The sequence below is a fragment of the Arctopsyche grandis genome, chromosome 10, assembly GCF_051622035.1.
Source record: "Arctopsyche grandis isolate Sample6627 chromosome 10, ASM5162203v2, whole genome shotgun sequence".
NCBI classification, from domain to species: Eukaryota; Metazoa; Arthropoda; class Insecta; order Trichoptera; family Hydropsychidae; genus Arctopsyche; species Arctopsyche grandis.
In genome coordinates this window covers 19,335,580-19,479,758 of record NC_135364.1, presented here as the reverse complement: position 1 = coordinate 19,479,758, position 144,179 = coordinate 19,335,580, and the positions used below count along the sequence as shown (strand labels likewise).

The following is a 144,179-nucleotide window of genomic DNA, read 5'->3' as shown; positions in this document are numbered from 1 at the left end:
TCTATCGATAAAGCAAATTTTCTCAAAAATAGTCCCGACGATCGAACGATAGCTTTTTTTCCACCCGTCTCTGTCGCTTATCGCTTTTCCATTTCCCGATGGAAAAGCGACCTTACACGACCGCACGGCGCACAAAAAAAGTCGCCGAATATTTACGGTCGACGCAAACGGCGCTAATATGCAAATGCAAGGGGTGTTGCAGCTTGATAACCCCTGACCGCAGGCTGTTTAATGCAGCCGTAAAAGCCTCAGGCCGTAAACTGCACTCATTCATCGTCAGATTCATTCACCCGTTTGATTGTGTGATACGAGCGACCTCCGTGACAATTATGCTTTTTACGATTGGGACTGTTTTTGTTTAATATACTCTTCAATATGGACGATGTCTAAGGCTCGGCTGTAAAAGTTTGAATTTTTACTTGTTTCTTTTACTCCTGCCGCTCCTGTTTATGGGTGAGAGCGCGGAGACGTTCATTTAATATGTGCATATATGTACAGGTGCTTCTATCCCTATTTTATAATTCTATTGACGGGTTTTGGAAATGAGTACGTGTACATATGTACGTTGAAACTGTACTGGTGATTAATATATTTATTTATTTGGTACATTAATACATGGATATAATTTGCTATTTAATCTCACGAATCGTGAGATAAAATACGCCGTCGTGAGATGAAAATACGTATGTCTTTTTATATTTTTTTATTTATATTCCATAGTGCCATGAAATTTTACCCAAAATTGACACTATGGCTAGCTGTGTGTCATTTGTATGTAGTGTGTAATTATGTTTGCAAGTACATATTCAAACACACTATATAACTAGTGGTTTTACCCGGCTTCGCTCGGTATTTGTAATATTAACAGCTTAAACATGGCAAAACAATCCTAATAATAAACATTCATTTGTTTTTTTTATTAAATTTATTTGAATCGAAAAAAAATAATATCCAACGATATCGATATCGTTGGCACAGAAACTTTGATTTGTTTTCAATGCTCCCACCCAAACCTTTAAACCTTACATACAACGTCTCTTTCGAAATGATGTATAATAGGTATACAAATTTACCAGCAGTATAGCCCAATGGTTGCCTTATGCTAACCATCGAGAGGTTTGATCCCCGGGTTGACCTCGGTTGGAAAGAGTTTATTTAGAGTATTTCTGTAGTGCTGCTGGTTAGATTTGGTTATTTGTGACTCCAAGTCGATTGTTTTCTATCAGAGTTTGCTAATTTATTTAATTGGCAAAGACTATCCTACCTACTATGTCACCACTATTTAAAATGACTTCAAAATGTATCTATTATATATGCAAGTTTATTACCATACATATGTATATGTCGCTAGGGACAACCCAAAATGGGTTCATGACAAAATATAAAATTGGATCCATAGGCTATGTCACCTTTCCCAAGCATTAAATTTTAAAATAATTATAAAAAAATGTTTCAAACTGAAAGTATATGTACGCTTGCAACGATTGATAAAATAAAACAAAAAATACGTATGTAAGATTGACTATTTTTGTATCTGAATATATGTAATATGTATAATGTGGCCTGCTTATAATGTGTAAGCGCCAGAAAAATTGAGACAAGTTTCGATGGTTTTTATTTATTTTTAGCCTTAGTTAAATTACGATTTTGGATCTTATTTAAATATTTATTTTAATTGTGGTCTGTTTTTAGTTATTGTTCCTGTAAATTATTGTTTGTTTTGGGTTTTAAATGTTTCATATACCAATAAGAGTATTTTCTAGGAAAATAACCCTGTCTTATCGGTTTAAGTAATAACACAGATACATAGCTATGAATGTATTTTTACATAAAGTATATGTATATCTTGTATTTAGTATTTATGGGCTATTCTCTTTTTTTTTGCTTGAACCTCCAGGGATGGATTGGGTTGTGCGATTTCACACTTGGATAAATTTGCATATGTATTTTTAGGTTTCTAAAAGTCGTGTCTAGATTTTTCCTTTCTGTTTGGACAATAATATTTTCAGTTGAATACTAAAATATACATACATTTACATAGTTTTGATATAAATATATTACATATGTATATGAATATGTATGTACATATATGTATATAAATGTTTTTCAGCATTCAAATTCCATTTACTTAAAATTAAAATTAATCTTGTCACAGTGTAGTACGAGTATATTCATATTATACTTACTTAGGTACAAAAGGACTTAAAACGATCAAAAGTGCGGAACTTAATACTAGAAATTTTTATAGAAATAGTATGAATTGCTCCTCGAGCTTTTATACTTTCGTATGATGTATGTTCAAAGTTAATACGATTTTACGCACGAAAGACTTTGAATTAAAATACTTTATAGTACTTCTATATATGTATATATTACGTAGAAGCAATTTAAAGTAAGAAAAAAAAATTAAGTAGTTAATTTACAATATATAACATAATTAATGCATATATGTGTATTTTTTTTGTTCGCTGGTGAGATATCTCGTCACAATAAATACTATATGTGGGTACACAACAGTATACGGATTGGATTTAGTGAGAGGAAAGTACATATTTTATTTTTTTCGCAAATTAGTTTAGTTTAGGTTGAATATCGGACTCGTTAAACCGTGCTCTGTGGGCTTTGTCAATTTCCTGTCCGTCAGTTAGTCCGTTCTTCCTTTTTCGTGCAAATTTCCTGTGCGACACGATTTTCTCCCGTACTCCCCTATACAACTTTTTGTGCATAAATCATTGCCTCTTCGAATTAATTCCTTTACGAGGTACGGTCGCAAAGTTCGGAGACCACGCTGTTAAATTATTCAATTAGAATATACATACATACATACATATATCAAATTTATAGATCTAATATTGAAACAGAGCGGGTGTCAATTTAATTGTATACATACTTTAGTTTGATGTTTCAATTTTTCATACATTTTTTGTATACCAGTCAGCATAATATAATTCGATTAGAATTCTGTTGGATTATTTCATAAATTTTAAAGTATGCTAGAAACGATTGAAACGGAAACTTGCGAGCGATTAAATGAATTGATAGTAGTCGGCCATTGAGAATGCTCGAATGATACTAAAGAAGATTTTGAAAAAAATATATGTTGAAATTTGCTGAAGATAAACACAGGTAGGAATGGAATTACATAGATTGTAACGTACTAACAGCTCAGTGCTCAGCGACGATCGCTCTGGGAAATTTTCACTCACTTGAATATTCTATGTATATTTGAAAACTTGTAATATACGAGTGGGCTTTAAAGTTTACTATCGAAAGTTTGCCTGTAATTTTCGTATCCCACTACCTATAATACATTTGAAAGTGTGGGTGATATTAGCGTATTAACTTTGATTATCGACCCAAAATGTGATATGGGGTGGGGTTGGGTCGCTAACGACCCCTATGACTTGCATTTCAGTCTAAAAATACCTTCGATTATTCAGCTATCGACCCAAAAGGTCACCTCAGAGCCACTCGTCAGTGTCCGTCAAACGAATGTATTATGAGCATACTGTATGTATGTATGTCCATATACATATACATATGTTTTTTGATTATTTTTTTGACTTTCTATTATTTAAATACAGTAATGGCAGATATGTACGGTTGGATGCAGTTATCTGGATGGTTATTTGAATGAAATAGAGCGAAGGACCACATTGTTCATTTCACTGACGCTTTGTTTTCCGGTTTGTTGGCTATTTTAAATTGCATACTACGTACGTACGTACGTGCAGTTGACATTTTGAATGGCGTCGATGCAACTCGTTTAAAATGCTCTCGTTCATGTATACACATTTCTTTGTATTTGTCACAAAGTATATTTATGACATGTTCGTAGCTAAAGAGTTCACGATTTTTCATGTTGAAAGTTCTCAATTTGCTCTATAATTGATGTGGAAAAATGATGGTGATGTTTGTTTACGAGCAAACCATGAAAGTGAAATCGAAAATATTGTCGGCTTAACGACCCATAAAGAGGGTTGTATTTGTGTTCTGTTGCATATGATTTATAACTTTTTTGCGTGTCGGTTGATTGCAGATCGTATTTTTACCCTTTTCTTCTTTTTTTTGCAAATTTCGATCGCACAACCGTTGAAAACTGTTGCGTTAAATGGTGTACAATTGTATCAGAATAAACTCATATCATGTCAAAATGGAGCCCGGAAACGCCAGAGGTGATCATTTTTCTTATGTAGGAAGTGAGTCTAAAATAAAATAAACAAATAATAATATTATATTGTATAACCTTCTGTATGGGTTGACCCAATATCGAATCGCCGATAAATCAGATTGACCTAATTCAGCAAAAGGTTGATGATTACTGTGCCGTAGCGCATCGTTCAAAGGCCGTGATATATCGCAGTAGACCAAAGCTGGATTGACAAAATACTATTTATGCGCTGACCCATTATTCGGATCATAAATTGTTGAAAAATCTATATAGGTATATACATAAATATGTATGTATAATATATGGAGACTATTCGCCGAATATAAAATGTAGCGGATGATATTTTTCGAAATGCGGAAATTTTAATAATGGCAAATGTAATGAAACAATGAAAATATTAATACTTGTAGGTGTTTGTAATTTGTTAAAAATCAATACGGTATATTCGAGTCTTGGCAAAATTTAATTATATTGCCTGTATATTGGGGTATATCGAAAACAGCGAATTTTAGAATTTGGAAACAGCTCGAGTTGAAAAATATGTTCTGTATCATGGGGAAATCTGTAAAACAATAATAAAAATTCGATCAAAATATAAAATTATTTCGTATTTAGCAAATAGTAGACGTGAAAAATGATGTTTAAGGAACATCGGTAATGGATTAGACACGCTAATACTGGTGACAAAGTTTAAAATTTTTTTCGTACCTTAGCAATGTGAAGAAACATCCCATGTTAATATAAAATTATTCCATTTATATGACTAGGAGATTTAAAAAAATAAATTATTAAAACGGATCTTGAATTTAAATAAAGAACCTTCGAAAATCGATAATATTTACGATTTTCAAAAACTTGAATAGGCTGGCTGTAGGCAGTGCATTTAATTTTTATATTATTTAATTTGGATTTCCCATGATTCAGAACGGCTATTCCAACTCGGGCTGTTATCAAATTTAAAAATTGGCCGTTTTCAATGTACCTTATTGTTCATACTGAAATTATAATCTGTAATTAGCTTGTGGCGTCTAAATAAGGAAACAAGGCGCATATATACGAGAAGCAATAATATTTCTGTTGTTTTCAAACTGTTCGTTTACTTGCATACTGTCAGTTACATATGTACATGACATGTGAGTATACCTAACGCGATCAAAATTTACATTTATGGAAAACCGTGAAATTGTTATACACATACACATACATACATCTCGAGTGAAGGGGCTAAATCAAACTCTCGAGCGATTTGCATGAATACTTCGTTAGCGGGTGGATAGGCATGATGATGAGAGACGAAACTAACCACCCTAACCCACAACAGGCAGGCTCCGCCCGACACAATTTACACCGCCAAAGCTTAATAAAGTGGCGGGAGGCGAGGGGTTGGTAGACGGCCGTCGCAATAAGTTTGATCGAGTTTTGAAGACGCGTCATATCTCAGTACTGCCGCTAAGTCGTCTGCCATGTACTATCATTGAATTCGTATGCGGCTTCACTCCGATTATTATATGTATGTACAAGCGAATATTGGATTGCTGAGATCAGCGATCTTCAGACGTCAGGATCGCGTGCCAGATTTGATAACATCATTCGATTTTGGGCTTCGCTTCTTCATCACGACGAGCGCTTTATTCAGTGCTTTCTGTAAGGAATTAAGTAAGGAACAATGATTCGGTTTGATATTTGGTGATGCAAATTTTGTTTTCGAACATCTCTAACTAATTTGGACTAATTTTGCAAATTTTGATTGGAGACTAAATCTAGTTAGTAGATTTTTGCAAATTACAAAACGAAATTTCCACAAAGCGCCCGCGTAGATTGTATACGTAGTATAGGCATGTATCAAAATCGTAAGTCATGCATCATTTACCGCTAAACACAATTGTGACCTACATATATATGTATGTATGTTTCCTTTGTTTCCTTTTACATATGTATATTCTCTTGGGTACCCATCATTCCCAAAGGATTTTCCTTGTTCACCTTCCATACAGATGTCTAGCTAACGTTCTGCCTAATGAAATTTAGACGTCTTCTGTTCCGTTTTGTCTACTATTTTAATCACATTTCTCACTCTATGTATGTGTTTATTTTTGTCATATTTTTATATAAGGAATACTACGCTTCATACATATGTAGTTTTTTTGCTTGAATTGCATTCTCATATTACAAATATTATCTACATACATATGTACATATACATACATATGTACATATGTACGTACAGGGAATGTTAAATTACCGAAAACGCAAATATCGGAAGGCAAAGATCGAAAATCGAAAGATCTTAAGTTGAAAGATCAAAAAAGGGTGCATGGTAAACGGTACATACTCATGTACATAATCACTTAATTTGCGCGAGCAGGATACAACAGGAACAAGAGGAACAGACTTTTCCTCCCGTATTCTGCGCGCGCACATTAATACGGGAGGAAAAGCCTGTTCCTCTTGTTCCTGTTGTATCCTGCTCGCGCAAATTAAGTGAGTATGTACCGTTTACCATGCACCCTTTTTTTTTGGATCTTTCGACTTAAGATCTTTCGATTTTCGATATTTGCCTTCCGATATTTGCTTTTTCGGTAATTTAACATTCCGGCTCGTCACGGAGACCGGTGCAGGTTATATGACAATTTAAATATTTATTTATAAATTGACAATATGTACATAAATATACATACGTACCTATCTCCCTAGAGAATAGCTCTAATACCCCTTACATAATCAGTGTGACATCGAAGGAGGCTTTCGACAGTATCATTGACCCCTCATTCTGACCGGTTGGGGTTGGTGTAAGGCGGTGGTTTTTTCGCTCGAATCGGTCTATCTCTATGCAGTAGTTTCTCGGCGGCTACCCATAGGCGTCGTTTGTAATTAATTGTCCATATAAAACCTACTAGTTTTCATATCCTACTTTCATAACCCAATATAATAATAATAAATATTAATTATTTGTTTTCTTTTATATATGTACATATTTACTTGCTTTATATAGTTTTATTCATTTTGTAATTATCTTATTGTACATATGTATATTTGTATTATGACCACAGTGACGCTTTGGGGCTACCTGTCAAGTCACTGTGGTATTAATTTTTTAAAAATAAAATAAAAGTAATAAATAAAATAGATCTTAGGTATTGCAATTTAGCGTCAAATTGTACATATATACCGGTAAAAAGCATTCGACTAACGGTGTAATGCTATTTACCGGTAAATTAAAAAAAAATGAGTGGATTATCTAACTGTACGTGGTTTCTTTTACTAAAAACGTTAGGTTAGATTGAAACATTAATAATTAAAAATAAATCTCAGGTGAATAAAGTCATATAGTCCATTCCAAATAATTAATATTTTGATGTTTGAACCAATAATATTTATTTATTTGATGTTTGGATCATAATTGAAACAACCATGATCGCATTTATTACGATTTAGTTGGTCTATGTTGTTACTCTTTAGAAAGCATCAGGTAGCGGGACAAATGACTCTCGGAGAGGGACACTGGGACACAGAACTCAAAACTGGGACACGTCCCGATGTATGGCAGCCCTAGTGTAGCCACTCTTAATAATGCATCAGTGGTGCTACAACAGAACTGTCAAACTGATAGAAAGCTCGCTCCTCGCCACAACTAATTACAATGAGTTACTATCACGTTGAAATACATATGTATATCATATTCGTATAAAAGCGAGCTGTGGGAATTGGGAAAGTGGTGTTGCTAGACGTAAAAAATTATGTTTAAATTAAAAACTAAATTTTAGTCATTTTGGACATGTAAAACTGAAAATAAACAAATTTCAGACTACCTAATCCACAATACGCCATTTGATGCAATAATATATATGCCTGTATAGGTACTTAATTCGCGATAACATAGTTTCAGGCAATTACCGCTTAAATTTTCAATTTACTGGTAATTATCGACGTCAAAATTTTTTCAATTTACCGAGAAAAACGGGGTTTACGGTAATGCAATTGATACATATACGAGTTGGTAGAGTAAATTTTTTGGACACACCCAATTTTTTATGTAATGGGGATAGGAAGCAAAGCTGCGTTAGTTAACGAGACGTTATATAGGCGTTATATGTAGGTAAAAGGTTATTCCATTTAAAATAAACAGTCGTTAATTTGCCTTCGGTCCCAACCTTTAATTGGTCGACTTAACAATGTTGGACTCTTTTCCGTAGAAGGCTGAGGAAAAACCATTCGCTTTGCGTGGTTTGAGCTCGTAACTTTTTTTATGTACATACATACATACATACGTATTTATTTACATATGCATGTATATGTCCACCTTTATGTGTAATAGTGTTTTTTTTCGTCGTCTACATTTTAAATAATATATAAATCGAGTTCCACGACCGCATATTGTAATCGGAATGTCGCGTGCGAGACCTTATAAATGTTTTATTGTCGTTGTTGTTATAAATATTGTTATTGTTATGTGTGTACCGCTAATAACACACCCCGCCACTGACCTACTAATTTCAATACCGACCGTTGCGCGAAAATGAATAATTCCGCTTGGACTAGTTTACATTTTTGCTCGAGCTGAAATATAAATGTGGAATGGAGATGACATTTTGATGATACATACATACATATATGTACACGTATATTTGTATATAAAATTGAACAAAAGCAGTTCTTCATAAAGGCATAATATTTTAACGTATTTACATATACATATAAATACATATGTATACATATATGTATATACAATACTTTTGAATGACAATTTTTATGATTCACTAGAAAGCTGCTAGAGCGGTGAAAAGTCAGCAGTATAATATCGGAATATTGATATATGTATGTAAGCCAACGAGCTTTCGCCAACTTAATATAAATACGTTGCCAGACAGTAAAAAGGTTAAGCCAGCTCTGTACTTGTGTGGAAAATCTTTGCGATTAATTTCGGATGCAAATGTATACAACCCCTGTGTACATTCAAATACACACACCCATTATTCTACAGAGTTGCACTGCAGTGAATTGCGATTTTCAATTAAGTTGTTGTATCAACTCACGGGGATACATACTGTAGACACGGCGCGCTGGAAATATGCTGTTTTTCGAGCTTTGGGAAAAGAAGCAGGTGTTCGATTGTTTGATTAAGACGGTTAATGAGCAGTGCAGTGGGTGGGGGCGGCTTTTGAATATGTCGCAGAATAAACGTAGAATCGATCGCGTGTACATGCCTACGGCCCTGTTGATTTGTACCGGCGACTGGCACGGCCGCCCCCCGCAAGGCCAGGGTTCTCACTTTTACTTCACCTGCATGGGCACATTGATAAAAGTTTTTCATGCGATCCAACCATCGGATTTTTTTCATTGTACTATTTTCACTCGTATAGTATAGGTTTATTTATAATATACTAGCTGTATTACCCGGCTTCGCTCAGTGTTTATAATATAAACCGCTTAAACATGACTAAGCTAATTTAATTAAAAAAAAAAAAAAAATTAAAAAATTAAAAAAAAAAATTAAAAAAAAAATTAAAAAAAAATTAAAAAAAAAATTAAAAAAAAATTAAAAAAATCAAAAAAAAAAAATTTTTTTTTTTGCCTTCTAGGGCTTCGCCCTCGGCACCCCCCTGAGCCTTTGCCTTCTAGGGCTTCGCCCCTCCACGCCCCATGAGCAATTGCCGTTTAGGGCTTCGCCCCCATGATCAGTTGCCTTTTAGGGCTTCGCCCCTCCGCGCCCCCATGATTCAAAGCCGTCTAGGGCTTCGCCCCCCTTAGTTAATGCCTTTTAGGGCTTCGCCCCCCGCGCCCCCAAGATTAATTGCCGTTTAGGGCTTCGCCCCCCTTAGCTAATGCCTTTTAGGGCTTCGCCCCTCCGCGCCCCCATGATTAACTGCCGTTTAGGGCTTCGCCCCCCTTAACTAATGCCTTTTGGGGCTTCGCCCCTCCGCACCCTCATGATTAAATGCCGTCTAGGGCTTCGCCCCCATGATCAGTTGCCGATAAGGGCTTCGCCCCTCCACGTCCCCATGGTTAAATGCCGTCTAGGGCTTCGCCCCCATGATCAGTTGCCTTTTAGGGCTTCGCCCCTCCGCGCCCCCATTATTAAATACCGTTTAGGGCTTCGCCCCCCTTAGTTAATGCCTTTTAGGGCTTCGCCCCTCCGCGCCCCCATTATTAAATGCCGTTTAGGGCTTCGCCCCCCTTAACTAATGCCTTTTGGGGCTTCGCCCCTCCGCACCCTCATGATTAAATGCCGCCTAGGGCTTCGCCCCCCTTAGTTAATGCCTATTAGGGCTTCGCCCCTCCGCGCCCCCATGATTAAATGCCGTCAAGGGCTTCGCACCCATGATCAGTTGCCGTTTAGGGCTTCGCCTCATAAGGCTGCGCCCCATGGGGCTTTGCCCCATGGGGCTTTGCCCCATGAGGCTGCGCCCCATTCGGGGCCCCATGCGGCTAAGCTCCATAAGGCGGCGCCCCATAAGGCGGCGCCCCATAAGGCAGCGCCCCATAAGGCGGCGCCCCATATGGCGGCGCCCCATAAGGCTGCGCCCCATAAGACAGCGCCCCATAAGACAGCGCCCCATAAGGCTGCGCCCCATAAGGCGGCGCCCCATAAGGCAGCGCCCCATAAGGCGGCGCCCCATGAGGCTGCGCCCCCCTGCGCCCCCTTCGGGGCCCCATGGGGCTGCGCCCCATGAGGCTTCGCCCCCCTGCGCCCCCTTCGGGGCCCCATGTGGCTAAGCTCCATAAGGCGGCGCCCCATAAGGCTGCGCCCCTAAGGCTGCGCCCCATAAGGCGGCGCCCCATGAGGCTGCGCCCCCCTGCGCCCCCTTCGGGGCCCCATGGGGCTGCGCCCCATGGGGCTGCGCCCCATGAGGCTGCGCCCCCTTCGGGGCCCCATGTGGCTAAGCTCCATAAGGCGGCGCCCCATAAGGCAGCGCCCCATAAGGCGGCGCCCCATAAGGCTGCGCCCCTAAGGCTGCGCCCCATAAGACAGCGCCCCATAAGGTTGCGCCCCATAAGGCTGCGGCCGATAAGGCTGTGCCCCATAAAGCTGCGCCCCCTTTTGAGCCCCATGGGGCTGCGCCCCATGAGGCTGCGCCCCCCGGGGCTGCGCCCCATGAGGCTGCGCCCCCCGGGGCTGCGCCCCATGAGGCTGCGCCCCCCGGGGCTGCGCCCCATGAGGCTGCGCCCCCCGGGGCTGCGCCCCATGAGGCTGGGCCCCCCGGGCCCCCTTCGGGGCCCCACGGGGCTGCGCCCCTTGTGGCGCCCCTGGCGGGGCCCCATGAAACTACTCGCCTTGCGCCCCCGCGGGGGTGAATCCATTGAATCGAAAAAAAAAAATCGGCGCCCATGGATCGAAAAAAAAAAAAACGAATCACGTGTTCGATGACGTCACCGATCTACGGACGACGAAGAAGACGAAGAAGACGACGACGACGACGATGACCAAGGATACATACAAAGTCTCTTTCCAAATTATAGATTAGATTGAATACAACTGGAATACCGAGCGTCGTTCTGCTAGGAAGTTGGGGGCAATTGTTGGTTCAGTCTGGTTGTAATTAACCCCTTAAATGAGTTTTTTCCAAGTCAAAAGATAACTGAATTGCTTTTTTGAATTCGAAAAGGGCAGTTTCATCCCATTTCATTTAAGTCACGTCTTTTAAGATAAATTTGACGAAAATATAAGATTGTTCATAAATGTACATATGTTGGACATTGTGTCTAGTCAGCTTAGTGGTTCGCAAATGGTATGTCTGGTTCAATGGTTTTCTTAAGGCTGCGATTTATGTTTTAGGGTGTCGTGACAATTTTACGATTGTATATGATGTACATACATACTTATTTGATAAATGAAATTTCAATGAGTGTTGCCAAAAAGGGGTTGATAATAAATAGAAAAATCACCCATATAAAATTCAATTTTTAATATTTTACTATGCGAAACACATTTTCTTTCGTTTGTGTAAATTTTTATGATAAAAATCTCTAGCAAATATTTTTCAGAATTGTGGGATACTATTATTGTGTTTGAACGTCGATATGTCGTTGGTTATATGTCAACAAGCGTGTTTCTTTTCGTGATTCCGTAATATTAATTTTCATAAATTTAATTTATTCTTAGAAAATAGATTTATATCGGAATTTTTATATTTTTGTTAACGTATAGCGAAAATGTATAAGTATTCATTAAGGATAATAGGAAGTGGAAAAGAATATCCTCCCCTTTATGTCTTTTTTCTTCCGTTTGTTTATCGCTTCCTTCAGTATTTATCGAATTAAATTTAGATATGTACAAAATTTACAGATATAAGCTTGATATAAAAGTGTTCACTATTATTACTAATAAATATATTTAAGAAAAAAAGTAGTGAATCAAAAATAGTACTGTATTCAGTGCTACAAAAATATCTTAATTTGTGAAATAATTCGATAAAAATTAAAAAAAAAATCTTAAATGGATAATTCAGATTGAAACGAAAATAGTTTTTCCGTGCATGCAACATAATTGAAATACACGAGCTTTTATTGACCGTCAAAACTTAATTGCGAGAAGCTAGGTGTAGGTTTTATTTTTGAATAAATAAAATTAATATATTCGACCTCGGTTCACTGTCGGGTCAAGTGGTCTAATTTAATTAAAAATACGTCAAAACACAAAGTCCGCCGATATGATTGTTTTAATAGAGCCTTTTCGTATCGTACTACTAGTACTTTTACGAGTCCGGGCAGAATGCCAAAATTTACTTTGTATGTCCTCGGCAAAGGACCTTTTTTGAACGAGAATTTTCCTGGGAAAGCGTGAGAACAATAGAACATCCAGAATATAAAAACAAAACGCCAACTACATTCATTATAAGAGACTATAAAATTAATCTCTGTTTATGATGGTCGCCGTTAAAATTTCTTGAATATATGTTGTAAATATTTGTCATTTCATATTTTTCAATCTTCGCTATAGTTTCGGAAAATTTTTCCCACTGGCGATACAATAAAAATGTTTTTAATGGAATTCCCCAAAGTTTAACACTCTGAAACGACTCTTCAAGTATTTCCACTCTGCAGAATGGAATAGGTAGGCATATCGTAAAAGTTTCGTGGATGCTTTCGCTAGGGGAATGTCGTATTGTAAAATTTACCAGAAGTTTCTATTATATACAGATATATAAGATCTACGTACGAGGGTTTGTTCTAATTTTGGAAATAATATATATTTGAACGCTGAAACTTTTATTTTGTTTTAAGATTTATGTTGTCAAAAAAATGAAATAAAATGACTTAATTCTTTATCTGAAAGTTGAGATCGTACATGTGTGTGTATATATGTAGGTATGTTTTGAATTTTTCATGTAGTGATCGTGTTTTGTGAAGCAAAGTTTTGAGAAACAGTGTTTATCTGGCAGCGTGACAAATTGCTTGTTTATCGAACATCCATCAGGCGTGCATACACGATGAGCCTGCTACCGCTTACACACTTGCGAAACCTCGTTTATATGTACAGCATCCATATAAAATATTGCCTGTTATAGTAAAAATATAAACGTTGAAATACATTGAAAACATTCAATAAGTTAAAATAAATACTTTGGAAATGGCGATTTATAGATAGGTAAATAAAATTTCTAATTAAAATTAGAAATTTTATTTACCTATCCTCAAATCTAATTCAATATGAATTTAAATAAGTATATTTCATTGTTTCTGGGTTAGATCGCTATACATTTTATAATTTGGATCTAGTTTTCACGAATGTATGTATGTATGTGTGTACATGACAATGAAATATTGGTATATATAAATATGTAGCTTTAAAAAAACGGGTCATAAAAAGTCGTCAAATCATTTTTTACAACTGTATAATCAGTTTTGCCGATGATGAGTTGAGGCAGTTGAAACGTTTCAACTTTCTCTCGAAGGGCCGACTGGGAATCAGGAATCGTACGGGAAAAGGGATGGATGGGAAGCAACGGAAGGGAGAAATGTCTGAAAAATGTGCTCCAGCTGCGGGAGGCGTTCAACCCTCATCACTCATTAAAGATTAATCAAAACGGGGCGTAATGGCGCCCCGGAGACCGACAAGCGCGATCGTTCTGGCGCCTTTCATGAGACAGATTAAAAAAAAAAAAAACAACAACATAACGAAACGCCACTGGACTCCTTTAACAATTATGGCCATTTTGGGCGAAAAGCGCTGTTCGCATTTTACGCACTGTCACAAACAATATACACCCTCCACTTAAATTTCTTTTATCGAATTTGCCTTGCTGTGACTTTTTCACGTTTAATTTGTTTTTTATTCAATATATGTATATGTATTATATTGACCTTAAATCGTGGAAAACAAGTAAATACATACATACATATGTAGGTTAATATTTTTGATAATACTTAAATAAATGTATGGGTCTCTGAAACATACATACATATATGCATTATATATATGTATATTATATTAATAACATAATCTGAATTGTTGTTAAATTATTGCTAATTTTCAACAAAATTAATGTATGGGTTTTATTGTTTGAAATCAACATTTATTATGTTTAAGTTATTTTATTAAAAGTTATATATGATAATTTGAAGTATCTTATGTATATACTACATATGTATGTATCTTACATCTTATATAATATTATTTTATCACACTGAAGATAAACTTTCTGGATCATAAATTATCCCAAAATTGATTACGACTCTTAAAACTTTAGTTTTAGTATCATTTCACTTCAGAGTTGATTATAAATTTCCTATAAATACATATGAATATTCATATCGAACTCTTTCCATCAAATTAAAGTACATTCAATATATGTATGTATGTGTATAAACGTGGAAACTTGATTCAGTTCGAGTCTATTCGAGTGTGATATATGAACACAGTAAATTTAATATGCGCTCTCGAAGTCTAGAGAGCAAAAAAAAAAAAAGAAAATTTACACGTCTTTTCAAGTAAGAAGAATGTCTCCTATGGGAAGAAAACTCGTGCCGATATATAAAGAAAGAAAAAATTCTCGAGACACTTTCGAAAAAGTGTCTCGTAATGGAACACATACGGATTTTCACGTGAAGTTTTTCACAGTTTGAAAATAATTTCCGAATTAATAATCGAGGGAGTGTTTAGAACCGAGAGTCACATACCCTTCCTAAGCACCCTCTGGAGATCTGACGTCCCGGCAGCTCTCGAAGGGGTCGTGATGAGCATGCGGATGTGTCGGCAAAACTAAACTATGTTGATTTTCACATATGTACATACATACATATGTATATACGCGTATTCGATTTAAATCAATTAATTAAAAATGATTGTATGTAATTATACATATGGCACACTCGTTAGAAAATCGATTTATAATTGTATGCGATCCCGTAGGAATTTCATTGCATAATAATGCCAAGTGCTCGTGGAATTTAGGTCGTGGCTGTACGTGAAAATGAAAAATCAATCACAAGTCGTTTTCCAATACTGTGCTATGTATTCCGTCTGTCTGTAATGATCGTCACCCCCATAATGTTATTTCTAAAACTCTATAATATTCTCGAATTATGTACTGAGTATAAATGGTCAGTTTTAAAATTTTTCCTTAACCAATTAAATATTAAACGATTAGTATAAAATGAGCGAAGAATACATCAGTAATTATGATGTTTATCAGTTAGAGATAAGTACATATGTATGTACGTATGTACATATCTACAGCCAGCAGTATAAATCGAAAGGTTTCCGGGTTCAAACTCTGGGTTGACCTCGATTGAAGAGAATTTATTCGGAGTATTTCCATTGTGTTCCTGGTTAGACTTGAATATTTGTGACTTAAAGTCAATAGTTTCTTATCAGAGTTTACCAAATTTATCTGATTTCATTGTTGAAACGGTTCTTCATCAGATTGGCGAAAACCTTCTTAACCACTATGTCAACCACTATTTGAATATTATTTAAAAAAATTATAATATATAAATATGTATATGTATGTAAAAACTTAATACCACAAATTTTGCGCGTGGGCAACCCCTAATGGGAGAAATATAAATTTGATTTTTTTTGATTCTTAAATGCTTTTTATTATTACGAAATTATGTTCACAGTACATCTTATATCTATTTTAATAGCTACTGATCTACTGATCATTTTCTATTTTACAATTTTAATTTAATTTGGTTAGTAATCACAGTATTATATTATTCTAATGTTAATCTAAAGCATAATAGAAAAAAGAGCTCAAAAACCTATTTACAATCCTTATAAATGTTCATAATACATCTAATACATAATATTAGTTAAAGACTCTCTAAAGTCTTGTTTAGGTAATCTGTGTTTATACCTGAAGGGTATAGACATTTTGTTGTAATCACCGAGACTCTCCACAAGTGTGTTAGTATGGTTATTAGTGATTCTGTCATAGAATCTACTGGTTAGTTTGTTAGTAATGTCTGTAACAAACGGAATATTATATATGGCATGCAGTTTTTTCAGGTTAGTATATATGGGTGTATTATAAATTATTTTTAGGGATTTATTTTGTATTACTTGGAGCTTGGAAAGGTTAGTATTCGAGGCGTTATTCCATACAGGTGAAGCATAGGTTAATAATGGTAATATGAGCGCGCGATATAATTTTATTTTATTTAGCGTTGATAAATAACTATGGCGGTTAAATATTGGATATATTGAGGATATACCCCGCATCGCCTTGCATTTCGCTGCCTCAATGTGAGGTGCCCATCTCATTCTTTTATCAAACGTTACTCCTAAATATTTTATTACTGACTGCCATTTCAGACTTTCTCCAGAGGGGATTTTCAGATCTGAACTTGTCTTATGCTTTCTAACACTAAAGAATATGGCGTCTATTTTGGTTTGATTAATTTGAATTTTCCACTTAGTGAAGTGTTCAGTCATTGTTTTAATTGCAAATTCAAGATTTTTAAGAATAGTGTCTGGTTTTTTGCTACTTGTGAAGCAAGCTGTATCATCTGCATATAGGGCTATGTGACAGTTATTTGGAATAGGTTTGTCATTTATATATATGGAGAACAAGAGTGGGCCAAGCAAGCTCCCTTGTGGATCGCCAGCTGCGATTATTTTTGGAGACGATAATTCATTATTTACGCTAACCACTAGCTTTCTACGAGTTAAGTACGATTTGATGACGAGAATTAGGTAGTTAGGTATTTTGTTAATAAGGAGCTTATGAATGAGTCCATCGTGCCAAACCGTGTCGAAGGCCTTTTCTATGTCGAGACATACCATTCCGGTACTTCTCTTCATATTAAAGTTCTTCGTCACGTGTTCAGTTAGTCTTGTTAGTTGTTGGGTCGTGGAATGTCCAGTGCGAAATCCAAATTGTTCATTTATTAATTTCTTATTTACGACTTTAAGTAACGAGTGTAGATTATTTTTTCTAGAATTTTTGAAAGCGTGCAAAGTAAGCTAATGGGTCGATAATTGGCCGGGTTTTTTGAGCTTTTATCGGGCTTAAGTATGGGAATTACGTTGGCTGTTTTCCAATATTCTGGGAAATACCCGGTGAGTAAACATGCGTTGAATATTTTAGATAGTGAGACTAAAGCTTTAAACGTAAGTTGTTTGATTATGATGTTATCTATTGAATCTCGCCCAGGTGCCTTTTTATTTTTTAAATTACGTATTATATTTTGGATTTCACACGGATGCACCAATTTTATATTTTTAGTACTGTTAGTGGGAGTTTTTGTGATGATTTTAATGGACCGGTTGACTTTATTATGCGTTGGTATGTGATTGTAATGTTGTGTGAGTGTGTGATGTTTTTGGAAAGATTTTGATAATAGTTCTGCTTTGTCGCAATCACGCGTCACTGAGATTCCTGCATCATCTAATGGAGGAATCGAGTTTTTTTTCCTGCGAATCGCTTTAGCTAATTTCCATAGAGAGCCATCAACTGAGCTTAATTTTTCTAATTTTTTAGACCAAGCTTCATTTTTGATTTCTTTGATTCTAATTTTAATTTGATATGTGAGCTTATTTATTAATGTTTTCAATGCTGGATTTTTTGATGTTTGCCAAATTTTACGGAGTTTATTTTTACTTTTAATTAGATTTGCAACAAAGTCAGTTATCTCTAGTTTGTGTTCAATGTATTGTGTCTTAGGTATGTGAAGGTGTTTGGATCGAGTTATTGATTCCGTCAGGTGTATTATGGAGCTGTCGATTTCTGTTTTGTTTGTGAGTGTTGTAGAAGTTAGAATAGTTTGGTCATTTATGTACGACTTGAAGTCTCGCCAGTTAGCTCTCCCGTAATCCCAACTATGCTTGATGATTTCCTCGGGTTTCCCGTCGACTGAGAAGATTATTGGGAGATGATCAGACGACAGGGTTTGAAGGGCATTTGGTGTCGATATTTTTGGGCAGTTCTTGACGAGGACAAGATCTAGTGTGGATGGTTGTGAGTTATTTGTGGGATAGTGTGTGTATGTATCCGGATGAAGTAAGATTGTATCTGTTAGATTGTATCTGTAAAAGAGTTGTGCCTTGTTGGTCAGTGTTTACGCAACTCCATAACGGATGTTTGGCATTAAAGTCACCAGCTACCACTACCGAACTACCAATGTTAAATATTTTGTTAAGATCGGATGCCAATAATATATAATAATTTAAATTTAAAAATATTAGGCTGGAGCAAAAATACGAATTTCCGACAGTGAATCTAGTGAAAAAACTTCGAATAAAAAATTTCGTAGATTTTGAACAATTATCTGTGCGGCCAACTAATCGATTTATCTCGAAAAGATTTTGACAAAGTGAACTAAAATTAGAAAATAAAACACATTCAAGCAAAAAAATATCTTTTTTGGCTTAAAACTGAATTCAAATGTGTTCATCTGTATATGTATATATGTATGTATGTTTTGAAAGATGATTCAGCGTTTTATTTCTAACGAAAATGCTCAATTAACTGATATAAAACCAATTTACAGTTTTGTTGTAGCTCATTTAATAGGGTGGTGAGTAATTAAATTAGCCAGCGAAAGAGACTAAATTAATCGAAAAAGTTGTGGGTATGATTCATTGTCGTAAATTTAGAATAGAAAAATAATGGGATATGTGTATGCATGTCTGTATGTACATATGTATAGGTAGAATATGAAGTTTATTGTGGCTACGTTAACACTCCGCGAGCTTTTACCTAAATGTCATACAAAATTAGCGTGAACGATTTTAATTAAATTAAATTTACCGGCTCTCCCTGACCTTATTTTCTACAATTTTCTGCCCCCTAAAAACGGTCGTTAACGACGCTCAATTTATTTCGCGAATGAGGGGGGTGGGCGTTGGAAAAAGTTTGGGCATCGCAATTTTGACCACTCGGTTGATTTAATTAAACGTTGAAACGTTCAGACTTCCAACTTTGTCATACGGCGACGGTGACAGATATCGCCGGGAAGCGAAAGGGTTAACGGGCCAAAAAAGACGCCGCTAATTTGCTTTAATGCGAAGTAAATTGGCATGACTCTTCCCTCTCATTAATTCACACATACTGATGTTGAAGCGGTGTCGTATTTAAATATATATAATTATATAAAACTAGTGTTTTTACCCGGCTTCACTCGGTATTTGTAATATAAACCGCTTAAATATGGCCAATCTAATAGTAAACATTTACATTTATTTGAATAGTTTTATTTTATTTAAATTTATTTGAATATTCATTTGTTCGATGACGTCACGGATTGACGAAGCAACAATAGTTACATACATACATAATTACAAAGTCTCTTTCGAAATTATATATTAAGAATACTAGATACGGTGAAAGTTTGAGCCAATCAAATATCAAGCATTTAATTAGAAAATATATTTAATTCGAATATGATGATGAGGGCTTTCAAACTTTGGTAATTAAGTTTGCGTTCACACTATGCGTAGATTTTTCTCGTTTGTATTTTAATAATTAATTGCCCGGAAAGTTTATTCAAAACTTTTAATATTATAAAAAAAAACCTAAGTGCTAACTTTTATTATTGATATTCAAAATGTACAGTTTTGTTTAGTTAAAAAAAATATATACTACACACTACAGAGGTGAAACTGCTTTACGCATAATTCACATACAATTCTGGTACGAAGCTGCTCAGGTTTGTGAGGTAATTATAAAAGAGAGGCATCTTCTCAGCATCCTACTCCAATATCCGGATATTTTTTCACCTGAGGCAAAAATAAAAATTTGCTATCTAGTTTTTTTCATTCTTTTCAATAATTATAAGATACGACACATACGATACTTAAAGGAGGACTTAATCTTAGTTCAATGAGGGAGGGGGGGGGGTTGATAGTTGATTATATATTTTAAAAACATTATATAATATGTAATATAATCGTAAACTTATTTTTAAGATAACAATATCAAAAATAAAACATTATTCTTATTCAATATGCTCAATAAAAAAGCATGCGCCGCAGATGAAGTTTTTTTGAGATGACAGATGAAATTATGTTTGAGAAAGCCTGGTGTAGAATATGAGCTCGATGGGCCACTATTTGAAGAGTAAAAATTAAAAGTGTGACCAGTCAGGGTTTCTTAAAGAAATCATTACTGATTTACAAATAATGCATATTCACTCAGAAATTAATTGTAAAGAAAATCGAGTTTATAGAGCTTAACAAAAAATAGCTAATACATAACCAGAAGATTTGGGCCGCATACAAAAAATTTTGAAAAGCCTTATAAACTTCAAATGTCTTTTTTTGTATCAAATTTTTTAAATTTAAAATATTTAAAGTCATTGCCTTGAACAATTCGGCACCCTTTCCTTCTTTCACCTGAGGCTTCGCTCGCCTCACCCTCGTGCTGGCCCTGGTGTAGTGGATGCAACGTTTCGTAATACGTTTAGCCACATACATATAATTTAGTTTACTGTGTGTTTATGATTTATATTTTTAGCTTAAAATGTTTGCAGTTTATATGAATTGCTATGATTGAATATAAAAAAATATTTTCACTGAAATATGCATCATGCATATGTATTCAAAGCCAAAAAAGAGTGTTGGCCAATGACGTTATGCGGTTCAGGGATGTTGAAAATTTTCCTGGGAAACACTCGAGCGCGTAAAGGGGAGGATTTGACACGCCAACGCCTGCAACTCGCAAATCACCCACACACTACTCTCGAGCGGTGTAATAAAACGGGAGTGGATTGAAGAGGGAAAACCCAGAACTAGTGCCAACTCCTACCGGATAAATCATCCTGGAGAAAGTGAACAGTGTTGGCCGAGGGCCAGCCGCGAAAATTCAGTCGAAAACATGCAGATGACCTCTGTTTTACGGAATTCGCGTCTTAAAAAAACACACGACAAATTTTCCGCACGATATACATACTCCCATTCTTCGATACTTTTGATTAGAATAGATTTCGCATTTGGCTGGCGAAAAGCGTTTAAGGGTCGTTTCCGAGTTTGTCGCTTTGAATTTTAAATACTTCATTTGCGTTTTCCACAGCGAGGAAATACTCCTTATATTACGTTTTCCGCCAGAGCTGTCTCTTTCTCCACCGCTTTCCCGTTTCGTCGTGCTAAATTCTTAAATCTTATTATTTACCTACTTCTCGGAACTGTCTAGTTAGTTTGTGAATTTCAAAATGCACTTCTAGAATTTGATTTAGAGTCCGCATTGCGAATTATAAACGTATACTGGTAAAAGTTGAAAACTAAATACATTTGGGTAATTCCTATTAAAATTATTACCGATGATTTCTATAAAACAAAATTAAACAATGAATACTTTCCCAATACTATTTGCATACATTGTAATAATATTTGTGTTTAATGTGTTATATAAAATTTCATATACCAATTAAATTCAAACTGATCAATACATTGTATTTTAGTACAATTTTAATCGAGCGAAAGCCTTTATTACTGTCGTTAATTAAATTTATACACAATAACATTGAATGTGTGAAACATTCCCCTCTTTTCGCTGGAAAGACACACTAAATCCGAGTTGTTGTGAATCAACAACATCCGCACCCTCGTTTCATTGTAAAGTGTGGGCTCTTTACAAAGATTTACATATGAAAAGAGCAAATAGACTATGGCTGAAATAATACTACGTGTACAAAACGCGCTTTTCCACAAAAACCGGAAAATATATAAACACCGAAACAATTTTCACCGAATAAATTGCTCCCTTCATTCACTTTCTCAGACGTTTACGATTCTGCAATATTTTTTTTCGGTGTTGCTCTCTTGTTGTTTTCTCTGCGTATTATATTTTATATAAAATTGGTGACCCAGTTAACGTTGTGTACATATATTATATATAAAATATGCCCGATAAAGAATTTCGTGCGAACGATTGTGTATGGCACTTTCAAAGGTTATATCGTCATTTTTATATTGTAATATAATATTTACAGATATATTTATATATTGTAGATGTATGTACATATTCAATATGCCAATTTTGTATTTATTCAATAGAATTATTTTTTTAAGATTTCTCGTTGAATTTATTGGATTTATGTACATTGCGTTATTTGTATTTTTTTCTTAGTGGTTTTCTGTTATTTTTTAGTCTCTCCTCTCGGTGTTCAAACCGTATGTTTTTCTACCGGGTTAAATTCGTTACGATGTTAATGAACGTCGGCCTCATTATCATAACGTGATTAACAGATTTTTATGCTAATCAGGACCCGCTAAGCTAAAAAAGTATTATATTATAAAAAATCGTTTTAAATATATGAATTTCGGAGGTTGAAAATTTTATTTTTTGAATTTCTTGGAATTTTTTCTTTCCTATTTTTCGATCATTATTAGCTTTTTCCATGTTATAGTCGATTCACTTTAAAGATATATAATACTAGTTTTATGGCCGTTGAAATTTCAACGGGTGCTTTCGGATTGATACATGATTTAAAATAAAGTTACAATATGAATAGTAATAATTAGTCGGAATCGGAACTGAAACAGAAATCGGGAATCAGTTATGCCAATTAAATTTGCAATAAAAAATAATAATAAAATTATAAAACCTGAAGTCAACATCGAATTCGAAATCGGAATCGGAATCGGATAATATGAAAAGTACGTATTTTTACATCGCGTGACGTAAGCAAAAATGTATATTTAATTTACAAAACTCAATACCCACAATTATGTATAAACAAACCCCGGTCACTGACTTCGTACTGAATATTTTAAATTATTATTAATAATTTAGAACGCTTCCTTTGTCAGCCATCGTGGTCTAATGGTTTCCAGCGCAGTCAAGCGGACGGATCGGCCCAGGTTCGATCCGCGGTCCGAGACATATTGAATTCATTTGATTTTTCAAATATCGTTAAAATATAAATTAATTTGTGGATATTTGTATAAAAGAGTAAAAGAGGATATTTGTGTTCGAGAGTTCACCTGTTCGACACCGCGGGCAAGTCTCGACGAAATGAATTTATACAAAGTTTGGGCTTTTTATCCATTCATTATGTTCGGCTAGTGTTAGGGAACACACACACACAGATTAGCGTCTTTATATATATATGTATATATATATATATATATATATATATATATATATATATATATATATATATATATATATATATATATATATATATATATATATATATATATAAATATATATACATATATACTTATAATTATATATTTGATTGAATCAATCATTTTATCATCACTGTTTCAGTGAAAAGTCATCGAAATTATATATTAACCCCAACCATTGGTGCCACTACAGGTTGCCCAAGGCAATACCTACATATGATCAAACTTTTGTACATAAATACTAAATAGAATTATTTCACAAAACATGAGCTGAAAACACTGTGCGGCAACCACTGCGGAAGTCGCTATAGCAATTCCGTCATATGTAGATGTTCCTCTTCCAAATTCATCAAGAAAAACTAAAGTGTTGATTGCAGTGCGCCTCAATATTGCTTCTGCTTCATTTAATTCAACCAGGAAGATCGACTGTCAAAAAAATGTAGTATTTTGTCAAAATTGGAGGTAAGCCTTTCTCTTCACCTCCAAATTTGTTTATAGTCTTTGATCTGTGATGGAGAGTCAGCAGAAGTCTTGTTGGATAAATTATAATCGTTTTCTTGGTTAGGATTTTTGTTACTCAGTATTCAGTAATAGTGTGTACATATGTATATGTAAAACAAAAATTTTTTTTTTAACAATCATAATGCTGTATTTACAATGTACAATATGTAGTACAAGCTGTCTTCATTCTGCATCCAAAATTATGCTCATTGCTCCAGGCAACACATCTGAAAGTTTGTATGATGAAATCTAACGAACAGTGGAGTGTCGTCATGTCATACTCTTCCAAGAAGAAAGCTCCAATTTTTATTTCTTTTGTTCGCTCTAATTGTCCGAGAGCAAACTGAAACTTTCTCTTCATAAAAGATAAGCACCAATCTCGCGGAATAATTTAATTAGAGTTTCAATTTGTGGCAGAAAGTGTGTGTTTGAGTATGGGGACCGCACGGCGCTGCAGTCGCCAGTGGCAGGACGTGTCGCGGCGCTCTTAGCACATTAATCACACGCGCGAGAAAATTCTCTTGCCGTTTGTGACGTCACGAGAGAGGATGCCAGGCGCCTCCCGGTCCTCACTCTCTCATACACACATACATATTCACGCCACCTAACTTTCGGCTCCCCTTTTACGCGACAACTTTTATTGTTATGGCGTTTTCGTCGACCCGGCACGTCTTCTTTGCACAGCGCAACTTTTTTTTTACTATCCCCCGCTTCCTCGCATCTCTCTCTCTCTTTATCTTGGATGAAACCTTTTTTTTTTATTTTGGGCGAACTTATTTTATTGCTTCGAATTTGTACGAATTCGAAATGTTAGCTTTACTATTATAAATGTACATATGTATATCTACATGAATACTGAAATTACGTCATAGCGCTCTATACTTACAAACATATATGTATATTACATATAAAATGTGTTTACTACGATTTTGATTAAATTTTTGTGTTAGTCAAGGTTTTATGTTTAATAAAAATCGTTGATTAAATTGTATGCCTACTGTCTAAGGAGTATTACAAAATCAATCCATTATTGTTTCTTAAAATTCCTCATATAATACGGGCAAACATTTTTATTACCAAATATATGTACTACGGTAAAAATATTTTATATTATTTACAATTCTTTTATGTATTCTTCCAATTATTTAATTAAAACATCGTAATATATTATACTTAAAAATATCGTTCAAGGTCATTTAACCCAATTTGCCAATGATGTGTCAAGTTAATGTACATTTATGTAGTTACATAGTTGTATTCAAAGTAATCTCTACGGATTATCCCTTCATAAATTATACCCAGAGTTTCAATACATATGTATGTATGTACATAGGCACTAGGTATATAATTTATATATAGAAGGAGATGAAGTTTGAAGTGCACTTTACGAGTTATGTTATCGTTAGAGTTTCGCACAAAACGAGGTCACACTGTATTCGCTGGATTGTAAAACCGGACTCGACTCGGCTTAACTAATTGGTTAAACTAAACGGCGGTAGTATAATTACTCGGTATACAAAAGGGTAATCTGCCCCATCCGGAACATTGACAACAGATCTGATTTGCCAATCGATCTATCTTACTCCATTACATTGTATATGTATGTATATTAAATTATATCCATTTAGTTACACAGTGGGTTTGAGAGACTTGAAGTAACTTTTCAATCAATCACAGTTGTTTTTTTCCACAAGTCCATCTGTTTACGGTGGAATTACAGAGTCTATCAAAAGTATTGATAATTCGAAAGGCTAAAATGCTATGAAAATGCTAAAATGAAAAAGTGATGACGTATTGTTTTCATTGCCTTCGATTGACGTTGTAGAGATGCACTTTTTTAGTTCATCGGCGATCTCGTTGCTGATCTTCATATTTTTCGACATTCGGCTAGCTTAATATGGCTTCAGTCATAGTCGTATCAATATTGACTTAGACTTGTCTGGTCCATCGAGTAGGGAACTTTCTCCTTCTCCACGGATTCTCTACATGTCCAGTCTATAGTAGTCTCCAAGCGTGTATATGTATATATGTACATATCTTCTAACAGACAGACTAATTACCAGATTTATGTAGGTGGCCAAGATGCTTTACCCACAAAAAATGGTTCACTATTGTTAATTACCATTGTCCTACAAAAAGCAAGAGAGAAAAAAAAGGTTGACAATAGTAATTGACAACAGTGAACCTTTTTTGTGGGTTTAAGCATCCTGGCCACCTAAGTCTGCTAATGATAGTCTATTGGAGATCTCAACTTCTTGGAGGACAGACTCATTACTAATGGATGGCTATCATGGACGGCCTGAAGAACTAACGAGTCATTAGTTCTTCAGGCCGTCCATGATATTCTTAACATATGTACGCCTCCAGTACCACATCTTAAAGGCGTCTATAATTTTTCTTTCTTTAGCCTTAATGGTCCAAGATAAAGAAATATTGAAAAAATTATGTTCGGACAAGATGAATTTTCGTCAATTTGATAATAGACATGTTTTTCCAGATTTGGGTTGGCCTCGTCATAGCGCCTCTGGATATTGATATACGTCTTTTAATTTTTGATAAAATAATAATTAAATAACTGATCCAAGATAAACAAATCTTTCAACAATTTCTAGGTATAGTCTAATAGTACCAACCACGTTGTAAAATGTATAAAACTAATGTATTGTTTTAAAATTTCAAACGGGGATTTCATTGAAAATCAATGCCAAGCCTACACCTCCTTTATTTGTTTTCCTGTGAATGGGTAAGATTATAAATTCTATTGGACGATTTATTTTTATTCGGAACTTTTATTTTTTTAGCAGTATTTTTCACTTATATAATATTTTGTAATGCCTTTTGCTTTCGGTTAAGCGGAATTGGCACGAAAAATAGGATTAGGTGTGACTTTTGGCGCATTTTCTTTATTCGTTTCGCCGTAAATTAGGTTTTCCATCTGGCTCGAGCTGAAATAATTTGTTCCCCAGGCCGCGGTGAGCTGGAATTCATATTTATTACGCGGTCTCCACTCTCTCCCTTCTACGCACGGTTACGTTTTGCTCGAAGCGAGTTTGATTTAAGGGGCGGTCGATAATATCTTAATTAAATTACGACCCCACTGAAGTTAAACTCTTAATTATCATTCTGCTCTCGGACTTTTCAAATGTGGTCAAAAACAAAAGGAAATATTTTTGCAGCTCTGTTCCAAAATGATAAAAATCAAATAGAGTTAAATTTTGAAATCTTATAATTTTAAAATAGAGGAAACTTTATATAGAATAAACCACGTTCGTCAGAGTTACTGTCTTGCAAAGATTAATTAGCTTCGTTGTTGTCGTCATTGTCCTGTATATTTGCTTTGTGAACATCATTAGAACTAACAATAGTTTTGTTTATTACAGTCACTTGTAATAAACGAAATATTCATACGAAATTTAATTCAGTAAGAATAAATGAAGTTTTGTGATCATGCGAAAATTCGAACTCTAGATTTTTACTGATTCGAACTCAGAATCGAAAACTGATCACGTTTTCATGATCTAGAAAAAATGAGTGTGTGTCTATTTTGGGGATTTTTTGAACACCGTTAGTCCTATGGAACTGAAACATAGTATCGTTTACTAAAATTCTTATCGACACGACGTAAAAGTTGACCGGAAATGGTACCTCCCCTTATAGGTGTCCCCTTTTTTTAATTTCTTGAATTAATTTATCTCCCAAACCGCTAACTGAATCGGACTTATTTTTTTTACATGTAATAAAAATAATAATTTTAATAGTTTTATTCTTTTTGAATATTTTTATCTGAACCGAAAGTAGTACTTTTACTCTAGAAAATCGAGGTTTTTTATGTTTTTCTCAGAAAATTTTGGATTTATTGAACTGAAATTTCATATTTTATATATAACTTGGTATTAAGCTTAAACTAAAAGTTTAAGCTTAATACCAAGTTATATATAAAATTTGGTAAGCATCCGTCAACCGAAAGTGGCAGTTTACTCATGTTCCATTTTTATTCCACTATTTTTTTCGACCCCTTAAACATGTGTGCTCTTCATGAAAAAAATCAAGTATAATTCTTGTATCAATGTGATGAAAATAAAAAAAACACAAAATTTAATAAGTGGGATTTTTACGTATCAAGCTGAAAATTTATATGTGTATTTTTTATGTACTAACTTAAGGTTTTGGTCAGAATTCGTAAACCGGAAGTAGTATTTTTTTTTTTAAAAACATTTCATGTTTTTATTTTGACTTTTTAAATTATTTTAATCTTCTTGATATTTATTGTGTTTAATACTGATAGTCATTATAAGTAATAAACAAAAATTGAACAAAATCCAACAACCCGAAGTAGACCTTTGTCTTGTGCAAGTTTCCAAGTAGTATTTCAAAATGCTGCCGGTATGTGTGAATGTGTCTGTACGGTTCAATATTGAATTTTGTTTTGTGACTTTCTTATATTCCTCAAATACATAGATAAGGTCATGGGTTGGTCACATCCGAATTTTTTTACATACATAAATAAGGATATATATAAGGATATTTTCATGTCACAACTATTGCACTCGTCAATCGACAATATGATTGTGGTGAAAACGGGCGGTGATGTATATGTAGTATAAACGGACAAAAAGGATATTTAAAAATATTTTTATTTTATCAACGCCCATTTTGTTTTCCAACAATAAATTCACAGTCGCGAAATTCCCCGAGGAAGGATAGGGAAAAGAAGAAAATGTCTTTTTAAAACTATTGCCATTCGAGAACTAAGTAAAATAAAAAATGAAAAGCTTCTGAACGAGTGTAGCAGTAAAATATACGATGTATGTATCTTCGACAAAACATCAGAAAACTCCAGATGCTCTTTACGGAAAAAATGTATTTTCAGAACCTGTTCCGAAGGATTTCCATCTGAAAGGATCCATAATAATATATTATACATACATATGTATACTTACGAGAACTTAATAAAGAAAGTGAAATCATTTAATTAACACATTATATTTATTAAACAGGGTCGGAGATCGACTTGAATTTATAAATTTTATATGCGGGTGAGGGATCCTTTTTTGAAATGAAAATCTATATGATAAAAGATTCGACCCGCAGATTATGAATTACTTATGAAACATTCCAATATTTACTGAATCAGTTCCAAGTATTATAATAAATTTCGTATAGCGAACACGCTTTCCAAATTGTTCTCATGCACTAATCGAATTTTGCAAGTAACCGAATTAAGAGTGTAATACTAAAAAGCTTTCACGTAATTAATTTCGGTACTCACCTACGATGAGTTGCGGAAAAATCTGAAAATTTTACTCCCCCTCCCCTAAATGCACTTTTGCCAATTTTTCCCAATTAATTTTTCTTTGAATTCGTTGCCAATTTAAAATGTGTTCGATTTACGAGCGCGTACGTAATTGATGTTCAATGATCGATTGCAATTGCATTCGTCTAATTCACAATTAGTTGATTGTTAGTTTAACCATTTAATTAATTTGTATTCAGTCCTACATTGCACATACATACTATGAGAATTATATTCGAATACATTTAAATTGAATATTTTTACCAAATTAAAATTGAAAATTAAATTTGACGGGCAAATTTTTTTTTGGTATTAGAAGCAATTTCTGATATAAATTTGATTCATGAAATATATTCCTGCTTGTCTAGAGCATTCCTAAAATATTATTGTATATTTTTCAAGATTAGTTTGCGAAAAGATATATGAGATTTTTCCGGCGCGTTTGCGAATTTCCACAAGGCGTACTTGCACTGACGTCATACTCGCGACTTCGGAGCTTCTATTTTCGTGTAGTGTTCGTATTTGTCGCTCAATTAAGTTCGTCGACGACGTCACCAATCGTATCGTTTATCATATTTGAAATCATGTCACGAATGTGTGCCTGGAACTAACTGTCTGTAGCGAAAAGCGAGAAAATGTTTTCCACGATAGGCGGAAAATTATTCACGGCCCATTAGAGAGCAAGTCGTATGTATAACGAGCGGATGCCGCCCACCTTAACGGCGATGTTTACTCTCGATCCCGCCGTTATTTATCACTTATTTGTTGTAGAAAGATTCCTATTTAGATCCGCCATATTTATTTGGCAAAGTTGCCCTGCGTATAAATTTTGTTTACAGATAAAAAAGTTCAAAGATCGAAGCGCTAAGGAAAATGGGTCACGCACAATGGCTGGTACGGATTTCGATTAATTTTATTACAGATAAATACAGGAGTAAACAAATTGATGTTAAGATGATAGTAAACACACTCTAATTTTATTCATGGTGTCGAGTAAACAGTTTGTCTTCATATAATATAACACATGTACAAGGAATATTTACACGTGTATATGTCCATGATATCGAAATAAGTAATCGATCTTTTGATCTGTTTGCGATAAGTAGATGACTGAAATTATAAAGTTATAATTTCAATATAAATTATGAAATTATAATGTTTTATATATAAGTATATATATATATATATATATATATATATTTTTTATTTTATTTTATTTTATTGTCACAATCAATACACACTCGCCATTACAGATTTGCTCCAATGCGACGGGTGTACGTTAATGAAATACATAAACAATCAGAAATCAGAAATACAGTAATACATACATATAGAATCAGAATATATAGAATATAACAATTAATCCGAAATAATAATCATAGTGACATCTATGGATTTCAGATTACTGTGTATAATTAATACAAATTATACACAGGCAGATTTTTGTAGGTTAGATTTTTTAATACCAATTTTCAGGAACCGTTTCAGCAATGATCAGATAAAATTGGCAAACTCTGATAGAGAAACGATCGATTTGGAGTCACAAAACCCCCAAATCTAACCAGCAGTGGCGAGGACACGAACCTATGACCTCAGTGATGCTAAATATATACGCTATCACTAAGCCAAACTGCTGGAACTGCAAAAAAAAAAAAAAAAAAAAAATATATATATATATATATATATATATATATATATATATATATGTATATATATACATATATATATATATATATATATATATATACATATATATATATATATATATACATATATATATATATATATATATATATATATATATATATATATATATAATATATATATATATATATATATATATATATATATATATATATATATATATATATATATATATATATATATATCATCATCATCATCATCATTTACAGCCACTCGCCATCCACTGCTGGATGAAGGCCTCTCCAACACACTTCCACCCGTCTCTGTTTTGCGCAACACTCATCCATCTCACCCCGCACATTTTCCTAATTTCGTTCACCCATCTTCCTTGCGGTCTTCCTTTTACCCTTTTGCATTCTCTCGGGTACCATTCAAGCACTTCTTTTGTCCACCTTTCGTCCATCCTCCTAGCTACGTGACCCGCCCATTGCCATTTCAATCTCTTCACTCTATCCACTATGTCCACTACTCTTGTCATACTTCTCACCCACGTGTTCCGCTTTCTGTCTTTCCTCGTTATGCCAAGCATACAGCGCTCCATACTTCTTTGAGTGCATTGGATTTTATGTAGCATCTTGGTGTTCAGTGTCCAAGTTTCACATCCATACGTCATCACTGGCAAAACGCATTGATCAAAGATCTTTTTCTTCAGGCAGAGTGGCATTTTTGATTTAAAAACAGCATTCATCCGTCCAAATGCACTCCATCCTAATTTCATACGTCTCTTTATCTCTTCATCTTTATAATATATATATATATATATATATATATATATATATATATATATATATATATATATATATATATATATATATATATATATATATATATATATATATATGTATATATATATATATATATATATATATATATATATATATATATCATCATCATCATCATTTACAGCCATTCGCCATCCACTGCTGGATGAAGGCCTCTCCAACACGCTTCCACTCGTCTCTGTTTTGCGCAACACTCATCCATCTCATTCCGCACATTTTCCTAATTTCGTTCACCCATCTTCCTTGCGGTCTTCCTTTTACTCTTTTGCCTTCTCTCGGGTACCATTCAAGCACTTCTTTTGTCCACCTTTCGTCCATCCTCCTAGCTACGTGACCCGCCCATTGCCATTTCAATCTCTTCACTCTATCCACTATGTCCACTACCCTTGTCATATTTCTCACCCACGTGTTCCGCTTCCTGTCTTTCCTCGTTATGCCAAGCATACAGCGTTCCATACTTCTTTGAGTGCATTGGATTTTATTTTGCATCTTGGCGTTCAGTGTCCAAGTTTCACATCCATACGTCATCACTGGCAAAACGCATTGATCAAAGATCCTTTTCTTCAGGCAGAGTGGCATTTTTGATTTAAAAACAGCATTCATCCGTCCAAATGCACTCCACCCCAATTTCATACGTCTCTTTATCTCTTCATTTTTACTACCAGACATGTCAATTATTTGACCTAAATATAAATAATTATTTACTACTTCTACTGGTTTATCATCTAAGGGGATGCTATCAGGCATGCAATAACTATTGAACATTAGTTTAGTCTTATCTACGTTAATTTTTAATCCTACTTTTCTACTTTCCCTGTCCAGCTGTGTTAGTCTGATAAGTAGGTCAGCTGAATCACGAGCTACTAAAACTATATCGTCTGCGAACCGAAGGTGACTCAAAAAGCGACCATTGATGCTTACTCCGGCTGTATCCCAATCCAATTTCCTGAAAACTCCCTCAAGCACCGCATTGAATAACTTGGGCGAGATTGTATCTCCTTGTCTTACTCCTTTTCCTATGCTAAATCTATCTGTACCTGAAAAAATTTTAACTGAAGCTGTGGCATTCTTATATATTGTAGCTAACAGTCCCACATAGGGTTCCGGCACTCCCTGTGTTTTTAGAGCGTTAAGTACTGCATTATGACTAACTGTATCGAAGGCTTTCTCATAATCGACGAAACCTAGGCACAGTGGCCGTTGATATTCGTTGGCGCGCTCGATTAGTTCGCCAACTACTTGGAGGTGGTCCATTGTGCTGAAATTTGCCCTAAACCCTGCCTGCTCTATAGGTTGGTTCTCGTCGAGGATATTCTTCAGCCTTTCTGTAATAACCTTCGTGAAGAGCTTGTAGACCGCTGAAAGTAGACTAATGGGTCGGTAGTTCTTGATATCGCTTTTGTCGCCTTTTTTGTGTATTAAAATGATAGTTGCGTTATTCCATCCTTCTGGTATAGCTTGGTTCTGGATGCATTTGCTGAAAAGCCTAGCTAAGATATTAATTAGGGGGGGGCCGCCACATTTTAGTAAGTCGATGGGAATATTATCTTCCCCTGGGGTTTTACCATTCTTTGCAGTTTTTAGCGCGGCCTCTACTTCGCTAGGCAATACTGCAGGAACCCTTTGGCCGTGTGTCGATTCCAGAGTGGGGAATTGGCCGTTGTCGTTCTCGTATAGTTTTGCATAGAACGTGTAAACTCTGTCTATGATTTCTTCTCTATTCCTAATTATTACTCCGCTCTCTGATCTGATTGCGATCATTTGGTTTTTGCCTAAGAAAAGATCCTGTTTGCACTTTTTCAGGCTACGGTTATTCTTAATGGTATTTTCTATTAGCTTGCTGTTAAAATCCCTGACATCCCTGACTATTCTCTTCTTAATTTCCTTATTTACTAGATTGTATTCTTGCTTATTATTATCCCTATCTAAATTCCTTTTATGCTTAATTAGGTTTTTTGTTGCCGCTGAAATTTTGCTTAATTTAATCTGTTTCCTGAAACCACCTAATTTCTTACCTGTTGAGGTTAGAACCGAACTAATTACAGTGTTCAATTCCTCGATGTCTGCTTCTGGGTTTAATTTCCCGTATCGATTTCCAAGTTCGAGTTCGAATTCCTTTTTCCTAGACCTTAGTTGAGCGAAATCTGGAGAGTTACTGCATCCTTTTATTAATTTCCTACGTTCGCAATTTATATTAATGGCCATCTTGGCACGGACTAATCTGTGATCGCTGCCTATATCTACTTTACTTAAAACACTAACGTCTTTAACGGAGTGCAGGGCATTTGTTAGGATGAAATCGATCTCGTTTCTGTCTCCTTTAGGACTCTCCCAAGTCCACTTATTGTTGGTGTTTTTCCTGAAAAATGAATTAGTGATGAAGAGCCTGTTGTGTTCTGCGAATTCTATGAGGCGATCGCCTCTGTCGTTTCTTTGGCCGGTACCAAAATTGCCTACTGCTCTTTCTGTGTTTGCCTTTTGTCCTATTTTTGCGTTAAAGTCGCCCATGATTATTTTAAAGTGGTGGCGGCTATTATCGTATGCGCCCTGTAGTTTTTCGTAGAAGTCTTCTATTTCCTCGTCTGGGTGGCTAGATGTGGGGGCGTACACTTGGAAGATTTGACAAGTGTACCTGCTCGAGATTCTTAATACTACATAGCATATACGTTCCGATATGTCGTTTATTTCTATAATATTTCTTTCTATTCTCTTATTGATAAGAAACCCTACTCCTCCTATTCTACCATTTGGTAGCCCTCTCCAGTAGAGACAGTTACCACTTTTTAGGATTATTTGGTTTTCCTGTTTTCGTCTTACTTCGCTAAGTCCTACTAAATCCCATTTGATACTTTCTAGTTCATTCTCTAATGCAAGCACACTTCCTTCACTCGATAACGTTCTTACATTGTACGTGGCTAAATACAGGTTTCTATTAGCTAAGCTATCATCCATCGTCACTCTTACCTTGTTGGAGGTTTGGATATTATTTTTCTCGCATTTATCCAAGATGTGTTGAGAAAAAGGCGGTACTTGAGAGAGATTTCCATTCAAGGAGTGAGTTCTTACCGCCATAAACTCTTCTCTGTGGTCAGCTTTGACATATAGTCATCCTAGGTATCACTTGGATCACTTATGAGTTATTACATGCCATTTAACAGGGTTACTTTGTAAGTGAAAGTAGTTAGTTATGATAATAATAGATTAGCAATTGTTATACTACTTTTTTACAGATCTTTATCGTGAGACGCCTCTTTGGAGACAACGGATTTATATATGTGAGTGCGGTTTGCAATTTAATATTTTAATAATAACTTTAGTAAAGTATATAAAATTACACGAATTACTTTAATATAATTTAAATATGAAAAAGAACTGATAGACAGTTGGGAAACACCGTTTCTGTTTGCTATTATTCTATTAAGTAAAGTTCGTTAAAGATTTTTGGCTGGAAGTAATTATGTGGAAGATTTATTGCTTCTGTGGGACCGACTTGGCTGGCGAAGGACCCTTTTTTTGTATTCAGGTAGGGAGATGTATCTCGTTTGACACCGATTTGACACAAAAATTAGCACAAAATTTTTCGAAATAACTGATATAAAACCGCTTTTTACGACCGATTTGCTGTTTATTTTTACACTTAAATTATACTAGGATGCAATTAGTAAAATAAGTGATTAGATGGTTAAGTTAAATTTCGTGCAATAGCCGGGTTTAAGCGAGTAATAGCGGGAGGAACGCAGAAGCACGTCCTCCTCACATGACACGAAAGACCGAACTCATATATATATATATATATATATATATATATATATATATGTATATATATATATATATATATATATATATATATATATATATATATATATATATATATATATACATATGTATGTATATATATTAATAAAATAGCTTAAGCAAAGAGTAACTATTATTTTATCCACTAACTTGTGTTACGTTCTGTTGTTGAAGTTTATGCCGAAATTATGTGTGTTCGTAAAAGCAATGTAGTGCGATAATGCTTTGTATGTATGTAATAATATATATGTATGTAATAATATATATGTAATAATATATATGTATGTATATAATATACATACATATAGTATATAACTGGAATATACAGTTGTATGCTAGTTTGTATCATAAAAATGCTTTAATCAATTAGAAGTGTATTCAAATTATTCGTGTTGAGGGTATTTCATTTGTGAAAGGTGTATGAAAATTGTAGGAATATCGATTCAAACGAGCTCTCATAATTAAAGGGGAAATGGTTTTGTTTTGTCTGCAACAAAAGGGAAACCATTGAAAATTAATTTTCGTGCTGTCCATTGTATTTTTCTGAACAATGCGACACGCTGTAATGATGTTTAGTAGAAAAGCACACACACAAATAATATTTACTCTGACGGATATTCGTTCGTGACTGAAAATTTCCGTTTTCACGGATACAAAAGCGCTCCTCAATAAGATAAAATTAATGTGAAAAATTATATGACGCCCATGACAGGAAATTGGTTTTTGGTTGTTGATTTTGACATTACATGGATGGAGACTTTGTTAGCATTTATTTCAAGAAAACATCTGAAAAATGTGGTCATTATATAAATGGACACACAATCGAAAGTTGAATGTATACGAAAGTATTTGTGGAGATAGTTAAGTTAGTGCTAGTCGTCAGAGACAGAAGGAGATGCGGGGGAACCGGAGATAACAGATATTGGGTAATCTAGTGCCTGGTAAGGTTTTCAGCCAACTTCAGCTACCAGGGAATGGTCGGGGTGGGTGGATAGTGGGTAGATTTGGGGTAGGTGCGAAGAGGAGGGATGATTTTCCGGGCCAAGGTGACGGGAGCTTATCCTTCTTTTCTCCCCTTCTCGGTTTTCGGTGCAATTTTCCATAATAACTCCACTTTGATCAATCGCACCGATCTCATTTGTTGGCGGAATTTATTCACATGTACAGGATCGGACGAAAGAAATGCCGCAAGTGTTATTCTATCGCATAAATACATTCCAAAACAATTTGCTTCTTTCATATATCAAGCGCATTTTACATATGATTCTCTATATTCGAAAGTGGCATAAGTCCACCTTTCTTCATTTCGAGAAATATTTCGCAAAAAATTAAATATAATGATGTGCGTTTAACAATATTTAAAAATACTGGTGGCGTGTAATACGTTTATTCTGCTTTCCGAGATTCTGTACATATCGAATTAAAATATGTGATAACAATTTGTGAATTAAGTCAAACAGAAAAAATGTTTTTGGAACTGAAAATTGAACTTCCGCCTCTTTCAAATATAACGGCTCATATGTATATTGTTTAGGATTGGAAATAAGGCAAATATGATTGCATATATTGGTAAATACTAAAAAAGATTAATGAATATGACGTTGTCAACAAAACACTCAAGTGGGTTGGTTTCGCTAGGTATTTTATTTATAGTACATATATATAGTATATACAAGGAAGGCCTGACCGGTAGACCCCAATGCGCCTTAATTACAAACATAATTAATTTCAAACATAATTAATTACAAACATTGGATCATTTTTACATAAATCACATTAACAATTAATTAATTAATTAATCCATTGAGACATCTATGAATTTATATTTGTAAATAAAATTTTACATATTGTACATAAATCAAATTCAAAATCAAAATATATTTCTGACTGCGGGTAGGATGATTTTTGACAATTTGAGGAACCGTTTCAACAATGAAAACCAGATAAATTGACAAACTCTGATAAGAAACGATCGACTTGGAGCCATAAATATTAACCAGCAGTATTAAAGATTATCACGGGATCGAACCCAGTAATCTCTCGGTGCTAAACATAAACGCAACCGCCAAGCCATACTGCTGGCTAATTTATATGATATATGTATATGTAGGTATATACATACAAGTTTCTAATATCCAAATAGTATCAATAGATGAATTTTTTTAAATTCTACCTCGAGAATTTGACCGATTTGAACTCAAAATTGATTATTGACGTTTTTCATTTTACATTGGTTATTGAATATACATATGTATGTATGTATGTATACATACATACATACATACATATGTCTCTGTCACGGGCCCGAATGTGAAACGCCCGAAAACGCAAATATCGAAAATCGAAAGATCTTAAGTTGAACGATAAAAAAAGGGTGCATGGTAAACGGTACATACTCACTTAATTTGCGCGAGCAGGATACAACAGGAACAAGAGGAACAGGCTTTTCCTCCCGTATTAATGTAAGCGTGCAGATCGATTTTCGATCTTTGTCTTCCAATATTTGCGTTTTCGGGCGTTTCACATTCGGGCCCGTGAGGTAGACCCGTATATATGTATAGGTATAATATAATTTAATTTATAAAAATAATATTTTGAAAGATTTTAAGTCTACTTATATGTAATGAATTAAAAGTGGACTGAGGCTAAAATTGTAAATAATTCAAATGTTTTATTTCAGTAGTAAATAGTTAAGAATAGTCCATTAGTTCACCGCTTCCAATTTGAGACTTGTTCTACGTTTTCCGTGAAACTAATTGTTGTAATGCAGTTGTTGCATGGTTGTTTTCTATTGTAGAAAAGGTTTTCTTCTTTATGGGCAATCCTGGTGTGGCTTTCGTCCATTTGTATCAAATGGAATTGTCCAACGTTGGCTTAGAAAATCGCAATTGGATTTCGCCTCTAAGTTTCCAATTATATAATAGGTAGTGAAACGGAATCGTGGGACACAAGAGCGAGTGGAAAATCTCGATTTTTTGACGAAATTGTCACATTTGGAAACTCTGATTTTCTTACCCTATTTTTTTGCCTCTAAATGTATTTTTTTTCTGTAGAGAAAAGAATCGACAAATAAAGCGACGCCCTGGGACGACTTTGGCGCGTAATAAATTTTTCTCGATTCTTTATTTCGCGCGTAGCGTATTGTCGATTTTATCTCATCCATTTTGCTACAGAATGGAAAATCCAATTCTGGCTTCGGATGATTCGTTCCGAGCCATAAAAGTATAAAGGTTATTATTTACGCGTGTTTATGAGGGTTCGCTTATAATCGCCCCCGTTTCATTAACGGGAAAATCGGCTTATTGCTAACTAACTGTGTAATTTATGTTTGAGTTTATTGCATTGCCGTATAGTGCAGAGATTTCCAATTTTATTAGGTACTGGGTCACATAATTATTCGACATTCATAGAATTTTTTTTCAGAAATCTTCTAACTTCATCTTCTTTAAGTTTATCGCTCGTGAATTGTCATTTCAAATTTGGGATTATTGCAGAAGTTGATTTTTTTTCTATATTGAGCTAATTTCCTTAGACTAGTAATATTGATTTTTAATATTTGATTTAATAATTTACTTTGAATATAAAACGGTCAAACAACTCGGATTACTGCATATATGTAGATATGAAGTACATATGAGCCGTTATCGTTTGAAAGTGGCGAAAGTCTAATTTTCAGTTCCAAAAACACTATTTCTGTTTGACTTAATTCACAAAACATCATCACTTATTTTAATTTGATGTGTACTGAATCTCGGAAAAGCAGAATAAACGTACATATTATAAGCCACCAGTATTTTTAAACATTGTTAAATGCAAAACAATATATTCAATGTTTTGCGAAATATATCTCGAAAAGAAGAAAAGTGGACTTATGCCACTTTCAAATATAACGGCTCATTTGTACATATACTGGTTAAGTATTGTAATTCGATTCTACCCATTAAACGAAGGACATTGATACGAAACTTCGGAAAATTTCATCATTATATTTATCTTGAGTAATGCTCAAAAAGGAAGGATCGTGTATCGAGCAAATTAATTGAACTGATCAAATATTCTCATATTGGATTTCTACGTGTATTATATATTATAATAAGAGTGTTTGGTTAATAAGTCAATAGAAAAATTTATTTATTTTTATTTTATCATGTTTATTCATACTTAAGGTTCAAAATGTCGTCGTCTGATCGTATAAAAACTTTAATTAGCGTTTTGACTTTTTCGTGACGTCACGCACGCGTTTTCCCGCACTTTTCCTCGGCATGCCATTTTTCAATCGGCGATAAGGTTTCAGTCGAGGCTTATATAGCCAAACGTAATTCAAAACGGCCGGGCAGGGTTAACTCGCCGGCAAGACAGGGTTAATAAACCCGCGGGTCATTATCGACGGACGTTCACCTTATTGATCAATGACACGCGTGCCCTTAATACGCGATACACGTTCGATCGATTGCCACCACCTTAAATTTTCTTTAAAAATCTAGTCCTGTTACAAAAGATACCGTCATCATCATTTTTAAAACAATTGTATATGGGGTATTGATCTATCTGGTTACTTAAGCTGTTCATTTATTTGGGTGATATGATTATGAATTTGAATCTCGTTTGCAGGAAAATATATTATTATATTATAAAAGTATCTGAAAAATGGATCTAATTTATTTGTGCAATGTTTTGAAATTTAGAGCATTTCTTATTCAATTTAAAAGTATTTCTATAACTTTAAGGTGGTGATAATTATTTGATAACTTTTTTGGTATATTGTAGCAATTACTGCTACAATATACTGTTTACTCATTGAAAACTATTTATCTGTAATGGTTTTCAATGAGCTTTCTCATGAACTTAGCAGTGGCGTAGCGAGCGTAAATGGTATTTTTTAAAAACATTTTTTCCCTTCTTATTTTCATATTTGGATATAACACATAAGACATAAATTTTATGTAAATATGTATGTATACATATACCAAGGCTATGGAGTCGCTTCAAAATTTACCGACTCCGACTCTGACTACCTTATGCTTCGACTTCGACTTCGACTACAGCTCCGACTGTAACTTCGACTCCGAATTGAATGATTTTAGTTAGATTGACTTTTCTTGCTAACATATAAAATTGTTAGTTATAAAAATAATAATGATCTTGAACATATAAAAAATTAAAGGAATTAAAAAAATCAATAAAAATTGACATGTAACTCAATTGAATTATTTGTAATGAATTAGGTATAAATTAAGGTCATTCATTCAAAAAACAAATCAATTTAATATAAAGAATTCAAGCAAAAATTAGAATTAAATGTATGAAACGGAAGAAAAATCAGTTTTAGTCACAACACATAAAAATACATGCGTGCACTCAGCGATTTTATTTACAATGCAATTTAATTTCATTACAAAGATATGATTAAATTTCAATATACATATTAGTGGAATTGGAGATTATAGACATGACACACTGTAATACTATTAATTAAAAAAAACAACAAATAGGAGTCGGAATCAGTTAATTTTTTTACGACTCCGACTCCACAGCCCTGTTATTTTATTTACCTACGCTATTTTATGAAGAAATGATTGCGGTTTGTTAAAGTCTAGTATGTACCTGTGTATATATCTTAAAATACAGAAAATTACAAAAATTTCTGTATTTTATGAATTCGTAGTATTAAGCGTTCAGGCAAAAAAAAAAATACATTTACCGAAAGTATTTTCTTAAATGCATCTTCCGCTTTTACGGTTGGGCTGAAGTTCTAGAAAGACTGCATGTTCGAGAGGCGGATTACGAAGAATACTCATAAACATGAATGTTTTTGACAAATTTTGTAGATAAATTCGTCACCCGCTCAAGCAAAGTAAGATGGAAACCTAAGTTACTAAAAAATATGATAAAAGAATAAATAAAAAAATATGTTTAGATATCTCCACCGTTACCTCCTCCTCGCTGCTGAAACATGGCCTTCTATTGAAGCGTACTAGCCGGAATATCTAAGCTGACTAATAGGAATCGAATATTTTTCTTCTTACTGCCAATTTAATCGAAATGTTTACGCTTACCGATGATAATTCAAGTCATTTTTATTAAACTTTTATAAATGTTAACTGTCAGGTTGTACATACACACGTTTCCGATTTGATTTGGGTGATTTTTCGACCGAGGCTGTCAGAAATCGGGGGCCGAAATTAGCGAGCGTCGCGTAGGCCATTTGTAGGACGGTTAGGAGGCCGAGATGAACGATAACCCGCAGTTTGTGGGTTGAACTCGTGTGGGTGGATTGGCGTGGGTTAGTAGGACGTGGATGTAAACAAGTCCTGAATTGGGTCGCGACCTGTTCCTTATAAAGGACCATTATGTAACCCGTAGCACTCGAATCGCGATATTTCAGGCACACGCTCTCCGCTACCGCGGAAACTCGATAATCGCTTTATAAAACACAATCTTATATTATATTAGGGGCGAAAATTTGAAAATTTAATTACATTAATAGTTATTAGAAATATGGGCCACGTTATAAATGAAAAATGGGTCGAAAGTAAAAAAAATGAATCTTAAAAGGTCTATTAATTTTTGTATTGTATTATTTTTAGCATTTAAAATAAAATGTAATGAAGGTATATGTAGTATTAAAATCTACATATTATTTCTTTTGTTCAGTTTGATTTTTTTAATATGTAAGTAAACATATATCGCATTCATTTGCTTATCATTTTGATAGAGCAAATATTTATAGATATATTAAAACTGAAAGAAAATGTGCATTTACGATATTTGCTGATTTGATTCACTACAGAAGAGGATAGGTATGTAGAGAAAAGTTTCATTAACGAACATATTCTATGTACATCTATATACATATACATATGTATATAAATATATTTACGGAACTAACTCAAATGAGTAATTTTTTTGATATCTGTAACTTTTTCAATCTTTCTTCCGTTAAATTCAATGTTTGGCAAAGACATTGACTTTATTGTATCAAATCCTATACTATAAATAATATGAGATTATCGAACCTTATGTTTAAAAAATAATATCTAAAGAGTTTTGATTTTGTTTGAATCTAAGCAGATTTGTTTGTTACTGTATTGATATAGTGACACGTGTGCGATTCTGGTACATCTTGGAGTTCTTCCAATTATCTCGAGCTCATCAAGTCCAATTCTCTCATTTGAATATTATAAAATAGATATTGTCTTTGAAATATAATTACTTGAGACCTATATTGAGTGTTCTTAACGAAGTAGTCTAACACTATACAAGCACTCTAATCAATCACAATACTTTTGCGAACAAAGTATTATAAAATAAATCTCTCCGTCGAGTCGCGTCGTGGCCGGGGGGAATTTTCATGCTCGGAAAAGTCATCGGGGAAAATCGAACCGAGGGAAAACGAACAGGTTAAGTCAATAATGAGTCAGAGGGCCTTTGACGAGGGCTCTCGAGGCGATGAGCCTTTCATAACAACACTCGTCTCTGTTTACGACCCCTCGTGGACCACAATTTCGTGCTAATTTATCGCCAATGAATACCCATATATTCCTGTCACTTTATATCTGACCCTCGGTTTTTCCCCCAAAATGGGTCAAAATCGAATATTCGACAAATTGAACCATGCGCTGAATATTACCTATATATTACGTATACATATGTAAAAGGGTATTATGGGTATATATATATATATATATATATATATATATATATATATATATATATATATATACACATATCTACTAGGGATGAAATACATATACATATATTTCATCCCTGGTATATATGCATATGCACATATGTATTTCCTTTAGATAGCTTCCTATATTTTCCATGCAAATGGGAAAATTTTACCTTTAAAATGTAAAACGCTTCTCGTATAGTGCTTTTAAATTGAGCTTTTAAGCCGGTTATTGGAGGGACGTATGTACATACATAGAGTGTGCCTAGCTTAAGAGCAAATATTTATATTTATTCGTTTCTAGCCAGAGTTTGAGCTGATGGTAGTTCAAGAAATAATATCTCTTTTAAAACGAGTTTTTTTTAAATGAGCGAAAATTTTTAATGAACTCATTTATTAAATCTTCTACGTTTCACCACCTGTTGATTATTTCTTGTAAGCTTTGGAGTACTAAGTACTTCAGGTTTCGAATGAAAAAATGTGCGAGTTTTGTGAGTGTTCTTTTAAAGCACGTACGTTTAATTACAAAGGAATCGGAGCATGTTTTGTGAAATATGATATTTGTTTACCATTTGAGGTAGGACTGCAATTTGAGAGAGGCCAGCACTTATATAAGGGAGCTTCGCAAAATGCCTAAATTGCAAAGTTTATGAAAGCTTTCGGGGAATAGGTAGGTATCCGGACTCTTATTAAAACAATACGTGCAAAAATAGATTGCAATATAGTAGTAGTGTTTGTATGGGTGTAGACTATCGCGTGCTAGTAGATGATTTTAATTAAGATATGTATACAAAAATAGGTTTTAATTAACGTTTTCCAGGTTGTTTGTGTGCTGTTTAAGGGCGATTTTAAATTCATTAAATTTACAGGGGGCGGAAGTGTAAATAGTAATATTAAGATGTTGATATTAATAAAGTTGTTATAATTCCTACTTTCCTATATATGTTCGTAGCGGGTCTACGTGACTTGACAGAATGTTAAATTACAGAAAACGCAAATATCAGAATGCAAAGATCGAAAATCGAAAGATCTTAAGTCGAAAGATCAAAAAAAAATGGTGCATGGTAAACGGTACATACTCACTTAATTTGCGCGAGCAGGATACAACAGGAACAAGAGGAACAGGCTTTTCCTGTTTTTTATTTTTTATTTTTCAGGATTTTCCGGAAAAGCCTGTTCCTCTTGTTACTGTTCTATCCTGCTCGCGCAAATTAAGTGAGTATGTACCGTTTACCATGCACCATTTTTTTTTGATCTTTCGACTTAAGATCTTTCGATTTTCGATCTTTGCATTCTGATATTTGCGTTTTCTGTAATTTAACATTCTGTCAAATCACGGTGATCGGTTCGGGGTATATCACAATAGTATGTAGATCTTCGCAATATTTGGGTACGTATTTGTGCCTAAGGTGAGTAATTGAAATGTATTGTTAATTATATCACAAACGACTGGTGAATTATAAAATTATTGTATTTGGATTTGATATCAGGGTTTAAATTAATATTGGTAACTGTAGTCTTATCTCCATCTTAAATGATATAGAATTCGTAAAAAATAATAATAATCCATGTTTGCCGAGAATAAAAGATAAAAAAGAGAAAAAGAATCAATCGAAAATGATAATCTCTCAGTATTACGAATATTCTCTACATCTTTCCTTTTCATTATACGGACTTCTCATATGAAAAATATATATTTAAATTTATCCTTAGCATTAAACTTGAATAAAATTAAAATATAGCTTTTCATTTAGATTTTTAAATTGAAAAATTGAAAAATTAAATTTGCATTTTTCAACACTTATAGTTGGTATATACATATGCACATATTACATATAGTAGTGAATTAAATTTTCACAGCTTTTGAATCGATAGTGTCGAAAGTTAGAAATTTCCATGGACGACCGTCGTCAAGGATCGGATCATGGCTGAGGACAATCTTCCCGTTTAATATTCCAACAGCTCCTTTCACGGAGTAGAGGCTTTTCCTCTCCCCACTCTCTTGCCGCTTTGTGAGTTTTCCCTTTGGAAAATCCCTCTTTGGGGGCGTAATTTTTAACGACACTTATGTGTGTGCGTATGCGGTCTTTAAGAATATATTCAGAGTCGTAAATTACCTGGCGAGAAGGCAAGATTCAATTCCTGCAAGGTCTACGGCTCTACGCCTCCCATAGATAATGCTAATTTACGGCATAATAGCACTGAATGTATAAACTCCTACGTGTGTTTTCATTTGTACGATGATATAAATTTATTTTTAATAAGTTTGGGATCAAAAAGGCCAATTTCAAAAGATTGGGTGGTAATAAATCAGTCTTTTCATATTGCTACGGGCTTGAAATGTAATTCTGGATTATAGATACATACATACATATTATATATACACATATACATATATTTGATCTGTGTTTTGATATTTTTTAGTCTGTGATCTGTGAAAATCGTTTTGATATTTTTAGCTCCTCGCGCCAAGCACAATTATGCAGTTGCTCCATACTTTTTTCCCCTCCAAAAACTTGGGCCTTGTAAAGATTATTCACTTTCTATATGCGGTTCCCAAAGGCTATAAATGTTCAGAAAAAAACTAGACCAATCAATAAATTTAATAGTGAAACTTAAAACTATAGAAGATCTCGAACTACACACTCAAAATTTTATTGACTCTGTACGAGAGGCTGCGAAAGAAGCTACACCTGTACCAAAAGAAAAACCAGACCAAATCATTAATTACCCCATAGAAATTAGACAATTGATTAAAGAAAGACGTAGAACAAGACGAATATGGCATAGAACCCGAAATATTGCAGACAAAAGAGAATTTAACCACATAAGTAACAAAGTTAACCGACTTATTAAAGAGCACAAACAAAATTGTTTTGAAAAATATTTGGAAGGTTTGGGCCCTGCAGCTGATAAAAATCATTCACTATGGAAAGCAACTAGGAAATTCAAACGACCAATTCCACAATTACCACCTCTGAAAAATGCGCAAGGAGAGTGGATAAGAAGCAACAAAGAAAAAGCTGAGCTGTTTGCACAACACTTAGAGACAGTATTCCAACCACACAATATTCAATCTGATGCTGATTATACACCAATGTATCAACCACAGCAACTAATCAAAACTGTCACCCCTATGGAAGTAGCTAAAGAAATAGATGACAACATTAATCCTAAAAAGGCACCTGGAATTGACGAAATCTCACCGGGACTATTCAAGGAACTTTCGAAAAAGGCTATTATCATGCTAACATACTTATACAATGCATGTTTCCGGCTCAAGCATGTGCCAGAGTGCTTCAAAACTGCTCAAATCATTATGTTGAAGAAACCAGAAAAGTCACCCGAACAAGTAACATCATACAGACCAATATCCTTGTTGCCTGCGATCTCTAAGCTATTCGAAAAACTATTATTAAAAAGACTCAAGCCCTTAATCGATGTTCCCGACTTCCAATTTGGATTTAGGTCGAAACATTCTACCATCGATCAAGTGCACCGTGTTATTTCAAAAATAGAGCAATCGCTAGAGGAAAAAAAGTATTGTCCGGCTGTATTTCTTGATGTCTCACAGGCCTTCGACAGGGTATGGCACGAAGGACTTATCCACAAAATCAGCAAGTCATTACCTGGAAATTATGTCAAATTACTGGAATCATACTTATCCGGACGCAAATTCAGAGTTGCTCATGAGGAGGCATTCTCTAACTTTTTCACAGCCTCTGCAGGAGTACCACAGGGAAGCGTAATAGGGCCTATACTGTACCTGATATACACTGCTGACATCCCGACAAGCGAAGAGACATTCATTGGAACATTTGCAGATGACACAGTCATTATGTCATCGAGCGAGTCACAGGAGGAAGCATTTGAACGCCTGCAGCGTGCACTGGACAAGATCAGCAAATGGACCAAGGACTGGAAAATGAAACTCAACGAGCTAAAATCAATGCAGGTCACATTTGCACTGCGACGAAATAGTGTCAGCACTCAGACTTTCATAAACGGAATCCAAGTTCCACAAGCTTTGTCAGCTAAATATTTAGGACTGCATCTTGACTCAAGGCTTACGTGGAGGCATCACATTAAAAAGAAAATAGAACAGATTCGAATTAAACAAAGAGAAATGCATTGGCTAATAGGAAGACACTCCAAATTAGACCTACAATGCAAAAAACTGATATACCAGGCAATCGTGAAGCCAATATGGACATATGGCATACAACTGTGGGGATGCAGTAAGCCATCCAATATCGAAAAAATGCAAAGATGTCAAAACCAGTTTTTGAGGATTATCACCGATGCATATCGCTTCGTCACAAATGAAGAGATCCACAAGGACCTTAAAATCAAAAAAGTAAAAGAAGTCATCCGAGAATGCGCCGGGAGGCACGAGTTGAGACTGCACCGTCACCCTAACATAGAAGCGTTGCAGCTATTAGACACAACTCACCAGCAGAGGCGTTTAAAGCGAAAAAAGCCTCACGAATTGGTGTTCTGAATGTGAGAGATTCAGAAGCCCAATTCACAATTTTGGGGACGGAGTGATGATTCCGTAGTGCCCGTACATGATCTGAAGAGCAACGATATCGCTGGTGATGATTTATCGGAAATCGATAAGATGGCACCAAAAAAAAAAAAAAAATGTGTGTGCGTATGCGGTCTTTAAGAATATATTCAGAGTCGTAAATTACCTGGCGAGAAGGCAAGATTCAATTCCTGCAAGGTCTACGGCTCTACGCCTCTCATAGATAATGATAATTTACGGCATAATAGCACTGAATGTATAAACTCCTACGTGTGTTTTCATTTGTACGATGATATAAATTTATTTTTAATAAGTTTGGAATCAAAAAGGCCAATTTCAAAAGATTGGGTGGTAATAAATCAGTCTTTTCATATTGCTACGGGCTTGAAATGTAATTCTGGATTATAGATACATACATACATATTATATATACACATATACATATATTTGATCTGTGTTTTGATATTTTTTAGTCTGTGATCTGTGAAAATCGTTTTGATATTTTTAGCTCCTCGCGCCAAGCACAATTATGCAGTTGCTCCATACTTTTTTCCCCTCCAAAAACTTGGGCCTTGTAAAGATTATTCACTTTCTATATGCGGTTCCCAAAGGCTATAAATGTTGGTGTGTCAACCTTTAAAGATTATTCTCAACATTTTTGCCAATACTTTACACCTCAAAGTGGTATAATCTGTTATTATTTAATTAATTATAATAAATTTCTACATCTCAGTTCAATTCCTGATCAAAAAACATCTTCTAAGTTTCTATAGGCTAGCTGTATTACACTTTTAGAATGGTATATGATATGCATTATAATAACATGCACCCAGAGCACTTACATATAATACTACACAAAGGTATTTTTTATGGCGTAAAAATTTCTTGTTATGGATTATGTATTCATATTTATAAAGCTTGAGTTTGAAATAGCAACATATTTGTAAAAGGCAGCATAACCAATGGACCCAATTTTATATTTTCTCATTTCTCATTTTTCGGGTTGCCCCTGAATGACGTATACGGTATTAAGCTCGTACATATATACATAAATATATAGAATATACATTTTGAAATCATATTCAAATGGTGGTGACAAAGAGCCATAGGAGGTAGGTCGGTTTTAGCGAATTTGATGAGTTACCATTTCAACAATGAAATCAGATAATTTGGAAAACTCACAAGTATCCAAGTATGACCAGCATCACTACAGATAATACTTGGAATAAATTCTTTTAATCGAGGTTAACTGGTATAACAGCTTTAACATATGTATGATAAATGAAAAAGAAAACCTGAAAGTAATATATATCAATTTATAGAAAACATTTTTAAGCAGTAGTTACAATTCGTATGGAGTCATACTACATATGTAATGTAAGCTTTTCCACATAGGATTATCCGCATCGATAAATTTTTCCTCACAACGCAAAACAAAAGGTCACGTAAAAACGAAGGATTGTATTGTACCCGTACTTAGATATATTATGTATACTTTTTATTAAATGTGAATAAATACTTCCGGTCTAGAGCCGGTCGTAAATTTGCAGCGAAAGCACCTGCGAAAAGCGCGACACGCTAGTTATAAAATACATTATAAATGCCAAGCCCGTCGTAAATAGCCCCCGTGGCCACACAGCCTTTGTGCGATGTTTTTCCGACCACACCGTATTCCAGCAATGTTGGGATATAAAAGAGGCGAAGATTTGGACGATCGATCGCAATTCACGGACTGACCAGATATGCCGTTTTCGAAAGGTTTAAATGTCGCAAAATGGATTGGATTCGAAGCGGGCAAATGCACCCTTATATGTGTACAGAAAGTTGCAGAGTAATCGATTAATTTTTTTATATTAATTTAGTATGGGAAATTTTAAAGGTTTTTTCGCATTTCAATATAGATGTTTTCATTTTTTTAAGTAGTTTTTCAGGTGAAAGTTTTTTTTAAATCGTCTGTTTCTTCGCCTCACTCTGTACAGTGAATGCGGCTGTCGGTTTTGTTGTTTGAAGCGTACGCTTTTCCATTTCGGAAAATTCAACGAATCATCCCCTTCAAACTGGGACACTTTGATCCTGACGCTCTTTACGTGGATTATTCCGTTTGAAAGGAACAGAAATGGAAATACAAATACCAAAAAGAAACAAATACATAGCAAGAGTCGTACGATTTGATATTTATGAAAGCTTTAAATATTTTTTTCAAACGGCTCTTAATGATTTTTTTTAAGTATAACAAAGCTAATTATACATATGTATAGTTAAAAATATCTTCAATACTTTGATGAAGAAAATAAAATTTAAATAACAATAGCATACTTCGAATAAAAATTACAGTTTACTATGTATGTATGCATATTTACTCTCTACAAAAAAGAAAAATATCACAAAACTTCATCTATTGTTACTACGTACATAGATTAAGTAACCAGACAACTACTGCGACGTTTACTTTTAATAATTTATATTGATTCAAAATGCTCGTTCCGTTCAGTTACACAATGAATACATATACAATAGTTTTGGTTACTATTGGTTAATGTGTAATTAAAAATATTAAACAATAGCGTGAAGCTTTATGTATAGTGTCCTTACAATTTGTTGTGTTAGATTATTAAATTTTGTCAATAGACTCATCGTTGGTCTACAATGTATGAGTTTATGTAAAATATAGCTGTGTGTAGGACATACATAATACATACATAATTTGAAGGATTTTTTGATGTCAACAAACTCTCATTTATGGATTTTTTTAAGACTTTATAATTTAAACGTACATTTTCGTAATAGTTCGAAATTAGTCGGTAATAATGTTTGAAACTTTCTGATAATTTGTGTTATGTAAAATTTACATACATGAAATTATTTTACATTAATGAAAATGGATTTTTAATATGATTAGATATTTAAATTATTATTATTTTTAGTAGGTACTTCATTTCAAATTAAAATCTTCGGATTTTTTAATATCCCGCATTCTATTATCTATTGAATGTCTATATAAGTTTCACCAAATTGAATATAAAATCTTACGAGGCAACCTTCATAAATATGTATGATATTATAATGAAAAAGAATCAAAAACGGAAATTATAATATTATGCATACACATGTACAAAAAAGCCGATACGGAGTAATATTCTTTAAGAATATTCAAGTCTATTTTAGTAAAAGTTTGCAAAAATCAATGAAGAAACCCGCTTGTGGTCTAAAAATGTCGGTTCGTCGACCCCATACTCTAAATAAAGACATTTTCCCAACAAAAGCTTTATATTTTACGACATATACATATGTATACAGCGTGTGCGATAATTATTGCATGCATTATTCGCTGCGCATACTAATGAAGAAATAATATTTGGGGGTAACTCGAGGCTATTTTGAATACATACATATGTATGTAATTTTTGCGTGTATGTAACATATACGCGCGATGAATTTTAGATTAGCACCGTGTCTGCGATGTGGAAGCTTTAATTAACTAGTACATACTGACGTGACATTCGCTAGAACGATTGCTGATGTGGAGAAACGGTGTAACTGTGTGCATACATACGAGTACATATATGTACATATATACATATGTACATACGTATATGGCGGGCTATGATGACAACGACCGATCGAGATTGAATGTGGGATTGAAAAATCGGTTAAAAAAATCAAAAACATCATAAACTTTTAATGAATGCTTCATAGCATAGTATTTTGGATGTTGTAACTTTTTTGACATTAATTTATAATTATAGTTTTTGTGTGACGTTTTACTGTTTTATTTATTAAATTTGTTTTTAATTTTATCTTGATTGGTATTTTTAAATTATACATAGTACATGGTATACACAATTCAATAAAACAAAAACAAAATTGTAATTTTACCATTTCCTCATTTGATAATTCATTCTACGATCGACAATGATACACGATATTGCCTACTGGGAGTCGGAATTGTCATTATTTTATTTTATTTTATTTTTTTATTTTACATACATATATACCAGGAAGGCCTTACAGGTAAATCCCAATGCGCCTTCCTGGCCAATTACAAATACAAATACAGCATTTTTATTATAAGTCGTTGAATTGCGAGACACTGAAAAAACTCGCAAATTAACGAGACATCTATGAATTGTACATAAATTTTTATTGTACATCAATCAAATTTTCAAATAGTGGTGACATAGTAGGTAGGAAGGATTTTTAGCCAATTTTTTTTCTGGGAACCGTTTCAACAATGAAATCAGAGAAAATTGGCAAACTCTGATAGGAAACGATCAACCTGGAGTCACAAATCCAGGTCTGACCAACAGCATACTCTGAAAAATTCATTTTCATTCAGGGATAGAACCCGGCACCTTCTTGACGGTAAGCAGAAGCTTAACGTCCGAGCTATGCTGCTGGCTTATTAGATCTTTATATCGAAATTTTTTTAGAAGTCAATTTCTAAATCTTCGATCGTGTCATTAGTAAAGACCGGTGCTATAGTCACAAAAATTGGAATTAGGGGGGAGGGGTGGAATTAGGTATATAAGTAAATTTTCTATAGAATTATTAATAATAATAATCATATACATAATATCGCTATTTCGTCTGTATGTATGTCTGTCTGTCTGTCTATTTGAGATAACGCTCGCCGTACAAAAGGACATAAATAATTGTCTACGAGTATACTGGTCTACTCATTGTCATCATAAATAAGATAAAATTTTTGCTCGATAGTATTTATCAAATTCTCAATTCACGTTTAAATCGTGAAGCTTTTTATAAAAAGCTTGACGGGTGAGTGAGTCACATTTCAAAGGTTCTGGATAGTTCAAGCTTTGGATACTCGAGAGGCTGAGAGAATTTCGCTCCATAACTTTTCCAATTCTGGCCAGAGCCAATGGGGATTCGCCCTTTTTAAAGGCCATCCGACTGCTAAACGTGATGTCTGAGCATTTTGTTATTTTCACTGCATCATACAGTTTTGTTAGGCAACATCTTTTGAATGATTTTTTTTTATATTTAAATATTTTTTATAATATTTTGTATTGTAATTATTATTTTGTAAATTGGCAAAGAAGATGCATTGGATTTTTCCGTTAGATCCTGTTACATCTGGAGTAAAAATCTCGCAAGTTTCACATACTATAGTTTTTTTATGGTATAGTTTTCCATAACATCAATTAGAGGTCGTTCTATTTACGAAAGCCTACCCCCACTTCTTGAAAAAGGTGCGCAAAAGCAACGGTCTGAATTCATATGATCTAAGCTTGCGAATATTTCCCATGGGGGTGGGTCCACCACTATTTATTTTTGTGCATAAGAAAACATCTTATGTAGTCGACCTCTAAGGTGAACATGGATGTGTCTGACAAGGATGCGGAAGTTCTGAAAAAAATTAAACACAATGGATTGCCGATTCGATACTGATAATCAATTATAGATGAACTCTATGGTTGTTTTTTTTTTTGTTAACTGGATAGATAATGGGAAATTTATTTTATTTCAAAATTGATCGTCAATATATACTAGTAATATGTATGTACATATATGCGATTCAAGTCTATTGTATTTCTTTTCAAGCCATGCATTCATATTGCACGTGAATCGTTTTCACATTCGCATGGGTGCACTCGCACAATGCACTTCCGTGCACTCTGTGTACCTTTGGTTGCATGCCGATAAGCGGCGTAGAAGTTATGCATGTATCAGGAGCACTTTGCATACCTTCTAACGTCGGGAATTCGATCTGGAGCGACGTTAAAGGTACATAAATGCGTTTGCGAATTCCAATTAGAGCCTAATTCCACTTCCGGTTAATACGCGGCGTTCCGTACGCACCGGAAGTGCGCGTGTCGGTATCGATTGAAGGTATTATGCGAGCGGATTAATTCGAATTGAATGTAGCTTTGTGTGAAAATTTGATCCTACGTCGGATAATATGCTAAAATGCTGTATGGGTTTATAATACGCCAATTGTAAGCTGTATACGTCTAATAATATGTGGTATTGATTCGCATCGAACGCGTGCAAATTATACGCGGATTTGTGTTGTGCGGATTGCTTGAAATTTCGTTCGTAATTCAAATTATCATCAGTATGTAAATTGAATTTCGGCGAAATATTAAATTAATTCTATAAATACGATCCGCTTTTCGGACAGTCGCAAAGTTTTTCCGCCTAACAATCCCTATAGATTTTCCGCTCTCAATTTTTTCAGTTTGTTTTTACAATATTCCAATTTTGTTTTGAATTATAAATTATTACATTTTGTGACTAAAATTTGGTGTAATAAGTTAAAGTTGTAATATTATCCTTTTCATATTATTTTCACTCTTTTTTTTGTTTCTTACTTTTAGTTTTGTGCATATTAAGGCTTCCAATCCCGGGATTCCGGGATCCCGGTGTTTTCTGGTACCGTCAATCCCGGTGCTGAAACTAGTCTGAATACCGGGATTGCGGTGCTGGAAAAATGTCTTTATAAATATTATTTTTACAAAAATAATAAGTAATAATCATAAAACAACATTATATAATGAACAATAGTTCGATGAGCAATGACAATCATAGTCCATTTGTTTTCTCTGACCCGTTTTGACACCGGCTTGCGAAAAATACTACATACAATAAAACAGGTGGGATTTTTTCTCTTAGAAAAGTCACAAATGGTGTGATAACGATTCTTTCCTCGCCCTGAACATATTTAGCTGAAAATATATATTTGTATTCTTTTTGTACTAACATAGAATTGATAAGGTTTTGGTCGGAATTCGTAAGCCGGAAGTAGAACTTTAGTCTCGTGTAAGTTTTCCTACAATTTGTATTGAAAATGCTCAAAGCCGGTATATGTGACCGTGTATATACAATGTATATTATACATACATACATACATACATATGTTCGATTATCGAATTTTGTTTTTTATCCTTCTTATATTCCTCAAATACAAAGATAAAGTCGTAGGTTGGTCACGTCCGAATTTTTTACATTAAGTAAATGTAATTGGAGTTTTTTTTATATTGGGTAGATTGTTTCGTTGAATAATTACTAGACGGTACAAATTATTTGTATAACACGAATCAATGAATCAATGCGATGTTTTTTACTTTATTTAATTACATTTTCGGATGTGTTTTATTTAATCTTAGAAATTTATGGATGCGAACCGAAAATTTAAAGAATATAGCCAAACTCTCAAAATTAGTATGCCAATATGGGAGTATATTTTGCGTGAAACATCGGGAAAGTTTGCAAAATTCAATTGAACTTTTTTCCTTATACATTTGAAATCCCAGTGCTAGCACCGGGATCCCGGGATCGGGAATTCCCAGCACCACAATCCCGGTGCTGAAGTAACCTTCCGGGATTGGAAGCACTAGTGCATATGTACATACATATCTGCTTTCTTTTATCTAATTTTTCCATTTACATATTTTCTAATGCCCTCCCGACCTTGTCAGTTTCCGATTGAAATGTAAAAAAACAAGTAAAAAAATATTACAATTACGAAAAAAATCATTATTTTATTTTATTTATTTTATTTTATTTTATTGTTACAAATCAATACACACTCGCCATTACAGATTTGCTCCAATGCGACGGGGTACGTTAACGAAATACAGAATACATAAACAATCAGAACTCAGAAATACAGTAATACATACATATACAATCAGACTATATAACATATAACAATTAATCAGAAATAATAATCATAGAGACATCTATGGATTATATTTAGATTTTTTTGTATACAATTTTTATACATATAATAAATACAAAATTATAGAGATGTCTATAGAGATATTTATAGATTTCAGATTACTGTGTATAATTATTACAAATTATACACAGGCAGATTTTGTGACAACAGGATTAGATCTAATACCAATTTTCAGGAACCGTTTCAGCAATGATCAGATAAAATTGGCAAACTCTGATAGAGAAACGATCGATTTGGAGTCACAAAACCCCCAAATCTAACCAGCAGTGGCGAGGACTCGAACCTTTGACCTCAGTGATGCTAAATATATACGCTACCACTAAGCCAAACTTCTGGTTTATTATAAAATATACTTATTTTATTTTTGATTTTATACGAAAAATATCGTTGATTTTTAGCATAATAGCACTACCGAAATACATGGAGGTTTTTCCAATCAATGGCATAGTCAATTCAGAACGGATTTGTATAAAGCCCTTGACATATGTGTATTGAATCGCATTCAGCTACGCCAATTTCAATTTAAATGAATCGTATTTCAAGGGTTTGTAAACAATATGATGCAGATCCCGTATTCAAGTTGGCACATACATATGTACATACATATAATATAAATAAATGTATATTATATGTATGTATGTACATACATCAATATCGTTATGTAACTTGGTAGGTAAAAAGTCGATGGAACGGAGTAAGCCCAAAGAAAGTAGCATGATTCCCGAAGAATATCGTAGCGTGGACATGTAGAGAGGTTTCCGAGATCGGAGTGAAAGTCGTTTATTTTTCTTGATCCGCCGGTCTTCCAGTTCCGAATGAAACACAAATCAAAACCGCCAGATATTTATATTCATCGGGTACTCTCCGCAGGGAGATCATTGGTCGATCGGTCGCTAGACCTTATTGGTTGTTGTATACGGCTCGATTATATATGCTGAAGCCTTTTTGGCGCGAACGCGAGGTCACGTGGTCTCTGTGTTACAATATTTAAAGCGAAAATTTATAGCAATTGTGACAAAGTCTGCTTTTCTGTAATGCAATGGATTGGTTCAACAAAAAGGCATAAGAAATGTTAGAAAAAAATAAAGTTTTAAAAAATGTAGAAGGGCGTATCAGGTACTACGTATGTTTTTACATATTCTATATTTTTTTTATTTCTTGCTTTTATTCCGTCTGGTGAAAATATCTACTGCGTTATAAGATGGTTGATCGTGTAGTTATTGTCTCAAATAAATTGGCGTTGAGTAAATGAGACCTTACTGTGAAGATTTTTGCTTCAATTGTCGTAAGCGTCGTAAGCTTTTAGAATTGACGAGTGTCGATAATTTACATGCCGTGGACAGAGGAAAGTTGATTTACAAAAATTTGTCATTAAGTATGTGCATATACAAATATTTACATAATATTTTTCTCATCTCTCTGTATTTTTTCGACCATTGTGGCGCATTAGGGACTCCTGTAATGCCACAATGGTCCAAACTTAAATAAATAAATAATATAGCATAAATTTCAAGCATATTTTAGGAGAAAGGAAGCTTAACGCCTTTCTAAAAATTAAGTGTTTTTTATATTATAAAAAAAAACAGTTTAATTTTTGAAAGTAACGGTCCATGAAAAGGTACATAGTTACGGCACTGATACATATTGTTTAATCTTTGAGTGTTCAATGAATTGTTCACGTTGAATATTGTACTCATTCGATACGCCCCGATGAGCACTACGGACCGAGATGTAATTTTGGCGGCAATAAAATGATGCAAGTATCATAGTTGTACATAGTTGTATGTTGATTTTGATTTGTTTGTTTGTTTTGTTACAGAGGCGGCGGCCGTCCCCCGGCATGAGGGCGGGGGAGCCGGAGGCGGCGGAGCTGAGTGAGTTGCGGTGGTCGAGGGGCGGCGGCGGCGGGGGTGGTGGCGCCGCCCTGGGGCGACTGTCGCGCTCGCAGACGGACGCGCGGGGCTGCTGCGAGCGCGCCCCCTCGTCCGCCCCCGCGGCCGCCCCCGCCGCCCCTGGCTCCGGGCTGTACTATTCGCCGCCAGGCACCTCCTACACCATCGTCGAGCGGCCCGCCAGCTCCTTGGGACATCGCCCCAGGGGAACACATCTCGGGCCGCCCCTCACGGCAACCACCAATGCCCACACCACCGCCAACAACACCGCCGCCAATGCCAACAAGAAGAGGCCCATCTCACCGGAACAGGTGCTCCGGCTGCTGGGACAGGGGAATGCCAGGCCGGCGAGAAGAACTCCGGCACCGGCGAGCAGCCCACCTTCGACTACACATCATGTAAGTAGCATTCTTAACATTTCGTGGCTGAACAGATTATGTACGGTACGAAATTTTTGGATTCACCACGATGAATCTAGTGGAAAACTTTCATGATATCAAAAAAATCGTCATTTATTGTGTTTAAAATAAAGATACACACCCAAGGAGGCTTTCAATAGCAATTATAAATATAAATACGGACGGGAGGTTTGTATGTGCGAGTGCATGGAAACACAGCCAATCAGAGTCACAGAGGCGCACAGCCAATCAGTGTCAAGTGGCTGAGGAGACACGGGGAAGTGGGGGGGGAGTATGTGGAGCGTTTGACATGTGTGACGTCAGGCCGAGCGACAGGTGAAACATACATAAATACATACACGAAGACACACACACACATCCATTTATCATTTCGAACGGGTTGGATCGGTGAGTGTGTAACGCGCGCAATCAACTTTTTACGATTAATTACCTATAAATTACCTTACATTATATTTAACTTTATTTTAATTCTTTTGTCAATTCCTTTCCGAAACCATATGTTGAAATCAACGGGCACAACACTAGTTACATCTATTAAAAAAATGACGGGACGTTATGATTTTATAAAAAGACGCGCGTGATTTGTATGGGAGTAATAAGTGATTATTGAGCGTATTTTTTTTTTAATAGTAGACAAATCGAAACTATTCCAAAAAAAGCGAAATGAAAAAAATCCACCTTTTCGTAATTTTTGTCCAGATAAATCATTTTAGTAAAATTATTTCAAATCAATGATTTTTTTTATTTAACGTTTTCTTGACACGTCTCTAGTTTTCTACTAGATAGGTCTATCGTTGAAAATCCAAATTTTTTATATATTTTTGGCTCAGGTCAATATTTTTCATATCGCACATTCAGTGGTTTTAAAACGAAACAAAAATCAAAAAAAAATAAATAAATCGCACATTCTGATCATTTTGGTCAAATATTTATTTACGTTAAGAAGAAAGTCTTTTTAGATGATCTAATTTGAGAAATGGTATTTAAAATATGACGTGTTTGGGTAGGAGAAACCAAGTGTAATACGTGAAGGAGTCACTGATAGATTTTTTATTTATTTATTTTATTTATTTAATATTCTTGGGGGAGGTGGCAAAGCCGATAGACCCTAGGGTTTTGTTCATACATATTTTATCAAATTATACATACATATTTGCAAATTTATTGAGAAAAATATAAATATAATGAGTTTGGAAGCTTTTCTGCCGAAGTTTTTGTTTACAATACAATCCGATCATTTGGAAAATTCAAGTCGAGTTCGTTGCGGTCTTTATAGGAGTATCAAATAATGATATAATATTTATTTTTTTACAGATATTATAATTATTTTTTTAGCAATGACTTTCAAGATATGTAAAAATTAAGTTTAGTTACAATTTTGGTCAAATATGTATGATCCCTAATTATATAAGGTATCTTGGGAAGGGATTTATAATGCTTGTTCAAATTGAATACTTGTCAGTCGATAGAAAATTTTTACTTGAATGTTTCTATGTATGTTTATTGTATAGAGCGGGTATAAGAATAAGATTATGTATGTATGTATATACAATATATTTTCCGAATATTGAGGAACTCTTTCAAGGTTTTGTAGGTGAGCATTTTTACGATAAGTTTATCCATATAAATGTCAAATTGGAGAGTACTTCATGTGGTACATATACATACATATGTATGTATTCATACGTACATGTATCGAGAAAATATAAAAGAAGAGTGGTGTGTACCAATAACGATAATTGTATCGCATAAAGTTGGAGTGAGGAAGATGTCGGCGTCTTTCAAAGAACTGTTTACATTGCAAATTCGGCTCCAGTTTCGTTTATTTGATCTTAAAATAGCTGTCGAATTTGGATAAAAGAACAGAACGATATAAATGTGAGCGAACTCGATGCGTACTTACTTACAAATTTTTGTTTGTTCTCTTCTTGTATTTTCACTTTGCAACGATCTCGATAGTCGATACAAAATTTACGTAGACAGTAATATTATACAATATATACAATATAGTACGGGAATATATATTTATTTAAATTTATTTTTGACATTCATACGTTTGTATGATAAAAGTCACAAATTATATATTATATCTCAAATCACCCTACGTTTATTGCATAAAATAATGAAAACGAAAAAATAAACTGCATTCAAAGCATATACAAAATATATGCTTTTTGACATTTCAACAGCAACTCCATTGTTTCAAGACACAAAGCTGTTCTCGTTTCAGAAGCAGAATGCTCTCTCGGGAATACATTTAGTTTCTGTACCAATTTCTTCTTTAAATTATTCGTGTTTTATTTATGTAACATAGCAAGGGTTGTTCATTATTTTGAACGAATGCTTTGTGAATTAAATTAATATTTATCTTTAAGTATATAACGCTATGGAAATTTAATTGAAATTTTAATATACATATATAGAAAAAAATATATATGTATGTACATATATATTCATATATGTATAAGGTACATACATATGTATGCAAATGTAAACAGTTTTCTGTACAAGTTAATGTGTATTCAGTGGTTTTAAAACGAAACAAAACAAAGCAAATCGCGAACAAAAACGCAAACAAGTCGCAAATTCACCGTCAGTTAGTCAGCTAGTTGAAATTACAAGCTTTTGCCGGTTGATAAGTTTGAACGTGAATAATAATAGTTTTCGCTTTGTCGTTATCGCCGAGCGTGAAAAATTTAACGTGATAACTTCCTACACAAAACAGTCTCTCGTTATACGCTAGTTATGCTAATTTTCATTCGGCGTGGAAAACTCACGTGGAAATTACACACCCACTTCCGTTGCCGCTGATAATTTAAGTGACTACTTTACAAAAAGATTTTATCTATTTTATTCTGCCAACCCTCATAATGTACCTAATATCCTCATAAAGAAATGAATTAAAAAATACACGAATTTGTTTGCGTAAAGTTATTTTTTTCTCTTCATATTATACATAATTGCAATTGGTAATTTGTGACTCCAAAATGTTTTTAAAATATTAATTAGTTACAAATAACATCTTTACTGCTTAAAACTTATAGGATAGTTTTTTTATTATATATATTATTGAGGCAAAAGTTTACAGTTTAAACAGCTTATAATTTAATTTTGAAGTTATTTATTGGTCTGAATATATTTGGTCAGTAGTTTTGTTTTGATTTGGTCAACAAATAGATGATCAGTAAGGTATATTATCGCTCACTGACTCCTTGAATATTGTTTATCAAAAAATATTTTTACTACAAAACGCGGTTTACTGACCGTTCATATTTATCTACATACATATATAGCGTTATTATAATATTTTCGTAAATGTTACTGACCATTTATTGAAATTATAAAAAAAAATATTGTTGCATTCATTATTGATATTGTTTTCATTTGACAGTTTCATATACATATAATATTTGCGTATAAATTTTAAAAATTGAGTAATTCAGTTTAAGATAAAAAGGCGATCAGGTGATGACATAAAACCATATAAATTATATTTTATTTTGATAACATATTTTTCAACTGTCTGATTTAATTTTGTTTATTTAATAGTTCTCTTAAAAATTCATATCAATTTTGAATATTTAAAAGAACTAATTTAAATAAACATGGTTTTTATAAATGAACGACGAACGGTAATTCTATTTAGCTGCAACCATTTTTAATACTGAATAATTCTTTCCATCTTTCTATTCAAAAGAATTTGAAGTAGTGACTAAAATAATGTAAGGTTCGGTTTTATTAATTAATTGGTTTTTTTGTTTCATAATTTTTTATATTGGATTTATTGTTAAATATTACCTACTGTAGTGAGATATCAATGTTTTATGTACGAAAAAAATAGTTTTAATTTTAATCGAGTCTGTTAATTTATCAATAGTCTGAAACATACTATGACGCTAATCGAATTAAATAGTAGAATTTTTACAATACGTATATACAGTATATACTTGAAATACTTACATACGCGGGAATATTTGATTAAATGAAAGTACTTCGACGTACTCGCGTTATACGATATACTTCAAACGGCCTGAAACTTTTAGAGTAATTGAACTGAATTTGTCGAAGTTTTCAATGCATTTCGTATATCTATATATACTATATTATATGTATAATATACATTCATAGATGGGTATTGCACTAACAAGTTTCGTGTTCGTATTTGCGAAAATTTATACAACACGTGCACGTACTTAAGTCGTACGTACATACATACGTATATACATAGGTATACATTTTTCAATATTGGAATATCGAGTACGTCTACGTTAGGCCGTGTCCTGAATTGAATTTCCAACTCCTGAGCGAGTATTTCAGACCGCCGAAGAACATCCATAAATAGCAGCTGCCGTATTCACCACACATACATACGCTTTTTCGGATATACGTGTGTGTATTTTCTCGCTTTGTGAGAACTTCCGGTTGGAAAATTCCGTCCGGGAAAATCTTAACGTAGCACAGCATCAGTTGTTGAAAATCAGCGGGTTTTATTCTCTAATCGTGCACGAGGGGTCGTTTTAACTTTTTGCCAATTGAAGCTATCGAAGTTGCGATCGTGAAAAGCTCATTATAAGTTCGAGTCTTCAAATGCACGTTTAGTAGTACTATGATGTTCTGCTATCGGAAATTGATTATTCGGGTAAATGCAATTGAGACGATCGTAAAGCGAACTGTAATGCCAAATTCCAAAGGATCATTTTTTAAAAATGTATTTTTTTATGTGTAGAAATGTCATAGTATTATTATTGCGAACAAATTGCTTTTCTTTTCAAAAGCGGCAAAGGTTATTCTGTCAATTTGAGAAATGTCAAAAGAAAATGATCTGATTTGTATGTATTTTATAGAGAGAAAAAATGAAGTAAGTTTAAATATATAACTAAAAATTAAAATATTTTATTTTATACAATGCGTTACAATTTAATTTCTAAATTAGCAAGTGAATGTTTCCCAGCTCATTTTGGAATAAAAAAATTATACATATTTTGAGGTAAATTCCAAGATTTTAATACAAATTTGATTGTAAAAAAAATCTATTTATAGAGTTTTTTGGGGGTGTTGAAATTTTGAAATATGTATGTATGTTGTGAAGAAAAATGTAAATGAAAAGTAAAAAGATGAACTTTTTATAGAAAACTTTGCATAGGGACCACTTGAAATCGGGATTTGAACTCTTTTCAAAATAATACCATAACATACTACACCAACTGTTGTGTTTTTTGATTGTTTAAATTTTTTGACGTGTTTAAAAACTGTAGATTTGCATAGTATACAAAGATAGATTCATTTTTATGTTATTAGATGTTGGATCTAAAATGAGGTAATGAAACTCTGGTCTTCAAACACACTTCATTTTTACAAGGCTTTTTTATATGTATATTTACAAACATGTACTTATTTAGAATAACTGTACAAGTATTCTTATTCCAGAATAATTTCATGAACGTAAAGTTTGTTCGAAATTTATTTTTCGATTTTATATTTCAAAAAAATTCAATTGTCGATACGATAACAGTGTTTTTCCTTCTTATCTCGGTTATAATGTAAATATAATGTTATATAATATATCGGCGATATAGCCTATATAGCTTTTGAAAATACGTAGACGGTGAATAAAGCGGTGGCATTATTAGGGTTATCTTTAGCCTGCGAGAGGATCTTTTTCAGGGCTGGCAGCCGCAGTATATCCGGATTAAGTCGTCTGTCAGACGCATCTTAAAAGCCCGTGCCCTGGGGCGACTTCCGGGCCCCGGTCGTTTCTGTACAAAAACCGACATATCCAAAGTATCATACGTCACTCGCTTATCCGCTTTTTAAATCTTTGCAGTGCATACCTACCTATAACACTGTCCATTGAAAATAGGCGAATTGATAAAGATCCTTGGTGAATTGTTATTTATTCTCATACAATACAATACCTCATACAACGCGAATATTTAAAAACAAGAAAAAATATGTTATTTTAGTACTATTTTCATCCGAAACCCAATCATCAGCTGTTTCAGTATTTATAGATTCATATGTATTTTGCAATAGACATTAGTTAGTGGAAGTATTCGTCATTTGTCAAAATCTTGATTTGATTGTCAAAATCTTTTTTGATTGATCTTTATTTTTGGAATTTCATATTGAGATCTTGATTGCTATTTCTAAATACTTATTGTAATATAGCTACATAGCTTAGAAATTAAGCCCAGACGTTAAAACTTTGAAATTTTAAATAATGGTCGTATTCTTTAATGAAAAAATATAATTGTGATATAAATATTACTTATTCTGTTCAAAAAATATGATCAAGTATGAGGTTTAGTTATCGAAATTGAGAATATTGGTCGTAAGCAGTCTGCTTGGCTTATTCATTTCCGGTCTTTGATTAAAAAGAATGTCTCAAACATTGAGAAGGGGATGATTCATCGAATCGATTATACTTACTCATACTTTTTCATCGGAAACATTCGGTCGAATGGACCGAGAATTCGTGCCAAATAATCTCCATAAAAAATCATAAAAGTTTCACAAAACTTTTTTCAATCACTTTATGTCTTTGCCTCGAGTCCATTAAAACGCCCCAATTGGCATTATGATAAAAACTTTTACATTCTTTCATTGTTCAACGCGACGAAGTTGAGTTGTTCAATACATAATTTTTTTCCAACTTGCAGGCTGGATATCGGGAAGGCAGATCGTATCTTCAAACCAGTGCTCCGAACATCCACGAGCTGGCTACGAGGACGGTGACGATGAGCAGAGATACTCCTGAAGGTTCACATGGATTTGGAATTTGTGTCAAAGGTGGAAAAGATGCAGGTATTATACGTAGTTTAAGCGTAGAATTCAATTGGGTCATTCAATAAGTACTTGTTAAACACTTCAAAGGAATACTTATATTTTATATTATATTATTCATAAAATACTACTACATCTACACATTTTTAATAAACAAGTTGAGCTTTCACTTCATATTACATATTATATATCTATAAAATATACTTTAAACTGTTTGATTGTATTAAAGGTGAGATGTGTCGAGATCATCATCCTTTGTCAACAATCTGCCAAGTTATATTAATGTATAAATTGATAAATATTACTTTATATTATTATATGAAAAAGCATTTGAAGTTATTAGTATGTGTATATACGTATGTACAAATGTACATATACTATTATTGATTTGATCCAATTCGCGAGTGTGGTTTCATAGGTATTGTTTGTATTTTGTTTCAATGAAAGGTGTTGTATTATTCAGTGCCACATTTAATTATTGTTATTTTGGTTCAAATGTTGATTGAATGATGAGTATTTTGCGGTACAAAAGCTGTCGACTTATCTTGTCAAACGAAAGACTTTGTTTCGAAATTAGGAAAGTGAACGAGGTGACCCTAACGGCTTACTCGTTCGTTCCCACAATTGAAAAGTCCCAAAATAATGCCATTGAACGATAGGATGAAAGGTGCTGAAAACGACGAAACAAACTCTTTATATCCCTCCCCCTTTTTCTTTACTGCAGACTTGAGACTTTCAGACCGGAATAAATAAAAAAAATAAAAGAAGAAAAGAAGCGTTCAATCTCGCAAAAACAAAAACGAACGACGTCCATTGAAGCTTCAAAGGCATTATTTTTCAAGATGCGAAAGGAATTTTTCAAAAGTATGACGGCTGAAATTTTAATTCGAGGCCGAATTAAACTTTACAGATAAATTAGGCATTCGTGTTATACTTTTTGAGCCCGTGGAAATTAATTTATTTCGAGGCGTTGAATAAATATACGCGGCTTGAATTATTGTAGCCGCTGGGTTCTGTTTAAATAAGGTTTTTTGGCCCTCCATCTGAATTTTTAAGTGTAAAAATAGACCTTATATACATATGTATACATTTTAGAATGGGGAAACGTTATAATACGCGGTAATTAACGCGTTTTTCCTTTGTCCGAACGCCCAATCAAAAACTACCAAGAGAAATGTTAATGCGTTTGTTTGCGGAATTTATTTGAGGGAAAAAAATTGCCAAAGACAAATATGCGCAATTTATACTACACACAGTAGTATGGGAAACGTTTTGTTGTATTATGTGCTTTTGATAGAATGTGGGATAAGTTCATTGTAATTTGACGGCTAAGCCATTATGTGATTTGCTTGAACGGTTTGTTAAATTTAACTTTAATTTATGACTAGTTTACGAGCATTGCATGACTTTAATGGACTACAATTTATAATAAACTAGCTGAACCAGTAATGCGTTGCAATGCCACAATAACGCATGCAATTCCCGTTCCCGTTCCTGTTCCCGTTATTACAGTAGTGATAGTTTGTCAGAAAAACGCAGGTAGCAAACACATTTAAAATTATTCAATTGTTTGTTTATTTTACCGTAACAACGCAGGTGGAGACGCGGAAACATTTGAAATTATTGCGTCGCAATGCCACTCATTCCCGTTTTCCCCGTTTCCGTTCCCGTTTTAGGGCTATTTTTTTCACAGAAACCATCGTGGACATACACACAATAACTACTGTAAGTTTCATCGTAATCGGTTGAATGGTATAGGAACGCATACGTGACAGACAAACAGACAGACAAACGAACAGACAAACAGACAGACAAACAGACAGACAAACAGACAGACAAACAGATAGACCAATAGACAAACATTGATTTTTATATATAAAGATGGTCAAAAGCTTTGGCATTAAATTCAAAAAATGGATAAAAAAATAAAAGTTATATATTACCTATATATTAATTAAATATTATAGATACATATATACCATAATATGTTTACACATGCAGTTTATTGAATAAAAAAAATATATACATATGTACGTACATATATAAACGTAAATATAAGAATGATATTAATTTACAAACATTGAATAAAATTTAATATTTTGTAAAATTAACACAATAAAAAAAATTACAGTTGTTACATTAAAGCTATATACATACATATGTACATATGTACATATGTACACAGTAAAAATTATGCATAAAATAAATAAATTTCATTTTGGTGTTGAGTATTCTATTATATTAATTTGTCATAGGAACTTATACATTAATATGTGGATGTTAAAAATATTATATTACAAGTAGAAATCAGTCTTAAATTTGACCCAAGTTGACCTTTATTAAAATATGTATTATTCACATTAATGTATCATGGAACATGTATCGTTAGTGTCGTCTTACCATTCCGTATACCATAATTAATTACCCTCGAAACGATTAACGCAAACATGATCTCGAATACTACGAAAATTGCTCATATTTCATAAATATTTTGTGAAGGAATGTATGTACGAAAAAATACCACTTGTTACTCGAAAACGTGAAAAAATTTCCAACCATAAGTCATTCGGGCGAGATGTTTGTCCGAGATATGTACCTTTGGACCTTTAAAATCGCTCACCACCCTTAACCCCAACCCTTTACCTCAAGGAGGGAAAGGAATACGTGCATTTTTATTACTACGCTCATGTGTGTGCTTGAAATATCAATTCGGGGAAAATTATTTTCGGGATCGCCTCTGTTCGGTCGTGCGAGACCGCAAATCTCAACTGTGATACGTAGGTGTGTTCGCATTGGGAATACTAGATTTTATTATGATATTTATGACTGTTTTGCCAAATTTGGATGAAAACAAGTCTATATATACCTAAATACATAAGCATGGGTGGTTTCGTCGAAATTTGACGAATAAATTTCGTATCCGATTTGCGTGCCGTGAATTTATTATAAGCTGGATTTTTTTCCTTGATATATTAAATACGATTTTACTTGGATAGCATCTGTTGGTTTTGCTTTTATAATTTCCATAATGTATTGCATCAATAGCGAAAAGGTTCGGAATGAAATAAATGTATTCTCAAGGCAAATTGTCTCCTCAGAAAAAAGGTGGTTGAAAGTTTGTGATGCGAACAAATCGAGTTGTTCAACTATTTATTAAAGGATTGCTCACTGTGGAATATAAAATTTATTCCGCGTTTCAATTGCAAAGCTTTCATTTCCTTCGAACCACATTATGAAATATGTGCGTACGATTTGTGCCGCTTTTTTGTGAGCGGGATGGGATAATATATATGTATACGAGTTCGGTTAGGGATCCGTTTAATGTGGTACGCGACTTTTGATCCGTTTAATTAGATTCAGGTTTAAAGTAAGATTATATAGGCGAAGTTTGAACAGTTTGAAAGAGCGAAAGCTTTGCTAGGCACGTCAGCTCTTCCGATTCGAGTGTTTGAGCTTAAACGAGCTTTAAGGCGCGAAAGCTCGACGCTCTCTAGTGGCGATCGACCCCGTTTCGATCAAAGAAAAAAAATGCACATATGTACATATATATGTGCATACATTTACTCTTGTGTAGTGTTTGTGAGAATGAAAATGATAATGAAGAGACCGTCTGAAGCGGTTAAAAGGACGGTCGCCTGAAAACGGCAAAGTGCCGCTTTTCCTTTTCCGGTCGTTCAACCGTGGAAATATTCCGACTCTGCGCAATTTTCCTTTTCCCTCTCTCTCCCTACATTGATATTTATTTCATACTAACGCGGAAATGTATTAACATGTATTATGAAATATCGAGGTACCTACTATATTATTTTTATATTTTGGATAAAATTCGCTTCGTGCATTTTTACATCGTACATTTTCCCGCATTGAAAACATCACGTAATAATTCCATTGAAATATTTAAAATATAAAGTGCTTAAAAGTACACCATACTTAAAGAAAATATCGTATTTTTCTGTATGTACTCGTACAAATTTAATTTAAATAATACTGAAATTTGATAAAACCTTTCATGTAAATAATTTTTATTCAATATTATATTTATTCCAATATTAAAATTTTATATAATATATTCAGATATTTAAATTCAATGATAAATGATACATGCAAGTAAATAAAGCCAATAGATCCTCTCAGATCATTTGTCATATTTATGAAAATTTATTTACATACATATATTATGTTAAGGTAATTCTGAAGTTTGTGATTCAACTAAAGTATGCTGTTGATTTCAAATAAATACTAGATACATTTCAAATATTATAAATTTGTTTTCAATCTTTTAATACAGTTTCATACTATGTATGTGATAAATGCTTTTACACTAATCACAACTTTCCATCACTTGGAATTTTTCTTCGCGGTATTTTTTCGTGTTTTCCGCGAATGAATGTTACATAAGATTGTATTTCTCGGGTTTTTCTTTTCTTTCTTTATTCATTTAGTTGTTTCTTTCAAGGAATGGTAGAAGGTAGGTTTTATAAATTCTCACGCACGTATATGTGGCTAAATTCAACGTATGTTAAAGTGGCTGAGTATGGCCGGATTTGGGGCTTTAACGACCGCATTCTATATCCGGAGAATTACCAGGGCCGGACCGTTTCCTTGTTTTATTGTTTCGAAGTAATTCGATTGAATTGCTTTTACTGTTTGTATATATTTTATACTAAGCACGTGAAAACTTTCACTTTAGATTGATCGGTTCACAATACAACTGTAAATTTTCGTGTGGAATATTTTGTTATTATATCACCGAAAGAAAAGTGACATGCATGGTAGGGGAAAAGTTTTTCATATGAAAACTTCTAATATCGACTGTGTGAGTATATTTTCTCTTTGTGTTTTTCTTGACGGGATTTTTTCGAGTGAACACCAAAAGCCGTCACTGGTGGGAACCCTTGTTCAACTTTCGTCCCCATCCTGTTTCTTTGGACTTTCTTTCAATTTTAACTGTCGCAAGCCGAAAACACTTTATGTGTAACGTGGCCCCATCCGCAAAAAGTTCGCTCAGTTCGTTCGTTGGAAAATGTCGTTGCGGTCACCCCTTTTCCTTCTCCCTTTCCAAAACACCCTTTCACCTACACTGATTGTACTTTATGCTCACGTGTATGTGTATTTATGTCACTGCTTTTGCGTTTTGTTTGATTTGGTTTTATACATATCATTTTAAAAAATCAGGCTTCTAATTTAAATTCTGCTAGATACACATTTATTTATTACTTACATAAAGTTGTATGAGATTATGTTTTATTAAATAATTCGTAGAGATGGATGTTAAAAAAGAAAGGTAGAAGTATGAAGTTGAACTCACTAGCAAGTTTTATTTAAGTAATGCAATCAGGAGGCTTGATGGGTTTTGAGATGATAAGATTAAATAGAGTTAAATTCATAGTGTCGATAATGTAAATGGTTGAAGAGCTCAAAATATACACAGAATTCATTAAATATGTTTTTAAAAAATAAACCAATCAAAAGATAATAAAAATTTTGAAATGTGTAAAATTTTGGGTTTGATTTTTATTCTTAATAATCTTAAATATAATGAAATGAAATTATATTAAAATGATCTAAAATGTCAAAACTTGTTGAAAATAATGTGAATGAAAGCTTTTAAAATTTAAGTGTTGAAATATATAAAATATGGATAGATATTTCGATATATTTTCAAAGATTGATTAACATTATTAAGATTAAATTTTATTGATGAAAAAACCTAACTAGGTTACGTAAAAAAAAAATACTAAGACTGACATGTTGACTATCTTAACACAAATCTTATCATGAAATAGTCTGAAAATATTGTAAAGAAAGACTTTACTTTATGAAACCATACATCATATGCGATTCAAGTCGAATTTTCAGTATGTAAATATTGAGAAACGTTCTTGAAAAGCGTATAAAACTGTGCGAAACGGGATTCTCGTATGTTTTTCGCTGATCGATTCGAAGTATGCGCTCTCAAAAGTGTCTAGGAGATTTATTGCACTTTCGGAAGAGATTTTCCTAGGCAAATACGGCCCGAATATGTGCATTCAGTTTTATTATTTTTGTTGTTATCGATTTCAGGAGTTGGAGTTTACATCTCGAGAGTGGAGGAGGGGTCGGTAGCCGAAAGGGCCGGGCTGAGACCTGGAGATTCTATCCTTCAAGTGAATGGTACCCCGTTCACTGCCATTTCACACGATGAAGCCTTAAAGGTAGTACAAGTTAGTTATATTCTGATATTCAATTTAAAATTTAGAAAGCACTCAGTATGTTCGCGGAACGATGTGTGATCTTGCATTAGTATGTATGGAAGTTTTTTTCGGAATTGAAATGTGTCAAAGCGTCAAAAGTCAAGAGTTCAAATACATGAAACGGAATACCAATGTATCCGTCGCCATTTCAATTTTATTAACTTTCTATGACGTCTTCTTTTGATGTTAAAATAAATTCAATACTTGTATGAAACTTGTCGAATTTCTTTTTCGCAAGCTCGAAATCTCGTTAGGCATTTTTAATTGAATAACTTTTTAAGGAAATTTTCGCATGGGGGAAAATTTCGACGTTTTTAATTAAAACGAGTAATTGTCTTCGAGCTCGAGCTACATATTTTCACTGACATAAAACTGTTACAAATTTTACAGTCGGTGTTAATCTCTGGACGACTGTCGACTTGTTGCATATCACATTTGGCAATATTCCCTGGCGTCCTTGCGCCATTTGCATGAATGGCCGTTGAATTAATTTCAATATCACTTGAAACACCTATATAAAGGTCGGGTCACTTAGTTAAGTCTTTAGATTTATTACGTGTGTTTATATGCAAATTAGTTTGCATTTTGAAATTGTATATATATGTGTACATACATACATAGGTATATGAATTTCTTCTGCGCCTATTTGCCGCAATATGTTTACCGATTTGTAATGCATAATGCATAATATAAGGCGCATTCATTGTATAAAACAATCTTTTGAGTCAATTATTTTATTTGCTTTATAATATGGTTGATTTGACTATAACAAGGACGGTGAACATATTCCAGCTGGCATGTTATAAAGTCGAAAAGAAATATTACCAATAAGGTTGAAGTGCTAAAAGAAATGAAAAAAGTAGTGGAATGGGTATCGTATGGCCATAAAATAGATCCACCATTATATAAAGAAAAAATTGAAAATGCTGAAAGTAAACATTACCTTTTTCCAAATGTGAAGTAGGTGACAGCGATTCTCAATATAAAATGAAATATAGAGGAATCATTCCATTTCTAAGAATATTAGGGCGACACATATGTACGTTGTTAAACTTTATATGCATAATATACATATAATTTCGAAAGACACTTTTTATGTACATATGTAAGTTTTGGTTCGTAGAATCCGTGACGTTGGCGAAAAAATCAAATTTTCTATGACGACGATATCAATATCAATTTTGATTCCGTTTTGAATTCCGATTCCTTTTTCAGTTCCGGATCTGGATTCCTTTTTTAGTTCCGGTTCCCGATCCATTTTTCAGTTTTGGATCCCAATTTCTGTTTCAGTTCCGGTTCCCGATTCCTTTCTCAGTTCCGGAACCAGATTCTTTTTCCAGTTCCGGATCCGAATTGCTGTTCCAGTTCCGGTTCTCTTATTTATAAAAAAAAACCATTCATCGTGTGTTCATTCACTTCTGATTGGCTGTCGTTAAATATGAATTTTTAGGTTCAAATAAATTTAATAAAAAAAAAAATTAATGTTTACTATTAGATTAGCAATGTTTAAGCAGTTTTTGTTACAAATACCGTGCGAAGCCGGGTAAAACCACTAGTAGGTTATAAATTTGAAATCATATTCAAATAGTGGGGAAAAATGTAGGATGGTTTTGCCAATTGTATGAGCCACTTCAACGATGAAATCAGATAAATTTACAAATTTCCATTCCCAGGAAACGATTGACTTGGAGTCACAAATATCCAAGTTTGAACAGCAGAACTGCAGAAATACTGCGAATAAATGATTTTCAATCGAGGTCAACCCAGGGCTCGAAACCAGAAATCTCTCGGTAGTTATCATTAACACAACCACCGAGTTATAAGTACGAGCTCTATATATACTTATCATCTTGAACTACGAAATGTCCCCATAAAATTGAACTAAGCCCTAAAATTTTTTAATAAAGCATACTGAAGGCTTTCGATCGATCTTTAATCATTTTAAACACATCACTCTTTGCAGCCGTACAGCTATTAAACAGCACAGTTAAAAGAAGTCATCTAAAAAATTATACACCCCGTTTATAAGCGAGACGTGCTCTGCACCAAACCAACGGTCAAATTGACTTTACGGGTTTTACGAGTTCGTCCGACGACCATTCAGATCATAAATCGTTTACGTCCTCAACTCCACCCTTGCAATAAGTATCACCACACCCTTGACATCCGCTTAATACCTCACCGTACCATTATAGAAGTGATACTTTACAGCGTTTTAGGGATTCACTTATAGCGATGTTCATTCAAGTATTTAAAAAATATTTGTGGAATTTATTATGTAACTTGAGTGGTACCTGGGTGGATGTCCGTGACCTGAATCTAGTCAGAAGTGGGTCAGAATAAGGCTTCGTCCGTGAGGATTTCAAGTGTAACGGAAACGGATATTCGATCGATCTCGTGGAAAACTTGACGTACCCGAAGTAAGAATTGGTTACAAAACGATGACGCTTTCGCGCGTCACGAACGTTGATATAAATATTAATTTGTATCTTAATTAGACGTTGCGAGAGTGTTGCCTCATATGTTAATACCATTATCGGTGTCGATTTCACCCATTTTAATCTAATGAATATTCATTGAATGTTTAGGTATAGATTAAGCGTCGTTTAGCGTCAACGATTCTATTAGCAGTTGATTTCAGACGTGTATAAGCTAATTGCACAGGAATTAAATTCCGGTGCTGTGTGTAAAATGTAATTCAATACAGAAATAGGTACTTGTTACGCATTCTATATTATTTTCTTAATATATTACACCTATACAACACATCCAGTCAGATTAGCGTTAAATCAAAATATGTATGCATATGCAATTGGGGTATTGATATTACTACTAAGATACAACCATATTCTAAAATATGTATATTGTAAAACTAGTCTTAAATTATATGATAATTTTGTATCGAAAATTAGCTGTAGATTATTTGATCAAAAGGATGGAACTCACATTAGTATTTATATATAATACTTATCTTTTGCAAGTATATAATATTTTTATCATAAAACATATGTGCCATGATAGGAATTACCCCAAGGTGACACATATGGTTAGATTATTTTTGTACATAAGTACTAACAATTTTTCAAACATGACAGGACAATAGAGAATATGGACTATCTATGGACAATCAACAATTTTTTTCATACACTGCAAATTTACGAGAAATATATGTTTTGTCGAAATATTACGTACGTAGCATTTTATAATATACAACAAATTAGAGATGCTACTAACATGAATTTTGGAGAAACTGGCATCGATTTATTGGATTAAAAGATCCACGACTAATTTTTCCGTAGATACATTTCTTTACAGAGGTGTTATACAACTTTGATGATTTTATTAAATTTAAAATATGGTAGTCGTTTCATGGTCGAAATATTAGCTTAGTTTTCTTACTTTGTGAAATAATTTCATTGTGGAAAACCTATCATAAATGTAACTGATACGAATTAAAATTGTACCATAATATTTACATATATTTACTACGTGTGTTTCTAGTATATACAGTGATAATCAATTAAATACTACATTTAATTTACTATCATATGTAACACTTCCTGTTCAATTGTAATACTTCCTAAAAACGGTTGCCAAAAAATGCATTATATTTCAGGGTAACAAATTTAAATCGACCATCGTTCATTCCACTGTACTAGCGTGTGCGAAAATTCTTCAATTTCGGAAATTTAAACTTGGCACAGGCCTCTGTGTTTCGTGATCGTTCGTATTATCCCTTATTTTTCACCGGTGGTGTCTTTGTGTTTGCTTTTTATTTAGGGTTGGTCGACACGCGAACCTGAATAATGCGGCCCAGATTCCACGACGATAACCGAGCCTAAATTTTGCATAAATATATTGCACCGTGTCATTATTTATCGCGGTCGATTTTTCCGCCAGAATTTTCCGCGATTTAAAACCGCCAGTCTTCCCGCTGCGAATGACACTAACGATAAGATCGAAATCTCACTGTGGGCCATTCAAAAGAGTTAACTGTCACTTCCGGTTCACTAAACACAACAGTTTATTTCTCCAATAAACACCCATGTACATATACTTATTTGCATATGTACTATAAAGATTGTTTCGCTCGGTGGGATTTCACGCGTTTGTCGTCGAGTATTTTAATCCAATAAAGTAAGACACGTTCTTGACACGGTATGTATGTATGTAGTACATAATATGCGTAAGTATGTGGATGTTTGAGGTAGGCAAAAGTATTAAGCAGTGGCTGAGGTTTTCGCACACACAATGCCGGCGGATTAAATTAAGTGGTTTAACTTTTGTATGCTTTCCCTTCCGCTTCTACAATATTGTAATCCTGTTATTGGCACATTACTCACATAGCCGCGAAACCGTGAAATCTATTCAAATGCAATATAATATGGAATTCACACGAATATTAAGCGTACATCCATATGTATGTACACATACGAGTAAATATAAAAATATCATATTAGAATATTTTCAAATATTAGATCTTTATGTATGGAATAAAGCCGCAATACAAAATGAGCATCGTACTGAAATGTATGTATGCAAATTTATTTTAATGATTTTATACGAAAATTTTGGTGATGTCGACACCAAGTTGTTAATTAAGACGGTCACCTATGTATATACATTTTTCATTTTTCAATGTATATATTTTAAAAAGATAAATTTATTTAAAAAAAATCGTTTCATGATTGATAAATTTGGTAAAAAAAAAAACATAAACTATAAAACTATTTTGTTTACAACCTGACGACAGAAAGGGCATTATTCAAAATTTGTTAAAACAATATTCCAATGGGTTACTGAATAACAAGCTGAATATTTATTTTATGCAAATCTATTAATTTCAACATATCAAATGTAAAAAATGTCTAGAAAATCGGTGGTGATTTTTAATTATTTATTGCATGGGCATTTAAGAACAGACATTTAACTAAAAGTGATTTTTAGACGTATCATAATGTGCGATTTTTACTTTATGTAACAATATGTGAAGTTTTGTGATCATGCGAAAATTCGAACTGGAGATTTTGACTGATTCGAGCTCAGAATCACGTTTTCATGATCTAGAAAAAAATGTGTGTGTGTATTTTGGGGATTTTTTAAACACCGTTAGTCCTATCAATCTGAAACTTAGATCGGTTACTGAAACTCTTATCGACACGACGTAATTTTTTTTCAAATTTTTAAGTTGACCGGAAATGTTACCTCCCCTTATAGGTGTCCCATTTTTTTAAGTTTTTGAATTCAATTATCTCCCAAAACGCTAACTAAATCGGACTGATTTTTTTTTACATTTAATAGAAATTATTTATTTTATTTATCTGACTAGGAAAATCTGGTTTCTTTTATATATATAAAAAAATTACAAAATTGTTAACAAAAAATAATTATAAAGAATACCATTATAAAATTTTTACATATAGGTGAAAGAAAAAAAATTTAATAAATTTATTTAATAACCTAATATTTTTTGAATGTTTTTATCTGAACCAGAAGTAGCACTTTTATTTTACAGAATTGAGGTTTTTTTATGTTTTTCTCAGAAACCTTTTGGTCTATTAAACTGAAAATTCATATCTAAAAGTTTAAGCAGAATACCAAGTTATGTTTAAAATTTGGTAAGCATTCGTAAACCGGAAGTGGCAGCTTACTCTTGTTCGATTTTTCTTCCACTATTTTTTCGACCCTCTAAACATGTGTGCTCTTAACAAAAAAATTCAAGTATAATTCTTGTATCAATTTTATGAAATTAAAAATAAAATCAATAAAATTAAAAAACCCGAAGTGGGTTTTTTTCCTCTCAGAAAGGTCAAATATTTTGTGCCCACTATTCTGTCCACACCCCTAAACTTATCAAGCTGAAAATTTATATTTGTATTCTTTATGTACTAACTTAGAGCTGATGAGGATTTGGTTAGAATTCGCAAACCGGGAATAGTATTTTTTTTTTAAACAATATTTCATTATTTTATTTTGACCTTTTAAATTATTTTAATCTTCTTGATATTTATTGTATATAATAATGATAGTGCTTTTAAGTAATAAAAAAAATTGAACAAAATCCGACAACCGGAAGTGGAACTTTTGTCTTGTGCAAGTTTCCATACATTTGCACTCAATTTGTATCGAAAATTCTATCATAGCTATGTATGTACATATATCATAACATTTGTATTTCATAATGCTGCCGGTATGTGTGAATGTGTCTGTACGGTTCTATATTGAATTTTGTTTTGTGTCCTTATATTTCTCAAAAACATAGATAAAGTCATGGGTTGGTCACATCCTCTTTTTTTCATATATTATATTACAAGCTTCATTTTTAATTCAAACACCTTTTTTTAAAACGAAATTTAAAATATTAGCATAAAGTGATAGCTTTGGCTTATTTATATATTTTTGTTTACTTTGACGTGCTTTTTTTGATCTTCTTAAGTCGGTGAATTATCAGCTTACCAGTAATTAATGAAATCTGAAATTCTAGCAAATTTTCATTTTCTTATAATGGTGCGTACTGACCAAGCAAGCAAGTGCGTACTTCAAGGCAAGCGAAGTGAATTCGTCTTTGGGACCAGTGGCGTACAAATTATCGAAATAAAAAAGATTTTTTTTGTTTGTTTTTATTAATTACATCTTGTTTTATCGAAAAATGTCAAAAACACGGAAATCGAGTGAAGGCAATAAGGCTTAGCTTATTTTAATACATTTTCAAGGGTCGGGATAGATAAAAATTTTCAAACGACTCAAATTATCGCGATGTGGTGTCCAAACGACTTTAAAGGGATACAAAGAGATTGGTTATATAAAAAAGTGATCACAAATGATAAGAATTAGAAAGAAAACACTGTGAAGATCTCATTTTAACGACCATGTCTTAATAAACACAAAAATGAACTTCTAAAAATGGATTTTTGGTCAAAAGCACTTTTTACAAATGGTGTAATATGTACATTTGTCCACGGCTGTATAGGCACTATATACATATGTACATATATGTATGTACATAAATTTAAATATGCTATAGTTCCATGATAGATCATTCTACATCACTATAATTAACTGTGTGCATATTTATGTTATGTAAATCCAAAGACATTATACAATAAAGGTATACATATATTAATTACAAACCGCGAGCATATGTTTTGCCTACAACAATCAACAATATTTATACAAGCCGCATTTGCGCGAGGCAGGATAAGGGAATGCCGATTTCATTGGAACCGTCCCAAGATTTAAGAGATAAATTGGTAGACTTGATGACATTACTCGGTCATCCGTATGAATTCAATAAACATGCATAATCTGCCAGCAGCGATAGACGTACACGAGAAAATCGAATACATTTTTACTCCAGCGGGTATTTGAACCCACAACCTTTTGACTGATAAACCTATTGGTAAACAATTGCTTAGCAGTGAGCTACACTGTAAGTAAATTCGCAAATTAATTGGAGTGAGAATGTTCTAAAACTTTTACCCAACATACATATTACGACTGGTTGATGAACGAACGCATTGCACGTAGTTTAGAAAGTCTGAAAAGGCTTTTTTTATATTTACATATATATTAAATATATTATACAATAGCGCTTATAGAATTGTGCTTTCTCTCACGCCGCAAAGATACACACTATAATGCATATTTTATTATGATTATGTTTCAGATGAGGGTTTAGCATTGTGCGTTTGGTTTCAGATGCTGAAATCGTGTCGGCAGCTGAGCATGACTGTGCGCAGCCCCGGGGGCGGGTGGGCGCCCAGGCAGACCTGCTCTTGGATGGACAGGCAGGGGCGGCCTGTTTCGCCGCCCCTCGAATACCAAAGGCCGCCCCCTGCCCTACCGCCTGCGCCCCCCGCCCCCAGGTATCCCCCATACGGCTCGCGCTCCGCCAGCAAGGATCGTTCCATACGCAGGGTAAGCATACAATTATACTTATGTACATAAATACATATATGATATTTTGCATAAAACAGGAACCTGATGAGTATTGAAAGTGCTGCCTACAATCACTGAAGGTGATGTTTAATTTTTGTGTTGTTTTTCTTATTGCAGGTAGACCTTTGTATAGAGCCAGGACAATCTTTAGGTTTAATGATTAGAGGAGGTCTAGAGTACAATCTAGGAATCTTTATCACTGGTGTAGATAAGGATTCGGTCGCTGACAGGGCTGGTTTAATGGTAAGTGTCTGTCTGTCTTATTTATAGTAGTGTTAATAGATTTTATTTACATACAAACATATGTACTGCAGTTGACATAAGAAATGTGAATTTTTTAAGAAAATGAATATTTCTAATTGGGGTTGTTTTCATATTACGTGTTTATAAATACATTTTATATTATACATATATAGGTATGTTACTGAAAAACGTAAAAACGGTTCAAATATCAAAATATGTACATATGTACATGTATACCTATACATACTTATGTAGTGATACGAAATTCATTGATCGCCAGCTTTTCAACATTGCTTTGAATAAACTTTTTTATTTAAATTTCGCCAAATACTTATATCTAAAGTAATGTGAAATATTAAAATTCAAAGATGTGAAACGTTGTAAAGAAATTAAAATTTTACAAAGAAAAGTTTAGAACGAAAAAAATTTACTAACAAAACGAGAAAAGTTATCAAGAGAAAAATATGGAACGGAAAAAAGTTCAACTGATATATATTTTTTTAAATTTAAATATTAATTTGATTATTATTTTGAATGACGATGCATCAATTTGCAATAAAGCATTATTTAGAGGGGCTTTTTTCTTGCTTCAGAATCTTAATCTGTTTTATACATCTAAAGTTTAGATACATGGAGATGTGAGAGCTAAGATTATAGTTTCGGAGGAAAAAACAGATTTTGGTGGTATAAATATGTGTGAATGGTTTCATAAACTGATGTATAAAATTGATAAATTCTTACAGAAGTCAACCGATCTCCATTCATACATATCATATATTAAAATATAGTATACATATATTTATTTCGTTCAAACATTAAATTTTTGAATGTGTGAAATTCAATACATTTATTTTCAACTACGCCAGATTGGAGACCAGATCTTGGAGGTGAACGGTCAGTCATTTTTGGAGGTGACCCACGACGAAGCAGTCAACCAGTTGAAATTCCACAAGAGAATGTCGTTACTCGTCAGGGATGTGGGGAAGGTTCCGCACTCCTGCACGGCCTACGATCACGACTCTTGGGAAGCTTCTAGTCCACCAGGGTAAGCATCACACAATAACATCACATGCAACGAGTGATCATACTAAAATTAATTCATATTAGTTGTATCTCGATGTTTGCAAGTTGAGGCTTTCAAACTGTGGACCATTTGTTAATGGACAGTTTCGAAAGCTTCAGCTTCTCGATGACAAGTGTGATTGATTTTGAGTGTTGGGTATGTATGTAGGTATGGGTATAGACAGTATGATGGTAATTGGTGTGATCGAAGGAGTAGGTCAGGCTCGTGCAGGCTGCCCAGGCGGTCACCAGCTGCCCAGATGGTTGAGGAGAAGGCGCGTTCGCTGTTGCCCAACAGCGAATTTCCAACCCTCATGTACTACATGGACGAGTACACTGGCAGACAGATGACCGTAGATGCTTTCGTCACTGTGCTGCTGGAGCTGCTCAACACCGCCGATAAGGTAATCTAGCATTTAACACGCACTTCCTTCATTTTCTCTTCCTGATTGTAACTACATATGTATGTTATAAAATTTTTAATGCAGCTAAACTTTTATGGTCAGTTTTATGTTATTTTGTCTTTTGGTTCGACACAATTGACCGAACTTTTATTAGTACATTGATTCAAATATGATCCATCTTCCTCTACGATTAATTCCAGTGATGTTACATAACGGAGGATGATCTCAAATTCAGAATGCAATCCTTAATTATGTACATGTTTAATTTTATTACGTTTCCTCTCTTGGAAATGTTGTTAGAGCTAATATTCTAAAGTGCCGCTTGAATTTTTCTATGTAATGAAGTCGATTTTTGTTTGGACAGTACACGCTGATGACGGAGTTGAGGGAAGTGATAGCCCCAGAGGACAGAGTAAGATTTGACGAATTAGTTTATAGAAGAGATTTTTCACTCGATCACCACGTCAGGGTAAGTTTTCACATAGATTTCAAAGCTTAACTTACTAAATTATTCAACTAATAATGAAAGAGAATAATTTGTAAATATTAAATAAACAAGTATTGGCTTTTGCATAATCTTTAAACGATTCGCTTACCAGTCGATTAAAATTTAAAAAATAATACTGTATTTTTTAATAATTATTTTGAATGGCATGCACTTTTTATTTATTCTAAATATTTGGCAATAAATAATAAATATTTGATAATTCGTAGACTATTATAATAGTGTGCTATTCTCGCATTTTCTCTCTTAATTATATTTGTTTTAAAAATAACAATAATTATACTTACTTACTATGAACTGATAAGCTTTTTTCTTTTGGTAGATATGACCTTTTTACTCTACATTATATTTATTATACATGAACTTAAAACTTTTCTGTGACTTAATATTTTTTTGATGTTAGGTTGCAAACTATATTTTCTCTGGCTGATTTATGATGATAGAACGGCGATTCTCTCATCTTTATTATAAACCAGTTGATCTTAAATAGAGCACTAAAATTTCATTAGGTTCATATTTAAATATTTATATTACTTTTAATATAATTTTATATGAAAATTTAAATGTGATTCTTTAGATATTTCAAAATCAATGAAAAATCGCCAAGTCGAAATTCCTCACGAGAATATTTCGTTTATAACTAATGATACATAGATAATACAACGAGTCGATTTTGTGCACATTTATTTATTTCATATGTATATGCACATTCGCTTTTGTAATCCAATTCTATATATGTAACATTATTATTTGAAAATTTAACAAAAAAGTATTGCTCATTTGACATTTTCTATACGGCTTCGTTGAAGATTCAGTGAAAATCGTGAGAACTACTCGAATTAAATAATTTGTATCGACTCTACATATGTATGTAGGTAAAGTAAGAGAATCACCGTTCTTGAGCACTGAAGTGAAATGGCTCTATTTCGTATTTTAATTGTACCTACCAAGTAAAAGTGTAGTTGTGCAAAACGCAAATTTGAGACGTATGCGCTTACTTTTTCCTTTTTGTCTTTTTTTACGTTTGTTCGTTCTTCACACTGATTTTCCGGCTACACACACATCATCATCCGACAGAGAAAAGGTGGCCTGGAGAACAATCATCATCAGCATCATCATCACATGATGATGTCGTCTACCATGCATGACTTGCAGGCGTCGGTGAGTTTGGCTAAAATCACAACATCCACAAAACAAAATAAACCCACACAAATACACACATACTCGATCTAAACTACATATGATTTTATCGACCTTTTATATGCATTTTTATGATTATTTTCTTTATTATTATTTTCATCCTAGTAACTGCATTTCTTTCTATAAAAGGCTAGCTAACAGATCAATGGCTTACGCTGCGTAATGATATAATATTTGTATACTAAAACACTATATAGAATTTTTACAATTTTGTGTAAAATTACATTCAGACTAATGTAACGTATATTTAATTATAACTTGAGCCGTTTGAGAGGTAAAAGTACAATTTTCTTTAGATTTATACTATACGTATAACAATCCACATGGAAAATTCGGCGTTATAAATGTGTTTTTATCGTACAGAATAAGATTATTAAGGTTCAAGTTTATACGCAGGACTATTTGGACCAAAATAAAAAGCCATGATTTATTTTAATACCCCTGCTCGTAAAATATACGTTTATTCGTTTTCCATTCGTAAAATGAGAACTTTGAGATTTTCTTTTTCGGAACACGCAAATCGTAAAATTTCTTTATACGTCGTATATATCGATGCCGAATATAAGTATATACTATGTGTACATACATATATGTGTTTTAATTCACTTCAATTTACTAGCTAAAGACTTAAATAAAAAAGAGGAAGTCCGAATCAAGTTTGTCGAAAGGTTTTTCCCAAAAATTATTCTTATAAGAGCATCGCTTCTTATGGAATTTCTAATAAATTACAACACAATAATGTTCCAATACAGTTAAGTTCATTTTGTAAACCTGTGTGTGTTAAAAGTCTCATGTGAAAATTAATTGTGTATGTATAATAATATTTTTGAACTGTATAATTATCAACGGAATCAAACAAACAAAATAAGCATAAATTGTATATTTAAAAATGAGAATTTTCTCTCTTACTTTCTATTTCAATATAGTGGTAAATTTCTTATGATATTATTGTAAAATGGCACCCGTAACGTTTTAGTAATTATTATATTAGTATTTTAAAAGTAAGCATGTCAGTTAAGTACTCGTAAATTGATTAAAAAATTATCAATTTCTTATATTAAACATTTTCTACTTTTTCTTGCTTAATTGCGCACACATTTTTGTAGTTATTTCGCTGTATTTCAAGTATGCACATTTATATTTATTTACAAGGTGTTCTGCAGAGATTATTTTTCTATTAGTAATACTTATGAAACGGTTGAAAATAACATTAGTAAACTAATTAACTATTGATATTTAAGTTCATCAAATAAAAATGACAATATAACGATTCAGTTTTAAATAAAATGTAATTTTTAAAAATTATCGTGTAGTGTGAAAAATTTTCACAAAATGAAAATCCTTCATACAACCCTCAGTAATGTGTCTGTTTTGTTATTAACTTAATTAACCAAAACGTACAAATTTGGCTACTGAAATTTTTGACAAAACAAACATGTAATAAACACCTTGTATGTAATTACAAATAAGTAAAAAAGTTTAATAAATTTATATGAAAATAATTAAAATAAAAGTTTCCATATCGAAATAAAAAACTGACAACTCTCATTCTGTATTATATTGCTTAATTCACTAAAACGTATGTTCTAAATTATTATTAGAAATGTATTTACAAAGTTGTCAATTTTTTAAGTAAAAATGCATTTTACAAATAATGCATCGCTGTATCGAGTAGATTATTACATCTTTGAATAAATCTATTATACATACATATTTGAAATAATCCTTTGTATACTTCCACTGCGTAATTTTTTCTTATTATCATTAGGCTAATTTAGTATGTAGTGGTAATGATTTGTAATGCGAGAAAACTTCCGCCAGTAAAAACTAAAACGTTTTCCACTTAATTTACTTTCTATATAATGTTAACATGTACAAATTAATAACTATTATATTTTGTATGACGTGTGTCACTTTCGAACGGGCTAAGCTGAGCATTAGATTTTAGAGATACATCGATGTGACACATTTCAAACACTTGTAAAATAATATGCTCGTATAGTCTTAAGTCCATACATTTTTGTATGATAATAATTAAAATTAAGTATTAAGCTATTTTCACATGAAAAGTCTTGAATTTTTCAAGTGAAAATAGTTTATATTGTATTATAATGATTAAAACATAATAAGCGTTGAAGTATTTGTAGAAACTTGCTGGATTAAATAAATATGTCTTTATTTAATCCAGCGTGTTTTGCCTAATAAATTACAGAAAATCAATATGCTATTTTCTCAATATATTGTATAAAAGTTGGCAGAGATCCCAATTCGATGAGCTAATATTGGCAGTAAACAAATCTATGAGAAAATTCGCAAGTTGAAAAATGTTCCTTATAATGTGTACAATACGTGTTTGGTAGAAAATGAAATCGTATAAATACTTCAACGCATACACGTGTACAGGGCCAATGAAAGACGGGTTCGATATTATACTTTTCGAGTAAATTGACGGTTCAAAGAACGTGAAAGGTACTAACGAGCTTCCAATATGATAAATATATTTCCAAGGATAGTTCTGTTCGGTTTAAATAGACCAAAAAAGAGCAGCAAGGCTATACGATCGAATATATGAATTATTTTGATGTATTTTAATTTTTTTTCATAATTAATAATAGTAGACGTCAATCAAGAAAGAACAGGTTGAACAAGTTACTGAAATCTTGTATTATTTTTTACTGAAGATCACAGATGTTAAGATTAATCATTTCTATATTATCATCAAACACACTTTAGAAAGTATCGTATGTGCTTTAATTTTAATATGAATACTTAATAGAAAATTTTACATCTAGCATAAATTACATATGTATATATATATATACGCTAATGGGGAAAAAAGTTTTTAAACATGTGTATTTTTTTTATAATTAAACTTCGAAAGGTATAACATATACACTCGGGTTTCTTTTAATGCGATAGATGCGTTCCACGGGACACCGAATAAAAATACTTTATTTAGAAAAGGAAGGGATGCCTTCCAATGTGCTGGTCAAAGTTTGATAATTGGGGTGAAATCACAATCTTGCTGGTTTGGGTCGCATTATACTGGCCGCTGTCCGAGTTTGCACAAAAAAAGGCCGGTTGGGCTTACCTTTCGCCTTCCTCAACACCGATACGGACACCTGACAACGCACTTACCGTATTTAAACAACTAAAACAGAAATAACTAAAGATCGGCGTTGAAAGCATACTTTTCAAATAAAAATAGATCGCTCCATGTGCTCAAAGAAACAGAGCAAAAAAGCATGGTTTTTCTAAGAAATTGACAATACTGAACCATTTTTGCGTGAGAAGCTTCCATCGACCGCCGAAGACTGGTAATAAAGTCCGAAATTACCTTTTTTTTTTTGAGAATTTTCATTAAATATAAACATAATAAAAAGCATACAAAGAGACCTGAATGTATATATGTAGGTATATACAATTTTATGTAAATATAAACAATGAGCACATTATCTAATGAGCGCGCTCATGTGGCCTATGAGAGCTCGCTAAAATGTGTGCTTATTTATGAATTGTATACGTTTTATATTTACTTCGAGTGTTTGAAAGTTACACCATGTATGAGATTCATTATAGCAAGTTACTCTCTGACCAATAGCTACTAGTCTACATACTGATCTACTGTTGAACGAAGATTAACTACATTACATCGTATATTGAATGCTTTGTTTTTTTTTCAAACATGTAAGATTTCCTATAATAAACTCTATCCTGGAAGTACATATGTTGAAGTCTGGGATCATATTATATTATTTGAAACCGAGTACAATTTCATTGACCCTGCACCGTGCCTTTATCCGGGTTTAGTGTTGGCAATATGTAGCCATTTTAAAAACCTGGATGTATTGAGATTCGACCCTCACCTCAGCCTCCACCACCCACTCACCCCGGTGAGGTGGGTGGGTGGTGGGTGGTAGAAATGGTGAGTGGAATGAGGGCGTGTGTCTGATGTTGTGGAGTGCAGGACGCGGTGGAGGGCGAGGCGCCCGTGGGGCTCCCAGAGGGGCGCTCCCCCAGCGAAGACTCCGGCCTGGGGCTTCCGGCTCAAGACCACGCCACCAGGTGAGGCCGAACCGCAGACACCCCACCACCACGACACACCATGCAACTTATTGCAACCATATATACTTATTTTTATTATTTGTAGCGGTCTAAACGCGCGTTCAGAGCAAGATGGGGCATTTATACGTGGTCGATACCGGGAACGTAATAAACTTGTGGAATGGAAGGTGTCCGAAACTGCCACATTTATTTGTATATAATACATGACGTATACATTTGTATGTATGACGGTAACTTTGAGAACGTTCAGATGATTCAATACTATGAATAACTTTAAATTCGTTTGAAAGTCTAGAGCTTCGAAAAGATCCCACTTCTGACACCAGTCATGATACTTGTATATATTAGTATGTCGATCAGAAGCTTCTTCTTCTTCTTCAAAAAAAAGAAGAGTTTTATAAAAAACAACCACAAAATGGCTAACTTTTACCCCCCCCCCCATCCTCCCACCTGGGAAACGCTGAAATGACGTCCTTGCTAGTCTGGACTTTTGATTTTAGGTACCATTTGTGAAACCCGCTTGTTCGATCTTCCGTTTTCTATTCTCATTACCATTTTAATCTACATATGTATGTATGTATGTACATATGTAAATACTAACTACTTCCACTTTATCTTCTATCTTCATTACCCAACTTCTCTTCACTGTCTTCATTACCCAATTATTCTCTTGTTATAATCAAGTAATGCGGCGCCCGAGGGCGGCATGTTTTGATGGGTGGCAAACCAAGGAAGAATAAATATAAAATAAAAAATCAGAATTCTAAATTGAAATTATTATATTCCATTTGAATTTTATTTCAAATAATTTTCAACTGATCTAAGCAAGTGCATCTCAATTACTTTTATTAAAACACATGGTATTAAATGTAATTTAAAATATCTATCTATGCATAATATTATAATTTTGATTTTTTTCCCATTATATGTATATGTTACAGTCGAAGTGCATTTTCCAGTTGTAATATATTTCATCTGACGTTTTAAGTCATTCATATTCGAATACAATTCAACTAGTAAATTATATATCTACAAGCGCAAATACACATTCTTGTTGAATGTGCCATTTGTAATATAGCAGTCGAGTTTTGACAGCTTTGATATTTTTACGATTCCTTTAAAATTCAATAATGCGTTAATATTTGCTAGATATTACGAATAAAGGTAATAAGTATAAAGGTTATCGTATTACTATTGTAATTCTAAGAATGTGTTCAAAACAAAAATGTGACTTTTCACGAAAACCTAGCCTCTCCACCTTATCTGGTACCAACTTATAGTTGAACTGTATTTTCAGTTGTAATATATTGACCAGTTATAATGTATGTAATTCGAATATATTCCAATTATTCAACATATATTACAACTGAAAATACACTTTAACTACATATATCGGTAGTTGGTATCAGGTTAGTTTACACCTTTTTTAGATAAAAACTGAATTGAAATACATTGTCTAGCCGAGTCAATTATGTAGTTGACAAGTTAGCAAACATGATTGATGACCGGTTAATGGTTACCGAGAAAGGGTGTAATGGTTTTTGAAAGAGGGTGAGGACTGCCACATGTTTTAATTTTATTTTAGTCGACTAATTGTAAAAAATTGAATCATAAATTTCATTTTTTAATGCAATCTTGAATATTTAAAGTAGGGAGATTCGCTTTTTGATTTTGATAGGGTTGCGTACACATATTATTGGCTAAGAGTCCCTTTTATGCAACCCGGCTTGACGTGTATAAATTGACCACAATGCTCTCGACGTGCGTTATGACTGCGAGTCGATTCGAAACGTGAGTGAAATGTCACGAGTCCGCGTTTTATTGTTAGCACATTTCGCACTCTGTATATCAAGAAATGTACTCTATCGAAACTTGCCCTATGGTTAGGGTGTGACTCTCCTCTGAAATCCAAAGTCAAATTAAATCGATTGATCAAGTTGACATAAGATTTAAAATCAATATGCTGCCTTTGTATGGTATCACTATATTAAATATTTTTACTGAATTGTCATAAAGTCTTTCCTGGGAAATACTTCCTTGAGTGGTTTCATCTTTTCTTGATTCTAATACCACCAGAAGCAATGTAAATATTTGAAAGTCCAATACCTACACTAACCATAGCTACAAATTTGAAATATAATTTTAGATTCGGTAGTTGAGTATTGATAGAGTGCATTTTTAGAATTTGATACAATCCTTTAAATTTCGAATGAACTATTGATTTTTACCCATGCAGGAGTGTGCATATTGATGCATCCATTTTGTTTACTTTCATTTAAATATTATATGATAATTGTATGTCTATTCTAGTGAGGCGTTTAGAATAGGCGCACTAGGCGCGCGCCTAGATCATCTAATATCGTATTCAATGAGACCAGATAACGATTATTATTATAATAACAATGAGTTGCGATAATGAAATTTAATAATTTATGCAAACGGTATTGTCGAAATTATAATCTTTCGAAAAATAGACTGTATCCGTTGTCCGGTCTCGTTGTGCTCTTCGATTCTCGAAAGTTTTTCCTCCGGTTGCAAAATGTTCGTTTTTTAGTTCAAATTTTTCCAGTCTGTTTGTTCGACGGTTGAATCAATTTTTGCTGGCACGTCAAAGTCTATCATTTGACACTTTTTATTTATTAAAAAAATATGCATATACATACATACATATGTATGTTGAATCAATTTGGAATTGATTCGTGTGAATGTATCGGAATAGACTCATCGGCTAATTGCGAATTTTCATCAGTGAAATTCGCAATATTGAATGTATCAAAAGGCGAAGTGACTCTTCGTGACTTTTATTGTAATTTATTAGCCGGTGGGAAAACACTCCCGAAATTAAACGTAACAAATGGATACCGGTCACGAATTTTAAAAGATGGCAAAAATATCAATGATGCAATAATTGCGCAACTAATCGTAATTGTCGCACAGTGTGTGGAAAACTCGCTCGTGAAAATTTCACTAATGGATTTGTCCAGTTTTTATTCCATTATGTAATTATTGTGATATTATATTGAAATAAATATAAAAATCATGTAATGATATTTACAAAACGCTATTAAGTGATTCGTCAATATGCATTTCATTTCATTTTTTTTGTGATATGTCAAAAAATATCACTTTCGGTATTGCGACTCGAATTTGCAACATTAATTATTATCTATGAATATTGAAAATTATTTTAAACTTGAATTTAACAGGGATGCATAATAAATAAATAAAACATATCAGATTTAAAAAGTAAATAATATAACAATATAAATATATGTTTTTAATAATATCATACAATGAAGCATATTACATCAAAAGTTTAATTAATATATGGTAGATAAATTTGATAGGATATGCTTCATCTTTTTTTACATGCAAAAAATCATCCCTTGGTTAATATAGACAGTTTAAAAGAATTGTATTATAAGTGTATATAATTGAATAGAAGAGTTTTGAAAAAAATTACTACAAACTGTTTCGTACCAAAAATCAAAAAAGTTTTTTTTTGAGACAATTTCATAACTCGACTATTTTTTTTTTGAGTGATTGTGTGTGTGTATGTGTGGTAATTTAAATAACGATGAAAGCGAGCCGTTTTGGGGTGACAGGGGTGCAGCAGCGAGGGTCGCAGCCGGCCAGGTGCGCTCACCCACAGGACCAGCCCCAGAGGCTGAGCCCCCGCCCTCGAGACAGGTGACCAGCCAAGCAAAAATAAATAAAAAAGAAACAAACACCATTATAACACAATTTATTATTATTGCACATCAAACTAAACTATTTGGCTATATATTTTTTATCTCACTCAACCACCAAATCACCCCCTCTTACTTTAAAAATGCATCAAATCTTCGACAAACGTAGACGGCACCTCTCGACCTTATACATATATATTTTACTATCACACGAGTTCATTATCTTGGCGAGCTTCTATTTTGTTTGTTTATTTTTCTAATGTAAAAAGTTTTGAGCACTATTATATTGTAATTCCACGCAGGCAAGAAAGTAACGAATCGTTTTGTTTTAAATGGTTTGTTCTTGTTTTTCTTTTTTTTGCACAAGAGTAGTTTGTGTTGTTCACGCGTATTTGCTAAACGTTCCGTTAAACAAACATCACCAGTAAAAATACTTTCACTGATTTTTTTTTATTGTGTTTTCGTTCGCGTTATAGCATAATCATTTTAATTACTCTTTATACACTGCCGACATTACTATGGAAAAACGGTACACGTGTGCATAATTTTACGCTAAAATGAAAATCTCGTATGTAATTGTGTGCGTTGTATAATCAATTAATGATATTAAATGAAAATTATACGTATTACATGGTGGCAATGTCAATATAAGTCTAATTACACTTCAGATGTTTTGGAAATCGTATGAATAAGTAAATATAGGAAATGTTGTGAAACAAATATTTAATGCTCGTGCAATTAAATTCACTCAAAAGCTGATAGAAAGTAGAAAAAAATTTAATATACATAAATTGCGTCAAAAAAAGGTTTGATTTTGCACTATTTTGATGTATAAATATTTATAAGTATATTGTAATGTTATTATAATAATAGTAAACGAACTGTTTTCAATATTTTTATTTTTCATTCTTATTTTGGCTATAAATAAATGTACAAAAAAGTTGCCTGAAAGGTTTTTTGACCTTTTCTAAAAATAAAAAAAATATTTAAGAAGGTATTAAAGAACACTTGTAATTTCATATTATATATTGAAACAATAATTGTAACTATGGTTATATTTATTTTATTTTAAATTGAAATATAAATACTTTTCTACTATTATATAATAGTGTTAGCACTCGTTCTGTACTTTGTCAACAAATTGTATCGTCTTATTTATTTTTTACGAAATGCAGTTTTGAATTGTCAATGCACACATTTCAATTTATAATTTTATTTTACTTATCATTTAATTATAATAGAATTTCATTTATATTATATAAAAAAAACATTGCTTTTTTTCCTCCCCTTTCATGTTTCTATATGTGTGTTAATTTGTTATAAGTTTTATTTTTCTTATTTTTCTTTTTCGTATCTTATACATGGAGTCTGTGAGTATGCAAAAATCAAGTTATATTATATACATATTAATTGAGATATGAAACTTTGGCATACTTCCAACGTGAGATTTTGGCACTTATATACGTCGTTCTGTCACGGTTTAGGATTACTGCAGCGGTGATGAAGGCGAAGGTGCTAGATCCAGGAGACACTCTTCACCTGGAGGATCTCGGGAGGGCAGCACCACAGCTCTACACACTGCTAACTACGACGATTCGGTAAGAAAAATCAACAATTTACATGAATGACCTTGATAAGATGGTATGTAAACGATATATGTATGTATTTTCGTTACCATTTTGTTCCACTGATCTACATAAACACAATTGCACTAAACGATTCTTATATGTATTTTACATTGATCTGTTCAGGCTATATTGAATGAATATTAAATACGTATCATATACATACATATGTCCGAGTCTTAACAAGGTTAATCAAAATATCATATTTAACTGTAGAAATATGCTTCATTTTTTCATATATTTTAATTAGAATATAACTTTTTTTATTAATGTATCGATCATGATGCATTTGGACTGATATAATGTAAGGAAATAGCATACATAAATATGTATAAATTTATTATTTTTTAATGAAATAACGCAATCCTTGATTTAAATTTATTCGTGAGTTTAAATGCATCATTTGATATTTAAATATATTATAATATATTACTAGAGTGTTATTAAACATAATTTATTAATACATATTAAAGTGACACAAGTAATAGTTTAATTGTTCAAATAAATATATTTTAATTTAATTAAAATATTTCACTAGTTAATGATTTTAAAGATAATTGTGACTTTTTATTATTCAATTATGTGTCATTTTCTAATTGGAAAATAGATAAAATTGCTGTTATACTTCACTATTGACAATTTAATATAAAATTACTTCATGTGTCACTTTTTCTATAGCGTATTAATTTAACGAGCTCGTAATAATCGAGAGCGGTTATCGACGTGTCTAATTTAATTAAACTTGAAAATTGCGATATCGAGAGATCAAAGGAAATGGTACACGATTCAGGTGCATTTCCGTTACAATGCACTTTTTACCTTGATTAAAAATTGCTATGGGAGAAACCGGTTCTTTGATATAAATTTTATATAACCTAATAATACCCATTTGATTCCCCTCAACATGCGATTCCCCAATATTTTCCAGTACACAGTTGCATTATAAATACATACATATAAACCGAGACATTCTGAGAATCGTGTCGGCTTGTTTCTTAAGACGAGTTTGAAAAATTGCATTAGGATTCTAGAGCGTAATTGTCGAGTTGCATGTGCAAGGCAACAGGTGCATCCTTGTACATAACACAAGAGCAATTAAGCACACATTCCCAATGTATCCTCTGTACTCGGTTAGAATTATAAACGATGCTTTTGATATCAGCTGCAAAACGTCAATTAAAATGCGTCGAGTTGTTTTAACCGTGCGGTTAAAATCGAGCCGTTAAACTCATTAAACCGTGACTTGTAATTGTGTAATTTCGGCCATGGGCAACTAAACTCCACAAAACTGTCATTCTCTGAATAAACATCACACTTTCTAATGTTTTTTAGCTGCGTGTTCGTTGCGAAGCGTCCTGAATTGTAGTCGGAAACAAAATTCGATGTTTTTCTATTGTGTTTTGTAAACCTGATTGCAATAAACAAGTTCTCATGAATGCAAGTTCAATGTAGACTTTTCTTATTGTTTGATTTTCATTATATTTTTTAAGACAGAAATTATCTGGTGACAGTCACCAAAAGAGATTTTATTGACTTACATACCTATTTTCTGCACTCGGAGACTCTCAATTCAAACTTTAATATTAAATAATAATATTTTTAAAATAAACTGGACCCTTTTTAGAGTATAATTGCCAAAGAATCTCCAAAGCTACGGTAAGAACTGGAAAACCTAGCCACAAATGAGGAATTGAAATTAAAAAATAATGGGTACTTCTGGATGCAAAAGCTTTATTATATCCAGGATTATTGGAAAAAAATAATTTAATTTTTTCGTAGTATTTATTTAGCGAAACTTGGTTCAGTGTAGTTATAAATGTGCTAACTACAAATAGCGAATCCACTTATACTACAAGTTATAGGATACCGGTACAAATATAAATATAATATGTAAAAAAAAGTCACTGCATATTTATATCTGTTTTTTCACTTAAATGAGGTAGATTTATATAGGGGCGCTGATTATATTTTTTATCTAAAAAGAGGGCGATAGGCTAAATAAGTTTGTGAACCTCTGGTCTAGTCTGGTATCTGAGCTGCATACACTAACTCTCCAGTTAATATTGATATCTCATTATTTGTTTTGCATAAAAAAATGAATACTGTTAGTATTAGTTTCAGATGGCTTCATATGAATGACTTTTTATACCATAAATAGCTAAAACTTCGTGTTAGAATTTTTTTTGTAAGGTTTTTAAAAAGTTTGCGTCATTATAACTCAGTACAAGTTCAAAAAATGTTTAGCACAGACTCTTAGATTGGCACTGAAATTCAAAGCTTTTTGAATTCACAAAAAGTTTAACGTTTAAATATACATAAGGTTAAATTAGTAGTCTCTTTAAGATTGGGCTAAAAATAAAATAAAATTCATTTTAAATTGTTACAAAAGTATATTTTCGTTTAATATAATCGACTTACACTTAAAATAAAATAATACATAAAAATAATGAGTGTTAAAATTAACGTAAAAAAGACAAAAATACAAAAAGAGGATTCTCAAACAGTCGATGACCTGTTTTTCAGTCGCTTACTTAAATCTAACGTGTATTTATTGATTGAGAATTATTATGCAATGCGGTTATATTAAAATAAAATTAGACACACTACATAACAGTAGGTATATTTAGATATATATACAATTTTTTTTTATTTTGTCAAATATTGCAATGCATATATACGTATGTAGCGGACGGCGTATGTTACGCAAGAGAGCTCGTGTGCAATATTGTCTTTTTTCGTACACCACAAGCAGACGTTCCCTCATAAATACATACATATATGGACTGCGCAACAGCCGGACCGATTGTGATGCAAAAGGTGGGCAATCGCTGACATTTCGAGAATTTCAAATTCTCGCTTTCTAAGCCGACCGAATTCGGCCCTTGTTTTGTACTCGTACATTTGTACAGGACGGCTCACGGCCGACTGACACGTTTCGGAACGGTCTCATCTCTCAGATATGGGATTATGTACATATACATATTTTATTTGAATTTTTAATGTATTTGTTTTTATATATTACAGCTACAGAGTAGTGGTCTGTATAGCATTTGATCTATAAACTGATGTATCGATTATTGCCTAATTTTATATGCTATTATCAAACTCAAAATTAGTCAGAATGTATCCAGTTTATGGAACGATTTTGGACAGTTCTAATATTCACAACTAAATAATCAGTTTATCAAATTAATTTTTGATACTTCTGGGCTATATAGGATGTGTTTCCGTAGCACACACAGTATACGTTTTACATATTTGAGATGTGCATCAAGTAGGAGCGTGCTTCAAAATGTGCCAGTCAGCTTTGTGTCACTGTATTGTATTATACATAGTTTAAGTTGTTTTTATCATAAATGTTAGGTACTGGGAAAGGTTGAGAGGCACCGAGGCCGATGTCAGATTTAGTCGAAAGGAGATTGAGGATGTTAAGGCTTATCACACTAGAGGTTTTTGAAGATCACAACATTTCACCGTTGACTTTTTACGGCCACGACTTATACTACAGCTTTTCCTCGAGGGTTCTCCGTATCTCCTCGGTCGCTTTCATGATATCTTTCTCCATGTCCGCGGTGGCTTTCTTCACTTTAATATCTTCCCCATCGTCGTAATAGTCTTTGGGGGGTTCCGAGGGATATCTGGAGCCGAACTTGGGTCTGGGAATCCTCACCCTCTTCACGTCCACCAGCCAGGTTTCCATTCTTTCGACTTGGAGGCACTTCAAAACGAACTGCAAACAACGAAAAATTAAAATTAAAATTGCGAAGAACACTCAAAGTAGGCAAAGACGAATCCGGTTTAAGGTTACGCGGAAATTGGAACGCAGACGACACCGTTAAAACATTGTATCGTAATATGCCGCAAATTATATTATGCTAGTTATGAGTTGGTCAGTGGAGCGTCCTGTGGTCTTGTAATTTAAATATCACGAAGATGTTTTAACTTTTTAGAGTGCATAATTTATGCTTGACAGCCTTTTGCGAAAGTTAAATAAAAAAATTATATGCATGCATATTGTATTAGATTTTATTTTGCAAGGTATCAGTGTGACTGTTTGAGGCCACTTTTTCTTCAACGAAAGTTTTATGCATTGCAAAGCATCAATCAATTTTGATTGATTGATACTTTCGCAATACAGAATTAAAACTTAAACATGCAGTTACATGGTTGTTTAATGAAAGGGTGAATATTTTTCAGTCGAAAAATGATTCAAAATTCAAATTATGTTATCAAACGGAAATTTTAGATGTGTTTATCCTGCTCGCGCACACTTAAGTAAGGTTGTGCGATAAAAATGGGGACATTTCCACTGGCTTTTCGACTGTTTTCAGTTAGTGTGAAATAGTTTTTTAAATATTTGTATTAATATTTAGGGTAATTGGATTATTACGCACATTGCGATCGCCCAAAAGACAATTTTTGCCATGAAAATCGCGAATACGGTATATTTGGCAGTCGATTTCTCGTTAGTATGATGGACTTTTCGGCTGCTAGATGTTCCGTTATAGAGATTTTAGTGACTTTTGGGTGAGCGCTTTGTGGGCAATAATCACTGAACTAATTCAGATATCCCCGAGGGTCCTCCTGACCCCAAGGACTCGCATGCACCGCATACCCCCGCGTGATAGTAGTTACACCACTGAATGTTTGATAGTTATCGCACCTTTGAGTCAAATGTGCGATTAGCATTAAACTAATGCGATCATACATACATACATAGGTGCTTTTAGAGCCTTGGCAATCCATTACGAATACGCATTCGTATCCGTCGGATATGTTTACGCCTTTTTGCGCAAATTTAATTTGATAATGGTCTAAGCAACGTGTGCGTATGTATGTAAATACATATGTGTGTGCAAGCAGACAATAATCGGATATGGCATAAACAAGCTATCAATATTGATGGAAATTTGAATTTAATATTTTTACTATATTTTTTATTCACATATGAATTTATCAATTCCGTAACATTAATTATTATTGTACAATATGAATATAAATAAATTTAAATTATACAGTTACACAGAGAAAAGTGAAAATTTTTCGACGAAGCAATGCTAATTTGATACGTCAGAAAATTTTACCGCAATTAATATTACATATTATTATTACAGCAATGAAAATTTTATGGGTTCGTATTTTAGTACGCAACTTTAGTGCAAATAGGTTAACGTTGAAAATAAGTAACAACGAAAAAATATTACTATGCATATAGTATAATTTGTTGATCATTATTTATAACACGAGGTTGTCGTCAAGCGTTCGTGCAGAACGAAAGGGTTGATAAACGTTCGTGCGCGAGCGCGTGCACGGCATACAATGGGTTAAAACACGCGATTTTATTGCTTACGCATACACGCAATTTTAAACTCACTTTTACTTTTAAAACTGAGGGTTTTCAATGCCGCACTTTGACGGATTACATAAAAAATGAACGAGTTAACCGTCAAAATTGACGAAGAAATTGTTATAATTATGATAACAAAAAAACAGAATCGGTGATATTAAATACTGCAACATAACGGTGTTCGTTTTTTTTTAAATCTTAATTAGAGATCGAAACGCGAAAATTTAATCATCAGGTATATTGATTTACTAAGTTAAAGGTATCTTCATACTGGCACAGCATAGACAGTCAACTGCACGTAAACAGCAATATGAAAAGAATTATTTGGTACATTCATACGTTCCGTAATGTGTGTAGATAGTAGTGGCGTATGGTGAAATTCTCTCTGTTTTCGTCGCACAGCCTTACTCACTTGTGTGCGAGCAGGACACAAGAGGATGAGGTATGACGTCACAGCATCCTCTTGTATCCTACTCGCGCAAATGTAAATAAAGCTGTGCGATACGAATAGAGAAATCTACTAGATACGTGTCGTAAACGTAACCGCAGTAGCCGAAAAAAATTATTTATAATATACAGCAGTAGATGATACCGTAACGTATCGCAGAACCGGTTTTTTTTGGCTATTGTGAAAATATTCACGTATGACGCGACGTCACAGTGGCAAATGCACCCATACTAACGAAAGTATTACCACGTGCATATGAATATTTTCGGAAGCGTTATATTGTGACAATATTAACTCAACGATAAGATGCAAGCAATACTGCGCCTTATCGTCGCACTCTGTATACTTATGTTAGTCGATTTTGTCTTGCATCCGAGCGTGCGCTACTGTATAGTATGAATAGAAGTAGTCTTTTCCGTGCACTGCTAAGCCGTGTTGTTGCATTGCATTGCCGGATAGTATAAATAGACTTTAATAAGGAGAAATGATTTTTTTATAGAAGAGCTGTATAATACGAGAGTTCAATGAGTAAATTTAAAACATAATATATTCTTAGAGTACTTCAAATGAAATGTATCCCCATATACATACTTGTGTATGAATGTCTGAAAATCATAAATTTTAACATATCGTAAGACTAATAGTACTCAAGGTATACATATAATATTCCATTTTAAATTAAAAATTGTTGTATTCTCTCCTACACACATACATATGTATGTACGTATGTATGCATATTCATATTATTTATTAGAAAAAAAGAGGAAATTTGTTTCTCGTATAAATATATTTATTTTTGCGTTAAAATAAAACATGTTATTATAGCACAAAACATTTAATGGACAAAGAATGTCTCGAGAATAAGTACCTACATAATATGTAAAGTATGTAATTTATATGCTCCTTTGCTATGTACAATGGTCCTTTGCTATGTACATACAATGTCTTGGATAAGATAGCTCCGTCTAAATCTTGGTTATTTGTGGAGGGTAGTCTCGAAAGGATTCTCGTCTAGCTAATTAACAACAAGGCGGTCGCAAAAAACAGGATTTGCGGATCACGTGCCTTTAAGGCGAGCTTGGAAATTTCAGCTAAAACTATGTAAATGTCGTTTTGATATTAAGATCTTCAAAACTTTAGTATTTCGGTCATATTATAATATGATAAATGACGAGCACAAATCCTGCACTGATAGATGCGGATCGATTTGATAGAAGAATCAGATCAAATGCCCAAGAGATTGATCAGTCCTTTCCTGTGTTATTGAGTTCTTTTTACGCCAATTGTTTTGTATACATTCAAGTTTTCGCAGTTCACTGATTGAAAGTAGACTTTTCGTAATAAATATTCAAGTTTCAAACTTGGCAAACGCTAGTATCAAGACGCCTAAATGATACCAGCACGAGCTAGAGCGAATTGGGAACACACCCACAAAGTTCACAGTGTGGGAAAGTAGAGGATAACGCCGATCCGGTCCATACCAGATACACACTGAGATTTATTTACGAGGCGAGAGTGGACGACAATTTGGACTCGTTCGAGTGGAAATACTGTCAGTCCATCAGTCCATTTCACGCTTTCCTCCCACAGCTGCGAGTACACATACTAAGTATGTACATACATACTCACACCACATATTACTACATCTGAATTACTCAATTATCGGATTTTCTTGAACGAAACCGAACATCTCGTTTGGCGTGGTGAGTGTGCGTGTGCACCTAACTGTAAACGTAGTTTTAGCGACGAATGTGGTACGGTGACCCGTTTATGGATCCGCATGTTATGTACATACATACATACATACATATATCTATGTGTCTAACTGTACTGAAGTTAGTCGGTATTGTGTTGAGTAACGGCCGCGGTATTGTACTGGGACTGGACAGATGAACAATGGGTGTGTTTACTGTACATGTGTCATTTTGGTCAGATTCGTAAATGGAATAGATAAAGACGAGAGTCGGACAGGTGACCTTTCAGATGACCCACCTTGAGTAATGGCCTTTCAAAAGATGACTGTTGTTTTGATAGATGTCATAACTTAAGAAACCGACGACAAAAAAAATCAACCTATGTATGTATTATATAATATAAATTCACATAGATATTTGTCTGCAGACGAGCAAATTTATCCGTCATAGCTATTAGCAATACTGTCGTGTTCATTTATTAGCAACATGTTTGTCAACACAAGACGAAACACAACACAATACAATCGGTCGGGTGATTCTAATTTATTGTTAGACAATTTTTTTTTAATTATTTATTTTATTTTATTTTATTCAATCAATCACTCAAATTCGTCTTTACAGATCGGTCAAAAAATCTCATTAAAAAATACCAATTATAAATACATAATTATTATATACTAGTGGTTTTACCCGACATGGCTCATCTAATAGTAAAAATTCATTTTATTTTTATTAAATTTATTTGAATCGAACAGGAACTTAAAAAGGAATCGAAATCGATATCGATATTGTCGTCATAGAAAATTAGATTTTTTCGATAACGTCACAGATTCTACCATCCAAACCTTACATACATACATAAATACATACTAAGTCACTTTCGAAATTATATATTAGATTTTACATTAAAAACGACATATGTATATAGTCAAATATTGTACAGAAGCATTTTAAGCATTATACAAGGCAAATACAATCAACATCCACAGAGATATCTATGGACAAATTGCAGCATTTATAAAAATCGAGATGCTGAATAGCTCGAATTTTTGCGATAAGATAGGGATGCAAATTTGTAGGAATCGTTTCAATAAAAATCAGATAAATTGGCAAAATCTGTAGGAAAAGATCGACCTGGAGTCACATATCCGAGGTCTGGCCCGCAGCAACCAGTGAGAATCGAACCCACTGGTTGTTGGTCAGACATTATATACTAACCACTAGTCCATCCTGCTGGTTTTTTGGACTGAACATTATAATCACGATACAACAATGAATTTTACAATGAATAAACAATGAAATTTACGGATTTTTTGACAAAAATAATACAGTATTAATTTATCTGGTATTAAGTTAACGTCTGCTTGCAATGTTATCAGAGAAAAACTAAGATCGCATCTGTTGACTATATCAAAACGGTTACGAGCTGTTGAGAGGAAATAAATAACTCGGATTAAATCCAGATTCGGCGAGATAAGATGTGGAAAATGCAATGAAATATAAACTTGCCTTCTTCCAGAGCTGTGGAAATGTATTCGCCATTTCGCTAATGGTCTTCATTTAGTTTAAATCTAACTTGAGCTCTTATCTTATATGATACATACTTTGAAAGTCTGTCCTAAGACTTTCTTGCAGTTCAATATCAGTATCAATTGCATTCACATTAAATTTATGTATCACCTAAATATTATATTTTTATTATTTTATTCTGACTGTGACTTCCTTAGAGTTTGCTAGTCCGTCCCAAAAGTTGATTTTTTGACTTGTGTTTCCCTTGAAATTTCTGGGACTCGTGAACCACGGTTGAGAAACACTGGTATAAAGCATCTATTTTATAAAATTATGAAGTTTAGTTGTTTTTTTAATAAGATCCTAAATAGTGCATTTGACATAATAATCTCATAAATGAAACTGGGAGACATGATTCTCGTAGCGTTTTTGGCTACGGAAAATATTTACGTGTATGGCAACCTCAGTAGTGGCAGCAGTCATTGAATCAAATCAGATTTGGATAGAAGCCAAGAGGTCAAGATTTGCCAATGGTTCTATTTGATAAATAATTGGCATTGTGCAATATAATTTATACAGATGTTCGAGTGAAAGTTTAAGTCTTCTCTTTGTTAAAAATTCATTGAATTCCTTATCTCCGGTTGAACTTTTCAATTTAATTGGACGGTAGAAGTAGTTCGGATTCTGTATAGAAACTTTTAGACACGTTCGTCAGCATGGACGAAACTTAAGATCTTGTCAAAACACCTTACAAAGTGTCTACACACGACTTAAGTTTGGTTAGGCATCCATCACAGTACTACTTATACGATGCAGTAAACCGGAAGTCAGAACTTTAGCATATCATTCAAGTTTGCTCATTTGGAGCACATGACGCCTACAAACGTGTATAATTTAATAGAGATTCTGCAAACAAACAAGTGCCTGAAAGTTATGCTTGATGCATGTTGTTATATGTATTCTCAATATCTATTAACAAAAAATAATAAAGCAAACCCGATTGACCATAAATTTTCTCCCGTCGGATTTTGCGAGGTCAAAAGTGGCACACCGACCCATAAAAGGTGCGATTCGTTCGTACGAACTTTCGGTCGACCCTGTACATGAGAGCACTGACATAAAGTTCGGGACAAACGACGTTTCGAACGATGCGTAAACGTTTTCACTGGGCATTGTCTCGTCTTTTTGGGACGTGACTAATGCTGGATTTCACTTCTCCGATGGTTTTTTACCCACCACGCCGAACCGGATGCTATTTTTCTCATTGTCAGAATACCACGCGTTGACCTGTTATTATTATTGTTATTGTTGGTACATTAAACTTTTCCAATATGATTGGTTCGTGTGTGCAGCGTATTATTCCCATTGGAGCTGTCTCCCAGCTATGAATTATGGCGCCCTTTGGTGTCCGGCCATAAATTCTCCAACTTCGAAATGTGTTTGTAGAAACGTCCGTCACATCGGAGCTGAATGTGTGTAATTGAATTTGAAGTGCATCGAAATTGATGATTTCGTATTATCCAGCGAATTAATTTCGCTTTGATGAATGTGTACATTCGACGTTCGTTGGAGATGCACGAACCAATTACCGTGAGGTATGAGTGTTACATTTCTAATGCGAAAACAATATGAATAATTCAACCCCTACAGCTCACTAGGGTCACTCGATAATACTCATTTAATAATACGTCCGGTTCCGAGAAAAATTCTCATTGTATAAATGCCTACTTTTTTAGCTCGGCTCAATATTTTCAGTTTTATAAGAAATTGGTATTTAAACAGAATTTTCTATGGCGGTTGATCAAATGAGATTTTTTATCTCCTCAGAGCCGGAACTTACAGAACCGTGAAAAATTTTCCGACATTTCTATACCTATAGGTGAATATCGATATGAAAGTAGGAAAAAAACCGGATGATATTGAAGTTCCGGCTCTGAGGAGTTTCACTATATGTAAGTACACATTTTAAGAAAGTCTGTAAATAAATACTAACATTACTAGTTTAAATATTAACTTTTAAATTTAGTTCAGTGATACAAAAACGAACATTTAATATTTTAAGCAGTGTAAGTCAGTGATTAATTTATTTTCAAGTTGGGTCGCTGTTACTTTTTTTTACTTAAAACATATTAAAACTTTTGAAAATCTTAATATACTTAAAAAAACAACACATTTTGATGAAATATGAACGCAATTTATAAATGGCCAAAAATGAACCGTTGAAAAATCGAGGCATCCTACGTACTGCTAACGATAATTAATCTTTAGAATGAGCGTGGGACGAGAGCAATGCTAAAAACCGAGAATAATAGAACAATTCGCAATCCACTTGTAATAAAACGTAGCAAGTAATTGAACATGGTTACTACCAAAGGTAAAAATTTACAAAAAAAAAAAGAAAAAGAAATAGTTCTCGCACAGATCCGTCTTAATTCAACAAATTTAGTACAGTGTCAGTCATTTTTGTTCCGGTTTGTCTAATACCATATTTATATTAGCCGAATACTCCCACGGACTACTCTGACTGGTCCAAACTCGAATCAGAACCAATAAAAAAATCTCCGAGCAATCTACATACAACACCCGTATAAATCTAATATTAGAAGAGTCGTTCTCATGTGCGTTAATTATTATTTAAGCAACTCTACGTCTACGTTCAGAAGAAAAGTAATACAGTAATACATTTCGTGCACACAAACAATTCGTTGTAATGATATGTTGCAAAGAAGATCATGCTCTATATACTTTCGCAAATTACATATCACCCGGTATATTTCCGTTTTTTTCTCAATGTATATAATTACGACTATTTTCTAAGATTCGTAGCGTATACTGTCCGTCTTGATCGAGTGGCGCACTCAAGTGTAACCGATTGAATGGTATGACTTCATATCGATGATGAGATTCACTAGTCGTATATGTATACGACTAGTGAATCTAATCATACAACATAAAAAACTTAATACTTTCTAATAGTTTCTCATGATTGAAGGTCACGATCTTCATAAGTTAGAATTATGGATACAATATTTATTATAAACAAAATCTTACCCTTTTTATTTCGTGTAAAAGTTAACAAAAACAAAGTTGTGAACTGTATTATTTTAAGAAGGATAATCCTTTTATCCAGTGCTTTGTTGCACACCTTTCTCGAGCTCAGAAAGGACGCAATTCGGTTCATATGATAACTACAATTTACGTGACAAATCCTTTTTAAATACAACGCGAAATACATGCATTAATACATATATATATATAATTTCGAAATAGACTTTTGTAAGTATGTAATGTTGGTTGGTAACATCGAAAACAAATCAAAGTTTTTATGACGACGATTCGATATATATTTTTTTCGATTCAAATAAATTTAATAAAAAATCAAGTGAATGTTTATTATCAGATTCGCCATGTTTAAGCTGTTTATATTACAAATACTGAGCGAAGCCGGGTAAAACAACTAGTACTTACATATATCACAAACTAAAAACACGAATTTTCGTGCACGGGGCCACTATTTATCTATTGACGCACATTTTTCCAAAAAAAAATCTACCCGCGGCACTGTTTCATATATGTACATATGTACTTCAAACACTATATGCATTTCTACAAGTGTACAATGGTGACCGGAAGAATGCACTCTCGAGACATCCAAACCTTCAAAGATGCTCAACGAGAGCTAACGCAATAGATTTCCACAAAAAAGCTTCAAGGGGTATTTGTATGTTATATGTTATCCGAGGGTGCGTATTTGTATGTTATCTTTTTTGTGGAATTCTATTGCGTAAGTTATTTTTTAACGCCTTTGAAAATCAGGACTTCTCGAAACTGCGCTACTATTCAATGCAATTTAGTGCATCTTTCCGGGAACCGTGCACAATAACTGTTGCACTTTAGAAGTACTAACTACCTAGGAGCAGTGGCGTAGCGAAGGGAAGGTCCAGGGTATCTGGACCCCCCCCCCCTTGGCGGAGTGCAGTTTGCAGCAGCAAAATATCCCACTCCTGTCGCAATTGATCGTTTGTACCATTTTTGGATAGTTTTCTATCCCAAATCCATGACAGATTTTTAGGACGTAAACATATACTTGAAAATATCCAATGTTTGCTTCCTGATGGAAAAAGCTCTCAACCACCAAGTGTTTTAAAAAATAAGATAAATAAATTTACAACCAAGATATATTTTGTGGGCCTTGCATTCTAACTGGAGAGTTGGAAATGTGGTGGCAATATATAAGTACTAGTGAAAATCGACCAAAAAACGCACTAGCTGCAATTGCAATTTGCAATCCTTCAATATTTACATACTTCTAAAAATTCTAGCAACACTTCCGGTGACAACAGCCACAAGTGAACGGAGCTTCTCCACACTACGATGTCTAAAAACATATTTAAGAAATACGATGTCGGAAAATCGACTAAATGGACTTTTTAGATATTCATAGGGACATAAATTTTAGTGCAGAAAAAATATTAGATAAATACGCGAAGATTAGATCTGTGAATTTCGTACTTTTTTAAAGTATTCATTATTTTTATTTTATTTGAATTTTGTTCATACCATATGTTTATTACGTATTTACTTTATTTTTATATGTTGTGATTTTCTATTAATTAAATATAAATTATCTTGCCTTTTTTCCTGTCAAAACCCCCCCCTTGACAAAATCCTGGCTACGCCACTGCCTAGCAGACAAGTTACGATCCAACACGATGGCGACCCTTTTATTACATTTCACGTTCATTAGTCAGTTTCACAGCATCCAAGGCAGGTGTAATTGCCACAGTTTCAGTCATATTAGAGATGACCCGGTTGGGTGACCTTTTATGGCGAAAATTCACGAGCAACCACGGCGGCTAATACAGTTAGCTCGTGACGATCGAATTCGAAAGCCGGTGGAACGGAGTCGGGTACACACATAGATGTATAATACATACATACAATGTATTATATATCTATGGGTACACACGATTGCGAGGCAAAATTCCCATTTTGATGATTCGCCACATCTTTCATCGTCACGACTCCGACGATGAGGTGTCGCGCGGGATGATGTCACGAACGAGACGGTGTCAGACCACACCTGGCCGGTTCGATTGGCCCGGTTAGTCAGTGGTCGGCACACCCGGTTCCCACGCCCGCCGGCCACCCCTGAACCGGTTCGACCGTTTTTGCATCGCGGCCCAACATAAATCAACGGGCGCTACTATAGCGTGTGCTTCACGTGACCGATGAGGTTTCATCTTATCTCGATCTGTTTGGTTCCGGTCCATCTATCCACGTTGATATTTCGTTTGCAGGTGCTTCTTAGTGTCATCCCGTTCTCGTACTAGAGTAGATTTCACACGGCAGCGTTAGCACGAGCGGATGGGTTAATACATTTCAAGCACCTGCATATGTATGTATGTATGTATGTAAGTGCATGAGAGTCGTGTTCTTACACAACTTTACAACATTCCCCGCCATAATCCTGAACTTAAATACTTAAGTATTCACATATGTGGTAAAACCGGACTTGTTCGTCAATTTGTTCATCACTTCAGACTCTTTCACGATGGAGTGCGAGAACGCATGACAGAACTTTGGTCAAAGTCTCCCGCGTATGGTAAAAGGTTCATACATACATACATATGTAGGTTTGAGTTATTGAATAGGTCATGAACATAGAAGTAGAATGCATAGAATGGTCATTGCTAACAAAAGTATCGTATAAAAGCGAGCCTCGAAGGGAGAGACGGAAAATCAGAAGAGAGACAAAAGAGTGAGAAAAAAAACTGAGAACAACTGAGCAAACAAAAGCAAACAGCTGACAAACTCTGCCGCACAGAGCTTTTGTATCAACATTTTTGGAGGCTGAGAGCGATTCTATGCATTCTACTTCTATGGTAATGAATCTAGCTGGAGTTCAGGCGTTTGAACCGAGATTGACGCTAGGCTGAAATCCTGGTCATAAGGAAACATCACGGAAAATTGTTGTGTGCAGACCATTATTAGATTGGCTTGACATTTTATGCAGTTACAAAGTGTGAGGCGCTTTTTTTTTAACCAGCAACATAGCTCAGTGGTTAGTATATATTGCTATAAATTGAGGATTCATGGGCTCGATCTCTGGCTCGGTGTTGCTGGCCATATCTTGGATATACGTATGTGGCTCCAAGTCGATTGTTTCCTATCAGAGTTTGCCAATTTATCTGATTTCATTGTTGAAACGGTTCCAAACACATTGGAAAACTATCCTTATTTGTCACAATTATTTGAATAGAATTTCAAATTTGTAATAATAATGTTATAAATTTATATAAAATTACATATGTACAAATTTGGCCATAGGTGTCACCTTGGGACAAAACCCATAATGGTAAATATAAAAAAAATCATAACAGTGTACATATGTATACAAAGACTTAATTGAAAAGATTTTCGATCGATGTGTTTTGCCAGTGATGACGTATGGATGCGAAAGTTTGGCATTGAATGCCAGAATGCTGCATAAAGTGCAATGCAGTCAAATAAGTATGGAACGCTGTATGCTCTACATAATGAGGATGTATAGTAAATGGAATACGTCAGTGAGAAGTGTTACAAGGGTAGCATACATAGTTATTACATAGTTTAGAGAGTGAATAGATTGAAATGGCAATATGCGGGTCACGTAACTACATACGTGTATAGAATAGTGGACGATAGATGGACGAAATGTAAAAGAGTGCAAGGAAGGTCACAACGGAGATGGGTGGATGAAATTAGAAAAATGTGTGGAATGAGAGTTGCTCAGAGGAGAGACGAATGGAAGGGTGTTGAAGAGGTCTTCATACAGCAGTGGTTGCAGGGGCGCCATTTCAGCTTTTCCCAGGGGGAGGCAAAAATTTTGACCAGTAAGGAATGACTTTCCGGGGGAAGGGGGTGTATTATATTTAAAAAAATGAGTGTATATGAATTTTAACTATTTATTTTAATCATATTTTCAGTAATAGAAAGGCAATGTTATTCAACAATTTATTTCGTAGGATAAACGAGTTTTACAAATATCTTTCAAAGCAAGACAAACAACAAAAGAAAATACATTTTTTTTCTGGGAAAAATCGACGTGTTTATACCTGACAGTTTTCTAAAGAATTTCAATATTATATTTTTGTTGGTTTAGTATTTTAATTCAAATTCATAATAATACATTAAACAACGCGGATAGTCCCGTTCAAATTTACAGGGGGTGGGTCCAAAAGACGTCCCTGAGTGGTTGGTTATAAATGATTATGTATATCACAATACACATCAGTAAAAGTTGTGTATTTTCTTCTCTTGAAAAAAGTACTCCATATATGAGTCGTTATATTTGACGGAAGTCCAATTTCCAGTCCCAAACACACTATTTCTGTTTGATTTTAATTCGATATGCCCAAAATCTCGGAAAAGCAGAATAAACGCATTAAAGGCCACCAGTATTTTTAAATATTGTCAAACGCAAAACATTATATTTAATGTTTAGCTAGATATTTCTCGAAATGAAGAAAAGTGGGCAATTATAACACGGCTCATATAAGACATTTACAATTACTGAACATCAATACGGTTTATATGTACATATGTACAGGTATTGTATGTATATTGTTTGTGTTTATATTTAAATCTTACCAAGTAAATGTTTAAAATACGCTTTGATGAGGTGAAACCAATGTACATATAAATCGAAGTCGAAAGGATGCTGTATTAGAGCGGAAGAAAGACGTTCGTGTGAGGCCAATCTTGGTTTGTAATATGCATGGAAGTTTTATGTCACTATTGCTCAGTTGAATCACTTTCCTTGTCAGTCGTGTTTTATTATGATAAAAAAAATGTCAGGAAGAGCGCACACTACAGTGAAGCACACGCTATTGTAATATGTACTAATCAATGCGTTGGCTATTATAATGAGGGCACATTGAGATATATACTCTGTTATCTTTGATGTCGATTTGCGTCGCACGAGGGCTAATGCGCGCCCTGGGGGGCGAAGGCGCACCGCGGGGGACTCCACCCTCTATATCCCCTCATCCCCCGTGTACGCCCTTTCTGAATTTTCCGCCCAATTTGCCCAAATTACCGGCTTTTGGTGGATGTGACGACAACCCCATCGAGTGTCGTCGAGGCTCGTTTGCCAAACCGTCCGTCTCCAGATTCCAGATTACCAGAATGCGTATGTGACAAATCTAGCACATGCATGTATAATATAATAGATTGGGACATTTAGAGGCTGATGAGTCGATATATGTGAACTGTATCTTAAATTAGATTAAGTAGTATCGGATATGTAGAAAATTAACTCAAATCAAAAGCAGCACTTACTTTTTTGCCCAATATTGAAACGTGAGAATTTTAGAAAGACTGCATTTTTTCAAGAGAAGAACGTTTTTCATAATCATAATATCATCATCATTTACAGCCATTCACCAACCATCCACTGCTAAATGACTGTCTCTCCAACACGGTTCCATTTGTCTATCGCCATTATTTTGACCAACTCTCACTCATTTTATCTTATTGTTCATTCACTCATCTTTCTTGTGGCCTTCCTTGCATTTTCTCGGGTATCATTCGAGCACTTATTTCATTCATTTTTCTAGCTACGTGACTCGACCTTTGCCGTTTAAATCTCTTCACTCTCTCCAATATATCAATTACTCTTGTTATAATTCTCACCCCCCAAATTCCGTTTCCTTTTTTAAATTTATATTTTTCCATGGTTCCCATGATTTGGGTTGCCCCTGAGCGACACTTATGGTATTAAACTTGTACATATGTATATAAATTTAAAATCATATTCAAATAGTAGTGACACAGTGGGTAGGATTGTGCTAATTTAATGAAGACCCGTTTCAACAATGAAATCAGATAAATTGGAAAACTCTGATCGATTTGGAGTCACAAATATCCAAATCTGACCAGCAGTACTACAGACAATACTCGTAATAAATTATTTCAAATCGAGGTCAACCCAGGGCTTGAACCGGGGAACTTCTCGGTGGTTAGCATTAAGCTATACTGCTATAAATTATTATAGCCTATAATCCATCTGCTGTAGGAAGAAACTTAGGTACACGCTATCTCTTTCACCACCTCTCGACCAATATAATTTTGTATAGACAATAGTACATTGTACGTACTATTGTCGAGATGGATTGAAAAGGACAGCATATGCATTTTACCTAAGTGTCTCCCAACAGCGGATGGATTGTATGTATATCTTTTTGTTATGTATGAAATATATACAATGTACATATGTATAAAAAACGATTGGATCTCAAATTGCAACATTTTCCACATTTTGATTACAATTCCACTTTTGGAGGAAAGGTGCTTAGTAGGTTTATTAAGAATCTAAATGAAGAATCCCGTAAAGTAAATGTGGAGATGAAGAAAAATATTACTCAAAAGCCTTAAATACTAGAATTTCTATAAGAAGTTACTAAAAAATGTTGGTATTATTGAATGAAGCATGTCTACTGTATGTACATATGCATGACCGTATTCTATGGCATAGAGAAGAACGATATAATGATTAATAATTCACTGTCGGATGTATAATAAAAAGAGCAGCATGGTTTCGCTGCTGCAAACGCGCTGAAGAGGTTATTGTATAAAAAAGAAGAGTGAAAGGAAATTGAATGTAATGAAAATGCGATCACAGCAGTGAACGTGCACAGACGAGACATGCATATGGCAAACCGACGCTATACAATATACATATGTACATATCCATCATCAAAATCACGAATAATGTTCAAAAAATTGTTCAAGTGGCCCACGAGAGTCATATAATTTTTTTTACACACATCGCGGTGAAAGTACATAGGTTTCCGGGTCAATGTGACGACAAATAATAGCGAAATTGACGCAGATCGAGGTGCAAAGTGTGAGATAGTGTCAATCGAACGATCGGTTTACTTTCATAACAATCGGACGGGTTCAATTTCCCGGCTTTTATCTGTTTGGTTTCATAAAAGCGACCCGGCGAGATTATCTCGACCGAACCGGTTAGAAAGTGCGCGCTGCTGAAACGACAAGAATTAAAAACGAACGAAGAATAAAAGAAAAAAACCGAACGAGGCCGTAAATGGGTTAAATTTGTATAACGACCGGTAATTGGATCATATCCAGGGGCCTAACGAGATAATAAAGTGCAAAAAGCCAGATGGAAAATCGCGGGGAAATTAAACCGTGATTAGATGCTTAAATCGCGCTCAACCGATCGATATTGAAACTATAAATAGACGAATCGGTTGAAACGTCGTTCATTAATTTTATGACATTCGGCTTTGACCGGTTAAGTAACCAGCGCGAGACAAGAAATGCTCTCGTTACATCTCGTCCGAGATAATGCGATTAAAATAACGATTGAGTAACCATTAATTCGGTGGTAATTAGTTACCTATTGCCTAGGTAAGTAGTGCTTAAAATTCACCTGTCTTTTTCTTTCGAGTATGTGTTGGGTCCCATTCGAATGGACGAGACATGCATATTGATATACATACATAGTTAGATAACATTGGATTCGTTATTATTAGTCATTTTGTACTGCTACATTACATATAAGGCTGTTTCGTATTCGTAAAATTGCTAGTTAATTTGTCTTCAGGATGTTATGGAATTAATCTACATTTGTCTGTGTTTATTTTGCTACTACTTTATACGTATTAACATTTGTTGCTAGTTAATTTACGAATATGATGATTCACTATTGATTTATTCGGTATAACTTGATTCACTTCCAAGGATGTTTTGAAATTAATCAATTCGTCATTAGAACGTTTTACTAATTTGGTACTAAAACAATTACTCCCCAAAATATTTTTTATTCTTAATTAAAAGTTATACATATGTCACATTCAGAATGTGTTTTTTTGGCTTTTGGTTTGTTACGATGCACGTAAAAGCTTAATTACATAAATATCTCATAATAAGAAATTAATCGATGTATATTTTGTAACATTAATTATCACTAGACTGCGGATAGAGAGCGTGCTTTTTCCAGGAATCGGGGCGGTTTGGCTCTATTTACAAAGCTAGAGTGCAAAAAAAAGGTTTGGCAGACCTTTAACAAAGTATTTGCAACAATTGAACAATGAACGGCGCGCCTTGGGTCCGCACTCTAGTTATCACTCTCTTTTTTACTTCAAAATTGTGAAATACGAAAACTTACACAGTGATAATACATATATAGTTATATTATATTTTATATATATGTAATAGATAGTCAAAAAACCGCTTATTGTTTGACAGACAATAGTCAAGCAGTCATCGACCGATAATATCTTACTGATCATCTATTTACTAACTAAATACAACAAAATTACTGACCAAATAAATACAGGCAAAATACTAATTCTAAGAAGAGTTGTAAGAAAGTACTGGAAAATATATTTTTGACTGGTAAGAGTTGGTGATTTTTAATTAACTTAATTTAAATTTTAAAATTTGTATATCGCTGTTAAAAAATTATTTTTTAAAAAATTTGAATATTTAATAATTTTAAAATATTTCTTTTCACTTTTTGATTTGATATATAAATAAATAGTCAAAAAATTACTATGTGATTGTTCACTACTATTTATTAAAAAAATATAAATATAAACTGAAAACACCAATTGAATGATCGTTTATTATTATGTACACTCAATCCTCCTATATCGCGCTAGATAACTTTTGGAAGAAAATGGAAAAAAGTAAGAAGGAAATTGTAAAAAAAGCATGATGCCCTCTTACATTTTCACTTTTTTATTTTAATTTACCAAATTTCTAACGGTTTTTTGTTGAAATGATACTAGGCGTTATAGGAGGGATTTACTGTATTTACATTTTCCTTCATTTGGTTAGTAAATAAACAGTCAGAAAGTCATATTATGTATCATCTATAAATGACTATTGACTATTTGTCAAAAAGTATACATCCGAGAATGACAGTGTTTTATAATTCACTATTATTGTCGAATATCATAATGATCATTTATTGAAAAAAAAATGAACATTTCATATAATAAATAATATTCCACTAGTGTTGCTTTTTACGCTGTACGTAAAGTTAGTTCGGGTTGTTTGGTCCAATTAGGAAAAATTACATCCAAATTAAAACAAAGTTCAACAACCCTTCCTTACACGAAGTATAATATAATATAAGACTCAAATAAGAACAATAATAAAAAATCGGCAAAAAAATCGACAGTCATTCAATCATAAATAACCAATAAAATGTAAACAAAGTTAACCTTCAAAAGAGTAACAATGAGAAATGGAACAGAATGTCTCAATACTCACGTTATCGCAATTTTCAATTACGCAAAAATCGCTCTCGACCTTTCGGCGATTTAATTCGCAAAATTACAAAATTCAAAATAAACGCTGGAGGTCGATCTAACAAACGACCTCATCCGGCAAATAGTAAACGTTAACTGACATGTGGTTGTCTGTTGCGGTCGCTGCTCGCCACCACCTGTTCATCCCACTCGCGCCAACCTGACCACTCTCTGCCCAGGACCAGGTATACCAATTTTGAATTTATTTACAATATCTCTCTCCCCTCTCTTTCGACTTAATTAAATTTCATCACTAGTAAATGGCAACGCCCGATCGCACGAGCCCTATGTGTGTAGATATGAAAATTTTCAAATGGCACTATTTTTTTATTTATTATATATGAAATGTTGCTCGTGCGCCCCGGTGCTGTGATTTAAAATATATCAAATTATGTAAGGTGGATATAGATAGCATATCCGATCTTATCATTGTTTTTATTATTTTTGATTTTTACAATTATGTATGATTACGTCAGGGGAATATTGATTGCACAAAAATAGAACATGTAACATATAAATTTAGTTTTGAACGAACCGAACATAATTTGATAAATTTATATTTAATTCATATTTTCATTTTTAATATTATTTATTTATTGTTTTTAATTTTTGCGTTCATTTTCGTATTCATTCGATTGAATTATAAAACAAAAGAGTAGAATGAAAAATCTTTTCCATGTATTATAATAATTATATTATTATTTTCTTTTATTTACATATCTATAATTATTCAAAATAATAGATTTTTTTAATAGACGTAGATAATACCCATATACATACATATATATTTCAAAGCTTCTTCCTTTATATACTACCTTTACATATTTATATATTTGAGAAAAAAAATTTGCCGTCGAACTATTTAGTCATAGTTCAATAAAATATAGGTAATTTACGCGCTTTTTGAATTTTTGATTAAAAAAGCAATGCTATCATTAATTTTTTTGACATTCAAAATTTGCCTCTTAGACAGTAAACAACCCAGTAATTTAATATCTCTTGAAAAAAGTTTAAAACAGCTTATATTGTACTTGAACCAATCATTATTATTATTTAGTGAATAGTTCTCATATTATAAATTAAATTAAATCATAGATAATAAATTAAAGTTTTTTTTTGTTTCCTTTTATCCACTCATAACTAAAAACATGCTTGCAGTATTTTTATTTACCCTGGAATAGTTCTGATTGCTCCTATATAATTTATTTTTATTTTATTATTCTTAAAAATAAATAAACTCTTCCAATGGTGTGATAATTAATATAAAAACAAATATTAAAACCAAAAACTCTACTTTTAGACTGAAGAGCATTTAAAGTAAATTGAAAGGCTTCTAATCTCGGAGTTATCATTTATCCTTTTTTCATTCCTTAAACAAGGAAAGACTACTCTGCTTTAAATATAACCGTATTAATAAATATATCCAGCGTAAATAAAAATACTCAAACCATTTCTACGACGATATGAGATTTATTTATTAATTTATTGTTTTATTTTTTTGATGATAAATAGTATTCATATTTAAAGCAGGGTGTCCCAACTGAATTAATTTAATTTAAAAATACACATATTAAAAGCGGTTGGGAATCGCTGATTTAAATAATTGTTAAAGTTTATTTTAGTTATATATATTATAATAATGATACCACCATACTCATCGCGCGCTGATTAAATGATAGTTTGAATATACAACTCTTGGACGAGAAGTGGATTGGACGAAAGACACAAGTGATTTTTATTTTTATTTTATTTTCCACCTTGACAAACTTTTCCAATTATGGTATTGACCCAAAATGCTCAAAATTATGAATAATTTATAACCAAATAAAACAATAAACTAAAAAAATAAGCCAGTCAACCAATGACATTATTATTTATAAAGTTGTTCGTCATTTGGATTTTAAAGTAATTTATTTCTGACCTAGACGGTGCTCCTGTTTACTAGTCATTTATAGTAATATATTAATTTACCGTAATTTGGAGCTAATTTATTAATGGCATTAATATATATTAATAGCCAACAAAAATTGAACAAAAACAATGCAAAAGTTCAATATATTTTCAAAGTCGACAAATTAAAACTTCTTCTCACTTATTTTTTTGGCTTAGTAAATATATATTATACTAGTATGTACGTTGTAGAAGTACTGACTCAGTTGATAGAAGTACATTTTTTCTATGTTTATAAGAGATTCACCGCTCAGCTGCTCCCCACACAGATATCACCATCGCTTATCGAATTTGTATGGGAACCAGTGGAGCGGGAAAGTGGTGAACCTCTTAATACGGCTCACCCTCGCCGAGATTCAGAGATGATTTGCTCCAACGTTCCACTCCGACCATCCGTGGAAAGTTTGTCAAGGTGGAATTTTTTGACCATGGATGAGTGAGACTGGATGATGATGATGATGATGGTGTGCGATGCGGTGATCGCGTGGTGACCCAAGTCTAAATGTCGCGGCGGGATGGTGTGGTTTCAGTGCGGCTACCTCGAGGGGCTGCGGTCGTCACTCGGTGGCTGGACGCAGAAAGTCAAGTCGTGGTACTGGGGAAGGCCTCTCGTAAGTCCCCTATGGTGATGGTGCTTCTACCCTCACTGCAACTATTAACAGATAAATAAACAACCAACAACAATAATTAAAAAAATATTACTAAAAAAAAAAAAAAAAACAACACCATCGATTAATCGCACTTTTATTATATCTCTCTATATATATATTTCTTATACTAAATGCACGCCGAATAGTTGAACGTTTTTTATTTGATTTTATTATTAACGTTTCATTTAATATGTTTTTAAATTTTGATTTTTTAACTATTATTATTATTCATTGGGCTTCCAACAGTTATTTATTATTATTGTTTAGTTCGTGTGCCGATGGTTGCGCACTTTCGTCGATGCTTACGTCGCGTTCATGCCGTGCAATTTTACTCAAACTTAATAAACAAAAATTTTAGTCATCCTTTTTTTATCAGTCTGACAAGTACGGGTTTGGTGCAAGCGCTCGACAATCACCAGACAGACTGAACGACAGATAAACTGAATAGCAGCTTTAAACGCAATTCTCGTCTTCTCGAATGATAGATTGCACATCAGATGCCGAGTAACCTTTCGATGTGCACAGATGCAAATATTAAAATTGAGTTGGATCTTTCTGGCGAGTTTAATAAGGCAAGATTCGATAAGTTCCGAATCTTGCCTTATTAAACTCGCCAGAAAGATCCAACTCAATTTTAATATTTGCATCTGTGCACATCGAAAGGTTACTCGGCATCTGATGTGCAATCTATCATTCGAGAAGACGAGAATTGCGTTTAAAGCTGCCATCCAGTTTATCTGTCGCTCAGTCTGTCTGGTGATTGTCGAGCGCTTGCACCGCACCGGACAAGTATATATGTATAGTTCTCACTTTAGAAAACACATTATAAATCGAACTTAAATTATCAGCTGGTCAAATTACACTTACGCAGAAAGTTGTATGTTAGTGCAGTTTTCACGCTCAATAACTTCATCGCCGTGCGCCCACCGGTGGGCACTTTAGCTAGGTCGCAATCGCCACGCACCCGCCCGTGGTCACATAAATGAAACGGTTTCTTTAAAACGACATCTACAAATAGTTTTTATAACTAATGAAAATTAAACAATTATATTTTTCGTTGGTTTTTGAATATATTTGAAAAAGGTGCGGCGATGAAGTGGTCTGGTTCTACTTTCAGTGACCAATGATACAGCCTGTGTCATTGGTCATTGATATGTAATGGCGTATTGATTTGATTGTCTATAATATTTATTTATTTTAAAATTAATTTTTTAAAACAATAGTAATATAAAACATAATCAAAGAATGAGGAAATATTAATGATCAGTAAAAGTGGAACCAGATCGTATACTTACATATCAGCGTATGTATATAATGAAGCACTTGACAAACGGTTGATGATTTTAATTCGGTTTAAAATGTATTTAGGATAGATTTCGAACGATGTAGTATTAGAGATAGAGAAGTTTAAAAGACGCCATTTTGATTACCATGACCTGAACGATTTCCCTTTTCATTTTGATGGGAAATTTGTACTCGCATTTACCGTATTTAATACATTTCCTGTAATATGAACAATGTTTGCTTCATCAATGCAATATTTTAATGTTTAAAAGCTTCATCAAAACGAATGTTATAAAGTTCACAAATGACTCATGTAGTTAGCAATCTAATTTTTATAGTATAGTATTTTAATATGATAATTGATGTTCATTCCAATAAAATGATAGAACCCATTAGCAGATTAGAGTATATGAATCTACTTAGTAGTAATACTTTTTCACCGATGTAAATACCAATGAGTAAAATTGTCACAGAAAAACGCCACCAGACGGCGCTATAGTTGCATGGGTACGAAAGCGCGCTCTAGCGGTTCAATGTAGATAACTTAATTTTGTTTTATTTTTATTTTTATTATTATTATTGAGTCAAGACATTTAGAACGATCGTTCTATTTTCTTGCGATAATGTTCCTCTAATTTTCATTACTTCATAAGCATGATCATGATCTCTGGTACATATACGATAGCTATCAAAGACAGTGTGTCACAACTTCACAGTATTGTTTTGTTCATTTCTTTTGTACGAATCTCGCTTAGGTATAGCACAACTTACATACACTTGTTTGATGTTTACGCTTTTTACTAGCCTCTTCTTATTAATCCTGCACCGGTTCTGTGGTGCAAATATCACTATAGATCAATTCTTTGATGTGTTTAATCATCGATTGCTTAATATCCGCCGCCATTTTGAGCTTTATTGGCCAGTTCTTGCGGTGCGTAGCAAACAGTACAACCGATTGAAAATAAATTGCATCAGGTTTTACAGAAAGTGTAGTAAATTCTCTACACTCGACTGTCGCGTGAAATAAGTTATGCATAGTTTTTTTGTGCATTGAGATGCATCGACCTTGCACTTGAATCGCGTGCAAAACGAGCGAACGCTCCTTGCTCATTCTTGGATGAAAATAATAAACAATAACCCAAAAAAATAGGATAATTTCACGCGTCCGCAAAACTCACTTTCGATTGTTTTGAGACAGCTATCACGTCGTTTAAGACCTTTCGTAAGCGAGCGTGGGAACGGTGCCGCAGAACAATATTCCATTTTGTACGGATCTGTGCGCTTAATGAGAGACTTTCTTTCAGTGCGAAGATTTAACTTTCTCTGTCTATTGTGAGAAAAAATAAAACAAAACTAGAAACAGATAATATATAAAATGTACACCGAGGGTCGACCGCTTTCCATACATACTAAACAATACAATGTGGCCAATATTTTACTTTTATCATATTCAACAAAAAAGTCTAACGATTGCGTTACACGTTTAAAACTATAACTGTCAAATGTAAAATGGGTATTTTTGAGCCTATTTTCTGTAAGAAATAAAAATAAATAAGAAAGCCAATTTAAATATTCATATTATTTATATACATATGTAAGCCTACCGGGCAATTCATTTCAATAAAATTAAACTTAGAGCAAGATATGTAGTTCAAGCCTTTCAAATTCGCTTTATTATTTGTTGAAACATTTCCAGTGATTTCTTAGAAGTAAATTTAAATTAATATTTTTCGAATATCTAAGACCAATTGGAATCTAATTTCAAAAACCATTTTGTTAAAGAATTGTGTTTATTAAAAATACGAAATAAAAATGATTAAAAAAAGTAGCATATTGAAAAATTACGTTTTACATTACAGAATAAATTGGAATTAGACACTTGTATTTATTAATATATGTATATGCATATGCCAGTACAATTGCGGAGCTGAAAGGTTAGGACATCTCTGGCATTTTTTTTTAAAAAACTTTTTAATGGCAGCTTTCACGTTTTTGGCAAGAGACTGGAATGTAAAGCATTCTGAAAAAATACATATACTAAAAAAATCATTCCTATTTCATTAAAAAAATGTAATTAAATTTTATAAAGGTGTACCAAAGCGTGCTTTTTTAAAATATGCATTATTTTTATTGTTATTATACTTATATACCCACACTCATACACATTTGTAGCGAGATGATTTACTAAAATACACTTGTTGCACTTTGATTTTTTCCCAGCACACGTAATTATAAAATTGCATTGTAACGCATGCAATAATCGATGATGCATTGATGTGTATTTTTGTAATTTATTTATTTAACATAATTATTTTTAAAGTTCACTTTATTGATTTGAATCTCGTTCGATGAGGGTAGTTAGATATTAGAAATTAAATAATAGATCAGTAGATATTTTATATGAAAAAATACATTACGTATATCAATAGATAGATTTTCATTAGTTTTGTAGTTTTGTAAATAAATTGCTTTTTCATATTTTATATTAAAAATCAATATAAATTGAGAAATTAACTTAAAGTTGGTTTTAAAATTAAGCTGAAGAAACTGTTGTGATAAAAATGATAAATCCACATAAATAAAGAAATAAAAACTTACAAAACTTTATTCAATTTGTCAAATCATAGCATGATACATTCACTATTGGCTGTTTTATTGTTTTTCTTTTCTAACTTAAAAGATATATAATTTTTAAGTATGTAAATGGTTTCAGCATGTACGATGTTAGAGTTTTTTTATATTAAATGTTTTTGAGCTCTAATATCGGAGCACACTTTTCATTGTGTATTTTCGCAACGAAACAAAGTATTCACAGATGCACTAATTAGACACTTTCGCAGAACTGTCTGAACGATTTGAATTGAATTTCTAAATTTGAATTTCGTCCAGGAGTTGGCTCACAAGCTTTCGAGGAGTTTCGACATGAAGGAAGAGGGTGGTGCGTTACTCGGAGAAGGGGCCGGAACGATGCGTAGACATCAGTCTATGCAACGGTTGCCGCTGGGTGCTCCGGAGATGCATCCGGCACGTGTTATACCCGATCATCATGGGAACTTGCACATCACAGTCAAAAAGACTAAGCCCATTCTGGGCATAGCCATAGAAGGAGGTGCCAATACTAAGCATCCTCTGCCCAGAATTATTAACATTCACGTGAGTATTATTAAATAATAATTTTTTACAGCTTGGTTAATAGTGTGTGCTTGTAAAACTTTGTGAAATCCGAATGGATGCATTCGAATGTTTGGTTATTTTGATAGCCATTGCGAATATTTGTATTTTACAAAATTCATATTGACCGCGTTTTGTTAAAAATTTTAAATTTCCTAAATTGAGATACGAACATATACAAGTTGATGCCCTATAAAATTGAAAGAATTTTCATTAAACTTATTAATTTTCTTACCATTATTTTCCTTATATCTTCTCCAGAAGGTAATAGAAAACTATTAGAGAAAAGACCTTTGTCGGAACATCTCATTATATGACAGATTGAAAGTATTGCATAATAACGAAGCAGCTATGCTTGAAATTGAATATGCTGTTTTGAAAAAAGATAAAAGACATTAAAATGCATTTCTAAATTTGTCATGAAAGCAAGTAACTTAATACCATAAACTGTATAAAATACGTATGAATCGAGATATTTATTATCTTATGTCATTTTAATGGTATTGTAACGTGGGAATATGAGAGAGAGATAGTATTCACTGTCTGTGCATTCATGGGTAAACGATAGAGATCCCGGGTTAGGCTAACGGGAGTCAATAAGTGCCCGAATAAAGGATACGCTGATGTTCTCACAGAACAATAGACTCACCACGATAGACCTTTACGTGCCTAGACAATAGATACATAAATGGATCTGGGAAGCTGTGGTGTGCAACTTATTTTATAATGAGGTACACACGGTAGATCAGCTTATTTTGGAGTGAGTGGTGGTTACGTGTGGACCTCCTGAATCGTTGAATAAATGCTGTGAAGCGACTTTGGCCTTTCATTTGGATCCTGAACCCACCCCTACGCAACAGTATTTAAAGATACACAAAGTGGGAACATACATATAGTGTATGGATAAATTAATCTTAATTTTGAATACATATAAATTGTATTAGAATACATATAATAACTTAACTTAATCTAAGCGCTTATAAATATGTAGAAACCTAAGAAAATTTTACTAATTCTGAATCATTATTTGAACAAAGTCAATATTTTAATACTATGAATTTCTGTAAACAAGATCTAATATATGATTATTTAATTTCATTGTTGTCCATTTATATACAGCTTTATAATTTTGATTTACGAAATTTAAATGGTATAAATATTACTCATGTGGGATAGATCAGCTTAATTTTGCTTCATTAAATTATTTATACATGTATAGTTAAGATTAAATTGAATTATTTTATATTTTAAAAGCTTTTTAATAATGAAAACAAATTCCAATTTCAGGAGAACGGTGCAGCTCACGATGCGGGTGGTTTAGAAGTAGGACAGTTGATATTAGAAGTGGATGGTCGACGCGTGGACGGGCTGCCTCACCAGGCAGTCGCGAGATTGATCGCCGAATCGTTTGCCAAGCGTGACCGTCAGGACATTGAGTTTCTGGTTGTGGAAGCAAAGAAATCAAACCTAGAGCCAAAGCCAACTGCTCTCATATTTTTAGAGGCCTAACATCTACTTTCCCTCCCCGCCACCGACCCCGGCGAACTGACGGACCCGGCTCGCCAGGGAGTCGACCTCACCGCCCGCATCACGGAATAAGTTCCACACAGAGTAATGTGAGATGTCACATGCTCTTTTAAAATGTGTGGGAAGCATATTTAACAACTTCGGTGGCGCTGCAGCATCGTCCTGCTCGATTTCTACATAACAACGTTTCCCCACGCACATCGTCAAGCTTACCATTAACTATGATCCACATATATAAGTGAATTTTTAAAGAGAGAATAATACACCGATTGTAATTCGTTATTTTTATGTATAATACTTTGCAATGATGTAAGTATTACTATGGTTACAGTTGCTATTTAATAATTTGGCCAAAAAAACTTTTTTTACTATATGTACGTAGTAACAATAGATGAAGTATTTTTTTTTATTTTTGGCTGTTAAGTTTGTATAATGTAAAAATCATTAATAAGTCGATCTATATTGTGGATTTTTGGCATTTTTATTTTTGAATTTGAATCATACTTAAATTTTGTAAAGTTGAGTTATGCTTGATATACATAAAATGGTTAATATTATTTAAAAATTGTGGATGTAAATTGGGAATAAGTAAGCTTGGCTATATGTGTGGAAACTAAAACAATATTTTTATTCTAAATTGGGAAGAGAAGGGAGCTTTCTCTTGAGAAAGTAAAATCTATTGTGATGATGTCTAAGGTTATTTAAAAAAATCTGTAACTATTTTAAAAACTTTGTATACAAAATAAATTGTATTTTTGTTCGTCACTTTGATAAAAATAAACTAAAACAAATTGTCTTTTACGATTCAGTAAGATTTATAATGAAAAACTTTTTTAAAATGAAAATAAAACACTGTAGATAAATTAGAGTAGAGAATTATGCGAAACACTTCCAGAAATTTTAATATCATCTGTGCATAAATTCACCTTTTAATATCATATAAAAAAACGAAAAAAGTCTATTTTTTCATGTACGTACACTTTCGAAGATAAATCTTTTAAAATTAATTAAAAAGTAACTTTACGTAGTATTCAAACTACACACACATATTTCACACATAACAAAAAAACACACACAACGTGTAATAATCTGAACTAATATATTTTAATTTTTTTAGTTTAAGAGAAGCTAAATCGAGAATTTCTTCTTAGAAGGAAAAAATCAATTGTAGAAGTAAATACGTTTTGCAAAGCTTGGATTGAATAAATATTGTTTTATAATAGAAACATTAAAATGAAACTTTATCATTGAAAGATCATGCGCGTCATCGTAGAACATTGAGTAGAGGAATGTGCAGTTTCAGCGTCAACTAACTTCATAAGTGATGTAAATTATTCTCTAAGCAAACTCGCTTCAAATTCTAATTTAGTACAAAATTTACAACGTCGATGAGTGCTCACAATTAAATAACAAAAAAATGCAGAAAAACTTTCAAATTTAAATAAATCATATAATTAAACACCACTTGAAAAATGTTTAATCGCTTTATAATATAATTTCATCTTTAAATACAATCTTGAACTTACAGTACAAGTAATTTCTTTTGAGAACTTTATATATGTACGTATTAAGTATGTATTTGTTGTAGGTAAGTGTATTACATAATTTATACAACTTTTGAATGTAGATTCTGCCTTTTCAAGATTCTTTACTATATATATATACATATTATAATACCATATAAATACATAAAATGTCATTTTATGCGATTAAATTATATTTTAAAGCGATTTTTAAAACATTGAACTGCATCAATATTGGAATAATACAGTTTGTCTGGCATTCATCGTACCTATTGAAGCTTGCCGTTTGCTTAGCGATATATTAATTTTATTATTATAAGCAAAAAAACTATCTTTGCTATATATAATAATAATTTGCGGTGAGTTATTAGGAAATTTTGGCGGAGAGGGATTATTATGTCCACTTAAAAAAAAAATGTACATTACATGTATATTACAAAACTGAATGTTTTTTATTTCTAGATGTCATTACATGTATGTAATTATTTTATTCATGTGCAAAAATAATAATTAATGCAATCTTTTAAATTATATGATAAATGAAAAAAAAATTGTTCAAATAGGTTTTTTGAAGTGCTTTCGTTAAAATATGTAAAACATTTGCAATACAAACGCTTAATGTATATATATAAACGTTGATTTTTTTTTTATTATTATTATTTTCAAATGCAATATAATTGTTATTTGAATTTATGGTTATATAGAATTTAGATAATATTATGATGTAAATATGTATAGTATAATAACGATTTATTTTTAATTTTTTGAACGCATGTCACTAAATTGTAGCTATTAAAAAAAAACGAACAGTCTAGTGCCAAAACATTATGCTACTCGTGTACGCATATAATACAATATTATACATATATGTCAATAGTTTGCAACCGGTGCTAATTTTTAATCTGCAAAATGTATGTGAGATTACTTTGATTGTGTTTTTTGTTTGTCTATTTGTAGCTATTGGTATTTCTGAGTGCGATAATGTATTTAACTACATATATAATTTTTGGCAATTCGGGTAAACATATTTAACTGTACAAACTTGAATAATTTTATGACACTTTGATTGATAAAAAAAATAAATGAAAATCATTAATGATACTTTTAGATTATCGAATGTATTAGATGACTTCACTATGAAACTATTTTTTCCACACAATGATTAATGATTTTTCCCTTACTCAACGTTGTAGGAAAAAACAGGGTATTCTTAATCAAGAAATATGTCCTACAATATATTTCGGTGACAATTATTAGTCTATTGATTTTAAATCGAAGCAATCATTTCAAAGTAAAGCGGCAATAAAATATTAATATAAATTATTAAAAATACTACCGATATTAAATAAATGTATAAATAGTATGAAAAAACTGTTTTTTTTTTATTTTATTTTTTTATTTGCTTCGGTTATATGCAATTTGGACAAATCACATGTTTATATACATATATATATATAATATATATTATATAACGACTACGAAAATTTTTTAAATGTTATAAATATAAATTAAATGTTGTCTTTTTGCAAGATATTAAAAATGTAATATATACACTCATTATTTCATTGATATTATACCTATATATATATTGATAGATAAATAGAAATATAAAAGTTTTAAAATGAATACAAATTATTTTGGCTTATTAAGTGGTTTTATTAATCTACATTTTAAATATTTCCCATTCTTTTAAACACTTTCAGTATTAGGCAAAATAGAAATCTTTGTAATGTCCTTGATATTGTATTACATATATATCTTTGAATATATGTATAATATAATTTATGGCACATAGGTATAAACTACTAAAAAAAATTGATAATAATAGCCAACAATTTAGTGACGATTCAAATTTATAATTGTATTCTATTTTAATTTTTGATTTTAAGATCTTCAAAAACAGAGTCCATATGATAAATAAATAAAATAATGTCACAGTGTGCTTCCATAATATATGTTCTTACTGTCAATCTTGAAATTAATTAAGGTTATATACTATTATTACATATAGAAGGAAGAAAATAAGAACAAATATCCTGCAATATTATTCCTATGACGTTTTAACTGTGCCAAGTGCTAAAGATTTACACTAATCGTCTTTCAGACATACATTCAAGTCATCAATGACAGATTTTGTGAATCTAACTCTTGTTATTTGCTAAGGTTAAAGATTTTAGGCACAAACACTTGACAAATCGTCGTATAATGCTTAAGAAAAAAATAATTCATTTACAATTAATATTTTATGAAGTAATTAATACCTCAGATCAGAGTAGACAAACGTCACGTGAAAGACGGTAAGAGATTGAAAGACAATACATATAATGGATGTTGACAAAGAGATAAACCATGTAATGTAATCTTTTAAAATTAATTTGTAATGTCGATATCATCGTCATGCATCGAATGCACACCATTTTTTTCTACGCAACATAAATTGTCACCATTGATTGTTCACATTTATTCCTTCAGAGTCAATTAGTCAATATGTGTACAATAATACATACAAACGTGTTATATATTTTAAGTTATTCTACACTTATTGAACATTCTTTGGCATTTGGATTTACTTATAGTACATAAACAGTATATTAAATGAATGAAAATAGCATATTCTGTTCTATCAATAAATATGCAAATATATTGTGCTCTATTTCAGTAGATTCCAAATATTTGTCATGCTGCAAAAGCAGATTAAACAAATTTGAATAAAAAAGCAATAAGATTTTTACGCACAATTTCAAAAGCTCGCTCTTGTTGTCTCCTCAGTACACATGTCTAGTTAGAATTTCTTTCTCCAAATGTTTTACAAAAGTTGCAATTGATATATAATCTCCGTCGTATGTAAACAAAATAATAAAGTAATGATGTTAAAAAAATAAAACATATCTGTTAATATGCCTTACGCCTCATCTTCAGGCGCTTTTGTGTAGTCTTTGCAGAACAGTGCATAAATTTTTAATGATGCTAATCCATTTTAGTGAATTTTATTGATTGTTTTAGCCGTAGGAAATAAATATTTTATTACTTGTCGAAATGACAACAGTGTTCAGGTTAATCAATAATATTATATATTTATATGTTTTTAATATTATTCGCAGTTTGCCTCAAAATTTCTATAAACATACATATACATATATATTTGTATGTAATTTCAATTTCACTACATCTTAATAAATAGAAGTTTAGTAAGAAATAAAAGTTGACTTAATTTAAATTTTTTTCGACGTGAAAGAAGTGACAAAATTAAATTTAAAATACTGTTACATTATTATAATTTATAATTCTAACATAAAATAACCTAATATTATAATCGTTGAATTAATTTTTTAGTGCAGTTGAAAGCATTACATGTAATAAATATTCCAATGCTATTGCCATTGAATTTCTGTATTATGATTATTAGTTATTCATTTCGCCGATTTAATGGATAATCAAAGATTTATTTAAAGTCCATAAAATCAAACTAAAGACATTGGCTACAAGTGAAATGCACATGTGGACTGCTTATGAGAATGAATTTGCCTTAGTGTGGTAAACAGGTCACGTTTCAATCGACTGAAAATTAAAATAAAGGGTTCGAAGAGCTTTTGTGTTTTAAGAAATTATTATTATTAAAAAAATAATAATAAAGTTTGCTCTAATTTAACGTGATAATCAATCAAACACGTCTTACACATTTGTGATTAAATGCTTAACCCGTTTTAAGTGTTAAAAATATAGTACGTTATAGAGTTGTAAAGTTTGATTTTCAAAAGATCTCTTTGTTAAAATTAAATCAGTGTCATATGATATATGCGTAAAAATAAGTGGTTTCCAAAAAAAAATCGATGCTTTCGTTAGAGATTGAAATATGTGTTTAGATAAAAAATATGTAACCTATTGACTGTCTCAAAAATGTAAAATTAAAAAGTACTACATTTATGTGTATCAGTGTAATTAGAAAAGGTAAATGTTGCTTTCATAGTTCGATTGAGATTATAAAAATGAGAACGTCAGATTGTCGATGACATGAGATCACTGTACTGTTGTTATCTATTTTATGGTAATATCAGTTGTTAATGGAAATCATGAATATTGAATGATAGCTTTTTCGGAAAATAAAAACATGAAACGATTTCTTAATCCAGTTAATACTTTCATAGAATTTAATCAAAGCATGGATTTTCAAAAAAGTAAAAGCAAACAAACAAAACTTGAAAATGTACTATGTATATTTTTGTTCAATAATTGTATATAAATTAAAGGATTGAAAAAATAAACTAAAATAACTTAGCCGGGAAGGACTTTAGCACAATCATTGTAATATGGATAATGTAGCTCACTAAATGTTTCAAAATAATACAGGTTAATTATATGAATACATATGTAGACTTTGTACAAAATCAAAAGAAACTTTTCAGTATGTAATAGAAATGAGCTTGTTATAATCATTTTGTCAAAATGTTTTCAGGTTCATTTTTATCTCATTTAATAATAAATTATAACACTTCAATACTACAAAAAAAAAAAAAAAGTCTCACATCCAAAAAATGACATCAAAACAACCACATAAACAATTACGACAATGTTTGGTAGACAATAAATTTTGTTACTAAAATTGAATAATAAATAGAGTCCTCTCTAGAATCATTTTCCAAATTGGAAGTTATATGTGTATAACATGATGGAAATTAGGCCAATCAGAAATCGAATAGGTTTATTAAAGAATTAACTTGTAAGAGGATGGATTGGGGTTCATCTTTAAAACCTAAGATAATGTCATTTAAGAGAGGAAGTTTTTGGATACGAAATATTAGATAAGTGGTTATTAAAATCAGTTGAATGATGCGTTCACCAAAAAGTTCTGGGGAGAAGACTGATAACTTAAATGTGATCCATGAATGATGAGAAATATACAATACATATTAAATAATTTTATCTGTTAATTATCATTGCGAATTGTTTTTCTTTTAACAAATATCTCTAAAATTGGATTACAGTATTTACAGTCCAGTGATATCCAGTTTTGTTAATAACAAACAGAGGTCTCTGCGCAATGAACCTTGATTCGAATATAGCTCACATGTGTGCGAACATTATAAATGTACATAAAAAGAATAAAAACGTGTGTGTGTGTGTATGTATATAAATTTTGATTATTAGTGGTTAAGTTGTTATATATGTATATTGGTTATGTACATATAAATTTAACTCGTTCGTCATTATTGGATTGAAAATTTCATTAGAAATCATTTAAAAAACTTAAATTCTACACTTTATTATTATAATTAATTTCTTATATCACGTTTTATTGTGATTAAAAAATGAATAAAAAAACAATTGTAATTATTTGATGTAAGATTATTAATAATAAAATTGTTTAATTTTTGACACTATCTATTTTTCATTTGAATTCCTCAAATATATTTGTGATGTATGTATAGTATTGTAATTGCTATCAATTAATAGTAAATGTAGTACTATAACGCAGTGCTACTCAATTGCCGGTCCGTGGGTCGGCGGTAGAATGGTCTGCCAACAATTTAATTAATAAATGAAAATAAAAGTAATTTGATATAAAATAAAAAAGCAAAATCCCAATTCACCAAACCACATGAAAAATCCAGGATCCAACGAGTTATTTAGACATGTTTAATAATTTGGCTAATACTATTCCGATGCGGTGCAAACGATCGACAAGCGCCAGACAGACTGAACCACAGATTAACGACACGTGTACCTTATGCGTGCGCACTGCTCGCACTTACACTAAGTGAAATCTACCCAAAGTCCCGACATACCTACCCTGTATACGTTCTGTGCTTCTGATACTTTAGTTCCGAATTTTTCCTTATTAAATTATTAAAAACTCGCCAGAAAGATCCAACTCAATTTTAATAATTACCATTTTAATAATTGCATCTGTGCACATCGAAAGGTTACTCGTCATCTGATGTGCAATCTATTATTCGTGAAGTCGAGAATTGCGTTTAAAGCAGCCATCTAGTTAATCTGTGGTTCAGTCTGTCTGGCGCTTGTCGATCGTATGCACCAAGCCCTACTATTCATACAGGAAGACAGCAACTTTTGGTGCCATCTAGATCAAAAACGTGAAAATTCTATAATATCAATTCCATTAGATAATATCTATCCAATTCTAAAGAAATCAAACCGTTCAGGATACAAGGGGACTCGGTATGACGTCACCTAGTATCCTGCTCGCGCACACATATAAGTAAGGCTGTGCGACCAAAATGGGGAGATTTCCACGGCACGCCATTGATCGAAAGATACATACATATTACATATATCTAAATCAGTCTGCTACTTAAAAAGTTTTAGTAGCCCTGTCATATACACATGTAGCACACAAGGTTTACACAGATGCTAACTTCAAAGTTCACGTGGTCAACTACTGTTTATATACCAGTTCAATTACATACAGTAATCTTTCTTATATGAATAATGCTAAATCAACTCAATTAAATTTGTAAAATCAGCATCGTTGAGATAAAATTTGCATGCAGGGATACAATTTAATCTAACGTGACCTGATATAACCTAGTTTGACCTAAATGTGAAATCATGTTTGTCTAAACTCTAGACTCTAAAATGTCGTTGGAATTTCTTTTGTCTAAAACTTTGTACTCTAAAGTTTCGTTAGAATTCAATCTAGCGTAATTAGTATAACATATAGTTTGATTAAGTAAGTATACGTATAACATTTTCAACGTGGTAGTTTTATATCGAATTTTGTATGAAATTAGCTGCATATATGCACATACATTTGGTTGTGGCTATTTGCAGGTACTATATCTGCGAATTAATGGCTATTTGCAGGTACTATATCTGCGAATTAATGGCTATTTGCAGGTACTATATCTGCGAATTAATGGCTATTTGCAGGTACTATATCTGCGACAGGCGCAAAGCCTTCTGCGCATTGGCGTGAACTTATAATCCGATTATAATTTCTTATATTTAATGTATGCTAGACTTTTTTAATCAATCGTTCATTATACACGGGGCAAATAAATTTCGCACGTCATCATAATATATTTATATAATTTAGCTTGTTCGCGTTTGTACTTGTATGTAGGTACTATACGTTGTATATGATAATAACTTTCTAACAATTAATAATATTAACTAATTTGGATTATATTTTTTACTCTACGTCACTTCACGAGTTTGAACTAAATTTTAAGAGGTTTAAAACAAAATTTTAACAGTAAACAAGCTGATAGTGACAGTTCACACGCATGCGCAGAATGCTTTGCGACTGTCGCAGATATAGTACCTGCAAATAGCCAATAATTCGCAGATATAGTACCTGCAAATAGCCAATAATTTGCAGATATATTACCTGCAAATAGCCACAACCGATACACTTTGGTCACTCTTCACCGTTAGTTTTTCAATGTTGAAAAAAATCATAATATCAGATCACAATGCAACCATTTCAAAAGACAAATTTATTGACAGGGTTAAATTTATTTTGAATCCTTGAATTGCATATCTTTTTGATATTAGGCACAATATTGGTAAGTTGCATTCTAATATCTGGTGTGGCGTCGAGCCTATCCCTGCACTTTGACTTCGTTGCAAAATTGTATTTTTTTTTATCAAAAGATGCACTTTTTTCACTTGTATTAAAATTACAATACGTTTTTCTTTGTAATGATAAGTTAACTTTATTGCACTTGGTAAAAATATCTGCCAGATATACAAGTTTTTGCAACCATGAATGATTTGTTAAAACTTCAACAAGATTTTGTCCTGATTTATTTTGTGCCTTCAAGAAGACCAATAACTCACAATAAACATCAGTTGATATTGATCATCACTCGCCTTTCAATATGAAGTAGAAGATCTTTAAATGTGTTTTATTGAAAACCTTTCCAAATTGTCGCGGAACACCTATTAAAGTTCCGCGGAACATAGTGTTACGTACGCCGTGGATTGAGCGAATTGTACTTAGACCAACGGATATCTGTTATCGGTTAACTAAATGCATGCACTTACTTCCAAAGATTATATCTGGACTCTAAGTGCATTTAGGCTAAACAATGACCGTTATTAGTTATTTCTCAGAATCGGTACGGGAAGACCCAATGTCTTGGAAATACATATCCGAATACGTGACTATACAACAGGTAAACAGATTAGGCGTCCTGAGAGATCTACCCTTTATAAGGCGGTACGTAGGCGATATAATTCATTCTGGACTCAGCAGTGACACTGCGTGTATCTCCTGAATCATCAATAAATGCTGTGAAACGATTGTTGGCCTTTTACTTGGATCCTCCACCCACCCCTACGCAACACTGGTCGTCAGAAGTGGGATCCAAGATGGGCCGTGGAACAAAGTCACCAGCGAAGGAAGAGAAGCTACAGCGAAGCCATCCTCGGGAGCTGTAGGAGAGAGTTCGAGCCATGGAGACACGAAACAAAAAAATGCAGTTTTCACTGCAACACACAGAATCGGTCATCACATATTCGGTTGTCGAATTGCAGTTATCACTGCAACTCGACTTTGACATTATCGGCGGTGGCCGCCAAGAATCCATTGGGATGACGGAAGAGGGATACGAAGCATTCGTACAGACGCTGCCGGGAGAGGACAACTGGAGACACTGTCGACGAGGGGCAGGAACCGGCAGAGGCAGAGTGATCCAAAGGTCGACTGGGACGAATGCAGTTCACCGGTCCACTTACGCCGCAAGTACCAAGAATTAGCGGCTGTTGGGGACGACGATCCACGGGAAAGCATCGTGTCAGAAGAGGAGCGGAGAGCAGGAATGCGGAGGAGCAAGAATTCATCGGGATGACGGAAGGAGGTTACGAAACTGGAGGTTTCGTACAAGTACTGCCGGGAGAGGACAACTTGAGGCGTTGTCAAGGGCAACATCGGAGAACAGCATCCGGCAATTGCAGAGTCATCCAAAGGGCGACCGGGACGAGGGCAGTTCGCCAATTCGCCGCAAGTAGCAATAATTAGCGGCTGTAGGTGACGACGATCCACGGGAAAGCATCGTCGTCAGAAGAGGAGTGGAGATCGACTACAACTGAGAGATGTCGATTACAAGCCACTATTCCCTTCAACTGTTTGTTGACGGCAGATGTCAACAAACTGGAAAAAAATCTAATTGGAAACTAGTCGAGTCTAATTGGAAGAGTCGGAAAGTAAATGGATTGAAATGGAATTCAATCGGAACCATGCAACGGCAGAGAGGCACATTTATCAGATTGGATAAATGTTGGTTGGTCAGTCGGCGGAGTCAATCAAGTCACTTTTGGGAGGAAAGAGGCATCGCTTCAGAGGGAATGGCAACGGAAGCACGTTCTGGGTGGAGCGTTGGTCTGCAGCAAGATGCTGGGCCACATGACAGGAAGACGGGGCCACCGCAACAAATTTGGACGTTGGGGAAACGAGCGACTTGGATCAACCACGTGACGGCATTTGAAACCGAAGAAACGCCAGATCGCGACTTCAACGAGAGAGAGCGGAACAATTGATATACGTCAACATCGAAAAAAATCTAGTTGGAAACTAGTGGAAACACGAGTACCTGAAAAAATACATGGACAGTTGCAGCAGTGTTTAGATCATCTCGCAGATGTAACGGGAAAATACATCAAAAAGAAATGGATTTCAGTTGGGTCAATGGAACGGAAAAGAAGCACATTCAACAGAGTGGCAGACTGTTGGGTGCACATTTACCAAGGTCAATGGAACGGAAAAGAAACACAACCAGCAGAGTGGCAGACTGAGGTGTGCACATTTTCCAGGGTCAAGGGAACGGAAAAGAAGCACCACCAACAGAGTGGCAGACTGAGGGGTGCACATTTTCCAGGGTCAACCGTCATTTTTGTGAGGATGGTGGCGATTCTTGTGGGACATGGCTTTGGAGCACGTTCTGGGTTGAACGTTGGTCTGCAGCAGGGTGCTGGGCCACATGACATAGGAACACTGGGCCACCGTAGCAAATTTGGACGATGGTGACACGAGAGACATGGACCAAGTCACTTTTGTGAGGATGGGAGCGATTCTTGTGGGACATGGCTTTGGAGCACGTTCTGGGTTGAACGTTGGTCTGTAGCAGGATGCTGGACCACATGACAGGAATACGGGGCTGCCATAGCAAATTTGGACTTTGGTGATACGAGCAACATGGACCAAACACGTGAGAAAATTTTGGACCGAATAGCTAACAAATAATGATTTCCAAATGTAGAACATCGGATGACTAATTTTAGGGGATTATAAATGTAATGTAACTGTTTCCATTGTAAAGTTGACGTAAATTGAAGTTTAACGAAAGTTTAACGTAATTGTTTACATTGTAAAGGTGTCGTAAATTGAAGTTTAACAAAAGTTTAATGTAATTGTTTCCATTGTAAAGGTGACGTAAATCGTAGTGTAACGAAATTTTAAATGTTTTTTTTTACATTGTAAAGGTGTCGTAAATTGAAGTTTAACGAAGGTTTAATGTAATTGTTTCAATTGTAAAGGTAACGGTAGTAGAATTTAAATGTCATTGTTTCCATTGTAGCTGTTACGTACGCCGTGGATTGCCTTCCAAGAGGGAGGCAATGTTACGTACGCCGTGGATTGAGCGAATTGTACTTAGACCAACGGATATCTGTTATCGGTTAACTAAATGCATGCACTTACTTCCAAAGATTATATCTGGACTCTAAGTGCATTTAGGCTAAACAATGACCGCTATTAGTTATTTCTCAGAATTTGTACGGGAAGACCCAATGTCTTGGAAATACATATCCGAATACGTGACTATACAACAGGTAAACAGATTAGGCGTCCTGAGAGATCTACCCTTTATAAGGCGGTACGTAGGCGATATAATTCATTCTGGACTCAGCAGTGACACTGCGTGTATCTCCTGAATCATCAATAAATGCTGTGAAACGATTGTTGGCCTTTTACTTGGATCCTCCACCCACCCCTACGCAACAATAGTTTGGGAAATCCTATAATATAGACCAGGAATAGCGAACCTTTTTGGGTCCGCGTGACAAAAATTCTCAAATATTATATCTCGATTGTGTGGCGTGCCCAAACAGTAAAAAAAACTAACAAAATAGAAAAAATAAAAAATGATTTAGCTAAAAATTACAATAGAGTTTTTTCAAAATAAAGTCATAATCAATAAAAAATTAATATTTTGAATAAAAACACCAATAATTTTTTTTACTACCGCCATCTATGTATAAAATTAATGACTACCAAACGTCACCGAGATTAAAAATTTTCGGACTTGAAAAGCTTCTTAAACGATATTTTATCTCTATCGTAATGGCGGAGGATCCATTTACTTATATTGATGACCAAAATGAGCAATATGGCAAAATATGAAAACGATCGGATAAGAGGCAAACTTTTTCCTGAATTATAATCGTAAGTGAAACGTAAAGGAGATGTGTAAAAAATATAATATATATCAGTGAGATTTTTGTTGTAAATTCGATGACAAATTCTTAATATCTCGTTCATATTTCGTCACTTTTAGTAATGATACACACGACCAACTGGATTCATCAGTCATTCTATTTCTTAAACTACATTTTATAAAATTCATTTCTGAAAATAATGACTCAAACATATGTATGTAGAAGAGAAAATTGATAATATTAACCTCGCTAGTTTTCTTAAATCGCTAAAGATTTCTGGAACGGCGTTCCAAGTTCTCATTATTTCTTCTTCTGCATTTTTATTAATTATGTTCGTTAATCGATCACTTTCAATTATTTCCAAATCGTTTCTCAAATTTAATTTAAATAATGTCGAAAATAAGTGAAGATATTATTTTTTATTTTTTATGTTATTTTTTGCATTTGAACTATATAGAATATAAATATACACGCTGTTTATATTATAAGTAAAAAATGCATTGATTAATTTAAATGCATTTTTACTACCCAAACATACAAATATTGATTCATTTGTATTGAATGTTCATACTTGACAACTAACAGACTGATAAATGTCAAAGTTTAGGCTAATAATCTACTTAAATACTTTCAATATTGGAATGAGTATGATTTTCGACTTATCAATATGTCAACATATGAATACACGACAGACTTGACCGTGATTTTAAATCAATGTCATGTTTTTATGAAGTTGAAAAAAAATGTTGCATACGTTTTTACAAATATTTTTTTAAAAATGGAGATTAAAAACATAGAAACAAAAATTGTATATATATTTTTTATAATAATATATTTTTCAAAGTATAATTGGACAGGATTAGATCTCATTGCATGTTAATATAGTAGGACACGCAAGTAACGACAGTATTATATCGATTTTATAATATGTATATGTATAAAGTGGAATGGAACACATTCTGAGTACAAAGGAACTCTTCAAAATGGAGGACGAAATCATTACAAATTTAACAAACGAGAACAAAAAGTATTGCAACGTTGAAAAGTTCATATTCGAAAAGCGTATAGGTCGAGGTCAATTCTCTGAAGTTTACCGAGTCACTTCAGTTGACGATGGAAGACTAGTAGCTGTTAAAAAGATACATTTTTATGATATGGTAGATGCGTCAGCTCGTATGGACTGTTTAAAGGAAATTAATTTATTGCAGGTGATAAATTTCATATTTATGTACACTATAGTCTCTACTACACTCTCTAAAATATTTAAATCCTTTTTGTTTAATGAATAGTTACGAATTTACTGGTTTAGATTATGTCTTTGTTTAAAAATGCAAATTAAGTACATCTACACATTTCAATTTAAATCAGAAATACATAATTTTGGTTTATTATGTTATATGAACATAATTTGAAATAACAATATTCTTATTTTATTAATTATATGAATTTAATAAAATAAGAATATTATTATTCATTAGTTCATTGTGGTATATAAATTTGTAAAATATTATCACATAGGATAAGTATAAATTTTAAGCATAAAAAGCTGTTTGAATTGTAATAGATGTAGTATATATTTTTCATTTTACATGAGTATTATTATTTAAACTAGTAAATAGCCCATAGAGAGTTTTCAATTCTTTATTTAAAGACTTCCTATTTTTTTCTATTATTATTAGCTATCGCCCCGAGGCAACTGCAAATCGAAATCGATTAACTCGGCTTTGATTGGTTGCCCATACGTTCTGTACGATTATTGAATATTGTAGTAGTATAGTGGTTAGCGTATAGGTCATTGTGTAGTGGTCAGCGTATATTGATCTGGGCGCGAGGGGGTAGGATCGACTCGGCGTCCTGGAATTAATTTTATTTTTCAAATATCCTTAAAATATAAATTAATTTCAATTAAAAATATATATTTAATTGTTTTATATGAAAACAAAAAAAATGGTTCAAAACCTCGCTAAATAAAATTATTATAATTACGTATTTTTTTATGGCGAGAAGGAATATTTAACATTATAAACCGTTGTGTATTTGTTGTGCTTTAAAGTTTTAGATTATGTTAAATATAAATTTTCTATACATTTGAAATAAATTTTTAGTTTTTGAGACAAATTCGTCCCGACGAAAAATGAATTTATCGATTTTTATCGATTCATCCATTCATGTTCGGCGAGTGTTAGGACACACACACACACACACACACACACACACACACACACACACACACACACACATACACCCACCCACACACACGCAGATTACCGTCTTTATATATATGATAATAATATCAATCATTTATAGATGGACTTAAATGAAAATCAAGCCATTTGACACAAATTTTGGTTGCAGTGCCAATTATCTTTAACTATTTAACTCTTATGTACGTACGTATAGAATAATAGTAGGTTTATATTTATTTATCAAATGATAAGACATGATTGTGAAATCACAACCACGTTCTTGCCTTATTATACATGATTATAATACATTTCTATGTCTCATGGTGTCGATAAATGTGCCCGTGATAAGAAATACACAATATTTCAAGGTTCACATATTATTTTAATATATATATACATATATTATGCGTATACATACACCATTACACGTTTAGATCTATGATATGCGTCGATTTTCATTAATTATTATTTGACCTTTAACATGAAATGAACTGTAAAACAGCTAAGTATGTTTATGTTTGGCACGTGTAAAATATTAGATGTACATACATACATATGTTATTTGCAGCAACTCGTCCATGTTAACATCATCAGCTATTTAGGATCTTTCATATCAGATTCGCAATTGCACATTGTTTTGGAGTTGGCCGACGCTGGAGATTTGGCCAGACTTATACGAAATTTTAGAAAAAGGAATAAGCTCATTTTGGAAAGGACGATATGGAAATATTTTGTACAAATATGTGCCGCGATTGATCACATGCATTCAAAAAGAATTATGCACCGAGGTATATGAAAAAGAGTCCAAGCAAAATATAATATAATATGATATAGAAATTTAATGAGTAATCGATCTTTCAAAATTTGAATTGTCTATTTTATTTGCAAATTGTTATAAAACGTGCTGTTAAATTAATCCAGTTCCATTCAGAATGACATAATATGATATTTGTTTAACCTAACCTAACCTGGTCACCTTTTAACCAATATTCCAGTTCACATAATTAAAATGAAAAACAATTCTTAAATTTAATTGCCACATACATAAGTCACACTCATGCAGTATTAATTATTTTTAATAAACTTATGTAACCTTTTCTCACCAGAATCAATGAACTATTAACTGGTATTTCTAGTTATCGATTATATTTATTGTATCATAATATCAAATAAAGACGAGTAAATATTTTCAGTTTAATCAGTAGCTATCTATTAATATAATAATAATAAGTCTTGTTAAAATAAAACCTAACCATACCCAATGGAATTAACCTAAACAATAGTGTTTATTAGGATTACACTCAACAAATATCTCGGCCTCATTATTATAAACCACACATGCAAAAAAAAAGACTGGAAAAAATTAGTTTCGTGGAATTTAATGATTTTCGATTATGACTGTGAATAATTTACAGTGATTTAATTAAATTTGTTCAACTTCTTTTTCTTAAATTCGTCTTGCAATTTTAAGATATAAAACCAGCCAATGTCTTTATTACATCTGACGGTGTTGTAAAAATGGGAGATTTGGGCTTGGGTCGCTTTTTCAGCCACAAAACTGTAGCTGCCCATTCTTTAGTTGGAACACCATATTACATGAGCCCTGAAAGGGTTAAAGAGAAAGGATATAATTTTCAATCAGATATTTGGTCAATGGGTTGCCTTTTATATGAGGTAATTTATTTTATAAAATACATGCTACAACTCTTTTCCCTAAAATCTTGTACATATTTGATCACATTTTCAGATGGCTGCCCTAAAATCACCATTTTATGGTGACAAATTGAATTTGTTCGCTTTGATTAGAAAGATTGAAAATTGTGACTATGACAACTTGCCTGCTTATGCTTATTCAACAAAGGTACATATTACAATGTTTATAATATTAATCGCAAGTATCTATTTATTTGAATTTGTCGAGCAGATACAGAACAATACTAAGGACATACATATGTATCTTACTACTATATCATATAGTAGTGTTTTTGCGTTTTATAATTTTTTTACATAGATATATACCAGGAAGGCCTAACAGGTAGACCCCAATGCGCCTTCCGAGACAATTAATTACAAACATTGCAGCATTTTACATACATAAATCACTGTATTTCGAGAGGCTGAAGAACATGAAATTAGCAGTTAATTAATTAATCAATTAATTCAAAGAGACATCTATGGATTTAGATCTGTGCATATTTTTTTTTACATATTGTAGATAAATAAAATACAGATATTGGTGACATAGTGGGTAGCATGGTTTTTGCCAATTTGATGGAGGAACCGTTTAACAATGAAATCAGATAAATTGGCAAACTCTGGTAGGAAACGATCGACTTGGAGTCCCAAATATCCAAGTCTGACAAGCAGCCTTAAAGATTAACACAGGATTGAACCCGGTAACCTCTCAGTGCTAAATATAAACGCTACCACCGAGCCATACTACTGGCTAATAAGTCGTGCTGGATCAGTTCAGTAAAAAATAAAGAAGGCTTTGCGCCTGTCGCAGATATAGTACCTGCAAATAGCCAATAATTCGCAGATATAGTACCTGCAAATTGCCAATAATTTGCAGATATAGTACCTGCAAATAGCCACAACCAATAAAAAATGCTGCAATGTTTGTAATTGGCTAGGAAGGCACATTGGGGTTTAACGTTAGGCCTTCCTGGTATATACATATGTATGTATGTATCTATGTAAAAATTAATAATTTATCGTATCATAATATTAACTGATGTTTAAACTCACCTATGAACAAGAAAGGTTCAAAGATCATAAAATTAATTAATTGTTTAATTGTTATTGAAAGTGTCATTAAAATTTCTTCAAGAAATCTGGTATTAGCAATTGGATTGTTTCGAACTAAATATTAGTGTTGCGTACATTATTTTCCTTCAATGGACGTCATACTTGAGAAATGAACGTCTTTACTCAAAATTCATGACTTTTAAATACATAATACAAAAACAAAAAAAATATGTAGGGCAATACATAAATATGTATATTGAAAAAAAAAATGAGAAGTGGATACATATAATATTATCTGTTACTAATGCTTCACTATCATTTATTATAAAAAATTATCAATACATTACATTAACATATTTGAAACACATTAATACATATACATATGTATATTAATATCTGATATTTTTGTCTCTTAGTGAATTTATTCGAGCTAAAAATAAAAAATGTCGAGTCATATTGACTTATTTATTTTTAGTACCGTAATTTGGTAGATGTCTGTATAAGAGCCGAGCCATCTGAAAGACCCAACATCACCTACCTGTACGATATCGCTTCTGAAAGGCATTCCTATTGGTGTCAACAAACTGTCGATGAAGCAGTGTCAACTTCTTCGTCGAGTTCGGGAAAATATAGCAAAGCGCCGTCTTACATTTGATTTTATAATTTTTTTTGCACAAATATTTTTTTTACTATAGTTTTGCATAATTTGATCTCTTATATAAAGTTTAGAACATGTTTGTTGCATAAGCATACGATAGTTCATTGACGTTCTATAGTGGTTTTTAATAAATTACATACTTAAATATACGTTCAATATTTTTGGAAATTATTTTGATGTTACATAACTACGGGAAAGTCAAAAGATCGAAAAAGCAAATATCCCAAGGCAAAGATCGAAAATCGAAAGATCTTAAGTCGAAAGATCAAAAAAAAGGGTGTATGGTAAACGGTACTATGTATGTATCTAAATATATAAAAATGAATGTCTGTGTGTGTGTGTGTCTCGAATAGGCTCCTAAGCCACTGAAGCGATTACGATGGAACTTTCAGGATTTGTTGTATGCATGTCCGGGAAGATTACTGTGAAAAAAAGCGGGAAAAAACGGGAACGGGAAAAACGGGAATGAGTGTCATTCGCTATAATATCAAATATTTTCGCGTCGCGACCAGGGTGTTCGCTGCCTGCGTTGTTACGAAAAATGGGAACGTGAAGGGAACGAGAACGGGAAAGGGAACGGGAACGAAAACGGGAATTGCATGCGTTATTGTCATACAGCCTTGTTTAATGTGCGCGCGCAGGATACGGGAGGAAAAGCCTGTTCCTCTTGTTCCTGTTGTATCCTGCTCGCGCAAATTAAGTGAGGATGTACGACGGGGGGAGAGAGACTTTTACCGCACGCCACTGATATACATATATATATATATATATATATATATATATATATATATATATATATATATATATATATATTAACCGTTTTTCACATGTATGCATGATAAACGAATATTTTCGACTTTTTCACGGTCACCCCATAACTACCTATATGTGTAAAACTAAGATTAGATGAGAGGGTACAATTTTTTATTTATTTATGTATACATACATAATAGTTCGGTTCCAGTAATACAGATTCATTCCACGTCTCTGTAAATACATTCAAAAATACTATAATTTCAATCAATATGACGTCAATGAGTAGTTTAAATAAATTTAGTAAATAATATTTATTAATAAATTAATTTCTCCTTTCAAAGTGTGTGCGTTTGAGTATGTACGTATGTGTGTTTGCATACGTCAACAGTTTCGATAAGTACAAAAAACATCACACAAAATAATATTTTCTTTGACCCCATATATATTTATGATAGAAAATTAATGACCTTAAAATTTTACCAAATCGTTTTTTGATTGTAGAAATTATTATTCAGATATTGTTTTATGCAAATATTTATTGAAAAAATTATATTGTCCATTTGTAAGACACCAAAATAAAATATTTAGAAGACATTCTGATGTAATATAATATTACATATATGTACATGCACTAATAAAATATAAGTATGTATTTCAATTTCATTTGATTAATATTAACATAATATCCAAAAATAATAAAAGTAGGGTGAATGACTTGAGAGAGAAATTTCTCTCAATTTCCATAAAAATTTTTACTAGTCATTTCAATTTACTTATCAATTTTTAAGTTCAATGCCCATAAATCACATATAAATACATATACAAACACATGTTATTACATATATAATAATACTCGTAAGTCGTAGTGTATATTCGTTTTACAGATGTGCTAAAAATGTTAATGATATACATATGTATGTACATACATTATATGTATGAAATGATATGTATGAATTAATTGAATTCAAATATTACAATAAATTGAAATAACAAAGAAAATTCAATTCCATTCAATATACAATGTAATATTATCTATATATTTTACTTTTTTTTTAGTTATAATTGATTTGCTTGCACAACAATATACTCCTATGTAAGTACTACAATCAAGAATGTACAAAGTAAATCCCACACATGTTTTGTATGTAGGTACATTATTTTTGATAATTCGGAGTACAACACGTCATAAAATATATTATACGTAAAGAAAGACGTAATCGTGTGTTCTAGAAAATTTATTGTATCTGAAAACATTTAAAAATAAACATTTTGGATTTGATTGTGCGTAAAACAGAATAAGTACTCAATAGTATAAAATAATATAAACAAACACATTGCTGTGAACCAAGTGAGTGCCAATCTTTCATCATCCATTTAATTTTTACAGTACACTTGTAATAGTCCGCAAATGCATTAAATGAATATACAACCACATACTATACCTACAACCATCAGTCAATGGAATTTCTTATATCTTTTGAATATATGTAGATACATTTTGTTATTTGCAACTGAAGAGTGATGTACTATGGCGGATCCAGTGGGGGGGCAGTGGCAGCAATCGTTTGGTTTTAAATATTTTTGTAGCGAAGCACAAAATGGATGTCCTTTTGTTAAAAACAGCAGGACAGTCAATGCGCCGCAAATTTTATTTGTCAGGTGTATCCCGGGTGATTCCCAGATTCTAGGTAGTAAGCGACAAGGACGAAAACGGATTTTCAATAATAAAATAAGGCTTACGATCTTACATGGGTATTCAACTTTCACTTGGAAAACTTCTGGGGCAGTTCGCAACGTATGGATGCAATTGCAATGATCGCAACGGATGGATGTTCAGTCATGGTGTCCGAAAAAGTAGGAGCTGTTCAAGAAATCCAAAAGAAAGACACGAACGCTGTTCATTGCTCCTGTAACAACCATGCTTTAAACTTATCACTTTCTTCATCTGTCTTAAGTATTCGTAATTATATTATAAAAATGATTTAATTTCTAACCTCTTCGTCAAAGCGCAATGTGATAGTTAATTATATTTGCGAAAAAAATATAAAAAAACTTTGTGAAACAAGATGGGTAGAACGAATCGAAGCACTCTTCGATTTTTTAAGTAGCTTTGAAACAATTGTTAAGGTTTTAGATGGTTTAAGCGCATCAAGCAAAGCGAAAATGTTAACTAATAGCATAAAAAAATTTGAATTTATTATTGCTTTACATTGCCAAGTCTCAATATTACACTTTTTTTCACTTTTAAGTAAGATTTTTCAAAATATCTCAATGGATAAGCCCGAAATATAATAAATCATCTAATTAAAACTCTCGAGGAAATAAGAAAAAAACTGTGATTTTGAGTGTTCAATAATTTTCGAAAAAGCTAAATCATATAGTTAAAAACTTGACATATCCATTGAGGTCCCAAGGCAAGTAAAACGCCAATTGAATAGGAACAATATAACCAATAAAGGTCCTGAAGATATTTAAAAAAAATGTATATATACATATATTCCAATGCTAGACAATATCATTATGGATGTAAAGGATCTTTAAATAGTTAACCAACTATTTAAATATAAGCACTATAGTCCCGAGTGTCCTGATACATATAAACGGTAATATTCTCAAAGAAAAGATTAACAACATTTCTGAAATTTTCTCTAAATTAATTAACATAGAAAAACAAACATTATTTTATAAAATAAACACTGAAATTTTTCAATTAAAACAATCAATCAAAAATCATCCGAGTCAAGAATACACGACTATTGAGGAAACGCTTCAAAACTCATTTATTATTATGCATAGTATTTACATACATTATCAGTTACTTTTCAACTTTGAAAAGACTTTAAACCTATTTGAGAAACAGTATGTCACAAGATTAACGAGATTAAAATTATTAAATATTCTTTGAAAGATTGATTTTAATGTAGAAAATGTCATCAATAAATTTGCACATATGTAGTGCAAAACGAAAATTAGATTTTTTAATAGAGTAGCGCTCAAACTTCGGTCTCCGTGACGAGCTGAAATGTGAAATGCTGGAAGGCAAAGATCGAAAATCAATGGATCTTAGGTCGAAAGATCAAAAAAATGGGTGCATGGTAAACGGTACATACTCACTTAATTTGCGCGAGCAGGATACAACAGGAACAAGAGGAACAGGCTTTTCCTCCCGTATTCTGCGCGCGCACATTAATACGGGAGGAAAAGCCTGTTCCTCTTGTTCCTGTTGTATCCTGCTCGCGCAAATTAAGTGAGTATGTACCGTTTACCATGCACCTTTTTTTTGATC

The 144,179-nt window shown here is 33.1% G+C and overlaps 3 protein-coding genes across 3 annotated transcripts; 2 read left to right on the top strand and 1 right to left on the bottom strand.

Moving 5' to 3' along the window:
• Positions 1-57,371: 57,371 nt before the first annotated feature.
• Positions 57,372-122,684, top strand: LOC143917725 (whirlin-like). The gene is made up of 19 exons (XM_077439306.1): positions 57,372-57,392; positions 57,481-57,955; positions 64,648-64,776; positions 70,819-70,949; positions 78,687-78,905; positions 79,044-79,169; positions 80,036-80,214; positions 80,449-80,635; positions 81,000-81,104; positions 82,218-82,301; positions 84,959-85,081; positions 86,033-86,233; positions 86,308-86,405; positions 86,491-86,597; positions 89,125-89,252; positions 91,579-91,692; positions 115,524-115,604; positions 119,817-120,080; positions 121,386-122,684. Exons 1-19 carry the CDS (start codon positions 57,372-57,374, stop codon positions 121,605-121,607), a joined length of 2,994 nt encoding a protein of 997 aa, XP_077295432.1. The 3' UTR covers positions 121,608-122,684.
• On the bottom strand, positions 94,100-113,127 carry LOC143917811 (uncharacterized). Its single transcript, XM_077439402.1, has 2 exons — positions 113,006-113,127; positions 94,100-95,449 (listed from the first exon to the last, which is right to left on the bottom strand). The coding sequence occupies exon 2, from the start codon at positions 95,417-95,419 to the stop codon at positions 95,222-95,224; it is 198 nt and encodes a 65-aa protein (XP_077295528.1). The 5' UTR covers positions 95,420-95,449; positions 113,006-113,127; the 3' UTR covers positions 94,100-95,221.
• A 12,844-nt stretch (positions 122,685-135,528) lies between the features above and the next one.
• On the top strand, positions 135,529-140,134 carry LOC143917724 (serine/threonine-protein kinase Nek7-like). Its single transcript, XM_077439305.1, has 5 exons — positions 135,529-135,753; positions 137,300-137,519; positions 138,203-138,405; positions 138,479-138,592; positions 139,955-140,134. The coding sequence occupies exons 1-5, from the start codon at positions 135,529-135,531 to the stop codon at positions 140,132-140,134; spliced, it is 942 nt and encodes a 313-aa protein (XP_077295431.1).
• The last annotated feature ends 4,045 nt before the right edge of the window (positions 140,135-144,179 follow it).

Bases quoted from the DNA above. Each gene is read 5' to 3' on its own strand.
- LOC143917725 (XM_077439306.1), top strand. From the start codon at position 57,372: ATGAGCACTACGGACCGAGAT. The intron at 79,170-80,035 runs GTAAGTGTCTGT...CAACTACGCCAG, and splicing joins CTGACAGGGCTGGTTTAATG to ATTGGAGACCAGATCTTGGA. The intron at 115,605-119,816 runs GTAAGTCCCCTA...AATTTCGTCCAG, and splicing joins GGTACTGGGGAAGGCCTCTC to GAGTTGGCTCACAAGCTTTC.
- LOC143917811 (XM_077439402.1), bottom strand. From the start codon at position 95,419: ATGGAAACCTGGCTGGTGGACGTGAAGAGGGTGAGGATTCCCAGACCC.
- LOC143917724 (XM_077439305.1), top strand. From the start codon at position 135,529: ATGGAGGACGAAATCATTACAAATTTAACAAACGAGAACAAAAAGTAT. The intron at 137,520-138,202 runs GTATATGAAAAA...TGCAATTTTAAG, and splicing joins AAAAAGAATTATGCACCGAG to ATATAAAACCAGCCAATGTC. The intron at 138,406-138,478 runs GTAATTTATTTT...TCACATTTTCAG, and splicing joins TGGGTTGCCTTTTATATGAG to ATGGCTGCCCTAAAATCACC.